Raw genomic sequence first — 144179 nt, 5'->3', positions numbered from 1 at the left:
TCGACTCTGCGTTTTGAGCAATATCAGAACAAAGACGACCGTTTCCGGCGTGATTTGACGCGCTGAATGCGATAAAACAAGTTTTAGGTCGCTAGCATGTATAGAAAAAAAGTTACTTACCGATATCCACGAAACAAACAAACGGAATTCGACTCCGTGTTTTGAGCAATATCAGAACAAAGACGACCGTTTCCGGCGTAATTTGACGCGCTGAATGCGATTAAACAAGTTTCAGGTCGCTAGCATGTATAGAAAAAAAGTTACCAACCGATATCTGAAAAACAAACAAACGGACTTCGACTTCGTGTTTCGAGCAATATCAAAACAAAGACGGCCGTTTCCGGCGTAATTTGACGCGCTGAATGCGATGAAACAAGTTTTAGGTCGCTAGCATGTATAGAAAAATAGTTACTTACCGATATCCACGAAACAAACGAACGGAATTCGACTTCGTGTTTTAAGCAATATCAAAACAAAGACGACCGTTTCCGGCGTGATTTGACGCGCTGAATGCGATGAAACAAGTTTTAGGTCGCTAGCATGTATAGAAAAAAAGTTACTTACCGATATCCACGAAACAAACAAACGGAATTCGACTCCGTGTTTTGAGCAATATCAGAACAAAGACGACCGTTTCCGGCGTGATTTGACGCGCTGAATGCGATAAAACAAGTTTTAGGTCGCTAGCATGTATAGAAAAAAAGTTACTCACCGATATCCACGGAACAAACAAACGGAATTCGACTCCGTGTTTTGAGCAATATCAGAACAAAGACGACCGTTTCCGGCGTAATTTGACGCGCTGAATGCGATTAAACAAGTTTCAGGTCGCTAGCATGTATAGAAAAAAAGTTACCAACCGATATCTGAAAAACAAACAAACGGACTTCGACTTCGTGTTTCGAGCAATATCAAAACAAAGACGGCCGTTTCCGGCGTAATTTGACGCGCTGAATGCGATAAAACAAGTTTTAGGCCGCTAGCATGTATAGAAAAAAAGTTACCAACCGATATCTGAAAAACAAACAAACGGACTTCGACTTCGTGTTTCGAGCAATATCAAAACAAAGACGGCCGTTTCCGGCGTAATTTGACGCGCTGAATGCGATAAAACAAGTTTTAGGTCGCTAGCATGTATAGAAAAATAGTTACTCACCGATATCCACGAAACAAACGAACGGAATTCGACTTCGTGTTTTAAGCAATATCAAAACAAAGACGACCGTTTCCGGCGTAATTTGACGCGCTGAATGCGATAAAACAAGTTTTAGGTCGCCAGCATGTATAGAAAAAAAGTTATCAACCGATATCTGAAAAATAAACAAACGGACTTCGACTTCGTGTTTTAAGCAATATCAAAACAAAGACGACCGTTTCCGGCGTAATTTGACGCGCTGAATGCGATAAAACAAGTTTTAGGTCGCTAGCATGTATAGAAAAAAAGTTACCAACCGATATCCACGAAACAAACAAACGGAATTCGACTTCGTGTTTTAAGCAATATCAAAACAAAGACGACCGTTTCCGGCGTAATTTGACGCGCTGAATGCGATAAAACAAGTTTTAGGTCGCCAGCATGTATAGAAAAAAAGTTATCAACCGATATCTGAAAAATAAACAAACGGACTTCGACTTCGTGTTTTAAGCAATATCAAAACAAAGACGACCGTTTCCGGCGTAATTTGACGCGCTGAATGCGATAAAACAAGTTTTAGGTCGCTAGCATGTATAGAAAAAAAGTTACCAACCGATATCCACGAAACAAACGAACGGAATTCGACTTCGTGTTTTAAGCAATATCAAAACAAAGACGACCGTTTCCGGCGTAATTTGACGCGCTGAATGCGATAAAACAAGTTTTAGGTCGCTAGCATGTATAGAAAAAAAGTTACTCACCGATATCCACGAAACAAACAAACGGAATTCGACTTCGTGTTTCGAGCAATATCAAAACAAAGACGGCCGTTTCCGGCGTAATTTGACGCGCTGAATGCGATAATACAAGTTTCAGGTCGCTAGCATGTATAGAAAAAAAGTTACTCACCGATATCCACGAAACAAACAAACGGAATTCGACTCCGTGTTTTGAGCAATATCAGAACAAAGACGACCGTTTCCGGCGTAATTTGACGCGCTGAATGCGATAAAACAAGTTTTAGGCCGCTAGCATGTATAGAAAAAAAGTTACCAACCGATATCTGAAAAACAAACAAACGGACTTCGACTTCGTGTTTCGAGCAATATCAAAACAAAGACGGCCGTTTCCGGCGTGATTTGACGCGCTGGATGCGATAAAACAAGTTTTAGGTCGCTAGCATGTATAGAAAAAAAGTTACTCACCGATATCCACGAAACAAACAAACGGAATTCGACTCCGTGTTTTGAGCAATATCAGAACAAAGACGACCGTTTCCGGCGTAATTTGACGCGCTGAATGCGATAAAACAAGTTTCAGGTCGCTAGCATGTATAGAAAAAAAGTTACTCACCGATATCCACGAAACAAACAAACGGAATTCGACTCCGTGTTTCGAGCATTATCAAAACAAAGACGGCCGTTTCCGGCGTAATTTGACGCGCTGAATGCGATAATACAAGTTTCAGGTCGCTAGCATGTATAGAAAAAAAGTTACTCACCGATATCCACGAAACAAACAAACGGAATTCGACTCCGTGTTTTGAGCAATATCAGAACAAAGACGACCGTTTCCGGCGTAATTTGACGCGCTGAATGCGATAAAACAAGTTTTAGGCCGCTAGCATGTATAGAAAAAAAGTTACCAACCGATATCTGAAAATCAAACAAACGGACTTCGACTTCGTGTTTCGAGCAATATCAAAACAAAGACGGCCGTTTCCGGCGTGATTTGACGCGCTGGATGCGATAAAACAAGTTTTAGGTCGCTAGCATGTATAGAAAAAAAGTTACTCACCGATATCCACGAAACAAACAAACGGAATTCGACTCCGTGTTTTGAGCAATATCAGAACAAAGACGACCGTTTCCGGCGTAATTTGACGCGCTGAATGCGATAAAACAAGTTTCAGGTCGCTAGCATGTATAGAAAAAAAGTTACTCACCGATATCCACGAAACAAACAAACGGAATTCGACTCCGTGTTTTGAGCAATATCAGAACAAAGACGACCGTTTCCGGCGTAATTTGACGCGCTGAATGCGATAAAACAAGTTTTAGGCCGCTAGCATGTATAGAAAAAAAGTTACCAACCGATATCTGAAAAACAAACAAACGGACTTCGACTTCGTGTTTCGAGCAATATCAAAACAAAGACGGCCGTTTCCGGCGTGATTTGACGCGCTGGATGCGATAAAACAAGTTTTAGGTCGCTAGCATGTATAGAAAAAAAGTTACTCACCGATATCCACGAAACAAACAAACGGAATTCGACTCCGTGTTTTGAGCAATATCAGAACAAAGACGACCGTTTCCGGCGTAATTTGACGCGCTGAATGCGATTAAACAAGTTTCAGGTCGCTAGCATGTATAGAAAAAAAGTTACCAACCGATATCTGAAAAACAAACAAACGGACTTCGACTTCGTGTTTCGAGCAATATCAAAACAAAGAGGGCCGTTTCCGGCGTGATTTGACGCGCTGAATGCGATAAAACAAGTTTTAGGTCGCTAGCATGTATAGAAAAAAAGTTACCAACCGATATCCACGAAACAAACGAACGGAATTCGACTTCGTGTTTTAAGCAATATCAAAACAAAGACGACCGTTTCCGGCGTAATTTGACGCGCTGAATGCGATAAAACAAGTTTTAGGTCGCTAGCATGTATAGAAAAAAAGTTACTCACCGATATCCACGAAACAAACAAACGGAATTCGACTTCGTGTTTCGAGCAATATCAAAACAAAGACGGCCGTTTCCGGCGTAATTTGACGCGCTGAATGCGATAATACAAGTTTCAGGTCGCTAGCATGTATAGAAAAAAAGTTACTCACCGATATCCACGAAACAAACAAACGGAATTCGACTCCGTGTTTTGAGCAATATCAGAACAAAGACGACCGTTTCCGGCGTAATTTGACGCGCTGAATGCGATAAAACAAGTTTTAGGCCGCTAGCATGTATAGAAAAAAAGTTACCAACCGATATCTGAAAAACAAACAAACGGACTTCGACTTCGTGTTTCGAGCAATATCAAAACAAAGACGGCCGTTTCCGGCGTGATTTGACGCGCTGAATGCGATAAAACAAGTTTTAGGTCGCTAGCATGTATAGAAAAAAAGTTACTCACCGATATCCACGAAACAAACAAACGGAATTCGACTCCGTGTTTTGAGCAATATCAGAACAAAGACGACCGTTTCCGGCGTAATTTGACGCGCTGAATGCGATTAAACAAGTTTCAGGTCGCTAGCATGTATAGAAAAAAAGTTACCAACCGATATCTGAAAAACAAACAAACGGACTTCGACTTCGTGTTTCGAGCAATATCAAAACAAAGACGGCCGTTTCCGGCGTAATTTGACGCGCTGAATGCGATGAAACAAGTTTTAGGTCGCTAGCATGTATAGAAAAATAGTTACTCACCGATATCCACGAAACAAACAAACGGAATTCGACTCCGTGTTTTGAGCAATATCAGAACAAAGACGACCGTTTCCGGCGTAATTTGACGCGCTGAATGCGATAAAACAAGTTTCAGGTCGCTAGCATGTATAGAAAAAAAGTTACTCACCGATATCCACGAAACAAACAAACGGAATTCGACTCCGTGTTTCGAGCATTATCAAAACAAAGACGGCCGTTTCCGGCGTAATTTGACGCGCTGAATGCGATAATACAAGTTTCAGGTCGCTAGCATGTATAGAAAAAAAGTTACTCACCGATATCCACGAAACAAACAAACGGAATTCGACTCCGTGTTTTGAGCAATATCAGAACAAAGACGACCGTTTCCGGCGTAATTTGACGCGCTGAATGCGATAAAACAAGTTTTAGGCCGCTAGCATGTATAGAAAAAAAGTTACCAACCGATATCTGAAAATCAAACAAACGGACTTCGACTTCGTGTTTCGAGCAATATCAAAACAAAGACGGCCGTTTCCGGCGTGATTTGACGCGCTGGATGCGATAAAACAAGTTTTAGGTCGCTAGCATGTATAGAAAAAAAGTTACTCACCGATATCCACGAAACAAACAAACGGAATTCGACTCCGTGTTTTGAGCAATATCAGAACAAAGACGACCGTTTCCGGCGTAATTTGACGCGCTGAATGCGATAAAACAAGTTTCAGGTCGCTAGCATGTATAGAAAAAAAGTTACTCACCGATATCCACGAAACAAACAAACGGAATTCGACTCCGTGTTTTGAGCAATATCAGAACAAAGACGACCGTTTCCGGCGTAATTTGACGCGCTGAATGCGATAAAACAAGTTTTAGGCCGCTAGCATGTATAGAAAAAAAGTTACCAACCGATATCTGAAAAACAAACAAACGGACTTCGACTTCGTGTTTCGAGCAATATCAAAACAAAGACGGCCGTTTCCGGCGTAATTTGACGCGCTGAATGCGATGAAACAAGTTTTAGGTCGCTAGCATGTATAGAAAAATAGTTACTCACCGATATCCACGAAACAAACGAACGGAATTCGACTTCGTGTTTTAAGCAATATCAAAACAAAGACGACCGTTTCCGGCGTAATTTGACGCGCTGAATGCGATAAAACAAGTTTTAGGTCGCCAGCATGTATAGGAAAAAAGTTATCAACCGATATCTGAAAAATAAACAAACGGACTTCGACTTCGTGTTTTAAGCAATATCAAAACAAAGACGACCGTTTCCGGCGTAATTTGACGCGCTGAATGCGATAAAACAAGTTTTAGGTCGCTAGCATGTATAGAAAAAAAGTTACCAACCGATATCCACGAAACAAACGAACGGAATTCGACTTCGTGTTTTAAGCAATATCAAAACAAAGACGACCGTTTCCGGCGTAATTTGACGCGCTGAATGCGATAAAACAAGTTTTAGGTCGCTAGCATGTATAGAAAAAAAGTTACTCACCGATATCCACGAAACAAACAAACGGAATTCGACTTCGTGTTTCGAGCAATATCAAAACAAAGACGGCCGTTTCCGGCGTAATTTGACGCGCTGAATGCGATAATACAAGTTTCAGGTCGCTAGCATGTATAGAAAAAAAGTTACTCACCGATATCCACGAAACAAACAAACGGAATTCGACTCCGTGTTTTGAGCAATATCAGAACAAAGACGACCGTTTCCGGCGTAATTTGACGCGCTGAATGCGATAAAACAAGTTTTAGGCCGCTAGCATGTATAGAAAAAAAGTTACCAACCGATATCTGAAAAACAAACAAACGGACTTCGACTTCGTGTTTCGAGCAATATCAAAACAAAGACGGCCGTTTCCGGCGTGATTTGACGCGCTGAATGCGATAAAACAAGTTTTAGGTCGCTAGCATGTATAGAAAAAAAGTTACTCACCGATATCCACGAAACAAACAAACGGAATTCGACTCCGTGTTTTGAGCAATATCAGAACAAAGACGACCGTTTCCGGCGTAATTTGACGCGCTGAATGCGATTAAACAAGTTTCAGGTCGCTAGCATGTATAGAAAAAAAGTTACCAACCGATATCTGAAAAACAAACAAACGGACTTCGACTTCGTGTTTCGAGCAATATCAAAACAAAGACGGCCGTTTCCGGCGTAATTTGACGCGCTGAATGCGATGAAACAAGTTTTAGGTCGCTAGCATGTATAGAAAAATAGTTACTCACCGATATCCACGAAACAAACGAACGGAATTCGACTTCGTGTTTTAAGCAATATCAAAACAAAGACGACCGTTTCCGGCGTAATTTGACGCGCTGAATGCGATAAAACAAGTTTTAGGTCGCCAGCATGTATAGGAAAAAAGTTATCAACCGATATCTGAAAAATAAACAAACGGACTTCGACTTCGTGTTTTAAGCAATATCAAAACAAAGACGACCGTTTCCGGCGTAATTTGACGCGCTGAATGCGATAAAACAAGTTTTAGGTCGCTAGCATGTATAGAAAAAAAGTTACCAACCGATATCCACGAAACAAACGAACGGAATTCGACTTCGTGTTTCAAGCAATATCAAAACAAAGACGGCCGTTTCCGGCGTAATTTGACGCGCTGAATGCGATAATACAAGTTTTAGGTCGCTAGCATGTATAGAAAAAAAGTTACTCCCCGATATCCACGAAACAAACAAACGGAATTCGACTCTGCGTTTTGAGCAATATCAGAACAAAGACGACCGTTTCCGGCGTAATTTGACGCGCTGAATGCGATAAAACAAGTTTTAGGTCGCTAGCATGTATAGAAAAAAAGTTACCAACCGATATCCACGAAACAAACGAACGGAATTCGACTTCGTGTTTTAAGCAATATCAGAACAAAGACGACCGTTTCCGGCGTAATTTGACGCGCTGAATGCGATAAAACAAGTTTTAGGTCGCTAGCATGTATAGAAAAAAAGTTACCAACCGATATCCACGAAACAAACGAACGGAATTCGACTTCGTGTTTTAAGCAATATCAAAACAAAGACGACCGTTTCCGGCGTAATTTGACGCGCTGAATGCGATAAAACAAGTTTTAGGTCGCTAGCATGTATAGAAAAAAAGTTACTCACCGATATCCACGAAACAAACAAACGGAATTCGACTTCGTGTTTCGAGCAATATCAAAACAAAGACGGCCGTTTCCGGCGTAATTTGACGCGCTGAATGCGATTAAACAAGTTTCAGGTCGCTAGCATGTATAGAAAAAAAGTTACCAACCGATATCTGAAAAACAAACAAACGGACTTCGACTTCGTGTTTCGAGCAATATCAAAACAAAGACGGCCGTTTCCGGCGTAATTTGACGCGCTGAATGCGATGAAACAAGTTTTAGGTCGCTAGCATGTATAGAAAAATAGTTACTTACCGATATCCACGAAACAAACGAACGGAATTCGACTTCGTGTTTTAAGCAATATCAAAACAAAGACGACCGTTTCCGGCGTGATTTGACGCGCTGAATGCGATAAAACAAGTTTTAGGTCGCTAGCATGTATAGAAAAAAAGTTACTTACCGATATCCACGAAACAAACAAACGGAATTCGACTCCGTGTTTTGAGCAATATCAGAACAAAGACGACCGTTTCCGGCGTGATTTGACGCGCTGAATGCGATAAAACAAGTTTTAGGTCGCTAGCATGTATAGAAAAAAAGTTACTCACCGATATCCACGGAACAAACAAACGGAATTCGACTCCGTGTTTTGAGCAATATCAGAACAAAGACGACCGTTTCCGGCGTAATTTGACGCGCTGAATGCGATTAAACAAGTTTCAGGTCGCTAGCATGTATAGAAAAAAAGTTACCAACCGATATCCACGAAACAAACGAACGGAATTCGACTTCGTGTTTTAAGCAATATCAAAACAAAGACGACCGTTTCCGGCGTAATTTGACGCGCTGAATGCGATAAAACAAGTTTTAGGTCGCTAGCATGTATAGAAAAAAAGTTACTCACCGATATCCACGAAACAAACAAACGGAATTCGACTTCGTGTTTCGAGCAATATCAAAACAAAGACGGCCGTTTTCGGCGTAATTTGACGCGCTGAATGCGATTAAACAAGTTTCAGGTCGCTAGCATGTATAGAAAAAAAGTTACCAACCGATATCTGAAAAACAAACAAACGGACTTCGACTTCGTGTTTCGAGCAATATCAAAACAAAGACGGCCGTTTCCGGCGTAATTTGACGCGCTGAATGCGATGAAACAAGTTTTAGGTCGCTAGCATGTATAGAAAAATAGTTACTTACCGATATCCACGAAACAAACGAACGGAATTCGACTTCGTGTTTTAAGCAATATCAAAACAAAGACGACCGTTTCCGGCGTGATTTGACGCGCTGAATGCGATAAAACAAGTTTTAGGTCGCTAGCATGTATAGAAAAAAAGTTACTTACCGATATCCACGAAACAAACAAACGGAATTCGACTTCGTGTTTCGAGCAATATCAAAACAAAGACGGCCGTTTCCGGCGTAATTTGACGCGCTGAATGCGATAATACAAGTTTCAGGTCGCTAGCATGTATAGAAAAAAAGTTACTCACCGATATCCACGAAACAAACAAACGGAATTCGACTCCGTGTTTTGAGCAATATCAGAACAAAGACGACCGTTTCCGGCGTAATTTGACGCGCTGAATGCGATTAAACAAGTTTCAGGTCGCTAGCATGTATAGAAAAAAAGTTACCAACCGATATCTGAAAAACAAACAAACGGACTTCGACTTCGTGTTTCGAGCAATATCAAAACAAAGACGGCCGTTTCCGGCGTAATTTGACGCGCTGAATGCGATAAAACAAGTTTTAGGTCGCTAGCATGTATAGAAAAATAGTTACTCACCGATATCCACGAAACAAACGAACGAAATTCGACTTCGTGTTTTAAGCAATATCAAAACAAAGACGACCGTTTCCGGCGTAATTTGACGCGCTGAATGCGATAAAACAAGTTTTAGGTCGCCAGCATGTATAGAAAAAAAGTTATCAACCGATATCTGAAAAATAAACAAACGGACTTCGACTTCGTGTTTTAAGCAATATCAAAACAAAGACGACCGTTTCCGGCGTAATTTGACGCGCTGAATGCGATAAAACAAGTTTTAGGTCGCTAGCATGTATAGAAAAAAAGTTACTCACCGATATCCACGAAACAAACAAACGGAATTCGACTTCGTGTTTCGAGCAATATCAAAACAAAGACGGCCGTTTCCGGCGTAATTTGACGCGCTGAATGCGATAATACAAGTTTCAGGTCGCTAGCATGTATAGAAAAAAAGTTACTCACCGATATCCACGAAACAAACAAACGGAATTCGACTCCGTGTTTTGAGCAATATCAGAACAAAGACGACCGTTTCCGGCGTAATTTGACGCGCTGAATGCGATAAAACAAGTTTTAGGCCGCTAGCATGTATAGAAAAAAAGTTACCAACCGATATCTGAAAAACAAACAAACGGACTTCGACTTCGTGTTTCGAGCAATATCAAAACAAAGACGGCCGTTTCCGGCGTGATTTGACGCGCTGAATGCGATAAAACAAGTTTTAGGTCGCTAGCATGTATAGAAAAAAAGTTACTCACCGATATCCACGAAACAAACAAACGGAATTCGACTCCGTGTTTTGAGCAATATCAGAACAAAGACGACCGTTTCCGGCGTAATTTGACGCGCTGAATGCGATTAAACAAGTTTCAGGTCGCTAGCATGTATAGAAAAAAAGTTACCAACCGATATCTGAAAAACAAACAAACGGACTTCGACTTCGTGTTTCGAGCAATATCAAAACAAAGACGACCGTTTCCGGCGTAATTTGACGCGCTGAATGCGATAAAACAAGTTTTAGGTCGCCAGCATGTACAGAAAAAAAGTTATCAACCGATATCTGAAAAATAAACAAACGGACTTCGACTTCGTGTTTTAAGCAATATCAAAACAAAGACGACCGTTTCCGGCGTAATTTGACGCGCTGAATGCGATAAAACAAGTTTTAGGTCGCTAGCATGTATAGAAAAAAAGTTACCAACCGATATCCACGAAACAAACAAACGGACTTCGACTTCGTGTTTTAAGCAATATCAAAACAAAGACGACCGTTTCCGGCGTAATTTGACGCGCTGAATGCGATGAAACAAGTTTTAGGCCGCTAGCATGTATAGAAAAAAAGTTACAAACCGATATCTGAAAAACAAACAAACGGACTTCGACTTCGTGTTTCGAGCAATATCAAAACAAAGACGGCCGTTTCCGGCGTAATTTGACGCGCTGAATGCGATAATACAAGTTTTAGGTCGCTAGCATGTATAGAAAAAAAGTTACTCCCCGATATCCACGAAACAAACAAACGGAATTCGACTCTGCGTTTTGAGCAATATCAGAACAAAGACGACCGTTTCCGGCGTAATTTGACGCGCTGAATGCGATAAAACAAGTTTTAGGTCGCTAGCATGTATAGAAAAAAAGTTACTCACCGATATCCACGAAACAAACAAACGGAATTCGACTCCGTGTTTTGAGCAATATCAAAACAAAGACGACCGTTTCCGGCGTAATTTGACGCGCTGAATGCGATAAAACAAGTTTTAGGTCGCCAGCATGTATAGAAAAAAAGTTATCAACCGATATCTGAAAAATAAACAAACGGACTTCGACTTCGTGTTTTAAGCAATATCAAAACAAAGACGACCGTTTCCGGCGTAATTTGACGCGCTGAATGCGATAAAACAAGTTTTAGGTCGCTAGCATGTATAGAAAAAAAGTTACTCACCGATATCCACGAAACAAACAAACGGAATTCGACTTCGTGTTTCGAGCAATATCAAAACAAAGACGGCCGTTTCCGGCGTAATTTGACGCGCTGAATGCGATAATACAAGTTTCAGGTCGCTAGCATGTATAGAAAAAAAGTTACTCACCGATATCCACGAAACAAACAAACGGAATTCGACTCCGTGTTTTGAGCAATATCAGAACAAAGACGACCGTTTCCGGCGTAATTGGACGCGCTGAATGCGATAAAACAAGTTTTAGGCCGCTAGCATGTATAGAAAAAAAGTTACCAACCGATATCTGAAAAACAAACAAACGGACTTCGACTTCGTGTTTCGAGCAATATCAAAACAAAGACGGCCGTTTCCGGCGTGATTTGACGCGCTGAATGCGATAAAACAAGTTTTAGGTCGCTAGCATGTATAGAAAATAAGTTACTCACCGATATCCACGAAACAAACAAACGGAATTCGACTCCGTGTTTTGAGCAATATCAGAACAAAGACGACCGTTTCCGGCGTAATTTGACGCGCTGAATGCGATTAAACAAGTTTCAGGTCGCTAGCATGTATAGAAAAAAAGTTACCAACCGATATCTGAAAAACAAACAAACGGACTTCGACTTCGTGTTTCGAGCAATATCAAAACAAAGACGACCGTTTCCGGCGTAATTTGACGCGCTGAATGCGATAAAACAAGTTTTAGGTCGCCAGCATGTACAGAAAAAAAGTTATCAACCGATATCTGAAAAATAAACAAACGGACTTCGACTTCGTGTTTTAAGCAATATCAAAACAAAGACGACCGTTTCCGGCGTAATTTGACGCGCTGAATGCGATAAAACAAGTTTTAGGTCGCTAGCATGTATAGAAAAAAAGTTACCAACCGATATCCACGAAACAAACAAACGGACTTCGACTTCGTGTTTTAAGCAATATCAAAACAAAGACGACCGTTTCCGGCGTAATTTGACGCGCTGAATGCGATGAAACAAGTTTTAGGCCGCTAGCATGTATAGAAAAAAAGTTACAAACCGATATCTGAAAAACAAACAAACGGACTTCGACTTCGTGTTTCGAGCAATATCAAAACAAAGACGGCCGTTTCCGGCGTAATTTGACGCGCTGAATGCGATAATACAAGTTTTAGGTCGCTAGCATGTATAGAAAAAAAGTTACTCCCCGATATCCACGAAACAAACAAACGGAATTCGACTCTGCGTTTTGAGCAATATCAGAACAAAGACGACCGTTTCCGGCGTAATTTGACGCGCTGAATGCGATAAAACAAGTTTTAGGTCGCTAGCATGTATAGAAAAAAAGTTACCAACCGATATCCACGAAACAAACGAACGGAATTCGACTTCGTGTTTGAAGCAATATCAGAACAAAGACGACCGTTTCCGGCGTAATTTGACGCGCTGAATGCGATAAAACAAGTTTTAGGTCGCTAGCATGTATAGAAAAAAAGTTACCAACCGATATCCACGAAACAAACGAACGGAATTCGACTTCGTGTTTGAAGCAATATCAGAACAAAGACGACCGTTTCCGGCGTAATTTGACGCGCTGAATGCGATAAAACAAGTTTTAGGTCGCTAGCATGTATAGAAAAAAAGTTACCAACCGATATCCACGAAACAAACGAACGGAATTCGACTTCGTGTTTTAAGCAATATCAGAACAAAGACGACCGTTTCCGGCGTAATTTGACGCGCTGAATGCGATAAAACAAGTTTTAGGTCGCTAGCATGTATAGAAAAGAAGTTACCAACCGATATCCACGAAACAAACGAACGGAATTCGACTTCGTGTTTTAAGCAATATCAAAACGAAGACGACCGTTTCCGGCGTAATTTGACCTGCTGAATGCGATAAAACAAGTTTCAGGTCGCTAGCATGTATAGAAAAAAAGTTACCAACCGATATCTGAAAAACAAACAAACGGACTTCGACTTCGTGTTTTAAGCAATATCGAAACAAAGACGACCGTTTCCGGCGTAATTTGACGCGCTGAATGCGATAAAACAAGTTTTAGGCCGCTAGCATGTATAGAAAAAAGTTACAAACCGATATCTGAAAAACAAACAAACGGACTTCGACTTCGTGTTTCGAGCAATATCAAAACAAAGACGGCCGTTTCCGGCGTAATTTGACGCGCTGAATGCGATAATACAAGTTTTAGGTCGCTAGCATGTATAGAAAAAAAGTTACCAACCGATATCCACGAAACAAACGAACGGAATTCGACTTCGTGTTTTAAGCAATATCAAAACAAAGACGACCGTTTCCGGCGTAATTTGACCTGCTGAATGCGATAAAACAAGTTTCAGGTCGCTAGCATGTATAGAAAAAAAGTTACTAACCGATATCTGAAAAACAAACAAACGGACTTCGACTTCGTGTTTTAAGCAATATCGAAACAAAGACGACCGTTTCCGGCGTAATTTGACGCGCTGAATGCGATAAAACAAGTTTTAGGCCGCTAGCATGTATAGAAAAAAAGTTACAAACCGATATCTGAAAAACAAACAAACGGACTTCGACTTCGTGTTTCGAGCAATATCAAAACAAAGACGGCCGTTTCCGGCGTAATTTGACGCGCTGAATGCGATAATACAAGTTTTAGGTCGCTAGCATGTATAGAAAAAAAGTTACTCACCGATATCCACGAAACAAACAAACGGAATTCGACTCTGCGTTTTGAGCAATATCAGAACAAAGACGACCGTTTCCGGCGTAATTTGACGCGCTGAATGCGATAAAACAAGTTTTAGGTCGCTAGCATGTATAGAAAAAAAGTTACCAACCGATATCCACGAAACAAACGAACGGAATTCGACTTCGTGTTTTAAGCAATATCAAAACAAAGACGACCGTTTCCGGCGTAATTTGACCTGCTGAATGCGATAAAACAAGTTTCAGGTCGCTAGCATGTATAGAAAAAAAGTTACCAACCGATATCTGAAAAACAAACAAACGGACTTCGACTTCGTGTTTTAAGCAATATCAAAACAAAGACGACCGTTTCCGGCGTAATTTGACGCGCTGAATGCGATAAAACAAGTTTTAGGCCGCTAGCATGTATAGAAAAAAAGTTACAAACCGATATCTGAAAAACAAACAAACGGACTTCGACTTCGTGTTTCGAGCAATATCAAAACAAAGACGGCCGTTTCCGGCGTAATTTGACGCGCTGAATGCGATAATACAAGTCTTAGGTCGCTAGCATGTATAGAAAAAAAGTTACTCACCGATATCCACGAAACAAACAAACGGAATTCGACTCTGCGTTTTGAGCAATATCAGAACAAAGACGACCGTTTCCGGCGTAATTTGACGCGCTGAATGCGATAAAACAAGTTTTAGGTCGCTAGCATGTATAGAAAAAAAGTTACCAACCGATATCCACGAAACAAACGAACGGAATTCGACTTCGTGTTTTGAGCAATATCAAAACAAAGACGACCGTTTCCGGCGTAATTTGACCTGCTGAATGCGATAAAACAAGTTTCAGGTCGCTAGCATGTATAGAAAAAAAGTTACCAACCGATATCTGAAAAACAAACAAACGGACTTCGACTTCGTGTTTTAAGCAATATCGAAACAAAGACGACCGTTTCCGGCGTAATTTGACGCGCTGAATGCGATAAAACAAGTTTTAGGCCGCTAGCATGTATAGAAAAAAAGTTACAAACCGATATCTAAAAAACAAACAAACGGACTTCGACTTCGTGTTTTGAGCAATATCAAAACAAAGACGGCCGTTTCCGGCGTGATTTGACGCGCTGAATGCGATAATACAAGTTTTAGGTCGCTAGCATGTATAGAAAAAAAGTTACCAACCGATATCCACGAAACAAACGAACGGAATTCGACTTCGTGTTTTAAGCAATATCAAAACAAAGACGACCGTTTCCGGCGTAATTTGACCTGCTGAATGCGATAAAACAAGTTTCAGGTCGCTAGCATGTATAGAAAAAAAGTTACCAACCGATATCTGAAAAACAAACAAACGGACTTCGACTTCGTGTTTTAAGCAATATCGAAACAAAGACGACCGTTTCCGGCGTAATTTGACGCGCTGAATGCGATAAAACAAGTTTTAGGCCGCTAGCATGTATAGAAAAAAAGTTACAAACCGATATCTGAAAAACAAACAAACGGACTTCGACTTCGTGTTTCGAGCAATATCAAAACAAAGACGGCCGTTTCCGGCGTAATTTGACGCGCTGAATGCGATAATACAAGTTTTAGGTCGCTAGCATGTATAGAAAAAAAGTTACTCACCGATATCCACGAAACAAACAAACGGAATTCGACTCTGCGTTTTGAGCAATATCAGAACAAAGACGACCGTTTCCGGCGTAATTTGACGCGCTGAATGCGATAAAACAAGTTTTAGGTCGCTAGCATGTATAGAAAAAAAGTTACCAACCGATATCCACGAAACAAACGAACGGAATTCGACTTCGTGTTTTAAGCAATATCAGAACAAAGACGACCGTTTCCGGCGTAATTTGACGCGCTGAATGCGATAAAACAAGTTTGAGGTCGCTAGCATGTATAGAAAAAAAGTTACTTACCGATATCCACGAAACAAACAAACGGAATTCGACTCCGTGTTTTGAGCAATATCAGAACAAAGACGACCGTTTTTGGCGTGATTTGACGCGCTGAATGCGATAAAACAAGTTTAAGGTCGCTAGCATGTATAGAAAAAAAGTTACCAACCGATATCTGAAAAACAAACAAACGGACTTCGACTTCGTGTTTTAAGCAATATCGAAACAAAGACGACCGTTTCCGGCGTAATTTGACGCGCTGAATGCGATAAAACAAGTTTTAGGCCGCTAGCATGTATAGAAAAAAAGTTACAAACCGATATCTGAAAAACAAACAAACGGACTTCGACTTCGTGTTTCGAGCAATATCAAAACAAAGACGGCCGTTTCCGGCGTAATTTGACGCGCTGAATGCGATAATACAAGTTTTAGGTCGCTAGCATGTATAGAAAAAAAGTTACTCACCGATATCCACGAAACAAACAAACGGAATTCGACTCTGCGTTTTGAGCAATATCAGAACAAAGACGACCGTTTCCGGCGTAATTTGACGCGCTGAATGCGATAAAACAAGTTTTAGGTCGCTAGCATGTATAGAAAAAAAGTTACCAACCGATATCCACGAAACAAACGAACGGAATTCGACTTCGTGTTTTAAGCAATATCAGAACAAAGACGACCGTTTCCGGCGTAATTTGACGCGCTGAATGCGATAAAACAAGTTTGAGGTCGCTAGCATGTATAGAAAAAAAGTTACTTACCGATATCCACGAAACAAACAAACGGAATTCGACTCCGTGTTTTGAGCAATATCAGAACAAAGACGACCGTTTTTGGCGTGATTTGACGCGCTGAATGCGATAAAACAAGTTTAAGGTCGCTAGCATGTATAGAAAAAAAGTTACCAACCGATATCTGAAAAACAAACAAACGGACTTCGACTTCGTGTTTTAAGCAATATCGAAACAAAGACGACCGTTTCCGGCGTAATTTGACGCGCTGAATGCGATAAAACAAGTTTTAGGCCGCTAGCATGTATAGAAAAAAAGTTACAAACCGATATCTGAAAAACAAACAAACGGACTTCGACTTCGTGTTTCGAGCAATATCAAAACAAAGACGGCCGTTTCCGGCGTAATTTGACGCGCTGAATGCGATAATACAAGTCTTAGGTCGCTAGCATGTATAGAAAAAAAGTTACTCACCGATATCCACGAAACAAACAAACGGAATTCGACTCTGCGTTTTGAGCAATATCAGAACAAAGACGACCGTTTCCGGCGTAATTTGACGCGCTGAATGCGATAAAACAAGTTTTAGGTCGCTAGCATGTATAGAAAAAAAGTTACCAACCGATATCCACGGAACAAACGAACGGAATTCGACTTCGTGTTTTAAGCAATATCAGAACAAAGACGACCGTTTCCGGCGTAATTTGACGCGCTGAATGCGATAAAACAAGTTTGAGGTCGCTAGCATGTATAGAAAAAAAGTTACTTACCGATATCCACGAAACAAACAAACGGAATTCGACTCCGTGTTTTGAGCAATATCAGAACAAAGACGACCGTTTTTGGCGTGTTTTGACGCGCTGAATGCGATAAAACAAGTTTTAGGTCGCTAGCATGTATAGAAAAAAAGTTACTCACCGATATCCACGGAACAAACAAACGGAATTCGACTCCGTGTTTTGAGCAATATCAGAACAAAGACGACCGTTTCCGGCGTAATTTGACGCGCTGAATGCGATTAAACAAGTTTCAGGTCGCTAGCATGTATAGAAAAAAAGTTACCAACCGATATCTGAAAAACAAACAAACGGACTTCGACTTCGTGTTTCGAGCAATATCAAAACAAAGACGGCCGTTTCCGGCGTAATTTGACGCGCTAAATGCGATAAAACAAGTTTTAGGTCGCTAGCATGTATAGAAAAATAGTTACTCACCGATATCCACGAAACAAACGAACGGAATTCGACTTCGTGTTTTGAGCAATATCAAAACAAAGACGACCGTTTCCGGCGTGATTTGACGCGCTGAACGCGATAAAACAAGTTTTAGGTCGCTAGCATGTATAGAAAAAAAGTTTCTTACCGATATCCACGAAACAAACAAACGGAATTCGACTCCGTGTTTTGAGCAATATCAGAACAAAGACGACCGTTTCCGGCGTGATTTGACGCGCTGAATGCGATAAAACAAGTTTTAGGTCGCTAGCATGTATAGAAAAAAAGTTACTCACCGATATCCACGGAACAAACAAACGGAATTCGACTCCGTGTTTCGAGCAATATCAAAACAAAGACGGCCGTTTCCGGCGTAATTTGACGCGCTGAATGCGATAATACAAGTTTGAGGTCGCTAGCATGTATAGAAAAAAAGTTACTCACCGATATCCACGAAACAAACAAACGGAATTCGACTCCGTGTTTTGAGCAATATCAGAACAAAGACGACCGTTTCCGGCGTAATTTGACGCGCTGAATGCGATAAAACAAGTTTTAGGTCGCCAGCATGTATAGAAAAAAAGTTATCAACCGATATCTGAAAAATAAACAAACGGACTTCGACTTCGTGTTTTAAGCAATATCAAAACAAAGACGACCGTTTCCGGCGTAATTTGACGCGCTGAATGCGATAAAACAAGTTTTAGGTCGCTAGCATGTATAGAAAAAAAGTTACCAACCGATATCCACGAAACAAACGAACGGAATTCGACTTCGTGTTTTAAGCAATATCAAAACAAAGACGACCGTTTCCGGCGTAATTTGACGCGCTGAATGCGATAAAACAAGTTTTAGGTCGCTAGCATGTATAGAAAAAAAGTTACTCACCGATATCCACGAAACAAACAAACGGAATTCGACTTCGTGTTTCGAGCAATATCAAAACAAAGACGGCCGTTTCCGGCGTAATTTGACGCGCTGAATGCGATAATACAAGTTTCAGGTCGCTAGCATGTATAGAAAAAAAGTTACTCACCGATATCCACGAAACAAACAAACGGAATTCGACTCCGTGTTTTGAGCAATATCAGAACAAAGACGACCGTTTCCGGCGTAATTTGACGCGCTGAATGCGATAAAACAAGTTTTAGGCCGCTAGCATGTATAGAAAAAAAGTTACCAACCGATATCTGAAAAACAAACAAACGGACTTCGACTTCGTGTTTCGAGCAATATCAAAACAAAGACGGCCGTTTCCGGCGTGATTTGACGCGCTGAATGCGATAAAACAAGTTTTAGGTCGCTAGCATGTATAGAAAAAAAGTTACTCACCGATATCCACGAAACAAACAAACGGAATTCGACTCCGTGTTTTGAGCAATATCAGAACAAAGACGACCGTTTCCGGCGTAATTTGACGCGCTGAATGCGATTAAACAAGTTTCAGGTCGCTAGCATGTATAGAAAAAAAGTTACCAACCGATATCTGAAAAACAAACAAACGGACTTCGACTTCGTGTTTCGAGCAATATCAAAACAAAGACGGCCGTTTCCGGCGTAATTTGACGCGCTGAATGCGATAAAACAAGTTTTAGGTCGCTAGCATGTATAGAAAAATAGTTACTCACCGATATCCACGAAACAAACGAACGGAATTCGACTTCGTGTTTTAAGCAATATCAAAACAAAGACGACCGTTTCCGGCGTAATTTGACGCGCTGAATGCGATAAAACAAGTTTTAGGTCGCCAGCATGTATAGAAAAAAAGTTATCAACCGATATCTGAAAAATAAACAAACGGACTTCGACTTCGTGTTTTAAGCAATATCAAAACAAAGACGACCGTTTCCGGCGTAATTTGACGCGCTGAATGCGATAAAACAAGTTTTAGGTCGCTAGCATGTATAGAAAAAAAGTTACCAACCGATATCCACGAAACAAACGAACGGAATTCGACTTCGTGTTTTAAGCAATATCAAAACAAAGACGGCCGTTTCCGGCGTAATTTGACGCGCTGAATGCGATAATACAAGTTTTAGGTCGCTAGCATGTATAGAAAAAAAGTTACTCCCCGATATCCACGAAACAAACAAACGGAATTCGACTCTGCGTTTTGAGCAATATCAGAACAAAGACGACCGTTTCCGGCGTCATTTGACCTGCTGAATGCGATAAAACAAGTTTCAGGTCGCTAGCATGTATAGAAAAAAAGTTACCAACCGATATCTGAAAAACAAACAAACGGACTTCGACTTCGTGTTTTAAGCAATATCAAAACAAAGACGACCGTTTCCGGCGTAATTTGACGCGCTGAATGCGATAAAACAAGTTTTAGGCCGCTAGCATGTATAGAAAAAAAGTTACAAACCGATATCTGAAAAACAAACAAACGGACTTCGACTTCGTGTTTCGAGCAATATCAAAACAAAGACGGCCGTTTCCGGCGTAATTTGACGCGCTGAATGCGATAAAACAAGTTTTAGGCCGCTAGCATGTATAGAAAAAAAGTTACAAACCGATATCTGAAAAACAAACAAACGGACTTCGACTTCGTGTTTCGAGCAATATCAAAACAAAGACGGCCGTTTCCGGCGTAATTTGACGCGCTGAATGCGATAATACAAGTTTTAGGTCGCTAGCATGTATAGAAAAAAAGTTACCAACCGATATCCACGAAACAAACGAACGGAATTCGACTTCGTGTTTTAAGCAATATCAAAACAAAGACGACCGTTTCCGGCGTAATTTGACCTGCTGAATGCGATAAAACAAGTTTCAGGTCGCTAGCATGTATAGAAAAAAAGTTACCAACCGATATCTGAAAAACAAACAAACGGACTTCGACTTCGTGTTTTAAGCAATATCGAAACAAAGACGACCGTTTCCGGCGTAATTTGACGCGCTGAATGCGATAAAACAAGTTTTAGGCCGCTAGCATGTATAGAAAAAAAGTTACAAACCGATATCTGAAAAACAAACAAACGGACTTCGACTTCGTGTTTCGAGCAATATCAAAACAAAGACGGCCGTTTCCGGCGTAATTTGACGCGCTGAATGCGATAATACAAGTTTGAGGTCGCTAGCATGTATAGAAAAAAAGTTACTCACCGATATCCACGAAACAAACAAACGGAATTCGACTCTGCGTTTTGAGCAATATCAGAACAAAGACGACCGTTTCCGGCGTAATTTGACGCGCTGAATGCGATAAAACAAGTTTTAGGTCGCTAGCATGTATAGAAAAAAAGTTACCAACCGATATCCACGAAACAAACGAACGGAATTCGACTTCGTGTTTTAAGCAATATCAAAACAAAGACGACCGTTTCCGGCGTAATTTGACCTGCTGAATGCGATAAAACAAGTTTCAGGTCGCTAGCATGTATAGAAAAAAAGTTACCAACCGATATCTGAAAAACAAACAAACGGACTTCGACTTCGTGTTTTAAGCAATATCGAAACAAAGACGACCGTTTCCGGCGTAATTTGACGCGCTGAATGCGATAAAACAAGTTTTAGGCCGCAAGCATGTATAGAAAAAAAGTTACAAACCGATATCTGAAAAACAAACAAACGGACTTCGACTTCGTGTTTCGAGCAATATCAAAACAAAGACGGCCGTTTCCGGCGTAATTTGACGCGCTGAATGCGATAATACAAGTTTTAGGTCGCTAGCATGTATAGAAAAAAAGTTACCAACCGATATCCACGAAACAAACGAACGGAATTCGACTTCGTGTTTTAAGCAATATCAAAACAAAGACGACCGTTTCCGGCGTAATTTGACCTGCTGAATGCGATAAAACAAGTTTCAGGTCGCTAGCATGTATAGAAAGAAAGTTACCAACCGATATCTGAAAAACAAACAAACGGACTTCGACTTCGTGTTTTAAGCAATATCGAAACAAAGACGACCGTTTCCGGCGTAATTTGACGCGCTGAATGCGATAAAACAAGTTTTAGGCCGCTAGCATGTATAGAAAAAAAGTTACAAACCGATATCTGAAAAACAAACAAACGGACTTCGACTTCGTGTTTCGAGCAATATCAAAACAAAGACGGCCGTTTCCGGCGTAATTTGACGCGCTGAATGCGATTATACAAGTTTTAGGTCGCTAGCATGTATAGAAAAAAAGTTACTCACCGATATCCACGAAACAAACAAACGGAATTCGACTCTGCGTTTTGAGCAATATCAGAACAAAGACGACCGTTTCCGGCGTAATTTGACGCGCTGAATGCGATAAAACAAGTTTTAGGTCGCTAGCATGTATAGAAAAAAAGTTACCAACCGATATCCACGAAACAAACGAACGGAATTCGACTTCGTGTTTTAAGCAATATCAGAACAAAGACGACCGTTTCCGGCGTAATTTGACGCGCTGAATGCGATAAAACAAGTTTGAGGTCGCTAGCATGTATAGAAAAAAAGTTACTTACCGATATCCACGAAACAAACAAACGGAATTCGACTCCGTGTTTTGAGCAATATCAGAACAAAGACGACCGTTTTTGGCGTGATTTGACGCGCTGAATGCGATAAAACAAGTTTTAGGTCGCTAGCATGTATAGAAAAATAGTTACTCACCGATATCCACGAAACAAACGAACGGAATTCTACTTCGTGTTTTAAGCAATATCAAAACAAAGACGACCGTTTCCGGCGTGATTTGACGCGCTGAATGCGATAAAACAAGTTTTAGGTCGCTAGCATGTATAGAAAAAAAGTTACTTACCGATATCCACGAAACAAACAAACGGAATTCGACTCCGTGTTTTGAGCAATATCAGAACAAAGACGACCGTTTCCGGCGTGATTTGACGCGCTGAATGCGATAAAACAAGTTTTAGGTCGCTAGCATGTATAGAAAAAAAGTTACTCACCGATATCCACGGAACAAACAAACGGAATTCGACTCCGTGTTTCGAGCAATATCAAAACAAAGACGGCCGTTTCCGGCGTAATTTGACGCGCTGAATGCGATAATACAAGTTTGAGGTCGCTAGCATGTATAGAAAAAAAGTTACTCACCGATATCCACGAAACAAACAAACGGAATTCGACTCCGTGTTTTGAGCAATATCAGAACAAAGACGACCGTTTCCGGCGTAATTTGACGCGCTGAATGCGATAATACAAGTTTTAGGTCGCTAGCATGTATAGAAAAAAAGTTACTCACCGATAACCACGAAACAAACGAACGGAATTCGAGTGCGTGTTTTGAGCAATATCAGAACAAAGACGACCGTTTCCGGCGTAATCTGACGCGCTGAATGCGATAAAACAAGTTTCAGGTCGCTAGCATGTATATAAAAAAAGTTACTCACCGATATCCACGAAACAAACAAACGGAATTCGACTTCGTGTTTCGAGCAATATCAAAACAAAGACGGCCGTTTCCGGCGTAATTTGACGCGCTGAATGCGATAATACAAGTTTGAGGTCGCTAGCATGTATAGAAAAAAAGTTACTCACCGATATCCACGAAACAAACAAACGGAATTCGACTCCGTGTTTCGAGCAATATCAGAACAAAGACGACCGTTTCCGGCGTAATTTGACGCGCTGAATGCGATAAAACAAGTTTTAGGTCGCTAGCATGTATAGAAAAAAAGTTACCAACCGATATCCACGAAACAAACGAACGGAATTCGACTTCGTGTTTTAAGCAATATCAAAACAAAGACGACCGTTTCCGCCGTAATTTGACGCGCTGGATGCGATAAAACAAGTTTCAGGTCGCTAGCATGTATGGAAAAAAAGTTACTCACCGATATCCACGAAACAAACAAACGGAATTCGACTCCGTGTTTTAAGCAATATCAAAACAAAGACGACCGCTTCCGGCGTAATTTGACGCGCTGAATGCGATAAAACAAGTTTCAGGTCGCTAGCATGTATGGAAAAAAAGTTACTCACCGATATCCACGAAACAAACAAACGGAATTCGACTCCGTGTTTTGAGCAATATCAGAACAAAGACGACCGTTTCCGGCGTAATTTGACGCGCTGAATGCGATAATACAAGTTTTAGGTCGCTAGCATGTATAGAAAAAAAGTTACTCACCGATATCCACGAAACAAACAAACGGAATTCGACTCCGTGATTTGAGCAATATCAGAACAAAGACGACCGTTTCCGGCGTAATTTGACGCGCTGAATGCGATAAAACAAGTTTCAGGTCGCTAGCATGTAAAGAAAAAAAGTTACTCACCGATATCCACGAAACAAACGAACGGAATTCGACTTCGTGTTTTAAGCAATATCAAAACAAAGACGACCGTTTCCGGCGTAATTTGACGCGCTGAATGCGATAAAACAAGTTTCAGGTCGCTAGCATGTATGGAAAAAAAGTTACTCACCGATATCCACGAAACAAACAAACGGAATTCGACTCCGTGTTTTAAGCAATATCAAAACAAAGACGACCGCTTTCGGCGTAATTTGACGCGCTGAATGCGATAAAACAAGTTTTAGGTCGCTAGCATGTATGGAAAAAAAGTTACTCACCGATATCCACGAAACAAACAAACGGAATTCGACTTCGTGTTTTGAGCAATATCAGAACAAAGACGACCGTTTCCGGCGTAATTTGACGCGCTGAATGCGATAATACAAGTTTTAGGTCGCTAGCATGTATAGAAAAAAAGTTACTCACCGATATCCACGAAACAAACAAACGGAATTCGACTCCGTGATTTGAGCAATATCAGAACAAAGACGACCGTTTCCGGCGTAATTTGACGCGCTGAATGCGATAAAACAAGTTTCAGGTCGCTAGCATGTAAAGAAAAAAAGTTACTCACCGATATCCACGAAACAAACGAACGGACTTCGACTTCGTGTTTTAAGCAATATCAAAACAAAGACGACCGTTTCCGGCGTAATTTGACGCGCTGAATGCGATACAACAAGTTTTAGGTCGCCAGCATGTATAGAAAAAAAGTTATCAACCGATATCTGAAAAACAAACAAACGGACTTCGACTTCGTGTTTTAAGCAATATCAAAACAAAGACGACCGTTTCCGGCGTGATTTGACGCGCTGAATGCGATAAAACAAGTTTTAGGTCGCTAGCATGTATAGAAAAACAGTTACCACCCGATATCCACGAAACAAACAAACGGAATTCGACTCCGTGTTTTAAGCAATATCAAAACAAAGACGACCGCTTCCGGCGTAATTTGACGCGCTGAATGCAATAAAACAAGTTTTAGGTCGCTGGCATGTATGGAAAAAAAGTTACTTACCGATATCCACGAAACAAACAAACGGAATTCGACTCCGTGTTTTGAGCAATATCAGAACAAAGACGACCGTTTCCGGCGTAATTTGACGCGCTGAATGCGATAATACAAGTTTTAGGTCGCTAGCATGTATAGAAAAAAAGTTACTCACCGATATCCACGAAACAAACAAACGGAATTCGACTCCGTGATTTGAGCAATAGCAGAACAAAGACGACCGTTTCCGGCGTGATTTGACGCGCTGAATGCGATAAAACAAGTTTTAGGTCGCTAGCATGTATAGAAAAAAAGTTACCAACCGATATCCACGAAACAAACGAACGGAATTCGACTTCGTGTTTTAAGCAATATCAAAACAAAGACGACCGTTTTCGGCGTAATTTGACGCGCTGAATGCGATAAAACAAGTTTTAGGTCGCTGGCATGTATAGAAAAAAAGTTACCAACCGATATCCACGAAACAAACGAACGGAATTCGACTTCGTGTTTTAAGCAATATCAAAACAAAGACGACCGTTTCCGCCGTAATTTGACGCGCTGAATGCGATAAAACAAGTTTCAGGTCGCTAGCATGTATGGAAAAAAAGTTACTCACCGATATCCACGAAACAAACAAACGGAATTCGACTCCGTGTTTTAAGCAATATCAAAACAAAGACGACCGCTTCCGGCGTAATTTGACGCGCTGAATGCGATGAAACAAGTTTTAGGTCGCTAGCATGTATGGAAAAAAAGTTACTGACCGATATCCACAAAACAAACAAACGGAATTCGACTCCGTGTTTTGAGCAATATCAGAACAAAGACGACCGTTTCCGGCGTAATTTGACGCGCTGAATGCGATAATACAAGTTTTAGGTCGCTAGCATGTATAGAAAAAAAGTTACTCACCGATATCCACGAAACAAACAAACGGAATTCGACTCCGTGCTTGAGCAATATCAGAACAAAGACGACCGTTTCCGGCGTAATTTGACGCGCTGAATGCGATAATACAAGTTTTAGGTCGCTAGCATGTATAGAAAAAAAGTTACTCACCGATATCCACGAAACAAACGAACGGAATTCGACTTCGTGTTTTAAGCAATATCAAAACAAAGACGGCCGTTTCCGGCGTAATTTGACGCGCTGAATGCGATAATACAAGTTTGAGGTCGCTAGCATGTATAGAAAAAAAGTTACTCACCGATATCCACGAAACAAACAAACGGAATTCGACTCCGTGTTTCGAGCAATATCAGAACAAAGACGACCGTTTCCGGCGTAATTTGACGCGCTGAATGCGATAAAACAAGTTTTAGGTCGCTAGCATGTATAGAAAAAAAGTTACCAACCGATATCCACGAAACAAACGAACGGAATTCGACTTCGTGTTTTAAGCAATATCAAAACAAAGACGACCGTTTCCGCCGTAATTTGACGCGCTGAATGCGATAAAACAAGTTTCAGGTCGCTAGCATGTATGGAAAAAAAGTTACTCACCGATATCCACGAAACAAACAAACGGAATTCGACTCCGTGTTTTAAGCAATATCAAAACAAAGACGACCGCTCCCGGCGTAATTTGACGCGCTGAATGCGATAAAACAAGTTTTAGGTCGCTAGCATGTATGGAAAAAAAGTTACTCACCGATATCCACGAAACAAACAAACGGAATTCGACTCCGTGTTTTGAGCAATATCAGAACAAAGACGACCGTTTCCGGCGTAATTTGACGCGCTGAATGCGATAATACAAGTTTTAGGTCGCTAGCATGTATAGAAAAAAAGTTACTCACTGATATCCACGAAACAAACAAACGGAATTCGACTCCGTGATTTGAGCAATATCAGAACAAAGACGACCGTTTCCGGCGTAATTTGACGCGCTGAATGCGATACAACAAGTTTTAGGTCGCCAGCATGTATAGAAAAAAAGTTATCAACCGATATCTGAAAAACAAACAAACGGACTTCGACTTCGTGTTTTAAGCAATATCAAAACAAAGACGACCGTTTCCGGCGTAATTTGACGCGCTGAATGCGATACAACAAGTTTTAGGTCGCCAGCATGTATAGAAAAAAAGTTATCAACCGATATCTGAAAAACAAACAAACGGACTTCGACTTCGTGTTTTAAGCAATATCAAAACAAAGACGACCGTTTCCGGCGTGATTTGACGCGCTGAATGCGATAAAACAAGTTTTAGGTCGCTAGCATGTATAGAAAAAAAGTTACCACCCGATATCCACGAAACAAACGAACGGAATTCGACTTCGTGTTTTAAGCAATATCAAAACAAAGACGACCGTTTCCGGCGTAATTTGACGCGCTGAATGCGATAAAACAAGTTTTAGGTCGCTAGCATGTATAGAAAAAAAGTTACTCACCGATATCCACGAAACAAACAAACGGAATTCGACTTCGTGTTTCGAGCAATATCAAAACAAAGACGGCCGTTTCCGGCGTAATTTGACGCGCTGAATGCGATAATACAAGTTTGAGGTCGCTAGCATGTATAGAAAAAAAGTTACTCACCGATATCCACGAAACAAACAAACGGAATTCGACTCCGTGTTTTGAGCAATATCAGAACAAAGACGACCGTTTCCGGCGTAATTTGACGCGCTGAATGCGATAAAACAAGTTTTGGGTCGCTGGCATGTATAGAAAAAAAGTTATCAACCGATATCTGAAAAACAAACAAACGGACTTCGACTTCGTGTTTTAAGCAATATCAAAACAAAGACGACCGTTTCCGGCGTAATTTGACGCGCTGAATGCGATACAACAAGTTTCAGGTCCCCAGCATGTATAGAAAAAAAGTTATCAACCGATATCTGAAAAACAAACAAACGGACTTCGACTTCGTGTTTTAAGCAATATCAAAACAAAGACGACCGTTTCCGGCGTGATTTGACGCGCTGAATGCGATAAAACAAGTTTTAGGTCGCTAGCATGTATAGAAAAAAAGTTACCAACCCATATCCACGAAACAAACGAACGGAATTCGACTTCGTGTTTTGAGCAAATCAGAACAAAGACGACGGTTTCCGGCGTAATTTGACGCGCTGAATGCGATAAAACAAGTTTTAGGTCACTAGCATGTATAGAAAAAAAGTTACTCACCGATATCCACGAAACAAACAAACGGAATTCGACTTCGTGTTTCGAGCAATATCAAAACAAAGACGGCCGTTTCCGGCGTAATTTGACGCGCTGAATGCGATAATACAAGTTTGAGGTCGCTAGCATGTATAGAAAAAAAGTTACTCACCGATATCCACGAAACGAACAAACGGAATTCGACTCCGTGTTTTGAGCAATATCAGAACAATGACGACCGTTTCCGGCGTAATTTGACGCGCTGAATGCGATAAAACAAGTTTTAGGTCACTAGCATGTATAGAAAAAAAGTTACTCACCGATATCCACGAAACAAACAAACGGAATTCGACTTCGTGTTTCGAGCAATATCAAAACAAAGACGGCCGTTTCCGGCGTAATTTGACGCGCTGAATGCGATAATACAAGTTTGAGGTCGCTAGCATGTATAGAAAAAAAGTTACTCACCGATATCCACGAAACGAACAAACGGAATTCGACTCCGTGTTTTGAGCAATATCAGAACAAAGACGACCGTTTCCGGCGTAATTTGACGCGCTGAATGCGATAAAACAAGTTTTAGGTCGCTAGCATGTATAGAAAAAAAGTTACTCACCGATATCCACGAAACAAACAAACGGAATTCGACTTCGTGTTTCGAGCAATATCAAAACAAAGACGGCCGTTTCCGGCGTAATTTGACGCGCTGAATGCGATAATACAAGTTTTAGGTCGCTAGCATGTAGAAAAAAAAAGTTACTCACCGATATCCACGAAACAAACAAACGGAATTCGACTTCGTGTTTCGAGCAATATCAAAACAAAGACGGCCGTTTCCGGCGTAATTTGACGCGCTGAATGCGATAATACAAGTTTTAGGTCGCTTGCATGTATAGAAAAAAAGTTACTTACCGATATCCACGAAACAAACAAACGGAATTCGACTTCGTGTTTTGAGCAATATCAGAACAAAGACGACCGTTTCCGGCGTAATTTGACGCGCTGGATGCGATAAAACAAGTTTTAGGTCGCTAGCATGTATAGAAAAAAAGTTACCAACCGATATCCACGAAACAAACGAACGGAATTCAACTTCGTGTTTTAAGCAATATCAAAACAAAGACGACCGTTTCCGGCGTAATTTGACGCGCTGAATGCGATAAAACAAGTTTTAGGTCGCTAGCATGTATGGAAAAAAAGTTACTCACCGATATCCACGAAACAAACAAACGGAATTCGACTTCGTGTTTCGAGCAATATCAAAACAAAGACGGCCGTTTCCGGCGTAATTTGACGCGCTGAATGCGATAATACAAGTTTTAGGTCGCTTGCATGTATAGAAAAAAAGTTACTCACCGATATCCACGAGACAAACAAACGGAATTCGACTTCGTGTTTTGAGCAATATCAGAACAAAGACGACCGTTTCCGGCGTAATTTGACGCGCTGAATGCGATAAAACAAGTTTTAGGTCGCTAGCATGTATAGAAAAAAAGTTACCAACCGATATCCACGAAACAAACAAACGGAATTCGACTCCGTGTTTTGAGCAATATCAGAACGAAGACGACCGTTTCCGGCGTAATTTGACGCGCTGAATGCGATAAAACAAGTTTTAGGTCGCTAGCATGTATAAAAAAAAAGTTACTCACCGATATCCACGAAACAAACAAACGGAATTCGACTTCGTGTTTCGAGCAATATCAAAACAAAGACGGCCGTTTCCGGCGTAATTTGACGCGCTGAATGCGATAATACAAGTTTTAGGTCGCTTGCATGTATAAAAAAAAAGTTACTCACCGATATCCACGAAACAAACAAACGGAATTCGACTTCGTGTTTTGAGCAATATCAGAACAAAGACGACCGTTTCCGGCGTAATTTGACGCGCTGAATGCGATAAAACAAGTTTTAGGTCGCTAGCATGTATAGAAAAAAAGTTACCAACCGATATCCACGAAACAAACAAACGGAATTCGACTCCGTGTTTTGAGCAATATCAGAACAAAGACGACCGTTTCCGGCGTAATTTGACGCGCTGAATGCGATAATACAAGTTTTAGGTCGCTAGCATGTATAGAAAAAAAGTTACTCACTGATATCCACGAAACAAACAAACGGAATTCGACTCCGTGATTTGAGCAATATCAGAACAAAGACGACCGTTTCCGGCGTAATTTGACGCGCTGAATGCGATACAACAAGTTTTAGGTCGCCAGCATGTATAGAAAAAAAGTTATCAACCGATATCTGAAAAACAAACAAACGGACTTCGACTTCGTGTTTTAAGCAATATCAAAACAAAGACGACCGTTTCCGGCGTAATTTGACGCGCTGAATGCGATACAACAAGTTTTAGGTCGCCAGCATGTATAGAAAAAAAGTTATCAACCGATATCTGAAAAACAAACAAACGGACTTCGACTTCGTGTTTTAAGCAATATCAAAACAAAGACGACCGTTTCCGGCGTGATTTGACGCGCTGAATGCGATAAAACAAGTTTTAGGTCGCTAGCATGTATAGAAAAAAAGTTACCACCCGATATCCACGAAACAAACGAACGGAATTCGACTTCGTGTTTTAAGCAATATCAAAACAAAGACGACCGTTTCCGGCGTAATTTGACGCGCTGAATGCGATAAAACAAGTTTTAGGTCGCTAGCATGTATAGAAAAAAAGTTACTCACCGATATCCACGAAACAAACAAACGGAATTCGACTTCGTGTTTCGAGCAATATCAAAACAAAGACGGCCGTTTCCGGCGTAATTTGACGCGCTGAATGCGATAATACAAGTTTGAGGTCGCTAGCATGTATAGAAAAAAAGTTACTCACCGATATCCACGAAACAAACAAACGGAATTCGACTCCGTGTTTTGAGCAATATCAGAACAAAGACGACCGTTTCCGGCGTAATTTGACGCGCTGAATGCGATAAAACAAGTTTTGGGTCGCTGGCATGTATAGAAAAAAAGTTATCAACCGATATCTGAAAAACAAACAAACGGACTTCGACTTCGTGTTTTAAGCAATATCAAAACAAAGACGACCGTTTCCGGCGTAATTTGACGCGCTGAATGCGATACAACAAGTTTCAGGTCCCCAGCATGTATAGAAAAAAAGTTATCAACCGATATCTGAAAAACAAACAAACGGACTTCGACTTCGTGTTTTAAGCAATATCAAAACAAAGACGACCGTTTCCGGCGTGATTTGACGCGCTGAATGCGATAAAACAAGTTTTAGGTCGCTAGCATGTATAGAAAAAAAGTTACCAACCCATATCCACGAAACAAACGAACGGAATTCGACTTCGTGTTTTGAGCAAATCAGAACAAAGACGACGGTTTCCGGCGTAATTTGACGCGCTGAATGCGATAAAACAAGTTTTAGGTCACTAGCATGTATAGAAAAAAAGTTACTCACCGATATCCACGAAACAAACAAACGGAATTCGACTTCGTGTTTCGAGCAATATCAAAACAAAGACGGCCGTTTCCGGCGTAATTTGACGCGCTGAATGCGATAATACAAGTTTGAGGTCGCTAGCATGTATAGAAAAAAAGTTACTCACCGATATCCACGAAACGAACAAACGGAATTCGACTCCGTGTTTTGAGCAATATCAGAACAATGACGACCGTTTCCGGCGTAATTTGACGCGCTGAATGCGATAAAACAAGTTTTAGGTCACTAGCATGTATAGAAAAAAAGTTACTCACCGATATCCACGAAACAAACAAACGGAATTCGACTTCGTGTTTCGAGCAATATCAAAACAAAGACGGCCGTTTCCGGCGTAATTTGACGCGCTGAATGCGATAATACAAGTTTGAGGTCGCTAGCATGTATAGAAAAAAAGTTACTCACCGATATCCACGAAACGAACAAACGGAATTCGACTCCGTGTTTTGAGCAATATCAGAACAAAGACGACCGTTTCCGGCGTAATTTGACGCGCTGAATGCGATAAAACAAGTTTTAGGTCGCTAGCATGTATAGAAAAAAAGTTACTCACCGATATCCACGAAACAAACAAACGGAATTCGACTTCGTGTTTCGAGCAATATCAAAACAAAGACGGCCGTTTCCGGCGTAATTTGACGCGCTGAATGCGATAATACAAGTTTTAGGTCGCTAGCATGTAGAAAAAAAAAGTTACTCACCGATATCCACGAAACAAACAAACGGAATTCGACTTCGTGTTTCGAGCAATATCAAAACAAAGACGGCCGTTTCCGGCGTAATTTGACGCGCTGAATGCGATAATACAAGTTTTAGGTCGCTTGCATGTATAGAAAAAAAGTTACTTACCGATATCCACGAAACAAACAAACGGAATTCGACTTCGTGTTTTGAGCAATATCAGAACAAAGACGACCGTTTCCGGCGTAATTTGACGCGCTGGATGCGATAAAACAAGTTTTAGGTCGCTAGCATGTATAGAAAAAAAGTTACCAACCGATATCCACGAAACAAACGAACGGAATTCAACTTCGTGTTTTAAGCAATATCAAAACAAAGACGACCGTTTCCGGCGTAATTTGACGCGCTGAATGCGATAAAACAAGTTTTAGGTCGCTAGCATGTATGGAAAAAAAGTTACTCACCGATATCCACGAAACAAACAAACGGAATTCGACTTCGTGTTTCGAGCAATATCAAAACAAAGACGGCCGTTTCCGGCGTAATTTGACGCGCTGAATGCGATAATACAAGTTTTAGGTCGCTTGCATGTATAGAAAAAAAGTTACTCACCGATATCCACGAGACAAACAAACGGAATTCGACTTCGTGTTTTGAGCAATATCAGAACAAAGACGACCGTTTCCGGCGTAATTTGACGCGCTGAATGCGATAAAACAAGTTTTAGGTCGCTAGCATGTATAGAAAAAAAGTTACCAACCGATATCCACGAAACAAACAAACGGAATTCGACTCCGTGTTTTGAGCAATATCAGAACGAAGACGACCGTTTCCGGCGTAATTTGACGCGCTGAATGCGATAAAACAAGTTTTAGGTCGCTAGCATGTATAAAAAAAAAGTTACTCACCGATATCCACGAAACAAACAAACGGAATTCGACTTCGTGTTTCGAGCAATATCAAAACAAAGACGGCCGTTTCCGGCGTAATTTGACGCGCTGAATGCGATAATACAAGTTTTAGGTCGCTTGCATGTATAAAAAAAAAGTTACTCACCGATATCCACGAAACAAACAAACGGAATTCGACTTCGTGTTTTGAGCAATATCAGAACAAAGACGACCGTTTCCGGCGTAATTTGACGCGCTGAATGCGATAAAACAAGTTTTAGGTCGCTAGCATGTATAGAAAAAAAGTTACCAACCGATATCCACGAAACAAACAAACGGAATTCGACTCCGTGTTTTGAGCAATATCAGAACAAAGACGACCGTTTCCGGCGTAATTTGACGCGCTGAATGCGATAATACAAGTTTTAGGTCGCTAGCATGTATAGAAAAAAAGTTACTCACTGATATCCACGAAACAAACAAACGGAATTCGACTCCGTGATTTGAGCAATATCAGAACAAAGACGACCGTTTCCGGCGTAATTTGACGCGCTGAATGCGATACAACAAGTTTTAGGTCGCCAGCATGTATAGAAAAAAAGTTATCAACCGATATCTGAAAAACAAACAAACGGACTTCGACTTCGTGTTTTAAGCAATATCAAAACAAAGACGACCGTTTCCGGCGTAATTTGACGCGCTGAATGCGATACAACAAGTTTTAGGTCGCCAGCATGTATAGAAAAAAAGTTATCAACCGATATCTGAAAAACAAACAAACGGACTTCGACTTCGTGTTTTAAGCAATATCAAAACAAAGACGACCGTTTCCGGCGTGATTTGACGCGCTGAATGCGATAAAACAAGTTTTAGGTCGCTAGCATGTATAGAAAAAAAGTTACCACCCGATATCCACGAAACAAACGAACGGAATTCGACTTCGTGTTTTAAGCAATATCAAAACAAAGACGACCGTTTCCGGCGTAATTTGACGCGCTGAATGCGATAAAACAAGTTTTAGGTCGCTAGCATGTATAGAAAAAAAGTTACTCACCGATATCCACGAAACAAACAAACGGAATTCGACTTCGTGTTTCGAGCAATATCAAAACAAAGACGGCCGTTTCCGGCGTAATTTGACGCGCTGAATGCGATAATACAAGTTTGAGGTCGCTAGCATGTATAGAAAAAAAGTTACTCACCGATATCCACGAAACAAACAAACGGAATTCGACTCCGTGTTTTGAGCAATATCAGAACAAAGACGACCGTTTCCGGCGTAATTTGACGCGCTGAATGCGATAAAACAAGTTTTGGGTCGCTGGCATGTATAGAAAGAAAGTTATCAACCGATATCTGAAAAACAAACAAACGGACTTCGACTTCGTGTTTTAAGCAATATCAAAACAAAGACGACCGTTTCCGGCGTAATTTGACGCGCTGAATGCGATACAACAAGTTTCAGGTCCCCAGCATGTATAGAAAAAAAGTTATCAACCGATATCTGAAAAACAAACAAACGGACTTCGACTTCGTGTTTTAAGCAATATCAAAACAAAGACGACCGTTTCCGGCGTGATTTGACGCGCTGAATGCGATAAAACAAGTTTTAGGTCGCTAGCATGTATAGAAAAAAAGTTACCAACCGATATCCACGAAACAAACAAACGGAATTCGACTTCGTGTTTTGAGCAATATCAGAACAAAGACGACCGTTTCCGGCGTAATTTGACGCGCTGGATGCGATAAAACAAGTTTTAGGTCGCTAGCATGTATAGAAAAAAAGTTACCAACCGATATCCACGAAACAAACGAACGGAATTCAACTTCGTGTTTTAAGCAATATCAAAACAAAGACGACCGTTTCCGGCGTAATTTGACGCGCTGAATGCGATAAAACAAGTTTTAGGTCGCTAGCATGTATGGAAAAAAAGTTACTCACCGATATCCACGAAACAAACAAACGGAATTCGACTTCGTGTTTCGAGCAATATCAAAACAAAGACGGCCGTTTCCGGCGTAATTTGACGCGCTGAATGCGATAATACAAGTTTTAGGTCGCTTGCATGTATAGAAAAAAAGTTACTCACCGATATCCACGAGACAAACAAACGGAATTCGACTTCGTGTTTTGAGCAATATCAGAACAAAGACGACCGTTTCCGGCGTAATTTGACGCGCTGAATGCGATAAAACAAGTTTTAGGTCGCTAGCATGTATAGAAAAAAAGTTACCAACCGATATCCACGAAACAAACAAACGGAATTCGACTCCGTGTTTTGAGCAATATCAGAACGAAGACGACCGTTTCCGGCGTAATTTGACGCGCTGAATGCGATAAAACAAGTTTTAGGTCGCTAGCATGTATAAAAAAAAAGTTACTCACCGATATCCACGAAACAAACAAACGGAATTCGACTTCGTGTTTCGAGCAATATCAAAACAAAGACGGCCGTTTCCGGCGTAATTTGACGCGCTGAATGCGATAATACAAGTTTTAGGTCGCTTGCATGTATAAAAAAAAAGTTACTCACCGATATCCACGAAACAAACAAACGGAATTCGACTTCGTGTTTTGAGCAATATCAGAACAAAGACGACCGTTTCCGGCGTAATTTGACGCGCTGAATGCGATAAAACAAGTTTTAGGTCGCTAGCATGTATAGAAAAAAAGTTACCAACCGATATCCACGAAACAAACAAACGGAATTCGACTCCGTGTTTTGAGCAATATCAGAACGAAGACGACCGTTTCCGGCGTAATTTGACGCGCTGAATGCGATAAAACAAGTTTTAGGTCGCTAGCATGTATAAAAAAAAAGTTACTCACCGATATCCACGAAACAAACAAACGGAATTCGACTTCGTGTTTCGAGCAATATCAAAACAAAGACGGCCGTTTCCGGCGTAATTTGACGCGCTGAATGCGATAATACAAGTTTTAGGTCGCTTGCATGTATAAAAAAAAAGTTACTCACCGATATCCACGAAACAAACAAACGGAATTCGACTTCGTGTTTTGAGCAATATCAGAACAAAGACGACCGTTTCCGGCGTAATTTGACGCGCTGAATGCGATAAAACAAGTTTTAGGTCGCTAGCATGTATGGAAAAAAAGTTACCAACCGATATCCACGAAACAAACAAACGGAATTCGACTCCGTGTTTTGAGCAATATCAGAACGAAGACGACCGTTTCCGGCGTAATTTGACGCGCTGAATGCGATAAAACAAGTTTTAGGTCGCTAGCATGTATAAAAAAAAAGTTACTCACCGATATCCACGAAACAAACAAACGGAATTCGACTTCGTGTTTCGAGCAATATCAAAACAAAGACGGCCGTTTCCGGCGTAATTTGACGCGCTGAATGCGATAATACAAGTTTTAGGTCGCTTGCATGTATAGAAAAAAAGTTACTCACCGATATCCACGAAACAAACAAACGGAATTCGACTTCGTGTTTTGAGCAATATCAGAACAAAGACGACCGTTTCCGGCGTAATTTGACGCGCTGAATGCGATAAAACAAGTTTTAGGTCGCTAGCATGTATAGAAAAAAAGTTACCAACCGATATCCACGAAACAAACAAACGGAATTCGACTCCGTGTTTTGAGCAATATCAGAACGAAGACGACCGTTTCCGGCGTAATTTGACGCGCTGAATGCGATAAAACAAGTTTTAGGTCGCTAGCATGTATAAAAAAAAAGTTACTCACCGATATCCACGAAACAAACAAACGGAATTCGACTTCGTGTTTCGAGCAATATCAAAACAAAGACGGCCGTTTCCGGCGTAATTTGACGCGCTGAATGCGATAAAACAAGTTTTAGGTCGCTAGCATGTATGGAAAAAAAGTTACTCACCGATATCCACGAAACAAACAAACGGAATTCGACTTCGTGTTTTAAGCAATATCAAAACGAAGACGACCGTTTCCGGCGTAATTTGACGCGCTGAATGCGATAAAACAAGTTTCAGGTCGCTAGCATGTATAGAAAAAAAGTTACTCACCGATATCCACGAAACAAACAAACGGAATTCGACTTCGTGTTTCGAGCAATATCAAAACAAAGACGGCCGTTTCCGGCGTAATTTGACGCGCTGAATGCGATAATACAAGTTTGAGGTCGCTAGCATGTATAGAAAAAAAGTTACTCACCGATATCCACGAAACAAACAAACGGAATTCGACTCCGTGTTTTGAGCAATATCAGAACAAAGACGACCGTTTCCGGCGTAATTTGACGCGCTGAATGCGATAAAACAAGTTTTAGGTCGCTAGCATGTATAGAAAAAAAGTTACCAACCGATATCCACGAAACAAACAAACGGAATTCGACTCTGTGTTTTGAGCAATATCAGAACGAAGACGACCGTTTCCGGCGTAATTTGACGCGCTGAATGCGATAAAACAAGTTTTAGGTCGCTAGCATGTATAAAAAAAAAGTTACTCACCGATATCCACGAAACAAACAAACGGAATTCGACTTCGTGTTTCGAGCAATATCAAAACAAAGACGGCCGTTTCCGGCGTAATTTGACGCGCTGAATGCGATAATACAAGTTTTAGGTCGCTTGCATGTATAGAAAAAAAGTTACCAACCGATATCCACGAAACAAACGAACGGAATTCAACTTCGTGTTTTAAGCAATATCAAAACAAAGACGACCGTTTCCGGCGTAATTTGACGCGCTGAATGCGATAAAACAAGTTTTAGGTCGCTAGCATGTATGGAAAAAAAGTTACTCACCGATATCCACGAAACAAACAAACGGAATTCGACTTCGTGTTTTAAGCAATATCAAAACGAAGACGACCGTTTCCGGCGTAATTTGACGCGCTGAATGCGATAAAACAAGTTTCAGGTCGCTAGCATGTATAGAAAAAAAGTTACTCACCGATATCCACGAAACAAACAAACGGAATTCGACTTCGTGTTTCGAGCAATATCAAAACAAAGACGGCCGTTTCCGGCGTAATTTGACGCGCTGAATGCGATAATACAAGTTTGAGGTCGCTAGCATGTATAGAAAAAAAGTTACTCACCGATATCCACGAAACAAACAAACGGAATTCGACTCCGTGTTTTGAGCAATATCAGAACGAAGACGACCGTTTCCGGCGTAATTTGACGCGCTGAATGCGATAAAACAAGTTTTAGGTCGCTAGCATGTATAGAAAAAAAGTTACTAACCGATATCCACGAAACAAACGAACGGAATTCGACTTCGTGTTTTGAGCAATATCAGAACAAAGACGACCGTTTCCGGCGTAATTTGACGCGCTGAATGCGATCAAACAAGTTTTAGGTCGCTGGCATGTATAGAAAAAAAGTTATCAACCGATATCTGAAAAACAAACAAACAGACTCCGACTTCGTGTTTTAAGCAATATCAAAACAAAGACGACCGTTTCCGGCGTAATTTGACGCGCTGAATGCGATAAAACAAGTTTTAGGTCGCTAGCATGTATAGAAAAAAAGTTACCAACCGATATCCACGAAACAAACGAACGGAATTCGACTTCGTGTTTTAAGCAATATCAAAACAAAGACGACCGTTTCCGGCGTAATTTGACGCGCTGAATGCGATAAAACAAGTTTTAGGTCGCTAGCATGTATGGAAAAAAAGTTACTCACCGATATCCACGAAACAAACTAACGGAATTCGACTTCGTGTTTCGAGCAATATCAAAACAAAGACGGCCGTTTCCGGCGTAATTTGACGCGCTGAATGCGATAATACAAGTTTTAGGTCGCTAGCATGTATAGAAAGAAAGTTACTCACCGATATCCACGAAACAAACAAACGGAATTCGACTCCGTGTTTTGAGCAATATCAGAACAAAGACGACCGTTTCCGGCGTAATTTGACGCGCTGAATGCGATAAAACAAGTTTTAGGTCGCTAGCATGTATAGAAAAAAAGTTACCAACTGATATCCACGAAACAAACGAACGGAATTCGACTTCGTGTTTTAAGCAATATCAAAACGAAGACGACCGTTTCCGGCGTAATTTAAAGCGCTGGATGCGATAATACAAGTTTTAGGTCGCTAGCATGTATAGAAAAAAAGTTACTCACTGATATCCACGAAACAAACAAACGGAATACGACTCCGTGATTTGAGCAATATCAGAACAAAGACGACCGTTTCCGGCGTAATTTGACGCGCTGAATGCGATAAAACAAGTTTTAGGTCGCTAGCATGTATAGAAAAAAAGTTACCAACCGATATCCACGAAACAAACGAACGGAATTCGACTTCGTGTTTTAAGCAATATCAAAACAAAGACGACCGTTTCCGGCGTAATTTGACGCGCTGAATGCGATGAAACAAGTTTTAGGTCGCTAGCATGTATGAAAAAAAAGTTACTCACCGATATCCACGAAACAAACAAACGGAATTCGACTTCGTGTTTCGAGCAATATCAAAACAAAGACGGCCGTTTCCGGCGTAATTTGACGCGCTGAATGCGATAATACAAGTTTGAGGTCGCTAGCATGTATAGAAAAAAAGTTACTCACCGATATCCACGAAACAAACAAACGGAATTCGACTCCGTGTTTTGAGCAATATCAGAACAAAGACGACCGTTTCCGGCGTAATTTGACGCGCTGAATGCGATAAAACAAGTTTTAGGTCGCTAGCATGTATAGAAAAAAAGTTACCAACCGATATCCACGAAACAAACAAACGGAATTCGACTCTGTGTTTTGAGCAATATCAGAACGAAGACGACCGTTTCCGGCGTAATTTGACGCGCTGAATGCGATAAAACAAGTTTTAGGTCGCTAGCATGTATAAAAAAAAAGTTACTCACCGATATCCACGAAACAAACAAACGGAATTCGACTTCGTGTTTCGAGCAATATCAAAACAAAGACGGCCGTTTCCGGCGTAATTTGACGCGCTGAATGCGATAATACAAGTTTGAGGTCGCTAGCATGTATAGAAAAAAAGTTACTCACCGATATCCACGAAACAAACAAACGGAATTCGACTCCGTGTTTTGAGCAATATCAGAACAAAGACGACCGTTTCCGGCGTAATTTGACGCGCTGAATGCGATAAAACAAGTTTTAGGTCGCTAGCATGTATAGAAAAAAAGTTACCAACCGATATCCACGAAACAAACAAACGGAATTCGACTCTGTGTTTTGAGCAATATCAGAACGAAGACGACCGTTTCCGGCGTAATTTGACGCGCTGAATGCGATAAAACAAGTTTTAGGTCGCTAGCATGTATAAAAAAAAAGTTACTCACCGATATCCACGAAACAAACAAACGGAATTCGACTTCGTGTTTCGAGCAATATCAAAACAAAGACGGCCGTTTCCGGCGTAATTTGACGCGCTGAATGCGATAATACAAGTTTTAGGTCGCTTGCATGTATAGAAAAAAAGTTACTCACCGATATCCACGAAACAAACAAACGGAATTCGACTTCGTGTTTTGAGCAATATCAGAACAAAGACGACCGTTTCCGGCGTAATTTGACGCGCTGGATGCGATAAAACAAGTTTTAGGTCGCTAGCATGTATAGAAAAAAAGTTACCAACCGATATCCACGAAACAAACGAACGGAATTCAACTTCGTGTTTTAAGCAATATCAAAACAAAGACGACCGTTTCCGGCGTAATTTGACGCGCTGAATGCGATAAAACAAGTTTTAGGTCGCTAGCATGTATGGAAAAAAAGTTACTCACCGATATCCACGAAACAAACAAACGGAATTCGACTTCGTGTTTTAAGCGATATCAAAACGAAGACGACCGTTTCCGGCGTAATTTGACGCGCTGAATGCGATAAAACAAGTTTCAGGTCGCTAGCATGTATAGAAAAAAAGTTATTCACCGATATCCACGAAACAAACAAACGGAATTCGACTTCGTGTTTCGAGCAATATCAAAACAAAGACGGCCGTTTCCGGCGTAATTTGACGCGCTGAATGCGATAATACAAGTTTGAGGTCGCTAGCATGTATAGAAAAAAAGTTACTCACCGATATCCACGAAACAAACAAACGGAATTCGACTCCGTGTTTTGAGCAATATCAGAACGAAGACGATCGTTTCCGGCGTAATTTGACGCGCTGAATGCGATAAAACAAGTTTTAGGTCGCTAGCATGTATAGAAAAAAAGTTACCAACCGATATCCACGAAACAAACGAACGGAATTCGACTTCGTGTTTTAAGCAATATCAAAACAAAGACGACCGTTTCCGGCGTAATTTGACGCGCTGAATGCGATAAAACAAGTTTTAGGTCGCTAGCATGTATGGAAAAAAAGTTACTCACCGATATCCACGAAACAAACTAACGGAATTCGACTTCGTGTTTCGAGCAATATCAAAACAAAGACGGCCGTTTCCGGCGTAATTTGACGCGCTGAATGCGATAATACAAGTTTTAGGTCGCTAGCATGTATAGAAAGAAAGTTACTCACCGATATCCACGAAACAAACAAACGGAATTCGACTCCGTGTTTTGAGCAATATCAGAACAAAGACGACCGTTTCCGGCGTAATTTGACGCGCTGAATGCGATAAAACAAGTTTTAGGTCGCTAGCATGTATAGAAAAAAAGTTACCAACTGATATCCACGAAACAAACGAACGGAATTCGACTTCGTGTTTTAAGCAATATCAAAACGAAGACGACCGTTTCCGGCGTAATTTAAAGCGCTGGATGCGATAATACAAGTTTTAGGTCGCTAGCATGTATAGAAAAAAAGTTACTCACTGATATCCACGAAACAAACAAACGGAATTCGACTCCGTGATTTGAGCAATATCAGAACAAAGACGACCGTTTCCGGCGTAATTTGACGCGCTGAATGCGATAAAACAAGTTTTAGGTCGCTAGCATGTATAGAAAAAAAGTTACCAACCGATATCCACGAAACAAACGAACGGAATTCGACTTCGTGTTTTAAGCAATATCAAAACAAAGACGACCGTTTCCGGCGTAATTTGACGCGCTGAATGCGATGAAACAAGTTTTAGGTCGCTAGCATGTATGAAAAAAAAGTTACTCACCGATATCCACGAAACAAACAAACGGAATTCGACTCCGTGTTTTGAGCAATATCAGAACAAAGACGACCGTTTCCGGCGTAATTTGACGCGCTGAATGCGATAATACAAGTTTTAGGTCGCTAGCATGTATAGAAAAAAAGTTACTCACCGATATCCACGAAACAAACGAACGGAATTCAACTTCGTGTTTTAAGCAATATCAAAACAAAGACGACCGTTTCCGGCGTAATTTGACGCGCTGAATGCGATAAAACAAGTTTTAGGTCGCTAGCATGTATGGAAAAAAAGTTACTCACCGATATCCACGAAACAAACAAACGGAATTCGACTTCGTGTTTTAAGCAATATCAAAACGAAGACGACCGTTTCCGGCGTAATTTGACGCGCTGAATGCGATAAAACAAGTTTCAGGTCGCTAGCATGTATAGAAAAAAAGTTACTCACCGATATCCACGAAACAAACAAACGGAATTCGACTTCGTGTTTCGAGCAATATCAAAACAAAGACGGCCGTTTCCGGCGTAATTTGACGCGCTGAATGCGATAATACAAGTTTGAGGTCGCTAGCATGTATAGAAAAAAAGTTACTCACCGATATCCACGAAACAAACAAACGGAATTCGACTCCGTGTTTTGAGCAATATCAGAACGAAGACGATCGTTTCCGGCGTAATTTGACGCGCTGAATGCGATAAAACAAGTTTTAGGTCGCTAGCATGTATAGAAAAAAAGTGACTAACCGATATCCACGAAACAAACGAACGGAATTCGACTTCGTGTTTTGAGCAATATCAGAACAAAGACGACCGTTTCCGGCGTAATTTGACGCGCTGAATGCGATCAAACAAGTTTTAGGTCGCTGGCATGTATAGAAAAAAAGTTATCAACCGATATCAGAAAAACAAACAAACAGACTTCGACTTCGTGTTTTAAGCAATATCAAAACAAAGACGACCGTTTCCGGCGTAATTTGACGCGCTGAATGCGATAAAACAAGTTTTAGGTCGCTAGCATGTATAGAAAAAAAGTTACCAACCGATATCCACGAAACAAACGAACGGAATTCGACTTCGTGTTTTAAGCAATATCAAAACAAAGACGACCGTTTCCGGCGTAATTTGACGCGCTGAATGCGATAAAACAAGTTTTAGGTCGCTAGCATGTATGGAAAAAAAGTTACTCACCGATATCCACGAAACAAACTAACGGAATTCGACTTCGTGTTTCGAGCAATATCAAAACAAAGACGGCCGTTTCCGGCGTAATTTGACGCGCTGAATGCGATAATACAAGTTTTAGGTCGCTAGCATGTATAGAAAGAAAGTTACTCACCGATATCCACGAAACAAACAAACGGAATTCGACTCCGTGTTTTGAGCAATATCAGAACAAAGACGACCGTTTCCGGCGTAATTTGACGCGCTGAATGCGATAAAACAAGTTTTAGGTCGCTAGCATGTATAGAAAAAAAGTTACCAACTGATATCCACGAAACAAACGAACGGAATTCGACTTCGTGTTTTAAGCAATATCAAAACGAAGACGACCGTTTCCGGCGTAATTTAAAGCGCTGGATGCGATAATACAAGTTTTAGGTCGCTAGCATGTATAGAAAAAAAGTTACTCACTGATATCCACGAAACAAACAAACGGAATTCGACTCCGTGATTTGAGCAATATCAGAACAAAGACGACCGTTTCCGGCGTAATTTGACGCGCTGAATGCGATAAAACAAGTTTTAGGTCGCTAGCATGTATAGAAAAAAAGTTACCAACCGATATCCACGAAACAAACGAACGGAATTCGACTTCGTGTTTTAAGCAATATCAAAACAAAGACGACCGTTTCCGGCGTAATTTGACGCGCTGAATGCGATGAAACAAGTTTTAGGTCGCTAGCATGTATGAAAAAAAAGTTACTCACCGATATCCACGAAACAAACAAACGGAATTCGACTCCGTGTTTTGAGCAATATCAGAACAAAGGAGACCGTTTCCGGCGTAATTTGACGCGCTGAATGCGATAAAACAAGTTTTAGGTCGCTAGCATGTATAGAAAAAAAGTTACCAACCGATATCCACGAAACAAACGAACGGAATTCGACTTCGTGTTTTGAGCAATATCAGAACAAAGACGACCGTTTCCGGCGTAATTTGACGCGCTGAATGCGATAAAACAAGTTTTAGGTCGCTGGCATGTATAGAAAAAAAGTTATCAACCGATATCTGAAAAACAAACAAACGGACTTCGACTTCGTGTTTTAAGCAATATCAAAACAAAGACGACCGTTTCCGGCGTAATTTGACGCGCTGAATGCGATAAAACAAGTTTTAGGTCGCTAGCATGTATAGAAAAAAAGTTACCAACCGATATCCACGAAACAAACGAACGGAATTCGACTTCGTGTTTTAAGCGATATCAAAACGAAGACGACCGTTTCCGGCGTAATTTGACGCGCTGAATGCGATAAAACAAGTTTCAGGTCGCTAGCATGTATAGAAAAAAAGTTATTCACCGATATCCACGAAACAAACAAACGGAATTCGACTTCGTGTTTCGAGCAATATCAAAACAAAGACGGCCGTTTCCGGCGTAATTTGACGCGCTGAATGCGATAATACAAGTTTGAGGTCGCTAGCATGTATAGAAAAAAAGTTACTCACCGATATCCACGAAACAAACAAACGGAATTCGACTCCGTGTTTTGAGCAATATCAGAACGAAGACGATCGTTTCCGGCGTAATTTGACGCGCTGAATGCGATAAAACAAGTTTTAGGTCGCTAGCATGTATAGAAAAAAAGTTACCAACCGATATCCACGAAACAAACGAACGGAATTCGACTTCGTGTTTTAAGCAATATCAAAACAAAGACGACCGTTTCCGGCGTAATTTGACGCGCTGAATGCGATAAAACAAGTTTTAGGTCGCTAGCATGTATGGAAAAAAAGTTACTCACCGATATCCACGAAACAAACTAACGGAATTCGACTTCGTGTTTCGAGCAATATCAAAACAAAGACGGCCGTTTCCGGCGTAATTTGACGCGCTGAATGCGATAATACAAGTTTTAGGTCGCTAGCATGTATAGAAAGAAAGTTACTCACCGATATCCACGAAACAAACAAACGGAATTCGACTCCGTGTTTTGAGCAATATCAGAACAAAGACGACCGTTTCCGGCGTAATTTGACGCGCTGAATGCGATAAAACAAGTTTTAGGTCGCTAGCATGTATAGAAAAAAAGTTACCAACTGATATCCACGAAACAAACGAACGGAATTCGACTTCGTGTTTTAAGCAATATCAAAACGAAGACGACCGTTTCCGGCGTAATTTAAAGCGCTGGATGCGATAATACAAGTTTTAGGTCGCTAGCATGTATAGAAAAAAAGTTACTCACTGATATCCACGAAACAAACAAACGGAATTCGACTCCGTGATTTGAGCAATATCAGAACAAAGACGACCGTTTCCGGCGTAATTTGACGCGCTGAATGCGATAAAACAAGTTTTAGGTCGCTAGCATGTATAGAAAAAAAGTTACCAACCGATATCCACGAAACAAACGAACGGAATTCGACTTCGTGTTTTAAGCAATATCAAAACAAAGACGACCGTTTCCGGCGTAATTTGACGCGCTGAATGCGATGAAACAAGTTTTAGGTCGCTAGCATGTATGAAAAAAAAGTTACTCACCGATATCCACGAAACAAACAAACGGAATTCGACTCCGTGTTTTGAGCAATATCAGAACAAAGACGACCGTTTCCGGCGTAATTTGACGCGCTGAATGCGATAATACAAGTTTTAGGTCGCTAGCATGTATAGAAAAAAAGTTACTCACCGATATCCACGAAACAAACGAACGGAATTCAACTTCGTGTTTTAAGCAATATCAAAACAAAGACGACCGTTTCCGGCGTAATTTGACGCGCTGAATGCGATAAAACAAGTTTTAGGTCGCTAGCATGTATGGAAAAAAAGTTACTCACCGATATCCACGAAACAAACAAACGGAATTCGACTTCGTGTTTTAAGCAATATCAAAACGAAGACGACCGTTTCCGGCGTAATTTGACGCGCTGAATGCGATAAAACAAGTTTCAGGTCGCTAGCATGTATAGAAAAAAAGTTACTCACCGATATCCACGAAACAAACAAACGGAATTCGACTTCGTGTTTCGAGCAATATCAAAACAAAGACGGCCGTTTCCGGCGTAATTTGACGCGCTGAATGCGATAATACAAGTTTGAGGTCGCTAGCATGTATAGAAAAAAAGTTACTCACCGATATCCACGAAACAAACAAACGGAATTCGACTCCGTGTTTTGAGCAATATCAGAACGAAGACGATCGTTTCCGGCGTAATTTGACGCGCTGAATGCGATAAAACAAGTTTTAGGTCGCTAGCATGTATAGAAAAAAAGTGACTAACCGATATCCACGAAACAAACGAACGGAATTCGACTTCGTGTTTTGAGCAATATCAGAACAAAGACGACCGTTTCCGGCGTAATTTGACGCGCTGAATGCGATCAAACAAGTTTTAGGTCGCTGGCATGTATAGAAAAAAAGTTATCAACCGATATCAGAAAAACAAACAAACAGACTTCGACTTCGTGTTTTAAGCAATATCAAAACAAAGACGACCGTTTCCGGCGTAATTTGACGCGCTGAATGCGATAAAACAAGTTTTAGGTCGCTAGCATGTATAGAAAAAAAGTTACCAACCGATATCCACGAAACAAACGAACGGAATTCGACTTCGTGTTTTAAGCAATATCAAAACAAAGACGACCGTTTCCGGCGTAATTTGACGCGCTGAATGCGATCAAACAAGTTTTAGCACGCTAGCATGTATGGAAAAAAAGTTACTCACCGATATCCACGAAACAAACAAACGGAATTCGACTTCGTGTTTCGAGCAATATCAAAACAAAGACGGCCGTTTCCGGCGTAATTTGACGCGCTGAATGCGATTATACAAGTTTTAGGTCGCTAGCATGTATAGAAAAAAAGTTACCAACTGATATCCACGAAACAAACGAACGGAATTCGACTTCGTGTTTTAAGCAATATCAAAACGAAGACGACCGTTTCCGGCGTAATTCAACGCGCTGAATGCGATAATACAAGTTTTAGGTCGCTAGCATGTATAGAAAAAAAGTTACTCACTGATATCCACGAAACAAACAAACGGAATTCGACTCCGTGATTTGAGCAATATCAGAACAAAGACGACCGTTTCCGGCGTAATTTGACGCGCTGAATGCGATAAAACAAGTTTTAGGTCGCTAGCATGTATAGAAAAAAAGTTACCGACCGATATCCACGAAACAAACGAACGGAATTCGACTTCGTGTTTTAAGCAATATCAAAACAAAGACGACCGTTTCCGGCGTAATTTGACGCGCTGAATGCGATGAAACAAGTTTTAGGTCGCTAGCATGTATGGAAAAAAAGTTACTCACCGATATCCACGAAACAAACAAACGGAATTCGACTCCGTGTTTTGAGCAATATCAGAACAAAGACGACCGTTTTCGGCGTAATTTGACGCGCTGAATGCGATAATACAAGTTTTAGGTCGCTAGCATGTATAGAAAAAAAGTTACTCACCGATATCCACGAAACAAACAAACGGAATTCAACTCCGTGTTTTGAGCAATATCAGAACAAAGACGACCGTTTCCGGCGTAATTTGACGCGCTGAATGCGATAAAACAAGTTTTAGGTCGCTAGCATGTATAGAAAAAAAGTTACCAACCGATATCCACGAAACAAACGAACGGAATTCGACTTCGTGTTTTGAGCAATATCAGAACAAAGACGACCGTTTCCGGCGTAATTTGACGCGCTGAATGCGATAAAACAAGTTTTAGGTCGCTGGCATGTGTAGAAAAAAAGTTATCAACCGATATCTGAAAAACAAACAAACGGACTTCGACTTCGTGTTTTAAGCAATATCAAAACAAAGACGACCGTTTCCGGCGTGATTTGACGCGCTGAATGCGATAAAACAAGTTTGAGGTCGCTAGCATGTATAGAAAAAAAGTTTACAACCGATATCCACGAAACAAACGAACGGAATTCGACTTCGTGTTTTAAGCAATATCAAAACAAAGACGACCGTTTCCGGCGTAATTTGACGCGCTGAATGCGATCAAACAAGTTTTAGCACGCTAGCATGTATAGAAAAAAAGTTACTCACCGATATCCACGAAACAAACAAACGGAATTCGACTTCGTGTTTCGAGCAATATCAAAACAAAGACGGCCGTTTCCGGCGTAATTTGACGCGCTGAATGCGATAATACAAGTTTTAGGTCGCTAGCATGTATAGAAAAAAAGTTACTCACCGATATCCACGAAACAAACAAACGGAATTCGACTCCGTGTTTTGAGCAATATCAGAACAAAGACGACCGTTTCCGGCGTAATTTGACGCGCTGAATGCGATAAAACAAGTTTTAGGTCGCTAGCATGTATAGAAAAAAAGTTACTAACCGATATCCACGAAACAAACGAACGGAATTCGACTTCGTGTTTAAGGCAATATCAAAACAAAGACGACCGTTTCCGGCGTAATTTGACGCGCTGAATGCGATAAAACGAGTTTTAGGTCGCTAGCATGTATGGAAAAAAGGTTACTCACCGATATCCACGAAACAAACAAACGGAATTCGACTCCGTGTTTTGAGCAATATCAGAACAAAGACGACCGTTTCCGGCGTAATTTGACGCGCTGAATGCGATAATACAAGTTTTAGGTCGCTAGCATGTATAGAAAAAAAGTTACTCACCGATATCCACGAAACAAACAAACGGAATTCGACTCCGTGATTTGAGCAATATCAGAACAAAGACGACCGTTTCCGGCGTAATTTGACGCGCTGAATGCGATAAAACAAGTTTTAGGTCGCTAGCATGTATAGAAAAAAAGTTACCAACCGATATCCACGAAACAAACAAACGGAATTCGACTTCGTGTTTTGAGCAATATCAGAACAAAGACGACCGTTTCCGGCGTAATTTGACGCGCTGAATGCGATAAAACAAGTTTTAGGTCGCCAGCATGTATAGAAAAAAAGTTACTCACCGATATCCACGAAACACACAAACGGAATTCGACTCCGTGTTTTGAGCAATATCAGAACAAAGACGACCGTTTCCGGCGTAATTTGACGCGCTGAATGCGATAATACAAGTTTTAGGTCGCTAGCATGTATAGAAAAAAAGTTACTCACCGATATCCACGAAACAAACAAACGGAATTCGACTCCGTGATTTGAGCAATATCAGAACAAAGACGACCGTTTCCGGCGTAATTTGACGCGCTGAATGCGATAAAACAAGTTTTAGGTCGCCAGCATGTATAGAAAAAAAGTTACCAACTGATATCCACGAAACAAACGAACGGAATTCGACTTCGTGTTTTGAGCAATATCAGAACAAAGACGACCGTTTCCGGCGTAATTTGACGCGCTGAATGCGATAAAACAAGTTTTAGGTCGCTGGCATGTATAGAAAAAAAGTTATCAACCGATATCTGAAAAACAAACAAACGGACTTCGACTTCGTGTTTTAAGCAATATCAAAACAAAGACGACCGTTTCCGGCGTGATTTGACGCGCTGAATGCGATAAAACAAGTTTGAGGTCGCTAGCATGTATAGAAAAAAAGTTTACAACCGATATCCACGAAACAAACGAACGGAATTCGACTTCGTGTTTTAAGCAATATCAAAACAAAGACGACCGTTTCCGGCGTAATTTGACGCGCTGAATGCGATCAAACAAGTTTTAGCACGCTAGCATGTATAGAAAAAAAGTTACTCACCGATATCCACGAAACAAACAAACGGAATTCGACTTCGTGTTTCGAGCAATATCAAAACAAAGACGGCCGTTTCCGGCGTAATTTGACGCGCTGAATGCGATAATACAAGTTTTAGGTCGCTAGCATGTATAGAAAAAAAGTTACTCACCGATATCCACGAAACAAACAAACGGAATTCGACTCCGTGTTTTGAGCAATATCAGAACAAAGACGACCGTTTCCGGCGTAATTTGACGCGCTGAATGCGACAAAACAAGTTTTAGGTCGCTAGCATGTATAGAAAAAAAGTTACTAACCGATATCCACGAAACAAACGAACGGAATTCGACTCCGTGTTTAAGGCAATATCAAAACAAAGACGACCGTTTCCGGCGTAATTTGACGCGCTGAATGCGATAAAACGAGTTTTAGGTCGCTAGCATGTATGGAAAAAAGGTTACTCACCGATATCCACGAAACAAACAAACGGAATTCGACTCCGTGTTTTGAGCAATATCAGAACAAAGACGACCGTTTCCGGCGTAATTTGACGCGCTGAATGCGATAATACAAGTTTTAGGTCGCTAGCATGTATAGAAAAAAAGTTACTCACCGATATCCACGAAACAAACAAACGGAATTCGACTCCGTGATTTGAGCAATATCAGAACAAAGACGACCGTTTCCGGCGTAATTTGACGCGCTGAATGCGATAAAACAAGTTTTAGGTCGCTAGCATGTATAGAAAAAAAGTTACTAACCGATATCCACGAAACAAACAAACGGAATTCGACTTCGTGTTTTGAGCAATATCAGAACAAAGACGACCGTTTCCGGCGTAATTTGACGCGCTGAATGCGATAAAACAAGTTTTAGGTCGCCAGCATGTATAGAAAAAAAGTTACTCACCGATATCCACGAAACACACGAACGGAATTCGACTCCGTGTTTTGAGCAATATCAGAACAAAGACGACCGTTTCCGGCGTAATTTGACGCGCTGAATGCGATAATACAAGTTTTAGGTCGCTAGCATGTATAGAAAAAAAGTTACTCACCGATATCCACGAAACAAACAAACGGAATTCGACTCCGTGATTTGAGCAATATCAGAACAAAGACGACCGTTTCCGGCGTAATTTGACGCGCTGAATGCGATAAAACAAGTTTTAGGTCGCTAGCATGTATAGAAAAAAAGTTACCAACTGATATCCACGAAACAAACGAACGGAATTCGACTTCGTGTTTTAAGCAATATCAAAACGAAGACGACCGTTTCCGGCGTAATTTAACGCGCTGAATGCGATAATGCAAGTTTTAGGTCGCTAGCATGTATAGAAAAAAAGTTACTCACTGATATCCACGAAACAAACAAACGGAATTCGACTCCGTGATTTGAGCAATATCAGAACAAAGACGACCGTTTCCGGCGTAATTTGACGCGCTGAATGCGATAAAACAAGTTTTAGGTCGCTAGCATGTATAGAAAAAAAGTTACCAACCGATATCCACGAAACAAACGAACGCAATTCGACTTCGTGTTTTAAGCAATATCAAAACAAAGACGACCGTTTCCGGCGTAATTTGACGCGCTGAATGCGATGAAACAAGTTTTAGGTCGCTAGCATGTATGGAAAAAAAGTTACTCACCGATATCCACGAAACAAACAAACGGAATTCGACTCCGTGTTTTGAGCAATATCAGAACAAAGACGACCGTTTCCGGCGTAATTTGACGCGCTGAATGCGATAATACAAGTTTTAGGTCGCTAGCATGTATAGAAAAAAAGTTACTCACCGATATCCACGAAACAAACAAACGGAATTCGACTCCGTGTTTTGAGCAATATCAGAACGAAGACGACCGTTTCCGGCGTAATTTGACGCGCTGAATGCGATAAAACAAGTTTTAGGTCGCTGGCATGTATAGAAAAAAAGTTATCAAACCGATATCTGAAAAACAAACAAACGGACTTCGACTTCGTGTTTTAAGCAATATCAAAACAAAGACGACCGTTTCCGGCGTAATTTGACGCGCTGAATGCGATAAAACAAGTTTTAGGTCGCTAGCATGTATAGAAAAAAAGTTACCAACCGATATCCACGAAACAAACGAACGGAATTCGACTTCGTGTTTCAAGCAATATCAAATCAAAGACGACCGTTTCCGGCGTAATTTGACGCGCTGAATGCGATCAAACAAGTTTTAGCACGCTAGCATGTATAGAAAAAAAGTTACTCACCGATATCCACGAAACAAACAAACGGAATTCGACTTCGTGTTTCGAGCAATATCAAAACAAAGACGGCCGTTTCCGGCGTAATTTGACGCGCTGAATGCGATAATACAAGTTTTAGGTCGCTAGCATGTATAGAAAAAAAGTTACCAACTGATATCCACGAAACAAACGAACGGAATTCGACTTCGTGTTTTAAGCAATATCAAAACGAAGACGACCGTTTCCGGCGTAATTTAACGCGCTGAATGCGATAATACAAGTTTTAGGTCGCTAGCATGTATAGAAAAAAAGTTACTCACTGATATCCACGAAACAAACAAACGGAATTCGACTCCGTGATTTGAGCAATATCAGAACAAAGACGACCGTTTCCGGCGTAATTTGACGCGCTGAATGCGATAAAACAAGTTTTAGGTCGCTAGCATGTATAGAAAAAAAGTTACTAACCGATATCCACGAAACAAACGAACGGAATTCGACTTCGTGTTTAAGGCAATATCAAAACAAAGACGACCGTTTCTGGCGTAATTTGACGCGCTGAATGCGATAAAACGAGTTTTAGGTCGCTAGCATGTATGGAAAAAAGGTTACTCACCGATATCCACGAAACAAACAAACGGAATTCGACTCCGTGTTTTGAGCAATATCAGAACAAAGACGACCGTTTCCGGCGTAATTTGACGCGCTGAATGCGATAAAACGAGTTTTAGGTCGCTAGCATGTATGGAAAAAAGGTTACTCACCGATATCCACGAAACAAACAAACGGAATTCGACTCCGTGTTTTGAGCAATATCAGAACAAAGACGACCGTTTCCGGCGTAATTTGACGCGCTGAATGCGATAATACAAGTTTTAGGTCGCTAGCATGTATAGAAAAAAAGTTACTCACCGATATCCACGAAACAAACAAACGGAATTCGACTCCGTGATTTGAGCAATATCAGAACAAAGACGACCGTTTCCGGCGTAATTTGACGCGCTGAATGCGATAAAACAAGTTTTAGGTCGCTAGCATGTATAGAAAAAAAGTTACCAACCGATATCCACGAAACAAACAAACGGAATTCGACTTCGTGTTTTGAGCAATATCAGAACAAAGACGACCGTTTCCGGCGTAATTTGACGCGCTGAATGCGATAAAACAAGTTTTAGGTCGCCAGCATGTATAGAAAAAAAGTTACTCACCGATATCCACGAAACAAACAAACGGAATTCGACTCCGTGATTTGAGCAATATCAGAACAAAGACGACCGTTTCCGGCGTAATTTGACGCGCTGAATGCGATAAAACAAGTTTTAGGTCGCTAGCATGTATAGAAAAAAAGTTACCAACTGATATCCACGAAACAAACGAACGGAATTCGACTTCGTGTTTTAAGCAATATCAAAACGAAGACGACCGTTTCCGGCGTAATTTAACGCGCTGAATGCGATAATGCAAGTTTTAGGTCGCTAGCATGTATAGAAAAAAAGTTACTCACTGATATCCACGAAACAAACAAACGGAATTCGACTCCGTGATTTGAGCAATATCAGAACAAAGACGACCGTTTCCGGCGTAATTTGACGCGCTGAATGCGATAAAACAAGTTTTAGGTCGCTAGCATGTATAGAAAAAAAGTTACCAACCGATATCCACGAAACAAACGAACGCAATTCGACTTCGTGTTTTAAGCAATATCAAAACAAAGACGACCGTTTCCGGCGTAATTTGACGCGCTGAATGCGATGAAACAAGTTTTAGGTCGCTAGCATGTATGGAAAAAAAGTTACTCACCGATATCCACGAAACAAACAAACGGAATTCGACTCCGTGTTTTGAGCAATATCAGAACAAAGACGACCGTTTCCGGCGTAATTTGACGCGCTGAATGCGATAATACAAGTTTTAGGTCGCTAGCATGTATAGAAAAAAAGTTACTCACCGATATCCACGAAACAAACAAACGGAATTCGACTCCGTGTTTTGAGCAATATCAGAACAAAGACGACCGTTTCCGGCGTAATTTGACGCGCTGAATGCGATAAAACAAGTTTTAGGTCGCTGGCATGTATAGAAAAAAAGTTATCAAACCGATATCTGAAAAACAAACAAACGGACTTCGACTTCGTGTTTTAAGCAATATCAAAACAAAGACGACCGTTTCCGGCGTAATTTGACGCGCTGAATGCGATAAAACAAGTTTTAGGTCGCTAGCATGTATAGAAAAAAAGTTACCAACCGATATCCACGAAACAAACGAACGGAATTCGACTTCGTGTTTCAAGCAATATCAAATCAAAGACGACCGTTTCCGGCGTAATTTGACGCGCTGAATGCGATCAAACAAGTTTTAGCACGCTAGCATGTATAGAAAAAAAGTTACTCACCGATATCCACGAAACAAACAAACGGAATTCGACTTCGTGTTTCGAGCAATATCAAAACAAAGACGGCCGTTTCCGGCGTAATTTGACGCGCTGAATGCGATAATACAAGTTTTAGGTCGCTAGCATGTATAGAAAAAAAGTTACCAACTGATATCCACGAAACAAACGAACGGAATTCGACTTCGTGTTTTAAGCAATATCAAAACGAAGACGACCGTTTCCGGCGTAATTTAACGCGCTGAATGCGATAATACAAGTTTTAGGTCGCTAGCATGTATAGAAAAAAAGTTACTCACTGATATCCACGAAACAAACAAACGGAATTCGACTCCGTGATTTGAGCAATATCAGAACAAAGACGACCGTTTCCGGCGTAATTTGACGCGCTGAATGCGATAAAACAAGTTTTAGGTCGCTAGCATGTATAGAAAAAAAGTTACTAACCGATATCCACGAAACAAACGAACGGAATTCGACTTCGTGTTTAAGGCAATATCAAAACAAAGACGACCGTTTCCGGCGTAATTTGACGCGCTGAATGCGATAAAACGAGTTTTAGGTCGCTAGCATGTATGGAAAAAAGGTTACTCACCGATATCCACGAAACAAACAAACGGAATTCGACTCCGTGTTTTGAGCAATATCAGAACAAAGACGACCGTTTCCGGCGTAATTTGACGCGCTGAATGCGATAAAACAAGTTTTAGGTCGCTAGCATGTATAGAAAAAAAGTTACTAACCGATATCCACGAAACAAACGAACGGAATTCGACTTCGTGTTTAAGGCAATATCAAAACAAAGACGACCGTTTCCGGCGTAATTTGACGCGCTGAATGCGATAAAACGAGTTTTAGGTCGCTAGCATGTATGGAAAAAAGGTTACTCACCGATATCCACGAAACAAACAAACGGAATTCGACTCCGTGTTTTGAGCAATATCAGAACAAAGACGACCGTTTCCGGCGTAATTTGACGCGCTGAATGCGATAATACAAGTTTTAGGTCGCTAGCATGTATAGAAAAAAAGTTACTCACCGATATCCACGAAACAAACAAACGGAATTCGACTCCGTGATTTGAGCAATATCAGAACAAAGACGACCGTTTCCGGCGTAATTTGACGCGCTGAATGCGATAAAACAAGTTTTAGGTCGCTAGCATGTATAGAAAAAAAGTTACCAACCGATATCCACGAAACAAACAAACGGAATTCGACTTCGTGTTTTGAGCAATATCAGAACAAAGACGACCGTTTCCGGCGTAATTTGACGCGCTGAATGCGATAAAACAAGTTTTAGGTCGCCAGCATGTATAGAAAAAAAGTTACTCACCGATATCCACGAAACACACAAACGGAATTCGACTCCGTGTTTTGAGCAATATCAGAACAAAGACGACCGTTTCCGGCGTAATTTGACGCGCTGAATGCGATAATACAAGTTTTAGGTCGCTAGCATGTATAGAAAAAAAGTTACTCACCGATATCCACGAAACAAACAAACGGAATTCGACTCCGTGATTTGAGCAATATCAGAACAAAGACGACCGTTTCCGGCGTAATTTGACGCGCTGAATGCGATAAAACAAGTTTTAGGTCGCTAGCATGTATAGAAAAAAAGTTACCAACTGATATCCACGAAACAAACGAACGGAATTCGACTTCGTGTTTTAAGCAATATCAAAACGAAGACGACCGTTTCCGGCGTAATTTAACGCGCTGAATGCGATAATGCAAGTTTTAGGTCGCTAGCATGTATAGAAAAAAAGTTACTCACTGATATCCACGAAACAAACAAACGGAATTCGACTCCGTGATTTGAGCAATATCAGAACAAAGACGACCGTTTCCGGCGTAATTTGACGCGCTGAATGCGATAAAACAAGTTTTAGGTCGCTAGCATGTATAGAAAAAAAGTTACCAACCGATATCCACGAAACAAACGAACGCAATTCGACTTCGTGTTTTAAGCAATATCAAAACAAAGACGACCGTTTCCGGCGTAATTTGACGCGCTGAATGCGATGAAACAAGTTTTAGGTCGCTAGCATGTATGGGAAAAAAGTTACTCACCGATATCCACGAAACAAACAAACGGAATTCGACTCCGTGTTTTGAGCAATATCAGAACAAAGACGACCGTTTCCGGCGTAATTTGACGCGCTGAATGCGATAATACAAGTTTTAGGTCGCTAGCATGTATAGAAAAAAAGTTACTCACCGATATCCACGAAACAAACAAACGGAATTCGACTCCGTGATTTGAGCAATATCAGAACAAAGACGACCGTTTCCGGCGTAATTTGACGCGCTGAATGCGATAAAACAAGTTTTAGGTCGCTAGCATGTATAGAAAAAAAGTTACCAACCGATATCCACGAAACAAACGAACGCAATTCGACTTCGTGTTTTAAGCAATATCAAAACAAAGACGACCGTTTCCGGCGTAATTTGACGCGCTGAATGCGATGAAACAAGTTTTAGGTCGCTAGCATGTATGGAAAAAAAGTTACTCACCGATATCCACGAAACAAACAAACGGAATTCGACTCCGTGTTTTGAGCAATATCAGAACAAAGACGACCGTTTCCGGCGTAATTTGACGCGCTGAATGCGATAATACAAGTTTTAGGTCGCTAGCATGTATAGAAAAAAAGTTACTCACCGATATCCACGAAACAAACAAACGGAATTCGACTCCGTGTTTTGAGCAATATCAGAACAAAGACGACCGTTTCCGGCGTAATTTGACGCGCTGAATGCGATAAAACAAGTTTTAGGTCGCTGGCATGTATAGAAAAAAAGTTATCAAACCGATATCTGAAAAACAAACAAACGGACTTCGACTTCGTGTTTTAAGCAATATCAAAACAAAGACGACCGTTTCCGGCGTAATTTGACGCGCTGAATGCGATAAAACAAGTTTTAGGTCGCTAGCATGTATAGAAAAAAAGTTACCAACCGATATCCACGAAACAAACGAACGGAATTCGACTTCGTGTTTCAAGCAATATCAAATCAAAGACGACCGTTTCCGGCGTAATTTGACGCGCTGAATGCGATAAAACAAGTTTTAGGTCGCTAGCATGTATAGAAAAAAAGTTACTAACCGATATCCACGAAACAAACGAACGGAATTCGACTTCGTGTTTAAGGCAATATCAAAACAAAGACGACCGTTTCCGGCGTAATTTGACGCGCTGAATGCGATAAAACGAGTTTTAGGTCGCTAGCATGTATGGAAAAAAGGTTACTCACCGATATCCACGAAACAAACAAACGGAATTCGACTCCGTGTTTTGAGCAATATCAGAACAAAGACGACCGTTTCCGGCGTAATTTGACGCGCTGAATGCGATAAAACGAGTTTTAGGTCGCTAGCATGTATGGAAAAAAGGTTACTCACCGATATCCACGAAACAAACAAACGGAATTCGACTCCGTGTTTTGAGCAATATCAGAACAAAGACGACCGTTTCCGGCGTAATTTGACGCGCTGAATGCGATAATACAAGTTTTAGGTCGCTAGCATGTATAGAAAAAAAGTTACTCACCGATATCCACGAAACAAACAAACGGAATTCGACTCCGTGATTTGAGCAATATCAGAACAAAGACGACCGTTTCCGGCGTAATTTGACGCGCTGAATGCGATAAAACAAGTTTTAGGTCGCTAGCATGTATAGAAAAAAAGTTACCAACCGATATCCACGAAACAAACAAACGGAATTCGACTTCGTGTTTTGAGCAATATCAGAACAAAGACGACCGTTTCCGGCGTAATTTGACGCGCTGAATGCGATAAAACAAGTTTTAGGTCGCCAGCATGTAAAGAAAAAAAGTTACTCACCGATATCCACGAAACACACAAACGGAATTCGACTCCGTGTTTTGAGCAATATCAGAACAAAGACGACCGTTTCCGGCGTAATTTGACGCGCTGAATGCGATAATACAAGTTTTAGGTCGCTAGCATGTATAGAAAAAAAGTTACTCACCGATATCCACGAAACAAACAAACGGAATTCGACTCCGTGATTTGAGCAATATCAGAACAAAGACGACCGTTTCCGGCGTAATTTGACGCGCTGAATGCGATAAAACAAGTTTTAGGTCGCTAGCATGTATAGAAAAAAAGTTACCAACTGATATCCACGAAACAAACGAACGGAATTCGACTTCGTGTTTTAAGCAATATCAAAACGAAGACGACCGTTTCCGGCGTAATTTAACGCGCTGAATGCGATAATGCAAGTTTTAGGTCGCTAGCATGTATAGAAAAAAAGTTACTCACTGATATCCACGAAACAAACAAACGGAATTCGACTCCGTGATTTGAGCAATATCAGAACAAAGACGACCGTTTCCGGCGTAATTTGACGCGCTGAATGCGATAAAACAAGTTTTAGGTCGCTAGCATGTATAGAAAAAAAGTTATCAACCGATATCCACGAAACAAACGAACGCAATTCGACTTCGTGTTTCAAGCAATATCAAAACAAAGACGACCGTTTCCGGCGTAATTTGACGCGCTGAATGCGATGAAACAAGTTTTAGGTCGCTAGCATGTATGGAAAAAAAGTTACCCACCGATATCCACGAAACAAACAAACGGAATTCGACTCCGTGTTTTGAGCAATATCAGAACAAAGACGACCGTTTCCGGCGTAATTTGACGCGCTGAATGCGATAATACAAGTTTTAGGTCGCTAGCATGTATAGAAAAAAAGTTACTCACCGATATCCACGAAACAAACAAACGGAATTCGACTCCGTGTTTTGAGCAATATCAGAACAAAGACGACCGTTTCCGGCGTAATTTGACGCGCTGAATGCGATAAAACAAGTTTTAGGTCGCTGGCATGTATAGAAAAAAAGTTATCAAACCGATATCTGAAAAACAAACAAACGGACTTCGACTTCGTGTTTTAAGCAATATCAAAACAAAGACGACCGTTTCCGGCGTAATTTGACGCGCTGAATGCGATAAAACAAGTTTTAGGTCGCTAGCATGTATAGAAAAAAAGTTACCAACCGATATCCACGAAACAAACGAACGGAATTCGACTTCGTGTTTCAAGCAATATCAAATCAAAGACGACCGTTTCCGGCGTAATTTGACGCGCTGAATGCGATCAAACAAGTTTTAGCACGCTAGCATGTATAGAAAAAAAGTTACTCACCGATATCCACGAAACAAACAAACGGAATTCGACTTCGTGTTTCGAGCAATATCAAAACAAAGACGGCCGTTTCCGGCGTAATTTGACGCGCTGAATGCGATAATACAAGTTTTAGGTCGCTAGCATGTATAGAAAAAAAGTTACTCACCGATATCCACGAAACAAACAAACGGAATTCGACTCCGTGATTTGAGCAATATCAGAACAAAGACGACCGTTTCCGGCGTAATTTGACGCGCTGAATGCGATAAAACAAGTTTTAGGTCGCTAGCATGTATAGAAAAAAAGTTACCAACTGATATCCACGAAACAAACGAACGGAATTCGACTTCGTGTTTTAAGCAATATCAAAACGAAGACGACCGTTTCCGGCGTAATTTAACGCGCTGAATGCGATAATGCAAGTTTTAGGTCGCTAGCATGTATAGAAAAAAAGTTACTCACTGATATCCACGAAACAAACAAACGGAATTCGACTCCGTGATTTGAGCAATATCAGAACAAAGACGACCGTTTCCGGCGTAATTTGACGCGCTGAATGCGATAAAACAAGTTTTAGGTCGCTAGCATGTATAGAAGAAAAGTTACTCACCGATATCCACGAAACAAACAAACGGAATTCGACTCCGTGTTTTGAGCAATATCAGAACAAAGACGACCGTTTCCGGCGTAATTTGACGCGCTGAATGCAATAAAACAAGTTTTAGGTCGCTAGCATGTATAGAAAAAAAGTTACTCACCGATATCCACGAAACAAACAAACGGAATTCGACTCCGTGATTTGAGCAATATCAGAACAAAGACGACCGTTTCCGGCGTAATTTGACGCGCTGAATGCGATAAAACAAGTTTTAGGTCGCTAGCATGTATAGAAAAAAAGTTACCAACTGATATCCACGAAACAAACGAACGGAATTCGACTTCGTGTTTTAAGCAATATCAAAACGAAGACGACCGTTTCCGGCGTAATTTAACGCGCTGAATGCGATAATGCAAGTTTTAGGTCGCTAGCATGTATAGAAAAAAAGTTACTCACTGATATCCACGAAACAAACAAACGGAATTCGACTCCGTGATTTGAGCAATATCAGAACAAAGACGACCGTTTCCGGCGTAATTTGACGCGCTGAATGCGATAAAACAAGTTTTAGGTCGCTAGCATGTATAGAAAAAAAGTTACCAACCGATATCCACGAAACAAACGAACGGAATTCGACTTCGTGTTTTAAGCAATATCAAAACAAAGACGACCGTTTCCGGCGTAATTTGACGCGCTGAATGCGATGAAACAAGTTTTAGGTCGCTAGCATGTATGGAAAAAAAGTTACTCACCGATATCCACGAAACAAACAAACGGAATTCGACTCCGTGTTTTGAGCAATATCAGAACAAAGACGACCGTTTCCGGCGTAATTTGACGCGCTGAATGCGATAATACAAGTTTTAGGTCGCTAGCATGTATAGAAAAAAAGTTACTCACCGATATCCACGAAACAAACAAACGGAATTCGACTCCGTGTTTTGAGCAATATCAGAACAAAGACGACCGTTTCCGGCGTAATTTGACGCGCTGAATGCGATAAAACAAGTTTTAGGTCGCTGGCATGTATAGAAAAAAAGTTATCAAACCGATATCTGAAAAACAAACAAACGGACTTCGACTTCGTGTTTTAAGCAATATCAAAACAAAGACGACCGTTTCCGGCGTAATTTGACGCGCTGAATGCGATAAAACAAGTTTTAGGTCGCTAGCATGTATAGAAAAAAGTTACCAACCGATATCCACGAAACAAACGAACGGAATTCGACTTCGTGTTTCAAGCAATATCAAATCAAAGACGACCGTTTCCGGCGTAATTTGACGCGCTGAATGCGATCAAACAAGTTTTAGCACGCTAGCATGTATAGAAAAAAAGTTACTCACCGATATCCACGAAACAAACAAACGGAATTCGACTTCGTGTTTCGAGCAATATCAAAACAAAGACGGCCGTTTCCGGCGTAATTTGACGCGCTGAATGCGATAATACAAGTTTTAGGTCGCTAGCATGTATAGAAAAAAAGTTACCAACTGATATCCACGAAACAAACGAACGGAATTCGACTTCGTGTTTTAAGCAATATCAAAACGAAGACGACCGTTTCCGGCGTAATTTAACGCGCTGAATGCGATAATACAAGTTTTAGGTCGCTAGCATGTATAGAAAAAAAGTTACTCACTGATATCCACGAAACAAACAAACGGAATTCGACTCCGTGATTTGAGCAATATCAGAACAAAGACGACCGTTTCCGGCGTAATTTGACGCGCTGAATGCGATAAAACAAGTTTTAGGTCGCTAGCATGTATAGAAAAAAAGTTACCAACCGATATCCACGAAACAAACGAACGGAATTCGACTTCGTGTTTTAAGCAATATCAAAACAAAGACGACCGTTTCCGGCGTAATTTGACGCGCTGAATGCGATGAAACAAGTTTTAGGTCGCTAGCATGTATGGAAAAAAAGTTACTCACCGATATCCACGAAACAAACAAACGGAATTCGACTCCGTGTTTTGAGCAATATCAGAACAAAGACGACCGTTTTCGGCGTAATTTGACGCGCTGAATGCGATAATACAAGTTTTAGGTCGCTAGCATGTATAGAAAAAAAGTTACTCACCGATATCCACGAAACAAACAAACGGAATTCGACTCCGTGTTTTGAGCAATATCAGAACAAAGACGACCGTTTCCGGCGTAATTTGACGCGCTGAATGCGATAAAACAAGTTTTAGGTCGCTAGCATGTATAGAAAAAAAGTTACCAACCGATATCCACGAAACAAACGAACGGAATTCGACTTCGTGTTTTGAGCAATATCAGAACAAAGACGACCGTTTCCGGCGTAATTTGACGCGCTGAATGCGATAAAACAAGTTTTAGGTCGCTGGCATGTATAGGAAAAAAGTTATCAACCGATATCTGAAAAACAAACAAACGGACTTCGACTTCGTGTTTTAAGCAATATCAAAACAAAGACGACCGTTTCCGGCGTAATTTGACGCGCTGAATGCGATAAAACAAGTTTTAGGTCGCTAGCATGTATAGAAAAAAAGTTACCAACCGATATCCACGAAACAAACGAACGGAATTCGACTTCGTGTTTTAAGCAATATCAAAACAAAGACGACCGTTTCCGGCGTAATTTGACGCGCTGAATGCGATCAAACAAGTTTTAGCACGCTAGCATGTATAGAAAAAAAGTTACTCACCGATATCCACGAAACAAACAAACGGAATTCGACTTCGTGTTTCGAGCAATATCAAAACAAAGACGGCCGTTTCCGGCGTAATTTGACGCGCTGAATGCGATAATACAAGTTTTAGGTCGCTAGCATGTATAGAAAAAAAGTTACTCACCGATATCCACGAAACAAACAAACGGAATTCGACTCCGTGTTTTGAGCAATATCAGCACAAAGACGACCGTTTCCGGCGTAATTTGACGCGCTGAATGCGATAAAACAAGTTTTAGGTCGCTAGCATGTATAGAAAAAAAGTTACTAACCGATATCCACGAAACAAACGAACGGAATTCGACTTCGTGTTTAAGGCAATATCAAAACAAAGACGACCGTCTCCGGCGTAATTTGACGCGCTGAATGCGATAAAACGAGTTTTAGGTCGCTAGCATGTATGGAAAAAAGGTTACTCACCGATATCCACGAAACAAACAAACGGAATTCGACTCCGTGTTTTGAGCAATATCAGAACAAAGACGACCGTTTCCGGCGTAATTTGACGCGCTGAATGCGATAATACAAGTTTTAGGTCGCTAGCATGTATAGAAAAAAAGTTACTCACCGATATCCACGAAACAAACAAACGGAATTCGACTCCGTGATTTGAGCAATATCAGAACAAAGACGACCGTTTCCGGCGTAATTTGACGCGCTGAATGCGATAAAACAAGTTTTAGGTCGCTAGCATGTATAGAAAAAAAGTTACCAACCGATATCCACGAAACAAACGAACGGAATTCGACTTCGTGTTTTGAGCAATATCATAACAAAGACGACCGTCTCCGGCGTAATTTGACGCGCTGAATGCGATAAAACAAGTTTTAGGTCGCTGGCATGTATAGAAAAAAAGTTATCAACCGATATCTGAAAAACAAACAAACGGACTTCGACTTCGTGTTTTAAGCAATATCAAAACAAAGACGACCGTTTCCGGCGTAATTTGACGCGCTGAATGCGATAAAACAAGTTTTAGGTCGCTAGCATGTATAGAAAAAAAGTTACCAACCGATATCCACGAAACAAACGAACGGAATTCGACTTCGTGTTTTAAGCAATATCAAAACAAAGACGACCGTTTCCGGCGTAATTTGACGCGCTGAATGCGATCAAACAAGTTTTAGCACGCTAGCATATATAGAAAAAAAGTTACTCACCGATATCCACGAAACAAACAAACGGAATTCGACTTCGTGTTTCGAGCAATATCAAAACAAAGACGGCCGTTTCCGGCGTAATTTGACGCGCTGAATGCGATAATACAAGTTTTAGGTCGCTAGCATGTATAGAAAAAAAGTTACTCACCGATATCCACGAAACAAACAAACGGAATTCGACTCCGTGTTTTGAGCAATATCAGAACAAAGACGACCGTTTCCGGCGTAATTTGACGCGCTGAATGCGATAAAACAAGTTTTAGGTCGCTAGCATGTATAGAAAAAAAGTTACTAACCGATATCCACGAAACAAACGAACGGAATTCGACTTCGTGTTTAAGGCAATATCAAAACAAAGACGACCTTACGGCGTAATTTGACGCGCTGAATGCGATAAAACGAGTTTTAGGTCGCTAGCATGTATGGAAAAAAGGTTACTCACCGATATCCACGAAACAAACAAACGGAATTCGACTCCGTGTTTTGAGCAATATCAGAACAAAGACGACCGTTTCCGGCGTAATTTGACGCGCTGAATGCGATAATACAAGTTTTAGGTCGCTAGCATGTATAGAAAAAAAGTTACTCACCGATATCCACGAAACAAACAAACGGAATTCGTCTCCGTGTTTTGAGCAATATCAGAACAAAGACGACCGTTTCCGGCGTAATTTGACGCGCTGAATGCGATAAAACAAGTTTTAGGTCGCTAGCATGTATAGAAAAAAAGTTACTAACCGATATCCACGAAACAAACGAACGGAATTCGACTTCGTGTTTAAGGCAATATCAAAACAAAGACGACCTTACGGCGTAATTTGACGCGCTGAATGCGATAAAACGAGTTTTAGGTCGCTAGCATGTATGGAAAAAAGGTTACTCACCGATATCCACGAAACAAACAAACGGAATTCGACTCCGTGTTTTGAGCAATATCAGAACAAAGACGACCGTTTCCGGCGTAATTTGACGCGCTGAATGCGATAATACAAGTTTTAGGTCGCTAGCATGTATAGAAAAAAAGTTACTCACCGATATCCACGAAACAAACAAACGGAATTCGACTCCGTGATTTGAGCAATATCAGAACAAAGACGACCGTTTCCGGCGTAATTTGACGCGCTGAATGCGATAAAACAAGTTTTAGGTCGCTAGCATGTATAGAAAAAAAGTTACCAACCGATATCCACGAAACAAACGAACGGAATTCGACTTCGTGTTTTGAGCAATATCAGAACAAAGACGACCGTCTCCGGCGTAATTTGACGCGCTGAATGCGATAAAACAAGTTTTAGGTCGCCAGCATGTATAGAAAAAAAGTTACTCACCGATATCCACGAAACAAACAAACGGAATTCGACTCCGTGTTTTGAGCAATATCAGAACAAAGACGACCGTTTCCGGCGTAATTTGACGCGCTGAATGCGATAATACAAGTTTTAGGTCGCTAGCATGTATAGAAAAAAAGTTACTCACCGATATCCACGAAACAAACAAACGGAATTCGACTCCGTGATTTGAGCAATATCAGAACAAAGACGACCGTTTCCGGCGTAATTTGACGCGCTGAATGCGATCAAACAAGTTTTAGCACGCTAGCATGTATAGAAAAAAAGTTACTCACCGATATCCACGAAACAAACAAACGGAATTCGACTTCGTGTTTCGAGCAATATCAAAACAAAGACGGCCGTTTCCGGCGTAATTTGACGCGCTGAATGCGATAATACAAGTTTTAGGTCGCTAGCATGTATAGAAAAAAAGTTACTCACCGATATCCACGAAACAAACAAACGGAATTCGACTCCGTGTTTTGAGCAATATCAGAACAAAGACGACCGTTTCCGGCGTAATTTGACGCGCTGAATGCGATAAAACAAGTTTTAGGTCGCTAGCATGTATAGAAAAAAAGTTACCAACCGATATCCACGAAACAAACGAACGGAATTCGACTTCGTGTTTTGAGCAATATCAGAACAAAGACGACCGTTTCCGGCGTAATTTGACGCGCTGAATGCGATAAAACAAGTTTTAGGTCGCTGGCATGTATAGAAAAAAAGTTATCAACCGATATCTGAAAAACAAACAAACGGACTTCGACTTCGTGTTTTAAGCAATATCAAAACAAAGACGACCGTTTCCGGCGTAATTTGACGCGCTGAATGCGATAAAACAAGTTTTAGGTCGCTAGCATGTATAGAAAAAAAGTTACCAACCGATATCCACGAAACAAACGAACGGAATTCGACTTCGTGTTTTAAGCAATATCAAAACAAAGACGACCGTTTCCGGCGTAATTTGACGCGCTGAATGCGATCAAACAAGTTTTAGCACGCTAGCATGTATAGAAAAAAAGTTACTCACCGATATCCACGAAACAAACAAACGGAATTCGACTTCGTGTTTCGAGCAATATCAAAACAAAGACGGCCGTTTCCGGCGTAATTTGACGCGCTGAATGCGATAATACAAGTTTTAGGTCGCTAGCATGTATAGAAAAAAAGTTACTCACCGATATCCACGAAACAAACAAACGGAATTCGACTCCGTGTTTTGAGCAATATCAGCACAAAGACGACCGTTTCCGGCGTAATTTGACGCGCTGAATGCGATAAAACAAGTTTTAGGTCGCTAGCATGTATAGAAAAAAAGTTACTAACCGATATCCACGAAACAAACGAACGGAATTCGACTTCGTGTTTAAGGCAATATCAAAACAAAGACGACCGTCTCCGGCGTAATTTGACGCGCTGAATGCGATAAAACGAGTTTTAGGTCGCTAGCATGTATGGAAAAAAGGTTACTCACCGATATCCACGAAACAAACAAACGGAATTCGACTCCGTGTTTTGAGCAATATCAGAACAAAGACGACCGTTTCCGGCGTAATTTGACGCGCTGAATGCGATAATACAAGTTTTAGGTCGCTAGCATGTATAGAAAAAAAGTTACTCACCGATATCCACGAAACAAACAAACGGAATTCGACTCCGTGATTTGAGCAATATCAGAACAAAGACGACCGTTTCCGGCGTAATTTGACGCGCTGAATGCGATAAAACAAGTTTTAGGTCGCTAGCATGTATAGAAAAAAAGTTACCAACCGATATCCACGAAACAAACGAACGGAATTCGACTTCGTGTTTTGAGCAATATCAGAACAAAGACGACCGTCTCCGGCGTAATTTGACGCGCTGAATGCGATAAAACAAGTTTTAGGTCGCTGGCATGTATAGAAAAAAAGTTATCAACCGATATCTGAAAAACAAACAAACGGACTTCGACTTCGTGTTTTAAGCAATATCAAAACAAAGACGACCGTTTCCGGCGTAATTTGACGCGCTGAATGCGATAAAACAAGTTTTAGGTCGCTAGCATGTATAGAAAAAAAGTTACCAACCGATATCCACGAAACAAACGAACGGAATTCGACTTCGTGTTTTAAGCAATATCAAAACAAAGACGACCGTTTCCGGCGTAATTTGACGCGCTGAATGCGATCAAACAAGTTTTAGCACGCTAGCATATATAGAAAAAAAGTTACTCACCGATATCCACGAAACAAACAAACGGAATTCGACTTCGTGTTTCGAGCAATATCAAAACAAAGACGGCCGTTTCCGGCGTAATTTGACGCGCTGAATGCGATAATACAAGTTTTAGGTCGCTAGCATGTATAGAAAAAAAGTTACTCACCGATATCCACGAAACAAACAAACGGAATTCGACTCCGTGTTTTGAGCAATATCAGAACAAAGACGACCGTTTCCGGCGTAATTTGACGCGCTGAATGCGATAAAACAAGTTTTAGGTCGCTAGCATGTATAGAAAAAAAGTTACTAACCGATATCCACGAAACAAACGAACGGAATTCGACTTCGTGTTTAAGGCAATATCAAAACAAAGACGACCTTACGGCGTAATTTGACGCGCTGAATGCGATAAAACGAGTTTTAGGTCGCTAGCATGTATGGAAAAAAGGTTACTCACCGATATCCACGAAACAAACAAACGGAATTCGACTCCGTGTTTTGAGCAATATCAGAACAAAGACGACCGTTTCCGGCGTAATTTGACGCGCTGAATGCGATAATACAAGTTTTAGGTCGCTAGCATGTATAGAAAAAAAGTTACTCACCGATATCCACGAAACAAACAAACGGAATTCGACTCCGTGTTTTGAGCAATATCAGAACAAAGACGACCGTTTCCGGCGTAATTTGACGCGCTGAATGCGATAAAACAAGTTTTAGGTCGCTAGCATGTATAGAAAAAAAGTTACTAACCGATATCCACGAAACAAACGAACGGAATTCGACTTCGTGTTTAAGGCAATATCAAAACAAAGACGACCTTACGGCGTAATTTGACGCGCTGAATGCGATAAAACGAGTTTTAGGTCGCTAGCATGTATGGAAAAAAGGTTACTCACCGATATCCACGAAACAAACAAACGGAATTCGACTCCGTGTTTTGAGCAATATCAGAACAAAGACGACCGTTTCCGGCGTAATTTGACGCGCTGAATGCGATAATACAAGTTTTAGGTCGCTAGCATGTATAGAAAAAAAGTTACTCACCGATATCCACGAAACAAACAAACGGAATTCGACTCCGTGATTTGAGCAATATCAGAACAAAGACGACCGTTTCCGGCGTAATTTGACGCGCTGAATGCGATAAAACAAGTTTTAGGTCGCTAGCATGTATAGAAAAAAAGTTACCAACCGATATCCACGAAACAAACGAACGGAATTCGACTTCGTGTTTTGAGCAATATCAGAACAAAGACGACCGTCTCCGGCGTAATTTGACGCGCTGAATGCGATAAAACAAGTTTTAGGTCGCCAGCATGTATAGAAAAAAAGTTACTCACCGATATCCACGAAACAAACAAACGGAATTCGACTCCGTGTTTTGAGCAATATCAGAACAAAGACGACCGTTTCCGGCGTAATTTGACGCGCTGAATGCGATAATACAAGTTTTAGGTCGCTAGCATGTATAGAAAAAAAGTTACTCACCGATATCCACGAAACAAACAAACGGAATTCGACTCCGTGATTTGAGCAATATCAGAACAAAGACGACCGTTTCCGGCGTAATTTGACGCGCTGAATGCGATCAAACAAGTTTTAGCACGCTAGCATGTATAGAAAAAAAGTTACTCACCGATATCCACGAAACAAACAAACGGAATTCGACTTCGTGTTTCGAGCAATATCAAAACAAAGACGGCCGTTTCCGGCGTAATTTGACGCGCTGAATGCGATAATACAAGTTTTAGGTCGCTAGCATGTATAGAAAAAAAGTTACTCACCGATATCCACGAAACAAACAAACGGAATTCGACTCCGTGTTTTGAGCAATATCAGAACAAAGACGACCGTTTCCGGCGTAATTTGACGCGCTGAATGCGATAAATCAAGTTTTAGGTCGCTAGCATGTATAGAAAAAAAGTTACTAACCGATATCCACGAAACAAACGAACGGAATTCGACTTCGTGTTTAAGGCAATATCAAAACAAAGACGGCCGTTTCCGGCGTAATTTGACGCGCTGAATGCGATAATACAAGTTTTAGGTCGCTAGCATGTATAGAAAAAAAGTTACTCACCGATATCCACGAAACAAACAAACGGAATTCGACTCCGTGATTTGAGCAATATCAGAACAAAGACGACCGTTTCCGGCGTAATTTGACGCGCTGAATGCGATAAAACAAGTTTTAGGTCGCTAGCATGTATAGAAAAAAAGTTACCAACCGATATCCACGAAACAAACGAACGGAATTCGACTTCGTGTTTTGAGCAATATCAGAACAAAGACGACCGTCTCCGGCGTAATTTGACGCGCTGAATGCGATAAAACAAGTTTTAGGTCGCCAGCATGTATAGAAAAAAAGTTACTCACCGATATCCACGAAACAAACAAACGGAATTCGACTCCGTGTTTTGAGCAATATCAGAACAAAGACGACCGTTTCCGGCGTAATTTGACGCGCTGAATGCGATAATACAAGTTTTAGGTCGCTAGCATGTATAGAAAAAAAGTTACTCACCGATATCCACGAAACAAACAAACGGAATTCGACTCCGTGATTTGAGCAATATCAGAACAAAGACGACCGTTTCCGGCGTAATTTGACGCGCTGAATGCGATCAAACAAGTTTTAGCACGCTAGCATGTATAGAAAAAAAGTTACTCACCGATATCCACGAAACAAACAAACGGAATTCGACTTCGTGTTTCGAGCAATATCAAAACAAAGACGGCCGTTTCCGGCGTAATTTGACGCGCTGAATGCGATAATACAAGTTTTAGGTCGCTAGCATGTATAGAAAAAAAGTTACTCACCGATATCCACGAAACAAACAAACGGAATTCGACTCCGTGTTTTGAGCAATATCAGAACAAAGACGACCGTTTCCGGCGTAATTTGACGCGCTGAATGCGATAAAACAAGTTTTAGGTCGCTAGCATGTATAGAAAAAAAGTTACTAACCGATATCCACGAAACAAACGAACGGAATTCGACTTCGTGTTTAAGGCAATATCAAAACAAAGACGACCGTTTCCGGCGTAATTTGACGCGCTGAATGCGATAAAACGAGTTTTAGGTCGCTAGCATGTATAGAAAAAAAGTTACTCACCGATATCCACGAAACAAACAAACGGAATTCGACTCCGTGTTTTGAGCAATATCAGAACAAAGACGACCGTTTCCGGCGTAATTTGACGCGCTGAATGCGATAAAACAAGTTTTAGGTCGCTAGCATGTATAGAAAAAAAGTTACTAACCGATATCCACGAAACAAACGAACGGAATTCGACTTCGTGTTTAAGGCAATATCAAAACAAAGACGACCGTTTCCGGCGTAATTTGACGCGCTGAATGCGATAAAACGAGTTTTAGGTCGCTAGCATGTATGGAAAAAAGGTTACTCACCGATATCCACGAAACAAACAAACGGAATTCGACTCCGTGTTTTGAGCAATATCAGAACAAAGACGACCGTTTCCGGCGTAATTTGACGCGCTGAATGCGATAATACAAGTTTTAGGTCGCTAGCATGTATAGAAAAAAAGTTACTCACCGATATCCACGAAACAAACAAACGGAATTCGACTCCGTGATTTGAGCAATATCAGAACAAAGACGACCGTTTCCGGCGTAATTTGACGCGCTGAATGCGATAAAACGAGTTTTAGGTCGCTAGCATGTATGGAAAAAAGGTTACTCACCGATATCCACGAAACAAACAAACGGAATTCGACTCCGTGTTTTGAGCAATATCAGAACAAAGACGACCGTTTCCGGCGTAATTTGACGCGCTGAATGCGATAATACAAGTTTTAGGTCGCTAGCATGTATAGAAAAAAAGTTACTCACCGATATCCACGAAACAAACAAACGGAATTCGACTCCGTGATTTGAGCAATATCAGAACAAAGACGACCGTTTCCGGCGTAATTTGACGCGCTGAATGCGATAAAACAAGTTTTAGGTCGCTAGCATGTATAGAAAAAAAGTTACCAACCGATATCCACGAAACAAACGAACGGAATTCGACTTCGTGTTTTGAGCAATATCAGAACAAAGACGACCGTCTCCGGCGTAATTTGACGCGCTGAATGCGATAAAACAAGTTTTAGGTCGCCAGCATGTATAGAAAAAAAGTTACTCACCGATATCCACGAAACAAACAAACGGAATTCGACTCCGTGTTTTGAGCAATATCAGAACAAAGACGACCGTTTCCGGCGTAATTTGACGCGCTGAATGCGATAATACAAGTTTTAGGTCGCTAGCATGTATAGAAAAAAAGTTACTCACCGATATCCACGAAACAAACAAACGGAACTCGACTCCGTGTTTTGAGCAATATCAGAACAAAGACGACCGTTTCCGGCGTAATTTGACGCGCTGAATGCGATAAAACAAGTTTTAGGTCGCTAGCATGTATAGAAAAAAAGTTACTAACCGATATCCACGAAACAAACGAACGGAATTCGACTTCGTGTTTAAGGCAATATCAAAACAAAGACGACCGTTTCCGGCGTAATTTGACGCGCTGAATGCGATAAAACGAGTTTTAGGTCGCTAGCATGTATAGAAAAAAAGTTACTCACCGATATCCACGAAACAAACAAACGGAATTCGACTCCGTGTTTTGAGCAATATCAGAACAAAGACGACCGTTTCCGGCGTAATTTGACGCGCTGAATGCGATAAAACAAGTTTTAGGTCGCTAGCATGTATAGAAAAAAAGTTACTAACCGATATCCACGAAACAAACGAACGGAATTCGACTTCGTGTTTAAGGCAATATCAAAACAAAGACGACCGTTTCCGGCGTAATTTGACGCGCTGAATGCGATAAAACGAGTTTTAGGTCGCTAGCATGTATGGAAAAAAGGTTACTCACCGATATCCACGAAACAAACAAACGGAATTCGACTCCGTGTTTTGAGCAATATCAGAACAAAGACGACCGTTTCCGGCGTAATTTGACGCGCTGAATGCGATAATACAAGTTTTAGGTCGCTAGCATGTATAGAAAAAAAGTTACTCACCGATATCCACGAAACAAACAAACGGAATTCGACTCCGTGTTTTGAGCAATATCAGAACAAAGACGACCGTTTCCGGCGTAATTTGACGCGCTGAATGCGATAATACAAGTTTTAGGTCGCTAGCATGTATAGAAAAAAAGTTACTCACCGATATCCACGAAACAAACAAACGGAATTCGACTCCGTGATTTGAGCAATATCAGAACAAAGACGACCGTTTCCGGCGTAATTTGACGCGCTGAATGCGATAAAACAAGTTTTAGGTCGCTAGCATGTATAGAAAAAAAGTTACCAACCGATATCCACGAAACAAACGAACGGAATTCGACTTCGTGTTTTGAGCAATATCAGAACAAAGACGACCGTCTCCGGCGTAATTTGACGCGCTGAATGCGATAAAACAAGTTTTAGGTCGCCAGCATGTATAGAAAAAAAGTTACTCACCGATATCCACGAAACAAACAAACGGAATTCGACTCCGTGTTTTGAGCAATATCAGAACAAAGACGACCGTTTCCGGCGTAATTTGACGCGCTGAATGCGATAATACAAGTTTTAGGTCGCTAGCATGTATAGAAAAAAAGTTACTCACCGATATCCACGAAACAAACAAACGGAATTCGACTCCGTGATTTGAGCAATATCAGAACAAAGACGACCGTTTCCGGCGTAATTTGACGCGCTGAATGCGATCAAACAAGTTTTAGCACGCTAGCATGTATAGAAAAAAAGTTACTCACCGATATCCACGAAACAAACAAACGGAATTCGACTTCGTGTTTCGAGCAATATCAAAACAAAGACGGCCGTTTCCGGCGTAATTTGACGCGCTGAATGCGATAATACAAGTTTTAGGTCGCTAGCATGTATAGAAAAAAAGTTACTCACCGATATCCACGAAACAAACAAACGGAATTCGACTCCGTGTTTTGAGCAATATCAGAACAAAGACGACCGTTTCCGGCGTAATTTGACGCGCTGAATGCGATAAAACAAGTTTTAGGTCGCTAGCATGTATAGAAAAAAAGTTACTAACCGATATCCACGAAACAAACGAACGGAATTCGACTTCGTGTTTAAGGCAATATCAAAACAAAGACGACCGTTTCCGGCGTAATTTGACGCGCTGAATGCGATAAAACGAGTTTTAGGTCGCTAGCATGTATAGAAAAAAAGTTACTCACCGATATCCACGAAACAAACAAACGGAATTCGACTCCGTGTTTTGAGCAATATCAGAACAAAGACGACCGTTTCCGGCGTAATTTGACGCGCTGAATGCGATAAAACAAGTTTTAGGTCGCTAGCATGTATGGAAAAAAGGTTACTCACCGATATCCACGAAACAAACAAACGGAATTCGACTCCGTGTTTTGAGCAATATCAGAACAAAGACGACCGTTTCCGGCGTAATTTGACGCGCTGAATGCGATAATACAAGTTTTAGGTCGCTAGCATGTATAGAAAAAAAGTTACTCACCGATATCCACGAAACAAACAAACGGAATTCGACTCCGTGTTTTGAGCAATATCAGAACAAAGACGACCGTTTCCGGCGTAATTTGACGCGCTGAATGCGATAATACAAGTTTTAGGTCGCTAGCATGTATAGAAAAAAAGTTACTCACCGATATCCACGAAACAAACAAACGGAATTCGACTCCGTGATTTGAGCAATATCAGAACAAAGACGACCGTTTCCGGCGTAATTTGACGCGCTGAATGCGATAAAACAAGTTTTAGGTCGCTAGCATGTATAGAAAAAAAGTTACCAACCGATATCCACGAAACAAACGAACGGAATTCGACTTCGTGTTTTGAGCAATATCAGAACAAAGACGACCGTCTCCGGCGTAATTTGACGCGCTGAATGCGATAAAACAAGTTTTAGGTCGCCAGCATGTATAGAAAAAAAGTTACTCACCGATATCCACGAAACAAACAAACGGAATTCGACTCCGTGTTTTGAGCAATATCAGAACAAAGACGACCGTTTCCGGCGTAATTTGACGCGCTGAATGCGATAATACAAGTTTTAGGTCGCTAGCATGTATAGAAAAAAAGTTACTCACCGATATCCACGAAACAAACAAACGGAATTCGACTCCGTGATTTGAGCAATATCAGAACAAAGACGACCGTTTCCGGCGTAATTTGACGCGCTGAATGCGATCAAACAAGTTTTAGCACGCTAGCATGTATAGAAAAAAAGTTACTCACCGATATCCACGAAACAAACAAACGGAATTCGACTTCGTGTTTCGAGCAATATCAAAACAAAGACGGCCGTTTCCGGCGTAATTTGACGCGCTGAATGCGATAATACAAGTTTTAGGTCGCTAGCATGTATAGAAAAAAAGTTACTCACCGATATCCACGAAACAAACAAACGGAATTCGACTCCGTGTTTTGAGCAATATCAGAACAAAGACGACCGTTTCCGGCGTAATTTGACGCGCTGAATGCGATAAAACAAGTTTTAGGTCGCTAGCATGTATAGAAAAAAAGTTACTAACCGATATCCACGAAACAAACGAACGGAATTCGACTTCGTGTTTAAGGCAATATCAAAACAAAGACGACCGTTTCCGGCGTAATTTGACGCGCTGAATGCGATAAAACGAGTTTTAGGTCGCTAGCATGTATAGAAAAAAAGTTACTCACCGATATCCACGAAACAAACAAACGGAATTCGACTCCGTGTTTTGAGCAATATCAGAACAAAGACGACCGTTTCCGGCGTAATTTGACGCGCTGAATGCGATAAAACAAGTTTTAGGTCGCTAGCATGTATAGAAAAAAAGTTACTAACCGATATCCACGAAACAAACGAACGGAATTCGACTTCGTGTTTAAGGCAATATCAAAACAAAGACGACCGTTTCCGGCGTAATTTGACGCGCTGAATGCGATAAAACGAGTTTTAGGTCGCTAGCATGTATGGAAAAAAGGTTACTCACCGATATCCACGAAACAAACAAACGGAATTCGACTCCGTGTTTTGAGCAATATCAGAACAAAGACGACCGTTTCCGGCGTAATTTGACGCGCTGAATGCGATAATACAAGTTTTAGGTCGCTAGCATGTATAGAAAAAAAGTTACTCACCGATATCCACGAAACAAACAAACGGAATTCGACTCCGTGATTTGAGCAATATCAGAACAAAGACGACCGTTTCCGGCGTAATTTGACGCGCTGAATGCGATAAAACAAGTTTTAGGTCGCTAGCATGTATAGAAAAAAAGTTACCAACCGATATCCACGAAACAAACGAACGGAATTCGACTTCGTGTTTTGAGCAATATCAGAACAAAGACGACCGTCTCCGGCGTAATTTGACGCGCTGAATGCGATAAAACAAGTTTTAGGTCGCCAGCATGTATAGAAAAAAAGTTACTCACCGATATCCACGAAACAAACAAACGGAATTCGACTCTGTGTTTTGAGCAATATCAGAACAAAGACGACCGTTTCCGGCGTAATTTGACGCGCTGAATGCGATAATACAAGTTTTAGGTCGCTAGCATGTATAGAAAAAAAGTTACTCACCGATATCCACGAAACAAACAAACGGAATTCGACTCCGTGATTTGAGCAATATCAGAACAAAGACGACCGTTCCGGCGTAATTTGACGCGCTGAATGCGATCAAACAAGTTTTAGCACGCTAGCATGTATAGAAAAAAAGTTACTCACCGATATCCACGAAACAAACAAACGGAATTCGACTTCGTGTTTCGAGCAATATCAAAACAAAGACGGCCGTTTCCGGCGTAATTTGACGCGCTGAATGCGATAATACAAGTTTTAGGTCGCTAGCATGTATAGAAAAAAAGTTACTCACCGATATCCACGAAACAAACAAACGGAATTCGACTCCGTGTTTTGAGCAATATCAGAACAAAGACGACCGTTTCCGGCGTAATTTGACGCGCTGAATGCGATAAAACAAGTTTTAGGTCGCTAGCATGTATAGAAAAAAAGTTACTAACCGATATCCACGAAACAAACGAACGGAATTCGACTTCGTGTTTAAGGCAATATCAAAACAAAGACGACCGTTTCCGGCGTAATTTGACGCGCTGAATGCGATAAAACGAGTTTCAGGTCGCTAGCATGTATGGAAAAAAGGTTACTCACCGATATCCACGAAACAAACAAACGGAATTCGACTCCGTGTTTTGAGCAATATCAGAACAAAGACGACCGTTTCCGGCGTAATTTGACGCGCTGAATGCGATAATACAAGTTTTAGGTCGCTAGCATGAATAGAAAAAAAGTTACTCACCGATATCCACGAAACAAACAAACGGAATTCGACTCCGTGATTTGAGCAATATCAGAACAAAGACGACCGTTTCCGGCGTAATTTGACGCGCTGAATGCGATAAAACAAGTTTTAGGTCGCTAGCATGTATAGAAAAAAAGTTACCAACCGATATCCACGAAACAAACGAACGGAATTCGACTTCGTGTTTTGAGCAATATCAGAACAAAGACGACCGTCTCCGGCGTAATTTGACGCGCTGAATGCGATAAAACAAGTTTTAGGTCGCCAGCATGTATAGAAAAAAAGTTACTCACCGATATCCACGAAACAAACAAACGGAATTCGACTCCGTGTTTTGAGCAATATCAGAACAAAGACGACCGTTTCCGGCGTAATTTGACGCGCTGAATGCGATAATACAAGTTTTAGGTCGCTAGCATGTATAGAAAAAAAGTTACTCACCGATATCCACGAAACCAACAAACGGAATTCGACTCCGTGATTTGAGCAATATCAGAACAAAGACGACCGTTTCCGGCGTAATTTGACGCGCTGAATGCGATCAAACAAGTTTTAGCACGCTAGCATGTATAGAAAAAAAGTTACTCACCGATATCCACGAAACAAACAAACGGAATTCGACTTCGTGTTTCGAGCAATATCAAAACAAAGACGGCCGTTTCCGGCGTAATTTGACGCGCTGAATGCGATAATACAAGTTTTAGGTCGCTAGCATGTATAGAAAAAAAGTTACTCACCGATATCCACGAAACAAACAAACGGAATTCGACTCCGTGTTTTGAGCAATATCAGAACAAAGACGACCGTTTCCGGCGTAATTTGACGCGCTGAATGCGATAAAACAAGTTTTAGGTCGCTAGCATGTATAGAAAAAAAGTTACTAACCGATATCCACGAAACAAACGAACGGAATTCGACTTCGTGTTTAAGGCAATATCAAAACAAAGACGACCGTTTCCGGCGTAATTTGACGCGCTGAATGCGATAAAACGAGTTTTAGGTCGCTAGCATGTATAGAAAAAAAGTTACTCACCGATATCCACGAAACAAACAAACGGAATTCGACTCCGTGTTTTGAGCAATATCAGAACAAAGACGACCGTTTCCGGCGTAATTTGACGCGCTGAATGCGATAAAACAAGTTTTAGGTCGCTAGCATGTATAGAAAAAAAGTTACTAACCGATATCCACGAAACAAACGAACGGAATTCGACTTCGTGTTTAAGGCAATATCAAAACAAAGACGACCGTTTCCGGCGTAATTTGACGCGCTGAATGCGATAAAACGAGTTTTAGGTCGCTAGCATGTATGGAAAAAAGGTTACTCACCGATATCCACGAAACAAACAAACGGAATTCGACTCCGTGTTTTGAGCAATATCAGAACAAAGACGACCGTTTCCGGCGTAATTTGACGCGCTGAATGCGATAATACAAGTTTTAGGTCGCTAGCATGTATAGAAAAAAAGTTACTCACCGATATCCACGAAACAAACAAACGGAATTCGACTCCGTGATTTGAGCAATATCAGAACAAAGACGACCGTTTCCGGCGTAATTTGACGCGCTGAATGCGATAAAACAAGTTTTAGGTCGCTAGCATGTATAGAAAAAAAGTTACCAACCGATATCCACGAAACAAACGAACGGAATTCGACTTCGTGTTTTGAGCAATATCAGAACAAAGACGACCGTCTCCGGCGTAATTTGACGCGCTGAATGCGATAAAACAAGTTTTAGGTCGCCAGCATGTATAGAAAAAAGGTTACTCACCGATATCCACGAAACAAACAAACGGAATTCGACTCTGTGTTTTGAGCAATATCAGAACAAAGACGACCGTTTCCGGCGTAATTTGACGCGCTGAATGCGATAATACAAGTTTTAGGTCGCTAGCATGTATAGAAAAAAAGTTACTCACCGATATCCACGAAACAAACAAACGGAATTCGACTCCGTGATTTGAGCAATATCAGAACAAAGACGACCGTTTCCGGCGTAATTTGACGCGCTGAATGCGATCAAACAAGTTTTAGCACGCTAGCATGTATAGAAAAAAAGTTACTCACCGATATCCACGAAACAAACAAACGGAATTCGACTTCGTGTTTCGAGCAATATCAAAACAAAGACGGCCGTTTCCGGCGTAATTTGACGCGCTGAATGCGATAATACAAGTTTTAGGTCGCTAGCATGTATAGAAAAAAAGTTACTCACCGATATCCACGAAACAAACAAACGGAATTCGACTCCGTGTTTTGAGCAATATCAGAACAAAGACGACCGTTTCCGGCGTAATTTGACGCGCTGAATGCGATAAAACAAGTTTTAGGTCGCTAGCATGTATAGAAAAAAAGTTACTAACCGATATCCACGAAACAAACGAACGGAATTCGACTTCGTGTTTAAGGCAATATCAAAACAAAGACGACCGTTTCCGGCGTAATTTGACGCGCTGAATGCGATAAAACGAGTTTCAGGTCGCTAGCATGTATGGAAAAAAGGTTACTCACCGATATCCACGAAACAAACAAACGGAATTCGACTCCGTGTTTTGAGCAATATCAGAACAAAGACGACCGTTTCCGGCGTAATTTGACGCGCTGAATGCGATAATACAAGTTTTAGGTCGCTAGCATGAATAGAAAAAAAGTTACTCACCGATATCCACGAAACAAACAAACGGAATTCGACTCCGTGATTTGAGCAATATCAGAACAAAGACGACCGTTTCCGGCGTAATTTGACGCGCTGAATGCGATAAAACAAGTTTTAGGTCGCTAGCATGTATAGAAAAAAAGTTACCAACCGATATCCACGAAACAAACGAACGGAATTCGACTTCGTGTTTTGAGCAATATCAGAACAAAGACGACCGTCTCCGGCGTAATTTGACGCGCTGAATGCGATAAAACAAGTTTTAGGTCGCCAGCATGTATAGAAAAAAAGTTACTCACCGATATCCACGAAACAAACAAACGGAATTCGACTCCGTGTTTTGAGCAATATCAGAACAAAGACGACCGTTTCCGGCGTAATTTGACGCGCTGAATGCGATAATACAAGTTTTAGGTCGCTAGCATGTATAGAAAAAAAGTTACTCACCGATATCCACGAAACAAACGAACGGAATTCGACTTCGTGTTTTAAGCAATATCAAAACAAAGACGACCGTTTCCGGCGTAATTTGACGCGCTGAATGCGATAAAACAAGTTTGAGGTCGCTAGCATGTATAGAAAGGAAGTTACTCACCGATATCCACGAAACAAACAAACGGAATTCGACTCCTTGTTTTGAGCAATATCAGAACAAAGACGACCGTTTCCGGCGTAATTTGACGCGCTGAATGCAATAAAACAAGTTTTAGGTCGCTAGCATATATAGAAAAAAAGTTACTCACCGATATCCACGAAACAAACAAACGGAATTCGACTCCGTGTTTTGAGCAATATCAGAACAAAGACGACCGTTTCCGGCGTAATTTGACGCGCTGAATGCGATAAAACAAGTTTGAGGTCGCTAGCATGTATAGAAAGAAAGTTACTCACCGATATCCACGAAACAAACAAACGGAATTCGACTCCGTGTTTTGAGCAATATCAGAACAAAGACGACCGTTTCCGGCGTAATTTGACGCGCTGAATGCGATAAAACAAGTTTTAGGTCGCTAGCATGTATAGAAAAAAAGTTACTAATCGATATCCACGAAACAAACGAACGGAATTCGACTTCGTGTTTAAGGCAATATCAAAACAAAGACGACCGTTTCCGGCGTAATTTGACGCGCTGAATGCGATAAAACGAGTTTCAGGTCGCTAGCATGTATGGAAAAAAGGTTACTCACCGATATCCACGAAACAAACAAACGGAATTCGACTCCGTGTTTTGAGCAATATCAGAACAAAGACGACCGTTTCCGGCGTAATTTGACGCGCTGAATGCGATAATACAAGTTTTAGGTCGCTAGCATGAATAGAAAAAAAGTTACTCACCGATATCCACGAAACAAACAAACGGAATTCGACTCCGTGATTTGAGCAATATCAGAACAAAGACGACCGTTTCCGGCGTAATTTGACGCGCTGAATGCGATAAAACAAGTTTTAGGTCGCTAGCATGTATAGAAAAAAAGTTACCAACCGATATCCACGAAACAAACGAACGGAATTCGACTTCGTGTTTTGAGCAATATCAGAACAAAGACGACCGTCTCCGGCGTAATTTGACGCGCTGAATGCGATAAAACAAGTTTTAGGTCGCCAGCATGTATAGAAAAAAAGTTACTCACCGATATCCACGAAACAAACAAACGGAATTCGACTCCGTGTTTTGAGCAATATCAGAACAAAGACGACCGTTTCCGGCGTAATTTGACGCGCTGAATGCGATAATACAAGTTTTAGGTCGCTAGCATGTATAGAAAAAAAGTTACTCACCGATATCCACGAAACAAACGAACGGAATTCGACTTCGTGTTTTAAGCAATATCAAAACAAAGACGACCGTTTCCGGCGTAATTTGACGCGCTGAATGCGATAAAACAAGTTTGAGGTCGCTAGCATGTATAGAAAGAAAGTTACTCACCGATATCCACGAAACAAACAAACGGAATTCGACTCCTTGTTTTGAGCAATATCAGAACAAAGACGACCGTTTCCGGCGTAATTTGACGCGCTGAATGCAATAAAACAAGTTTGAGGTCGCTAGCATATATAGAAAAAAAGTTACTCACCGATATCCACGAAACAAACAAACGGAATTCGACTCCGTGTTTTGAGCAATATCAGAACAAAGACGACCGTTTCCGGCGTAATTTGACGCGCTGAATGCGATAAAACAAGTTTGAGGTCGCTAGCATGTATAGAAAGAAAGTTACTCACCGATATCCACGAAACAAACAAACGGAATTCGACTCCGTGTTTTGAGCAATATCAGAACAAAGACGACCGTTTCCGGCGTAATTTGACGCGCTGAATGCGATAAAACAAGTTTTAGGTCGCTAGCATGTATAGAAAAAAAGTTACCAACCGATATCCACGAAACAAACGAACGGAATTCGACTTCGTGTTTTGAGCAATATCAGAACAAAGACGACCGTTTCCGGCGTAATTTGACGCGCTGAATGCGATAAAACAAGTTTTAGGTCGCTGGCATGTATAGAAAAAAAGTTACTCACCGATATCCACGAAACAAACAAACGGAATTCGACTCCGTGTTTTGAGCAATATCAGAACAAAGACGACCGTTTCCGGCGTAATTTGACGCGCTGAATGCGATAAAACAAGTTTTAGGTCGCTAGCATGTATAGAAAAAAAGTTACCAACCGATATCCACGAAACAAACGAACGGAATTCGACTTCGTGTTTTGAGCAATATCAAAACAAAGACGACCGTTTCCGGCGTAATTTGACGCGCTGAATGCGATAAAACAAGTTTGAGGTCGCTAGCATGTATAGAAAGAAAGTTACTCACCGATATCCACGAAACAAACAAACGGAATTCGACTCCGTGTTTTGAGCAATATCAGAACAAAGACGACCGTTTCCGGCGTAATTTGACGCGCTGAATGCAATAAAACAAGTTTTAGGTCGCTAGCATGTATAGAAAAAAAGTTACTCACCGATATCCACGAAACAAACAAACGGAATTCGACTCCGTGTTTTGAGCAATATCAGAACAAAGACGACCGTTTCCGGCGTAATTTGACGCGCTGAATGCGATAAAACAAGTTTGAGGTCGCTAGCATGTATAGAAAGAAAGTTACTCACCGATATCCACGAAACAAACAAACGGAATTCGACTCCGTGTTTTGAGCAATATCAGAACAAAGACGATCGTTTCCGGCGTAATTTGACGCGCTGAATGCGATAAAACAAGTTTTAGGTCGCTAGCATGTATAGAAAAAAAGTTACTCACCGATATCCACGAAACAAACAAACGGAATTCGACTCCGTGTTTTGAGCAATATCAGAACAAAGACGACCGTTTCCGGCGTAATTTGACGCGCTGAATGCGATAAAACAAGTTTTAGGTCGCTAGCATGTATAGAAAAAAAGTTATCAACCGATATCTGAAAAAAACAAACAAACGGACTTCGACTTCGTGTTTTAAGCAATATCAAAACAAAGACGACCGTTTCCGGCGTAATTTGACGCGCTGAATGCGATGAAACAAGTTTTAGGTCGCCAGCATGTATAGAAAAAGAGTTATCAACCGATATCTGAAAAACAAACAAACGGACTTCGACTTCGTGTTTTGAGCAATATCAAAACAAAGACGACCGTTTCCGGCGTAATTTGACGCGCTGAATGCGATAAAACAAGTTTCAGGTCGCTAGCATGTATAGAAAAAAAGTTACCAACCGATATCCACGAAACAAACGAACGGAATTCGACTTCGTGTTTTAAGCAATATCACAACAAAGACGACCGTTTCCGGCGTAATTTGACGCGCTGAATGCGATAAAACAAGTTTGAGGTCGCTAGCATGTATAGAAAAAAAGTTACTCACCGATATCCACGAAACAAACAAACGGAATTCGACTCCGTGTTTTGAGCAATATCAGAACAAAGACGACCGTTTCCGGCGTAATTTGACGCGCTGAATGCGATAAAACAAGTTTTAGGTCGCTAGCATGTATGGAAAAAAAGTTACTCACCGATATCCACGAAACAAACAAACGGAATTCGACTCCGTGTTTTGAGCAATATCAGAACAAAGACGACCGTTTCCGGCGTAATTTGACGCGCTGAATGCGATAATACAAATTTTAGGTCGCTAGCATGTATAGAAAAAAAGTTACTCACCGATATCCACGAAACAAACAAACGGAATTCGACTCCGTGATTTGAGCAATATCAGAAAGAAGACGACCGTTTCCGGCGTAATTTGACGCGCTGAATGCGATAAAACAAGTTTTAGGTCGCTAGCATGTATAGAAAAAAAGTTACCAACCGATATCCACGAAACAAACGAACGGAATTCGACTTCGTGTTTTAAGCAATATCAAAACAAAGACGACCGTTTCCGGCGTAATTTGACGCGCTGAATGCGATGAAACAAGTTTTAGGTCGCTAGCATGTATGGAAAAAAAGTTACTCACCGATATCCACGAAACAAACAAACGGAATTCGACTCCGTGTTTTGAGCAATATCAGAACAAAGACGACCGTTTCCGGCGTAATTTGACGCGCTGAATGCGATAATACAAGTTTTAGGTCGCTAGCATGTATAGAAAAAAAGTTACTCACCGATATCCACGAAACAAACAAACGGAATTCGACTCCGTGTTTTGAGCAATATCAGAACAAAGACGACCGTTTCCGGCGTAATTTGACGCGCTGAATGCGATAAAACAAGTTTTAGGTCGCTAGCATGTATAGAAAAAAAGTTACCAACCGATATCCACGAAACAAACGAACGGAATTCGACTTCGTGTTTTGAGCAATATCAGAACAAAGACGACCGTTTCCGGCGTAATTTGACGCGCTGAATGCGATAAAACAAGTTTTAGGTCGCTGGCATGTATAGAAAAAAAGTTATCAACCGATATCTGAAAAACAAACAAACGGACTTCGACTTCGTGTTTCGAGCAATATCAAAACAAAGACGGCCGTTTCCGGCGTAATTTGACGCGCTGAATGCGATAAAACAAGTTTTAGGTCGCTAGCATGTATAGAAAAAAAGTTACTCACCGATATCCACGAAACAAACGAACGGAATTCGACTCCGTGTTTTGAGCAATATCAGAACAAAGACGACCGTTTCCGGCGTAATTTGACGCGCTGAATGCGATAAAACAAGTTTGAGGTCGCTAGCATGTATAGAAAAAAAGTTATTAACCGATATCTGAAAAACAAACAAACGGACTTTGACTTCGTGTTTTAAGCAATATCAAAACAAAGACGACCGTTTCCGGCGTAATTTGACGCGCTGAATGCGATGAAACAAGTTTTAGGTCGCCAGCATGTATAGAAAAAAAGTTATCAACCGATATCTGAAAAACAAACAAACGGACTTCGACTTCGTGTTTTAAGCAATATCAAAACAAAGACGACCGTTTCCGGCGTAATTTGACGCGCTGAATGCGATAAAACAAGTTTTAGGTCGCTGGCATGTATAGAAAAAAAGTTATCAACCGATATCTGAAAAACAAACAAACGGACTTCGACTTCGTGTTTCGAGCAATATCAAAACAAAGACGGCCGTTTCCGGCGTAATTTGACGCGCTGAATGCGATAAAACAAGTTTTAGGTCGCTAGCATGTATAGAAGAAAAGTTACTCACCGATATCCACGAAACAAACAAACGGAATTCGACTCCGTGTTTTGAGCAATATCAGAACAAAGACGACCGTTTCCGGCGTAATTTGACGCGCTGAATGCGATAAAACAAGTTTTAGGTCGCTAGCATGTATAGAAAAAAAGTTACCAACTGATATCCACGAAACAAACGAACGGAATTCGACTTCGTGTTTTAAGCAATATCAAAACGAAGACGACCGTTTCCGGCGTAATTTAACGCGCTGAATGCGATAATGCAAGTTTTAGGTCGCTAGCATGTATAGAAAAAAAGTTACTCACTGATATCCACGAAACAAACAAACGGAATTCGACTCCGTGATTTGAGCAATATCAGAACAAAGACGACCGTTTCCGGCGTAATTTGACGCGCTGAATGCGATAAAACAAGTTTTAGGTCGCTAGCATGTATAGAAAAAAAGTTACCAACCGATATCGACGAAACAAACGAACGGAATTCGACTTCGTGTTTTGAGCAATATCAGAACAAAGACGACCGTTTCCGGCGTAATTTGACGCGCTGAATGCGATAAAACAAGTTTTAGGTCGCTGGCATGTATAGAAAAAAAGTTATCAACCGATATCTGAAAAACAAACAAACGGACTTCGACTTCGTGTTTCGAGCAATATCAAAACAAAGACGGCCGTTTCCGGCGTAATTTGACGCGCTGAATGCGATAAAACAAGTTTTAGGTCGCTAGCATGTATAGAAAAAAAGTTACTCACCGATATCCACGAAACAAACAAACGGAATTCGACTCCGTGTTTTGAGCAATATCAGAACAAAGACGACCGTTTCCGGCGTAATTTGACGCGCTGAATGCGATAAAACAAGTTTGAGGTCGCTAGCATGTATAGAAAAAAAGTTATTAACCGATATCTGAAAAACAAACAAACGGACTTTGACTTCGTGTTTTAAGCAATATCAAAACAAAGACGACCGTTTCCGGCGTAATTTGACGCGCTGAATGCGATGAAACAAGTTTTAGGTCGCCAGCATGTATAGAAAAAAAGTGATCAACCGATATCTGAAAAACAAACAAACGGACTTCGACTTCGTGTTTTAAGCAATATCAAAACGAAGACGACCGTTTCCGGCGTAATTTAACGCGCTGAATGCGATAATGCAAGTTTTAGGTCGCTAGCATGTATAGAAAAAAAGTTACTCACCGATATCCACGAAACAAACGAACGGAATTCGACTTCGTGTTTTAAGCAATATCAAAACAAAGACGACCGTTTCCGGCGTAATTTGACGCGCTGAATGCGATAAAACAAGTTTTAGGTCGCTAGCATGTATAGAAAAAAAGTTACTCACCGATATCCACGAAACAAACAAACGGAATTCGACTCCGTGTTTTGAGCAATATCAGAACAAAGACGACCGTTTCCGGCGTAATTTGACGCGCTGAATGCGATAAAACAAGTTTGAGGTCGCTAGCATGTATAGAAAAAAAGTTATTAACCGATATCTGAAAAACAAACAAACGGACTTTGACTTCGTGTTTTAAGCAATATCAAAACAAAGACGACCGTTTCCGGCGTAATTTGACGCGCTGAATGCGATGAAACAAGTTTAAGGTCGCCAGCATGTATAGAAAAAAAGTTATCAACCGATATCTGAAAAACAAACAAACGGACTTCGACTTCGTGTTTTAAGCAATATCAAAACAAAGACGACCGTTTCCGGCGTAATTTGACGCGCTGAATGCGATAAAACAAGTTTTAGGTCGCTGGCATGTATAGAAAAAAAGTTATCAACCGATATCTGAAAAACAAACAAACGGACTTCGACTTCGTGTTTCGAGCAATATCAAAACAAAGACGGCCGTTTCCGGCGTAATTTGACGCGCTGAATGCGATAAAACAAGTTTTAGGTCGCTAGCATGTATAGAAAAAAAGTTACTCACCGATATCCACGAAACAAACAAACGGAATTCGACTCCGTGTTTTGAGCAATATCAGAACAAAGACGACCGTTTCCGGCGTAATTTGACGCGCTGAATGCGATAAAACAAGTTTGAGGTCGCTAGCATGTATAGAAAAAAAGTTACTCACCGATATCCACGAAACAAACGAACGGAATTCGACTTCGTGTTTTAAGCAATATCAAAACAAAGACGACCGTTTCCGGCGTAATTTGACGCGCTGAATGCGATAAAACAAGTTTTAGGTCGCTAGCATGTATAGAAAAAAAGTTACCAACCGATATCCACGAAACAAACGAACGGAATTCGACTTCGTGTTTTGAGCAATATCAGAACAAAGACGACCGTCTCCGGCGTAATTTGACGCGCTGAATGCGATAAAACAAGTTTTAGGTCGCCAGCATGTATAGAAAAAAAGTTACTCACCGATATCCACGAAACAAACAAACGGAATTCGACTCCGTGTTTTGAGCAATATCAGAACAAAGACGACCGTTTCCGGCGTAATTTGACGCGCTGAATGCGATAAAACAAGTTTTAGGTCGCTAGCATGTATAGAAAAAAAGTTACCAACCGATATCCACGAAACAAACGAACGGAATTCGACTTCGTGTTTTGAGCAATATCAAAACAAAGACGACCGTTTCCGGCGTAATTTGACGCGCTGAATGCGATAAAACAAGTTTGAGGTCGCTAGCATGTATAGAAAGAAAGTTACTCACCGATATCCACGAAACAAACAAACGGAATTCGACTCCGTGTTTTGAGCAATATCAGAACAAAGACGACCGTTTCCGGCGTAATTTGACGCGCTGAATGCAATAAAACAAGTTTTAGGTCGCTAGCATGTATAGAAAAAAAGTTACCAACCGATATCCACGAAACAAACGAACGGAATTCGACTTCGTGTTTTAAGCAATATCAAAACAAAGACGACCGTTTCCGGCGTAATTTGACGCGCTGAATGCGATGAAACAAGTTTTAGGTCGCTAGCATGTATGGAAAAAAAGTTACTCACCGATATCCACGAAACAAACAAACGGAATTCGACTCCGTGTTTTGAGCAATATCAGAACAAAGACGACCGTTTCCGGCGTAATTTGACGCGCTGAATGCGATAATACAAGTTTTAGGTCGCTAGCATGTATAGAAAAAAAGTTACTCACCGATATCCACGAAACAAACAAACGGAATTCGACTCCGTGTTTTGAGCAATATCAGAACAAAGACGACCGTTTCCGGCGTAATTTGACGCGCTGAATGCGATAAAACAAGTTTTAGGTCGCTAGCATGTATAGAAAAAAAGTTACCAACCGATATCCACGAAACAAACGAACGGAATTCGACTTCGTGTTTTGAGCAATATCAGAACAAAGACGACCGTTTCCGGCGTAATTTGACGCGCTGAATGCGATAAAACAAGTTTTAGGTCGCTGGCATGTATAGAAAAAAAGTTATCAACCGATATCTGAAAAACAAACAAACGAACTTCGACTTCGTGTTTCGAGCAATATCAAAACAAAGACGGCCGTTTCCGGCGTAATTTGACGCGCTGAATGCGATAAAACAAGTTTTAGGTCGCTAGCATGTATAGAAAAAAAGTTACTCACCGATATCCACGAAACAAACAAACGGAATTCGACTCCGTGTTTTGAGCAATATCAGAACAAAGACGACCGTTTCCGGCGTAATTTGACGCGCTGAATGCGATAAAACAAGTTTGAGGTCGCTAGCATGTATAGAAAAAAAGTTATTAACCGATATCTGAAAAACAAACAAACGGACTTTGACTTCGTGTTTTAAGCAATATCAAAACAAAGACGACCGTTTCCGGCGTAATTTGACGCGCTGAATGCGATGAAACAAGTTTTAGGTCGCCAGCATGTATAGAAAAAAAGTTATCAACCGATATCTGAAAAACAAACAAACGGACTTCGACTTCGTGTTTTAAGCAATATCAAAACAAAGACGACCGTTTCCGGCGTAATTTGACGCGCTGAATGCGATAAAACAAGATTTCGGTCGCTGGCATGTATAGAAAAAAAGTTATCAACCGATATCTGAAAAACAAACAAACGGACTTCGACTTCGTGTTTCGAGCAATATCAAAACGAAGACGGCCGTTTCCGGCGTAATTTGACGCGCTGAATGCGATAAAACAAGTTTTAGGTCGCTAGCATGTATAGAAGAAAAGTTACTCACCGATATCCACGAAACAAACAAACGGAATTCGACTCCGTGTTTTGAGCAATATCAGAACAAAGACGACCGTTTCCGGCGTAATTTGACGCGCTGAATGCGATAAAACAAGTTTTAGGTCGCTAGCATGTATAGAAAAAAAGTTACCAACTGATATCCACGAAACAAACGAACGGAATTCGACTTCGTGTTTTAAGCAATATCAAAACGAAGACGACCGTTTCCGGCGTAATTTAACGCGCTGAATGCGATAATGCAAGTTTTAGGTCGCTAGCATGTATAGAAAAAAAGTTACTCACTGATATCCACGAAACAAACAAACGGAATTCGACTCCGTGATTTGAGCAATATCAGAACAAAGACGACCGTTTCCGGCGTAATTTGACGCGCTGAATGCGATAAAACAAGTTTTAGGTCGCTAGCATGTATAGAAAAAAAGTTACCAACCGATATCCACGAAACAAACGAACGGAATTCGACTCCGTGTTTTGAGCAATATCAGAACAAAGACGACCGTTTCCGGCGTAATTTGACGCGCTGAATGCGATAATACAAGTTTTAGGTCGCTAGCATGTATAGAAAAAAAGTTACTCACCGATATCCACGAAACAAACAAACGGAATTCGACTACGTGTTTTGAGCAATATCAGAACAAAGACGACCGTTTCCGGCGTAATTTGACGCGCTGAATGCGATAAAACAAGTTTTAGGTCGCTAGCATGTATAGAAAAAAAGTTACCAACCGATATCCACGAAACAAACGAACGGAATTCGACTTCGTGTTTTGAGCAATATCAGAACAAAGACGACCGTTTCCGGCGTAATTTGACGCGCTGAATGCGATAAAACAAGTTTCAGGTCGCTGGCATGTATAGAAAAAAAGTTATCAACCGATATCTGAAAAACAAACAAACGGACTTCGACTTCGTGTTTCGAGCAATATCAAAACAAAGACGGCCGTTTCCGGCGTAATTTGACGCGCTGAATGCGATAAAACAAGTTTTAGGTCGCTAGCATGTATAGAAAAAAAGTTACTCACCGATATCCACGAAACAAACAAACGGAATTCGACTCCGTGTTTTGAGCAATATCAGAACAAAGACGACCGTTTCCGGCGTAATTTGACGCGCTGAATGCGATAAAACAAGTTTGAGGTCGCTAGCATGTATAGAAAAAAAGTTACTCACCGATATCCACGAAACAAACGAACGGAATTCGACTTCGTGTTTTAAGCAATATCAAAACAAAGACGACCGTTTCCGGCGTAATTTGACGCGCTGAATGCGATAAAACAAGTTTTAGGTCGCTAGCATGTATAGAAAAAAAGTTACCAACCGATATCCACGAAACAAACGAACGGAATTCGACTTCGTGTTTTGAGCAATATCAGAACAAAGACGACCGTCTCCGGCGTAATTTGACGCGCTGAATGCGATAAAACAAGTTTTAGGTCGCCAGCATGTATAGAAAAAAAGTTACTCACCGATATCCACGAAACAAACAAACGGAATTCGACTCCGTGTTTTGAGCAATATCAGAACAAAGACGACCGTTTCCGGCGTAATTTGACGCGCTGAATGCGATAAAACAAGTTTTAGGTCGCTAGCATGTATAGAAGAAAAGTTACTCACCGATATCCACGAAACAAACAAACGGAATTCGACTCCGTGTTTTGAGCAATATCAGAACAAAGACGACCGTTTCCGGCGTAATTTGACGCGCTGAATGCGATAAAACAAGTTTTAGGTCGCTAGCATGTATAGAAAAAAAGTTACCAACTGATATCCACGAAACAAACGAACGGAATTCGACTTCGTGTTTTAAGCAATATCAAAACGAAGACGACCGTTTCCGGCGTAATTTAACGCGCTGAATGCGATAATGCAAGTTTTAGGTCGCTAGCATGTATAGAAAAAAAGTTACTCACTGATATCCACGAAACAAACAAACGGAATTCGACTCCGTGATTTGAGCAATATCAGAACAAAGACGACCGTTTCCGGCGTAATTTGACGCGCTGAATGCGATAAAACAAGTTTTAGGTCGCTAGCATGTATAGAAAAAAAGTTACCAACCGATATCCACGAAACAAACGAACGGAATTCGACTTCGTGTTTTGAGCAATATCAGAACAAAGACGACCGTTTCCGGCGTAATTTGACGCGCTGAATGCGATAAAACAAGTTTTAGGTCGCTGGCATGTATAGAAAAAAAGTTATCAACCGATATCTGAAAAACAAACAAACGGACTTCGACTTCGTGTTTCGAGCAATATCAAAACAAAGACGGCCGTTTCCGGCGTAATTTGACGCGCTGAATGCGATAAAACAAGTTTTAGGTCGCTAGCATGTATAGAAAAAAAGTTACTCACCGATATCCACGAAACAAACAAACGGAATTCGACTCCGTGTTTTGAGCAATATCAGAACAAAGACGACCGTTTCCGGCGTAATTTGACGCGCTGAATGCGATAAAACAAGTTTGAGGTCGCTAGCATGTATAGAAAAAAAGTTATTAACCGATATCTGAAAAACAAACAAACGGACTTTGACTCCGTGTTTTAAGCAATATCAAAACAAAGACGACCGTTTCCGGCGTAATTTGACGCGCTGAATGCGATGAAACAAGTTTTAGGTCGCCAGCATGTATAGAAAAAAAGTGATCAACCGATATCTGAAAAACAAACAAACGGACTTCGACTTCGTGTTTTAAGCAATATCAAAACAAAGACGACCGTTTCCGGCGTAATTTGACGCGCTGAATGCGATAAAACAAGTTTTAGGTCGCTAGCATGTATAGAAAAAAAGTTACCAACCGATATCCACGAAACAAACGAACGGAATTCGACTTCGTGTTTTGAGCAATATCAGAACAAAGACGACCGTTTCCGGCGTAATTTGACGCGCTGAATGCGATAAAACAAGTTTTAGGTCGCTAGCATGTATAGAAGAAAAGTTACTCACCGATATCTACGAAAAGAACAAACGGAATTCGACTCCGTGTTTTGAGCAATATCAGAACAAAGACGACCGTTTCCGGCGTAATTTGACGCGCTGAATGCGATAAAACAAGTTTAAGGTCGCTAGCATGTATAGAAAAAAAGTTACTCACCGATATCCACGAAACAAACGAACGGAATTCGACTTCGTGTTTTAAGCAATATCAAAACAAAGACGACCGTTTTCGGCGTAATTTGACGCGCTGAATGCGATAAAACAAGTTTTAGGTCGCTAGCATGTATAGAAAAAAAGTTACCTACCGATATCCACGAAACAAACGAACGGAATTCGACTTCGTGTTTTGAGCAATATCAGAACAAAGACGACCGTCTCCGGCGTAATTTGACGCGCTGAATGCGATAAAACAAGTTTTAGGTCGCCAGCATGTATAGAAAAAAAGTTACTCACCGATATCCACGAAACAAACAAACGGAATTCGACTCCGTGTTTTGAGCAATATCAGAACAAAGACGACCGTTTCCGGCGTAATTTGACGCGCTGAATGCGATAATACAAGTTTTAGGTCGCTAGCATGTATAGAAAAAAAGTTACCAACCGATATCCACGAAACAAACGAACGGAATTCGACTTCGTGTTTTGAGCAATATCAGAACAAAGACGACCGTTTCCGGCGTAATTTGACGCGCTGAATGCGATAAAACAAGTTTTAGGTCGCTGGCATGTATAGAAAAAAAGTTATCAACCGATATCTGAAAAACAAACAAACGGACTTCGACTTCGTGTTTCGAGCAATATCAAAACAAAGACGGCCGTTTCCGGCGTAATTTGACGCGCTGAATGCGATAAAACAAGTTTTAGGTCGCTAGCATGTATAGAAAAAAAGTTACTCACCGATATCCACGAAACAAACAAACGGAATTCGACTCCGTGTTTTGAGCAATATCAGAACAAAGACGACCGTTTCCGGCGTAATTTGACGCGCTGAATGCGATAAAACAAGTTTGAGGTCGCTAGCATGTATAGAAAAAAAGTTATTAACCGATATCTGAAAAACAAACAAACGGACTTTGACTTTGTGTTTTAAGCAATATCAAAACAAAGACGACCGTTTCCGGCGTAATTTGACGCGCTGAATGCGATGAAACAAGTTTTAGGTCGCCAGCATGTATAGAAAAAAAGTTATCAACCGATATCTGAAAAACAAACAAACGGACTTCGACTTCGTGTTTTAAGCAATATCAAAACAAAGACGACCGTTTCCGGCGTAATTTGACGCGCTGAATGCGATAAAACAAGTTTTAGGTCGCTGGCATGTATAGAAAAAAAGTTATCAACCGATATCTGAAAAACAAACAAACGGACTTCGACTTCGTGTTTCGAGCAATATCAAAACAAAGACGGCCGTTTCCGGCGTAATTTGACGCGCTGAATGCGATAAAACAAGTTTTAGGTCGCTCGCATGTATAGAAGAAAAGTTACTCACCGATATCCACGAAAAGAACAAACGGAATTCGACTCCGTGTTTTGAGCAATATCAGAACAAAGACGACCGTTTCCGGCGTAATTTGACGCGCTGAATGCGATAAAACAAGTTTGAGGTCGCTAGCATGTATAGAAAAAAAGTTACTCACCGATATCCACGAAACAAACGAACGGAATTCGACTTCGTGTTTTAAGCAATATCAAAACAAAGACGACCGTTTTCGGCGTAATTTGACGCGCTGAATGCGATAAAACAAGTTTTAGGTCGCTAGCATGTATAGAAAAAAAGTTACTCACCGATATCCACGAAACAAACGAACGGAATTCGACTTCGTGTTTTAAGCAATATCAAAACAAAGACGACCGTTTCCGGCGTAATTTGACGCGCTGAATGCGATAAAACAAGTTTGAGGTCGCTAGCATGTATAGAAAGAAAGTTACTCACCGATATCCACGAAACAAACAAACGGAATTCGACTCCGTGTTTTGAGCAATATCAGAACAAAGACGACCGTTTCCGGCGTAATTTGACGCGCCGAATGCAATAAAACAAGTTTTAGGTCGCTAGCATGTATAGAAAAAAAGTTACTCACCGATATCCACGAAACAAACAAACGGAATTCGACTCCGTGTTTTGGGCAATATCAGAACAAAGACGACCGTTTCCGGCGTAATTTGACGCGCTGAATGCGATAAAACAAGTTTGAGGTCGCTAGCATGTATGGAAAGAAAGTTACTCACCGATATCCACGAAACAAACAAACGGAATTCGACTCCGTGTTTTAAGCAATATCAGAACAAAGACGACCGTTTCCGGCGTAATTTGACGCGCTGAATGCGATAAAACAAGTTTTAGGTCGCTAGCATGTATAGAAGAAAAGTTACTCACCGATATCCACGAAAAGAACAAACGGAATTCGACTCCGTGTTTTGAGCAATATCAGAACAAAGACGACCGTTTCCGGCGTAATTTGACGCGCTGAATGCGATAAAACAAGTTTGAGGTCGCTAGCATGTATAGAAAAAAAGTTACTCACCGATATCCACGAAACAAACGAACGGAATTCGACTTCGTGTTTTAAGCAATATCAAAACAAAGACGACCGTTTTCGGCGTAATTTGACGCGCTGAATGCGATAAAACAAGTTTTAGGTCGCTAGCATGTATAGAAAAAAAGTTATCAACCGATATCTGAAAAACAAACAAACGGACTTCGACTTCGTGTTTTAAGCAATATCAAAACAAAGACGACCGTTTCCGGCGTAATTTGACGCGCTGAATGCGATGAAACAAGTTTTAGGTCGCCAGCATGTATAGAAAAAGAGTTATCAACCGATATCTGAAAAACAAACGAACGGAATTCGACTTCGTGTTTTAAGCAATATCAAAACAAAGACGACCGTTTCCGGCGTAATTTGACGCGCTGAATGCGATGAATTAAGTTTGAGGTCGCTAGCATGTATGGAAAAAAAGTTACTCACCGATATCCACGAAACAAACAAACGGAATTCGACTCCGTGTTTTGAGCAATATCAGAACAAAGACGACCGTTTCCGGCGTAATTTGACGCGCTGAATGCGATAATACAAGTTTTAGGTCGCTAGCATGTATAGAAAAAAAGTTACTCACCGATATCCACGAAACAAACAAACGGAATTCGACTCCGTGTTTTGAGCAATATCAGAACAAAGACGACCGTTTCCGGCGTAATTTGACGCGCTGAATGCGATAAAACAAGTTTTAGGTCGCTAGCATGTATGGAAAAAAAGTTACTCACCGATATCCACGAAACAAACAAACGGAATTCGACTCCGTGTTTTGAGCAATATCAGAACAAAGACGACCGTTTCCGGCGTAATTTGACGCGCTGAATGCGATAATACAAGTTTTAGGTCGCTAGCATGTATAGAAAAAAAGTTACTCACCGATATCCACGAAACAAACAAACGGAATTCGACTCCGTGATTTGAGCAATATCAGAAAGAAGACGACCGTTTCCGGCGTAATTTGACGCGCTAAATGCGATAAAACAAGTTTTAGGTCGCTAGCATGTATAGAAAAAAAGTTACCAACCGATATCCACGAAACAAACGAACGGAATTCGACTTCGTGTTTTAAGCAATATCAAAACAAAGACGACCGTTTCCGGCGTAATTTGACGCGCTGAATGCGATGAAACAAGTTTGAGGTCGCTAGCATGTATGGAAAAAAAGTTACTCACCGATATCCACGAAACAAACAAACGGAATTCGACTCCGTGTTTTGAGCAATATCAGAACAAAGACGACCGTTTCCGGCGTAATTTGACGCGCTGAATGCGATAATACAAGTTTTAGGTCGCTAGCATGTATAGAAAAAAAGTTACTCACCGATATCCACGAAACAAACAAACGGAATTCGACTCCGTGTTTTGAGCAATATCAGAACAAAGACGACCGTTTCTGGCGTAATTTGACGCGCTGAATGCGATAAAACAAGTTTTAGGTCGCTAGCATGTATCGAAAAAAAGTTACCAACCGATATCCACGAAACAAACGAACGGAATTCGACTTCGTGTTTTGAGCAATATCAGAACAAAGACGACCGTTTTCGGCGTAATTTGACGCGCTGAATGCGATAAAACAAGTTTGAGGTCGCTAGCATGTATAGAAAAAAAGTTATCAACCGATATCTGAAAAACAAACAAACGGACTTCGACTTCGTGTTTTAAGCAATATCAAAACAAAGACGACCGTTTCCGGCGTAATTTGACGCGCTGAATGCGATAAAACAAGTTTTAGGTCCCTAGCATGTATAGAAAAAAAGTTACCAACCGATATCCACGAAACAAACGAACGAAATTCGACTTCGTGTTTTAAGCAATATCACAACAAAGACGACCGTTTCCGGCGTAATTTGACGCGCTGAATGCGATAAAACAAGTTTGAGGTCGCTAGCATGTATAGAAAAAAAGTTACTCACCGATATCCACGAAACAAACAAACGGAATTCGACTCCGTGTTTTGAGCAATATCAGAACAAAGACGACCGTTTCCGGCGTAATTTGACGCGCTGAATGCGATAAAACAAGTTTAAGGTCGCTAGCATGTATAGAAAAAAAGTTACTAACCGATATCCACGAAACGGACGAACGGAATTCGACTTCGTGTTTTAAGCAATATCAAAACAAAGACGACCGTTTCCGGCGTAATTTGACGCGCTGAATGCGATAAAACAAGTTTGAGGTCGCTAGCATGTATAGAAAGAAAGTTACTCACCGATATCCACGAAACAAACAAACGGAATTCGACTCCGTGTTTTGAGCAATATCAGAACAAAGACGACCGTTTCCGGCGTAATTTGACGCGCTGAATGCGATAAAACAAGTTTTAGGTCGCTAGCATGTATAGAAAAAAAGTTACTCACCGATATCCACGAAACAAACAAACGGAATTCGACTCCGTGTTTTGAGCAATATCAGAACAAAGACGACCGTTTCCGGCGTAATTTGACGCGCTGAATGCGATAAAACAAGTTTTAGGTCGCTAGCATGTATAGAAAAAAAGTTATCAACCGATATCTGAAAAACAAACAAACGGACTTCGACTTCGTGTTTTAAGCAATATCAAAACAAAGACGACCGTTTCCGGCGTAATTTGACGCGCTGAATGCGATGAAACAAGTTTTAGGTCGCCAGCATGTATAGAAAAAAAGTTATCAACCGATATCTGAAAAACAAACAAACGGACTTCGACTTCGTGTTTTGAGCAATATCAAAACAAAGACGACCGTTTCCGGCGTAATTTGACGCGCTGGATGCGATGAAACAAGTTTTAGGTCGCTAGCATGTATAGAAAAAAAGTTACCAACCGATATCCACGAAACAAACGAACGGAATTCGACTTCGTGTTTTAAGCAATATCACAACGAAGACGACCGTTTCCGGCGTAATTTGACGCGCTGAATGCGATAAAACAAGTTTGAGGTCGCCAGCATGTATAGAAAAAAGTTACTCACCGATATCCACGAAACAAACAAACGGAATTCGACTCCGTGTTTTGAGCAATATCAGAACAAAGACGACCGTTTCCGGCGTAATTTGACGCGCTGAATGCGATAAAACAAGTTTTAGGTCGCTAGCATGTATGGAAAAAAAGTTACTCACCGATATCCACGAAACAAACAAACGGAATTCGACTCCGTGTTTTGAGCAATATCAGAACAAAGACGACCGTTTCCGGCGTAATTTGACGCGCTGAATGCGATAAAACAAGTTTCAGGTCGCTAGCATGTATAGAAAAAAAGTTTCCAACCGATATCTGAAAAACAAACAAACGGACTTCGACTTCGTGTTTCGAGCAATATCAAAACAAAGACGACCGTTTCCGGCGTAATTTGACGCGCTGAATGCGATAAAACAAGTTTTAGGTCGCTAGCATGTATGGAAAAAAAGTTACTCACCGATATCCACGAAACAAACAAACGGAATTCGACTTCGTGTTTTGAGCAATATCAGAACAAAGACGACCGTTTCCGGCGTAATTTGACGCGCTGAATGCGATAAAACAAGTTTTAGGTCGCTAGCATGTATAGAAAAAAAGTGACCAACCGATATCCACGAAACAAACAAACGGAATTCGACTCCGTGTTTTGAGCAATATCAGAACAAAGACGACCGTTTCCGGCGTAATTTGACGCGCTGAATGCGATAAAACAAGTTTCAGGTCGCTAGCATGTATAGAAAAAAAGTTTCCAACCGATATCTGAAAAACAAACAAACGGACTTCGACTTCGTGTTTCGAGCAATATCAAAACAAAGACGACCGTTTCCGGCGTAATACGACGCGCTGAATGCGATAAAACAAGTTTTAGGTCGCTAGCATGTATGGAAAAAAAGTTACTCACCGATATCCACGAAACAAACAAACGGAATTCGACTCCGTGTTTTAAGCAATATCAAAACAAAGACGACCGTTTCCGGCGTAATTTGACGCGCTGAATGCGATAAAACAAGTTTTAGGTCGCTAGCATGTATAGAAAAAAAGTTACCCACCGATATCCACGAAACAAACAAACGGAATTCGACTTCGTGTTTTGAGCAATATCAGAACAAAGACGACCGTTTCCGGCGTAATTTGACGCGCTGAATGCGATAAAACAAGTTTTAGGTCGCTAGCATGTATAGAAAAAAAGTTACCAACCGATATCCACGAAACAAACAAACGGAATTCGACTCCGTGTTTTGAGCAATATCAGAACAAAGACGACCGTTTCCGGCGTAATTTGACGCGCTGAATGCGATAAAACAAGTTTGAGGTCGCCAGCATGTATAGAAAAAAAGTTATCAACCGATATCTGAAAAACAAACAAACGGACTTCGACTTCGTGTTTTAAGCAATATCAGAACAAAGACGACCGTTTCCGGCGTAATTTGACGCGCTAAATGCGATAAAACAAGTTTTAGGTCGCCAGCATATATAGAAAAAAAGTTATCAACCGATATCTGAAAAACAAACAAACGGACTTCGACTTCGTGTTTTAAGCAATATCAAAACAAAGACGACCGTTTCCGGCGTAATTTGACGCGCTGAACGCGATGAAACAAGTTTCAGGTCGCTAGCATGTATAGAAAAAAAGTTATCAACCGATATCTGAAAAACAAACAAACGGACTTCGACTTCGCGTTTCGAGAAATATCAAATCAAAGACGGCCGTTTCCGGCGTAATTTGACGCGCTGAATGCGATAAAACAAGTTTTTGGTCGCTAGCATGTATAGAAAAAAAGTAACTCACCGATATCCACGAAACAAACGAACGGAATTCGACTTCGTGTTTTAAGCAATATCAAAACAAAGACGACCGTTTCCGGCGTAATTTGACGCGCTGAATGCGACAAAACAAGTTTTAGGTCGCTAGCATGTATAGAAAAAAAGTTACTCACCGATATCCACGAAACAAACAAACGGAATTCGACTCCGTGTTTTGAGCAATATCAGAACAGAGACGACCGTTTCCGGCGTAATTTGACGCGCTGAATTCGATAAAACAAGTTTTAGGTCGCCAGCATGTATAGAAAAAAAGTTATCAACCGATATCTGAAAAACAAACAAACGGACTTCGACTTCGTGTTTCAAGCAATATCAAAACATTGACGACCGATTCCGGCGTAATTTGACGCGCTGAATGCGATAAAACAAGTTTTAGGTCGCTAGCATGTATAGAAAAAAAGTTATCAACCGATATCTGAAAAACAAACAAACGGACTTCGACTCCGTGTTTTGAGCAATATCAGAACAAAGACGACCGTTTCCGGCGTAATTTGACGCGCTGAATGCGATAAAACAAGTTTCAGGTCGCTAGCATGTATAGAAAAAAAGTTTCCAACCGATATCTGAAAAACAAACAAACGGACTTCGACTTCGTGTTTCGAGCAATATCAAAACAAAGACGGCCGTTTCCGGCGTAATTTGACGCGCTGAATGCGATAAAACAAGTTTCAGGTCGCTAGCATGTATAGAAAAAAAGTTTCCAACCGATATCTGAAAAACAAACAAACGGACTTCGACTTCGTGTTTCGAGCAATATCAAAACAAAGACGACCGTTTCCGGCGTAATACGACGCGCTGAATGCGATAAAACAAGTTTTAGGTCGCTAGCATGTATGGAAAAAAAGTTACTCACCGATATCCACGAAACAAACAAACGGAATTCGACTCCGTGTTTTAAGCAATATCAAAACAAAGACGACCGTTTCCGGCGTAATTTGACGCGCTGAATGCGATAAAACAAGTTTTAGGTCGCTAGCATGTATAGAAAAAAAGTTACTCACCGATATCCACGAAACAAACAAACGGAATTCGACTTCGTGTTTTGAGCAATATCAGAACAAAGACGACCGTTTCCGGCGTAATTTGACGCGCTGAATGCGATAAAACAAGTTTTAGGTCGCTAGCATGTATAGAAAAAAAGTTACCAACCGATATCCACGAAACAAACAAACGGAATTCGACTCCGTGTTTTGAGCAATATCAGAACAAAGACGACCGTTTCCGGCGTAATTTGACGCGCTGAATGCGATAAAACAAGTTTGAGGTCGCCAGCATGTATAGAAAAAAAGTTATCAACCGATATCTGAAAAACAAACAAACGGACTTCGACTTCGTGTTTTAAGCAATATCAGAACAAAGACGACCGTTTCCGGCGTAATTTGACGCGCTGAATGCGATAAAACAAGTTTTAGGTCGCTAGCATGTATAGAAAAAAAGTTACTCACCGATATCCACGAAACAAACAAACGGAATTCGACTTCGTGTTTTGAGCAATATCAGAACAAAGACGACCGTTTCCGGCGTAATTTGACGCGCTGAATGCGATAAAACAAGTTTTAGGTCGCTAGCATGTATAGAAAAAAAGTTACCAACCGATATCCACGAAACAAACAAACGGAATTCGACTCCGTGTTTTGAGCAATATCAGAACAAAGACGACCGTTTCCGGCGTAATTTGACGCGCTGAATGCGATAAAACAAGTTTGAGGTCGCCAGCATGTATAGAAAAAAAGTTATCAACCGATATCTGAAAAACAAACAAACGGACTTCGACTTCGTGTTTTAAGCAATATCAGAACAAAGACGACCGTTTCCGGCGTAATTTGACGCGCTAAATGCGATAAAACAAGTTTTAGGTCGCCAGCATATATAGAAAAAAAGTTATCAACCGATATCTGAAAAACAAACAAACGGACTTCGACTTCGTGTTTTAAGCAATATCAAAACAAAGACGACCGTTTCCGGCGTAATTTGACGCGCTGAACGCGATGAAACAAGTTTCAGGTCGCTAGCATGTATAGAAAAGAAGTTATCAACCGATATCTGAAAAACAAACAAACGGACTTCGACTTCGTGTTTCGAGAAATATCAAATCAAAGACGGCCGTTTCCGGCGTAATTTGACGCGCTGAATGCGATAAAACAAGTTTTTGGTCGCTAGCATGTATAGAAAAAAAGTAACTCACCGATATCCACGAAACAAACGAACGGAATTCGACTTCGTGTTTTAAGCAATATCAAAACAAAGACGACCGTTTCCGGCGTAATTTGACGCGCTGAATGCGACAAAACAAGTTTTAGGTCGCTAGCATGTATAGAAAGAAAGTTACTCACCGATATCCACGAAACAAACAAACGGAATTCGACTCCGTGTTTTGAGCAATATCAGAACAGAGACGACCGTTTCCGGCGTAATTTGACGCGCTGAATTCGATAAAACAAGTTTTAGGTCGCCAGCATGTATAGAAAAAAAGTTATCAACCGATATCTGAAAAACAAACAAACGGACTTCGACTTCGTGTTTCAAGCAATATCAAAACATTGACGACCGATTCCGGCGTAATTTGACGCGCTGGATGCGATGAAACAAGTTTTAGGTCGCTAGCATGTATAGAAAGAAAGTTACTCACCGATATCCACGAAACAAACAAACGGAATTCGACTCCGTGTTTTGAGCAATATCAGAACAGAGACGACCGTTTCCGGCGTAATTTGACGCGCTGAATGCGATAAAACAAGTTTGAGGTCGCCAGCATGTATAGAAAAAAAGTTATCAACCGATATCTGAAAAACAAACAAACGGACTTCGACTTCGTGTTTTAAGCAATATCAAAACAAAGACGACCGTTTCCGGCGTAATTTGACGCGCTGAACGCGATGAAACAAGTTTCAGGTCGCTAGCATGTATAGAAAAAAAGTTATCAACCGATATCTGAAAAACAAACAAACGGACTTCGACTTCGCGTTTCGAGAAATATCAAATCAAAGACGGCCGTTTCCGGCGTAATTTGACGCGCTGAATGCGATAAAACAAGTTTTTGGTCGCTAGCATGTATAGAAAAAAAGTAACTCACCGATATCCACGAAACAAACGAACGGAATTCGACTTCGTGTTTTAAGCAATATCAAAACAAAGACGACCGTTTCCGGCGTAATTTGACGCGCTGAATGCGACAAAACAAGTTTTAGGTCGCTAGCATGTATAGAAAAAAAGTTACTCACCGATATCCACGAAACAAACAAACGGAATTCGACTCCGTGTTTTGAGCAATATCAGAACAGAGACGACCGTTTCCGGCGTAATTTGACGCGCTGAATTCGATAAAACAAGTTTTAGGTCGCCAGCATGTATAGAAAAAAAGTTATCAACCGATATCTGAAAAACAAACAAACGGACTTCGACTTCGTGTTTCAAGCAATATCAAAACATTGACGACCGATTCCGGCGTAATTTGACGCGCTGAATGCGATAAAACAAGTTTTAGGTCGCTAGCATGTATAGAAAAAAAGTTATCAACCGATATCTGAAAAACAAACAAACGGACTTCGACTCCGTGTTTTGAGCAATATCAGAACAAAGACGACCGTTTCCGGCGTAATTTGACGCGCTGAATGCGATAAAACAAGTTTCAGGTCGCTAGCATGTATAGAAAAAAAGTTTCCAACCGATATCTGAAAAACAAACAAACGGACTTCGACTTCGTGTTTCGAGCAATATCAAAACAAAGACGGCCGTTTCCGGCGTAATTTGACGCGCTGAATGCGATAAAACAAGTTTCAGGTCGCTAGCATGTATAGAAAAAAAGTTTCCAACCGATATCTGAAAAACAAACAAACGGACTTCGACTTCGTGTTTCGAGCAATATCAGAACAAAGACGACCGTTTCCGGCGTAATTTGACGCGCTGAATGCGATAAAACAAGTTTCAGGTCGCTAGCATGTATAGAAAAAAAGTTTCCAACCGATATCTGAAAAACAAACAAACGGACTTCGACTTCGTGTTTCGAGCAATATCAAAACAAAGACGGCCGTTTCCGGCGTAATTTGACGCGCTGAATGCGATAAAACAAGTTTCAGGTCGCTAGCATGTATAGAAAAAAAGTTTCCAACCGATATCTGAAAAACAAACAAACGGACTTCGACTTCGTGTTTCGAGCAATATCAAAACAAAGACGACCGTTTCCGGCGTAATACGACGCGCTGAATGCGATAAAACAAGTTTTAGGTCGCTAGCATGTATGGAAAAAAAGTTACTCACCGATATCCACGAAACAAACAAACGGAATTCGACTCCGTGTTTTAAGCAATATCAAAACAAAGACGACCGTTTCCGGCGTAATTTGACGCGCTGAATGCGATAAAACAAGTTTTAGGTCGCTAGCATGTATAGAAAAAAAGTTACTCACCGATATCCACGAAACAAACAAACGGAATTCGACTTCGTGTTTTGAGCAATATCAGAACAAAGACGACCGTTTCCGGCGTAATTTGACGCGCTGAATGCGATAAAACAAGTTTTAGGTCGCTAGCATGTATAGAAAAAAAGTTACCAACCGATATCCACGAAACAAACAAACGGAATTCGACTCCGTGTTTTGAGCAATATCAGAACAAAGACGACCGTTTCCGGCGTAATTTGACGCGCTGAATGCGATAAAACAAGTTTGAGGTCGCCAGCATGTATAGAAAAAAAGTTATCAACCGATATCTGAAAAACAAACAAACGGACTTCGACTTCGTGTTTTAAGCAATATCAGAACAAAGACGACCGTTTCCGGCGTAATTTGACGCGCTGAATGCGATAAAACAAGTTTTAGGTCGCTAGCATGTATAGAAAAAAAGTTACTCACCGATATCCACGAAACAAACAAACGGAATTCGACTTCGTGTTTTGAGCAATATCAGAACAAAGACGACCGTTTCCGGCGTAATTTGACGCGCTGAATGCGATAAAACAAGTTTTAGGTCGCTAGCATGTATAGAAAAAAAGTTACCAACCGATATCCACGAAACAAACAAACGGAATTCGACTCCGTGTTTTGAGCAATATCAGAACAAAGACGACCGTTTCCGGCGTAATTTGACGCGCTGAATGCGATAAAACAAGTTTGAGGTCGCCAGCATGTATAGAAAAAAAGTTATCAACCGATATCTGAAAAACAAACAAACGGACTTCGACTTCGTGTTTTAAGCAATATCAGAACAAAGACGACCGTTTCCGGCGTAATTTGACGCGCTAAATGCGATAAAACAAGTTTTAGGTCGCCAGCATATATAGAAAAAAAGTTATCAACCGATATCTGAAAAACAAACAAACGGACTTCGACTTCGTGTTTTAAGCAATATCAAAACAAAGACGACCGTTTCCGGCGTAATTTGACGCGCTGAACGCGATGAAACAAGTTTCAGGTCGCTAGCATGTATAGAAAAGAAGTTATCAACCGATATCTGAAAAACAAACAAACGGACTTCGACTTCGTGTTTCGAGAAATATCAAATCAAAGACGGCCGTTTCCGGCGTAATTTGACGCGCTGAATGCGATAAAACAAGTTTTTGGTCGCTAGCATGTATAGAAAAAAAGTAACTCACCGATATCCACGAAACAAACGAACGGAATTCGACTTCGTGTTTTAAGCAATATCAAAACAAAGACGACCGTTTCCGGCGTAATTTGACGCGCTGAATGCGACAAAACAAGTTTTAGGTCGCTAGCATGTATAGAAAGAAAGTTACTCACCGATATCCACGAAACAAACAAACGGAATTCGACTCCGTGTTTTGAGCAATATCAGAACAGAGACGACCGTTTCCGGCGTAATTTGACGCGCTGAATTCGATAAAACAAGTTTTAGGTCGCCAGCATGTATAGAAAAAAAGTTATCAACCGATATCTGAAAAACAAACAAACGGACTTCGACTTCGTGTTTCAAGCAATATCAAAACATTGACGACCGATTCCGGCGTAATTTGACGCGCTGGATGCGATGAAACAAGTTTTAGGTCGCTAGCATGTATAGAAAGAAAGTTACTCACCGATATCCACGAAACAAACAAACGGAATTCGACTCCGTGTTTTGAGCAATATCAGAACAGAGACGACCGTTTCCGGCGTAATTTGACGCGCTAAATGCGATAAAACAAGTTTCAGGTCGCCAGCATATATAGAAAAAAAGTTATCAACCGATATCTGAAAAACAAACAAACGGACTTCGACTTCGTGTTTTAAGCAATGTCAAAACAAAGACGACCGTTTCCGGCGTAATTTGACGCGCTGAATGCGATAAAACAAGTTTTAGGTCGCTAGCATGTATAGAAAAAAAGTTACTCACCGATATCCACGAAACAAACAAACGGAATTCGACTTCGTGTTTTGAGCGATATCAGAACAAAGACGACCGTTTCCGGCGTAATTTGACGCGCTGAATGCGATAAAACAAGTTTTAGGTCGCTAGCATGTATAGAAAAAAAGTTACTCACCGATATCCACGAAACAAACAAACGGAATTCGACTCCGTGTTTTGAGCAATATCAGAACAAAGACGACCGTTTCCGGCGTAATTTGACGCGCTGAATGCGATAAAAGAAGTTTGAGGTCGCCAGCATGTATAGAAAAAAAGTTATCAACCGATATCTGAAAAACAAACAAACGGACTTCGACTTCGTGTTTTAAGCAATATCAGAACAAAGACGACCGTTTCCGGCGTAATTTGACGCGCTAAATGCGATAAAACAAGTTTTAGGTCGCCAGCATATATAGAAAAAAAGTTATCAACCGATATCCACGAAACAAACAAACGGAATTCGACTCCGTGTTTTGAGCAATATCAGAACTAAGACGACCGTTTCCGGCGTAATTTGACGCGCTGAATGCGATAAAACAAGTTTCAGGTCGCTAGCATGTATAGAAAAAAAGTTTCCAACCGATATCCACGAAACAAACGAACGGAATTCGACTTCGTGTTTTAAGCAATATCAAAACAAAGACGACCGTTTCCGGCGTAATTTGACGCGCTGAATGCGATAAAACAAGTTTTAGGTCGCTAGCATGTATGGAAAAAAAGTTACTCACCGATATCCACGAAACAAACAAACGGAATTCGACTCCGTGTTTTAAGCAATATCAAAACAAAGACGACCGTTTCCGGCGTAATTTGACGCGCTGAATGCGATAAAACAAGTTTTAGGTCGCTAGCATGTATAGAAAAAAAGTTACTCACCGATATCCACGAAACAAACAAATGGAATTCGACTTCGTGTTTTGAGCAATATCAGAACAAAGACGACCGTTTCCGGCGTAATTTGACGCGCTGAATGCGATAAAACAAGTTTTAGGTCGCTAGCATGTATAGAAAAAAAGTTACCAACCGATATCCACGAAACAAACAAACGGAATTCGACTCCGTGTTTTGAGCAATATCAGAACAAAGACGACCGTTTCCGGCGTAATTTGACGCGCTGAATGCGATAAAAGAAGTTTGAGGTCGCCAGCATGTATAGAAAAAAAGTTATCAACCGATATCTGAAAAACAAACAAACGGACTTCGACTTCGTGTTTTAAGCAATATCAGAACAAAGACGACCGTTTCCGGCGTAATTTGACGCGCTAAATGCGATAAAACAAGTTTTAGGTCGCCAGCATATATAGAAAAAAAGTTATCAACCGATATCTGAAAAACAAACAAACGGACTTCGACTTCGTGTTTTAAGCAATATCAAAACAAAGACGACCGTTTCCGGCGTAATTTGACGCGCTGAACGCGATGAAACAAGTTTCAGGTCGCTAGCATGTATAGAAAAAAAGTTATCAACTGATATCTGAAAAACAAACAAACGGACTTCGACTTCGTGTTTCGAGAAATATCAAAACAAAGACGGCCGTTTCCGGCGTAATTTGACGCGCTGAATGCGATAAAACAAGTTTTTGGTCGCTAGCATGTATAGAAAAAAAGTAACTCACCGATGTCCACGAAACAAACGAACGGAATTCGACTTCGTGTTTTAAGCAATATCGAAACAAAGACGACCGTTTCCGGCGTAATTTGACGCGCTGAATGCGATAAAACAAGTTTTAGGTCGCTAGCATGTATAGAAAAAAAGTTACCAACCGATATCCACGAAACAAACGAACGGAATTCGACTTCGTGTTTTGAGCAATATCAAAACAAAGACGACCGTTTCCGGCGTAATTTGACGCGCTGAATGCGATAAAACAAGTTTGAGGTCGCTAGCATGTATAGAAAAAAAGTTACTCACCGATATCCACGAAACAAACAAACGAAATTCGACTCCGTGTTTTGAGCAATATCAGAACAGAGACGACCGTTTCCGGCGTAATTTGACGCGCTGAATTCGATAAAACAAGTTTTAGGTCGCCAGCATGTATAGAAAAAAAGTTATCAACCGATATCTGAAAAACAAACAAACGGACTTCGACTTCGTGTTTCAAGCAATATCAAAACAAAGACGACCGATTCCGGCGTAATTTGACGCGCTGAATGCGATAAAACAAGTTTGAGGTCGCTAGCATGTATAGAAAAAAAGTTACTCACCGATATCCACGGAACAAACAAACGGGATTCGACTCCGTGTTTTGAGCAATATCAGAACAAAGACGACCGTTTCCGGCGTAATTTGACGCGCTGAATGCGATAAAACAAGTTTCAGGTCGCTAGCATGTAAAGTAAAAAAGTTTCCAACCGATATCTGAAAAACAAACAAACGGACTTCGACTTCGTGTTTCAAGCAATATCAAAACAAAGACGGCCGTTTCCGGCGTAATTTGACGCGCTGAATGCGATAAAACAAGTTTTAGGTCGCTGGCATGTATAGAAAAAAAGTTTCCAACCGATATCTGAAAAACAAACAAACGGACTTCGACTTCGTGTTTCGAGCAATATCAAAACAAAGACGGCCGTTTCCGGCGTAATTTGACGCGCTGAATGCGATAGAACAAGTTTGAGGTCGCTAGCATGTATAGAAAAAAAGTTACTCACCGATATCCACGAAACAAACAAACGGAATTCGACTCCGTGTTTTGAGCAATATCAGAACAAAGACGACCGTTTCCGGCGTAATTTGACGCGCTGAATTCGATAAAACAAGTTTTAGGTCGCCAGCATGTATAGAAAAAAAGTTATCAACCGATATCTGAAAAACAAACAAACGGACTTCGACTTCGTGTTTGAAGCAATATCAAAACAAAGACGACCGTTTTCGGCGTAATTTGACGCGCTGAATGCGATAAAACAAGTTTTAGGTCGCCAGCATGTATAGAAAAAAAGTTATCAACCGATATCTGAAAAACAAACAAACGGACTTCGACTTCGTGTTTTGAGCAATATCAGAACAAAGACGACCGTTTCCGGCGTAATTTGACGCGCCGAATGCGATGAAACAAGTTTGAGGTCGCTAGCATGTATAGAAAAAAAGTGGATCACCGATATCCACGAAACAAACAAACGGAATTCGACTTCGTGTTTTGAGCAATATCAGAACAAAGACGACCGTTTCCGGCGTAATTTGACGCGCTGAATGCGATAAAACAAGTTTCAGGTCGCTAGCATGTATAGAAACAAAGTTTCCAACCGATATCTGAAAAACAAACAAACGGACTTCGACTTCGTGTTTCGAGCAATATCAAAACAAAGACGGCCGTTTCCGGCGTAATTTGACGCGCTGAATGCGATAAAACAAGTTTTAGGTCGCTAGCATGTATAGAAAAAAAGTTACTCACCGATATTCACGAAACAAACGAACGGAATTCGACTTCGTGTTTTAAGCAATATCAAAACAAAGACGACCGTTTCCGGCGTAATTTGACGCGCTGAATGCGATGAAACAAGTTTTAGGTCGCTAGCATGTATAGAAAAAAAGTTACTCACCGATATCCACGAAACAAACAAACGGAATTCGACTTCGTGTTTTGAGCAATATCAGAACAAAGACGACCGTTTCCGGCGTAATTTGACGCGCTGAATGCGATGAAACAAGTTTTAGGTCGCTAGCATGTACAGAAAAAAAGTGGATCACCGATATCCACGAAACAAACAAACGGAATTCGACTTCGTGTTTTGAGCAATATCAGAACAAAGACGACCGTTTCCGGCGTAATTTGACGCGCTGAATGCGATAAAACAAGTTTCAGGTCGCTAGCATGTATAGAAAAAAAGTTTCCAACCGATATCTGAAAAACAAACAAACGGACTTCGACTTCGTGTTTCGAGCAATATCAAAACAAAGACGGCCGTTTCCGGCGTAATTTGACGCGCTGAATGCGATAAAACAAGTTTTAGGTCGCTAGCATGTATAGAAAAAAAGTTACTCACCGATATTCACGAAACAAACGAACGGAATTCGACTTCGTGTTTTAAGCAATATCAAAACAAAGACGACCGTTTCCGGCGTAATTTGACGCGCTGAATGCGATGAAACAAGTTTAAGGTCGCTAGCATGTATAGAAAAAAAGTTACTCACCGATATCCACGAAACAAACAAACGGAATTCGACTTCGTGTTTTGAGCAATATCAGAACAAAGACGACCGTTTCCGGCGTAATTTGACGCGCTGAATGCGATGAAACAAGTTTTAGGTCGCTAGCATGTATAGAAAAAAAGTTACTCACCGATATCCACGAAACAAACAAACGGAATTCGACTTCGTGTTTTGAGCAATATCAAAACAAAGACGACCGTTTCCGGCGTAATTTGACGCGCTGAATGCGATAAAACAAGTTTCAGGTCGCTGGCATGTATAGAAAAAAAGTTTGAAACCGATATCTGAGAAACAAACAAACGGACTTCGACTTCGTGTTTCGAGCAATATCAAAACAAAGACGGCCGTTTCCGGCGTAATTTGACGCGCTGAATGCGATAGAACAAGTTTGAGGTCGCTAGCATGTATAGAAAAAAAGTTACTCACCGATATCCACGAAACAAACAAACGGAATTCGACTCCGTGTTTTGAGCAATATCAGAACAAAGACGACCGTTTCCGGCGTAATTTGACGCGCTGAATGCGATAAAACAAGTTTCAGGTCGCTGGCATGTATAGAAAAAAAGTTTCCAACCGATATCTGAAAAACAAACAAACGGAATTCGACTTCGTGTTTTGAGCAATATCAGAACAAAGACGACCGTTTCCGGCGTAATTTGACGCGCTGAATGCGATAAAACAAGTTTTAGGTCGCTAGCATGTATAGAAAAAAAGTTACTCACCGATATCCACGAAACAAACAAACGGACTTCGACTCCGTGTTTTGAGCAATATCAGAACAAAGACGACCGTTTCCGGCGTAATTTGCTGCGCTGAATGCGATGAAACAAGTTTTAGGTCGCTAGCATGTATAGAAAAAAAGTTATCAACCGATATCTGAAAAACAAACAAACGGACTTCGACTCCGTGTTTTGAGCAATATCAAAACAAAGACGACCGTTTCCGGCGTAATTTGACGCGCTGAATGCGATAAAACAAGTTTTAGGTCGCCAGCATGTATAGAAAAAAAGTTATCAACCGATATCTGAAAAACGAACAAACGGACTTCGACTTCGTGTTTTAAGCAATATCAAAACAAAGACGACTGTTTCCGGCGTAATTTGACGCGCTGAATGCGATAAAACAAGTTTTGGGTCGCTAGCATGTATAGAAAAAGAGTTACCAACCGATATCCACGAAACAAACGAACGGAATTCGACTTCGTGTTTTGAGCAATATCAAAACAAAGACGACCGTTTCCGGCGTAATTTGACGAGCTGAATGCGATAAAACAAGTTTGAGGTCGCTAGCATGTATAGAAAAAAAGTTACTCACCGATATCCACGAAACAAACAAACGGAATTCGACTCCGTGTTTTGAGCAATATCAGAACAAAGACGACCGTTTCCGGCGTAATTTGACGCGCTGAATGCGATAAAACAAGTTTCAGGTCGCTGGCATGTATAGAAAAAAAGTTACTCACCGATATCCACGAGACAAACAAACGGAATTCGACTCCGTGTTTTGAGCAATATCAGAACAAAGACGACCGTTTCCGGCGTAATTTGACGCGCTGAATGCGATAAAACAAGTTTCAGGTCGCTGGCATGTATAGAAAAAAAGTTTCCAACCGATATCTGAAAAACAAACAAACGGAATTCGACTTCGTGTTTTGAGCAATATCAGAACAAAGACGACCGTTTCCGGCGTAATTTGACGCGCTGAATGCGATAAAACAAGTTTCAGGTCGCTGGCATGTATAGAAAAAAAGTTTCCAACCGATATCTGAAAAACAAACAAACGGAATTCGACTTCGTGTTTTGAGCAATATCAGAACAAAGACGACCGTTTCCGGCGTAATTTGACGCGCTGAATGCGATAAAACAAGTTTTAGGTCGCTAGCATGTATAGAAAAAAAGTTTGAAACCGATATCTGAAAAACAAACAAACGGACTTCGACTTCGTGTTTCGAGCAATATCAAAACAAAGACGGCCGTTTCCGGCGTAATTTGACGCGCTGAATGCGATAGAACAAGTTTGAGGTCGCTAGCATGTATAGAAAAAAAGTTACTCACCGATATCCACGAAACAAACAAACGGAATTCGACTCCGTGTTTTGAGCAATATCAGAACAAAGACGACCGTTTCCGGCGTAATTTGACGCGCTGAATGCGATAAAACAAGTTTCAGGTCGCTGGCATGTATAGAAAAAAAGTTTCCAACCGATATCTGAAAAACAAACAAACGGAATTCGACTTCGTGTTTTGAGCAATATCAGAACAAAGACGACCGTTTCCGGCGTAATTTGACGCGCTGAATGCGATAAAACAAGTTTTGGGTCGCTAGCATGTATAGAAAAAGAGTTACCAACCGATATCCACGAAACAAACGAACGGAATTCGACTTCGTGTTTTGAGCAATATCAGAACAAAGACGACCGTTTCCGGCGTAATTTGACGCGCTGAATGCGATGAAACAAGTTTTAGGTCGCTAGCATGTATAGAAAAAAAGTTACTCACCGATATCCACGAAACAAACAAACGGAATTCGACTTCGTGTTTTGAGCAATATCAGAACAAAGACGACCGTTTCCGGCGTAATTTAACGCGCTGAATGCGATGAAACAAGTTTTAGGTCGCTAGCATGTATAGAAAAAAAGTTATCAACCGATATCTGGAAAACAAACAAACGGACTTCGACTTCGTGTTTTGAGCAATATCAGAACAAAGACGACCGTTTCCGGCGTAATTTGACGCGCTGAATGCGATGAAACAAGTTTTAGGTCGCTAGCATGTATAGAAAAAAAGTTACTCACCGATATCCACGAAACAAACAAACGGAATTCGACTTCGTGTTTTGAGCAATATCAAAACAAAGACGACCGTTTCCGGCGTAATTTGACGCGCTGAATGCGATAAAACAAGTTTCAGGTCGCTGGCATGTATAGAAAAAAAGTTTGAAACCGATATCTGAAAAACAAACAAACGGACTTCGACTTCGTGTTTCGAGCAATATCAAAACAAAGACGGCCGTTTCCGGCGTAATTTGACGCGCTGAATGCGATAGAACAAGTTTGAGGTCGCTAGCATGTATAGAAAAAAAGTTACTCACCGATATCCACGAAACAAACAAACGGAATTCGACTCCGTGTTTTGAGCAATATCAGAACAAAGACGACCGTTTCCGGCGTAATTTGACGCGCTGAATGCGATAAAACAAGTTTCAGGTCGCTGGCATGTATAGAAAAAAAGTTTCCAACCGATATCTGAAAAACAAACAAACGGAATTCGACTTCGTGTTTTGAGCAATATCAGAACAAAGACGACCGTTTCCGGCGTAATTTGACGAGCTGAATGCGATAAAACAAGTTTTAGGTCGCTAGCATGTATAGAAAAAAAGTTACTCACCGATATCCACGAAACAAACAAACGGACTTCGACTCCGTGTTTTGAGCAATATCAGAACAAAGACGACCGTTTCCGGCGTAATTTGCTGCGCTGAATGCGATGAAACAAGTTTTAGGTCGCTAGCATGTATAGAAAAAAAGTTATCAACCGATATCTGAAAAACAAACAAACGGACTTCGACTCCGTGTTTTGAGCAATATCAAAACAAAGACGACCGTTTCCGGCGTAATTTGACGCGCTGAATGCGATAAAACAAGTTTTAGGTCGCCAGCATGTATAGAAAAAAAGTTATCAACCGATATCTGAAAAACGAACAAACGGACTTCGACTTCGTGTTTTAAGCAATATCAAAACAAAGACGACTGTTTCCGGCGTAATTTGACGCGCTGAATGCGATAAAACAAGTTTTGGGTCGCTAGCATGTATAGAAAAAGAGTTACCAACCGATATCCACGAAACAAACGAACGGAATTCGACTTCGTGTTTTGAGCAATATCAAAACAAAGACGACCGTTTCCGGCGTAATTTGACGAGCTGAATGCGATAAAACAAGTTTGAGGTCGCTAGCATGTATAGAAAAAAAGTTACTCACCGATATCCACGAAACAAACAAACGGAATTCGACTCCGTGTTTTGAGCAATATCAGAACAAAGACGACCGTTTCCGGCGTAATTTGACGCGCTGAATGCGATAAAACAAGTTTCAGGTCGCTAGCATGTATAGAAAAAAAGTTACTCACCGATATCCACGAGACAAACAAACGGAATTCGACTCCGTGTTTTGAGCAATATCAGAACAAAGACGACCGTTTCCGGCGTAATTTGACGCGCTGAATGCGATAAAACAAGTTTCAGGTCGCTGGCATGTATAGAAAAAAAGTTTCCAACCGATATCTGAAAAACAAACAAACGGAATTCGACTTCGTGTTTTGAGCAATATCAGAACAAAGACGACCGTTTCCGGCGTAATTTGACGCGCTGAATGCGATAAAACAAGTTTTAGGTCGCTAGCATGTATAGAAAAAAAGTTACTCACCGATATCCACGAAACAAACAAACGGACTTCGACTCCGTGTTTTGAGCAATATCAGAACAAAGACGACCGTTTCCGGCGTAATTTGACGCGCTGAATGCGATGAAACAAGTTTTAGGTCGCTAGCATGTATGGAAAAAAAGTTATCAACCGATATCTGAAAAACAAACAAACGGACTTCGACTCCGTGTTTTGAGCAATATCAAAACAAAGACGACCGTTTCCGGCGTAATTTGACGCGCTGAATGCGATAAAACAAGTTTTAGGTCGCCAGCATGTATAGAAAAAAAGTTATCAACCGATATCTGAAAAACAAACAAACGGACTTCGACTTCGTGTTTCAAGCAATATCAAAACAAAGACGACTGTTTCCGGCGTAATTTGACGCGCTGAATGCGATAAAACAAGTTTTGGGTCGCTAGCATGTATAGAAAAAAAGTTACCAACCGATATCCACGAAACAAACGAACGGAATTCGACTTCGTGTTTCGAGCAATATCAAAACAAAGACGACCGTTTCCGGCGTAATTTGACGCGCTGAATGCGATAAAACAAGTTTGAGGTCGCTAGCATGTATAGAAAAAAAGTTACTCACCGATATCCACGAAACAAACAAACGGACTTCGACTCCGTGTTTTGAGCAATATCAGAACAAAGACGACCGTTTCCGGCGTAATTTGACGCGCTGAATGCGATAAAACAAGTTTCAGGTCGCTGGCATGTATAGAAAAAAAGTTACTCACCGATATCCACGAAACAAACAAACGGAATTCGACTCCGTGTTTTGAGCAATATCAGAACAAAGACGACCGTTTCCGGCGTAATTTGACGCGCTGAATGCGATAAAACAAGTTTCAGGTCGCTGGCATGTATAGAAAAAAAGTTTCCAACCGATATCTGAAAAACAAACAAACGGAATTCGACTTCGTGTTTTGAGCAATATCAGAACAAAGACGACCGTTTCCGGCGTAATTTGACGCGCTGAATGCGATGAAACAAGTTTTAGGTCGCTAGCATGTATAGAAAAAAAGTTACTCACCGATATCCACGAAACAAACAAACGGAATTCGACTCCGTGTTTTGAGCAATATCAGAACAAAGACGACCGTTTCCGGCGTAATTTGACGCGCTGAATTCGATAAAACAAGTTTTAGGTCGCTAGCATGTATAGAAAAAAAGTTACTCACCGATATCCACGAAACAAACAAACGGACTTCGACTCCGTGTTTTGAGCAATATCAGAACAAAGACGACCGTTTCCGGCGTAATTTGCTGCGCTGAATGCGATGAAACAAGTTTTAGGTCGCTAGCATGTATAGAAAAAAAGTTATCAACCGATATCTGAAAAACAAACAAACGGACTTCGACTCCGTGTTTTGAGCAATATCAAAACAAAGACGACCGTTTCCGGCGTAATTTGACGCGCTGAATGCGATAAAACAAGTTTTAGGTCGCCAGCATGTATAGAAAAAAAGTTATCAACCGATATCTGAAAAACGAACAAACGGACTTCGACTTCGTGTTTTAAGCAATATCAAAACAAAGACGACTGTTTCCGGCGTAATTTGACGCGCTGAATGCGATAAAACAAGTTTTGGGTCGCTAGCATGTATAGAAAAAGAGTTACCAACCGATATCCACGAAACAAACGAACGGAATTCGACTTCGTGTTTTGAGCAATATCAAAACAAAGACGACCGTTTCCGGCGTAATTTGACGAGCTGAATGCGATAAAACAAGTTTGAGGTCGCTAGCATGTATAGAAAAAAAGTTACTCACCGATATCCACGAAACAAACAAACGGAATTCGACTCCGTGTTTTGAGCAATATCAGAACAAAGACGACCGTTTCCGGCGTAATTTGACGCGCTGAATGCGATAAAACAAGTTTCAGGTCGCTGGCATGTATAGAAAAAAAGTTACTCACCGATATCCACGAGACAAACAAACGGAATTCGACTCCGTGTTTTGAGCAATATCAGAACAAAGACGACCGTTTCCGGCGTAATTTGACGCGCTGAATGCGATAAAACAAGTTTCAGGTCGCTGGCATGTATAGAAAAAAAGTTTCCAACCGATATCTGAAAAACAAACAAACGGAATTCGACTTCGTGTTTTGAGCAATATCAGAACAAAGACGACCGTTTCCGGCGTAATTTGACGCGCTGAATGCGATAAAACAAGTTTTAGGTCGCTAGCATGTATAGAAAAAAAGTTACTCACCGATATCCACGAAACAAACAAACGGACTTCGACTCCGTGTTTTGAGCAATATCAGAACAAAGACGACCGTTTCCGGCGTAATTTGACGCGCTGAATGCGATGAAACAAGTTTTAGGTCGCTAGCATGTATAGAAAAAAAGTTATCAACCGATATCTGAAAAACAAACAAACGGACTTCGACTCCGTGTTTTGAGCAATATCAAAACAAAGACGACCGTTTCCGGCGTAATTTGACGCGCTGAATGCGATAAAACAAGTTTTAGGTCGCCAGCATGTATAGAAAAAAAGTTATCAACCGATATCTGAAAAACAAACAAACGGACTTCGACTTCGTGTTTCAAGCAATATCAAAACAAAGACGACTGTTTCCGGCGTAATTTGACGCGCTGAATGCGATAAAACAAGTTTTGGGTCGCTAGCATGTATAGAAAAAAAGTTACCAACCGATATCCACGAAACAAACGAACGGAATTCGACTTCGTGTTTCGAGCAATATCAAAACAAAGACGACCGTTTCCGGCGTAATTTGACGCGCTGAATGCGATAAAACAAGTTTGAGGTCGCTAGCATGTATAGAAAAAAAGTTACTCACCGATATCCACGAAACAAACAAACGGACTTCGACTCCGTGTTTTGAGCAATATCAGAACAAAGACGACCGTTTCCGGCGTAATTTGACGCGCTGAATGCGATAAAACAAGTTTCAGGTCGCTGGCATGTATAGAAAAAAAGTTACTCACCGATATCCACGAAACAAACAAACGGAATTCGACTCCGTGTTTTGAGCAATATCAGAACAAAGACGACCGTTTCCGGCGTAATTTGACGCGCTGAATGCGATAAAACAAGTTTCAGGTCGCTGGCATGTATAGAAAAAAAGTTTCCAACCGATATCTGAAAAACAAACAAACGGAATTCGACTTCGTGTTTTGAGCAATATCAGAACAAAGACGACCGTTTCCGGCGTAATTTGACGCGCTGAATGCGATAAAACAAGTTTTAGGTCGCCAGCATGTATAGAAAAAAAGTTACTCACCGATATCCACGAAACAAACAAACGGAATTCGACTCCGTGTTTTGAGCAATATCAGAACAAAGACGACCGTTTCCGGCGTAATTTGACGCGCTGAATGCGATAAAACAAGTTTCAGGTCGCTGGCATGTATAGAAAAAAAGTTTTCAACCGATATCTGAAAAACAAACAAACGGAATTCGACTTCGTGTTTTGAGCAATATCAGAACAAAGACGACCGTTTCCGGCGTAATTTGACGCGCTGAATGCGATAAAACAAGTTTTAGGTCGCTAGCATGTATAGAAAAAAAGTGGATCACCGATATCCACGAAACAAACAAACGGAATTCGACTTCGTGTTTTGAGCAATATCAGAACAAAGACGACCGTTTCCGGCGTAATTTGACGCGCTGAATGCGATAAAACAAGTTTCAGGTCGCTAGCATGTATAGAAAAAAAGTTTCCAACCGATATCTGAAAAACAAACAAACGGACTTCGACTTCGTGTTTCGAGCAATATCAAAACAAAGACGGCCGTTTCCGGCGTAATTTGACGCGCTGAATGCGATGAAACAAGTTTTAGGTCGCTAGCATGTATAGAAAAAAAGTTACTCACCGATATCCACGAAACAAACAAATGGAATTCGACTTCGTGTTTTGAGCAATATCAGAACAAAGACGACCGTTTCCGGCGTAATTTGACGCGCTGAATGCGATGAAACAAGTTTTAGGTCGCTAGCATGTATAGAAAAAAAGTTACTCACCGATATCCACGAAACAAACAAACGGAATTCGACTTCGTGTTTTGAGCAATATCAGAACAAAGACGACCGTTTCCGGCGTAATTTGACGCGCTGAATGCGATGAAACAAGTTTTAGGTCGCTAGCATGTATAGAAAAAAAGTTATCAACCGATATCTGAAAAACAAACAAACGGACTTCGACTTCGTGTTTTGAGCAATATCAGAACAAAGACGACCGTTGCCGGCGTAATTTGACGCGCTTAATGCAATAAAACAAGTTTCAGGTCGCTGGCATGTATAGAAAAAAAGTTTCCAACCGATATCTGAAAAACAAACAAACGGACTTCGACTTCGTGTTTCGAGCAATATCAAAACAAAGACGGCCGTTTCCGGCGTAATTTGACGCGCTGAATGCGATAGAACAAGTTTGAGGTCGCTAGCATGTATAGAAAAAAAGTTACTCACCGATATCCACGAAACAAACAAACGGAATTCGACTCCGTGTTTTGAGCAATATCAGAACAAAGACGACCGTTTCCGGCGTAATTTGACGCGCTGAATGCGATAAAACAAGTTTCAGGTCGCTGGCATGTATAGAAAAAAAGTTTTCAACCGATATCTGAAAAACAAACAAACGGAATTCGACTTCGTGTTTTGAGCAATATCAGAACAAAGACGACCGTTTCCGGCGTAATTTGACGCGCTGAATGCGATAAAACAAGTTTTAGGTCGCTAGCATGTATAGAAAAAAAGTTACTCACCGATATCCACGAAACAAACAAACGGAATTCGACTCCGTGTTTTGAGCAATATCAGAACAAAGACGACCGTTTCCGGCGTAATTTGACGCGCTGAATTCGATAAAACAAGTTTTAGGTCGCCAGCATGTATAGAAAAAAAGTTATCAACCGATATCTGAAAAACAAACAAACGGACTTCGACTTCGTGTTTCAAGCAATATCAAAATAAAGACGACCGTTTCCGGCGTAATTTGACGCGCTGAATGCGATAAAACAAGTTTTAGGTCGCTAGCATGTATAGAAAAAAAGTTATCAACCGATATCTGAAAAACAAACAAACGGACTTCGACTCCGTGTTTTGAGCAATATCAAAACAAAGACGACCGTTTCCGGCGTAATTTGACGCGCTGAATGCGATAAAACAAGTTTCAGGTCGCCAGCATGTATAGAAAAAAAGTTATCAACCGATATCTGAAAAACAAACAAACGGACTTCGACTTCGTGTTTTAAGCAATATCAAAACAAAGACGACTGTTTCCGGCGTAATTTGACGCGCTGAATGCGATAAAACAAGTTTGAGGTCGCTAGCATGTATAGAAAAAAAGTTACTCACCGATATCCACGAAACAAACAAACGGAATTCGACTCCGTGTTTTGAGCAATATCAGAACAGAGACGACCGTTTCCGGCGTAATTTGACGCGCTGAATGCGATAAAACAAGTTTCAGGTCGCTGGCATGTATAGAAAAAAAGTTACTCACCGATATCCACGAAACAAACAAACGGAATTCGACTCCGTGTTTTGAGCAATATCAGAACAAAGACGACCGTTTCCGGCGTAATTTGACGCGCTGAATGCGATAAAACAAGTTTGAGGTCGCTAGCATGTATAGAAAAAAAGTTACTCACCGATATCCACTAAACAAACAAACGGGATTCGACTCCGTGTTTTGAGCAATATCAGAACAAAGACGACCGTTTCCGGCGTAATTTGACGCGCTGAATGCGATGAAACAAGTTTTAGGTCGCTAGCATGTATAAAAAAAAAGTTACTCACCGATATCCACGAAACAAACAAACGGAATTCGACTTCGTGTTTTGAGCAATATCAGAACAAAGACGACCATTTCCGGCGTAATTTGACGCGCTGAATGCGATAAAACAAGTTTTAGGTCGCTAGCATGTATAGAAAAAAAGTTACTCACCGATATCCACGAAACAAACAAACGGAATTCGACTCCGTGTTTTGAGCAATATCAGAACAAAGACGACCGTTTCCGGCGTAATTTGACGCGCTGAATGCGATAAAACAAGTTTCAGGTCGCTGGCATGTATAGAAAAAAAGTTACTCACCGATATCCACGAAACAAACAAACGGAATTCGACTCCGTGTTTTGAGCAATATCAGAACAAAGACGACCGTTTCCGGCGTAATTTGACGCGCTGAATGCGATAAAACAAGTTTCAGGTCGCTGGCATGTATAGAAAAAAAGTTTCCAACCGATATCTGGAAAACAAACAAACGGAATTCGACTTCGTGTTTTGAGCAATATCAGAACAAAGACGACCGTTTCCGGCGTAATTTGACGCGCTGAATGCGATAAAACAAGTTTAAGGTCGCTAGCATGTATAGAAAAAAAGTTACTCACCGATATCCACGAAACAAACAAACGGAATTCGACTCCGTGTTTTGAGCAATATCAGAACAAAGACGACCGTTTCCGGCGTAATTTGACGCGCTGAATGCGATGAAACAAGTTTTAGGTCGCTAGCATGTATAGAAAAAAAGTTACTCACCGATATCCACGAAACAAACAAACGGAATTCGACTTCGTGTTTTGAGCAATATCAGAACAAAGACGACCGTTTCCGGCGTAATTTGACGCGCTGAATGCGATGAAACAAGTTTTAGGTCGCTAGCATGTATAGAAAAAAAGTTATCAACCGATATCTGAAAAACAAACAAACGGACTTCGACTTCGTGTTTTGAGCAATATCAGAACAAAGACGACCGTTTCCGGCGTAATTTGACGCGCTTAATGCGATGAAACAAGTTTTAGGTCGCTAGCATGTATAGAAAAAAAGTTACTCACCGATATCCACGAAACAAACAAACGGAATTCGACTTCGTGTTTTGAGCAATATCAAAACAAAGACGACGGTTTCTGGCGTAATTTGACGCGCTGAATGCGATAAATCAAGTTTCAGGTCGCTGGCATGTATAGAAAAAAAGTTCCCAACCGATATCTGAAAAACAAACAAACGGACTTCGACTTCGTGTTTCGAGCAATATCAAAACAAAGACGGCCGTTTTCGGCGTAATTTGACGCGCTGAATGCGATAGAACAAGTTTGAGGTCGCTAGCATGTATAGAAAAAAAGTTGCTCACCGATATCCACGAAACAAACAAACGGAATTCGACTCCGTGTTTTGAGCAATATCAGAACAAAGACGACCGTTTCCGGCGTAATTTGACGCGCTGAATGCGATAAAACAAGTTTCAGGTCGCTGGCATGTATAGAAAAAAAGTGGATCACCGATATCCATGAAACAAACAAACGGAATTCGACTTCGTGTTTTGAGCAATATCAGAACAAAGACGACCGTTTCCAGCGTAATTTGACGCGCTGAATGCGATAAAACAAGTTTCAGGTCGCTAGCATGTATAGAAAAAAAGTTACTCACCGATATCCACTAAACAAACAAACGGGATTCGACTCCGTGTTTTGAGCAATATCAGAACAAAGACGACCGTTTCCGGCGTAATTTGACGCGCTGAATGCGATGAAACAAGTTTTAGGTCGCTAGCATGTATAAAAAAAAAGTTACTCACCGATATCCACGAAACAAACAAACGGAATTCGACTTCGTGTTTTGAGCAATATCAGAACAAAGACGACCGTTTCCGGCGTAATTTGACGCGCTGAATGCGATGAAACAAGTTTTAGGTCGCTAGCATGTATAGAAAAAAAGTGGATCACCGATATCCACGAAACAAACAAACGGAATTCGACTTCGTGTTTTGAGCAATATCAGAACAAAGACGACCGTTTCCGGCGTAATTTGACGCGCTGAATGCGATAAAACAAGTTTCAGGTCGCTAGCATGTATAGAAAAAAAGTTTCCAACCGATATCTGAAAAACAAACAAACGGACTTCGACTTCGTGTTTCGAGCAATATCAAGACAAAGACGGCCGTTTCCGGCGTAATTTGACGCGCTGAATGCGATGAAACAAGTTTTAGGTCGCTAGCATGTATAGAAAAAAAGTTACTCACCGATATTCACGAAACAAACGAACGGAATTCGACTTCGTGTTTTAAGCAATATCAAAACAAAGACGACCGTTTCCGGCGTAATTTGACGCGCTGAATGCGATGGAACAAGTTTTAGGTCGCTAGCATGTATAGAAAAAAAGTTACTCACCGATATCCACGAAACAAACAAACGGAATTCGACTTCGTGTTTTGAGCAATATCAGAACAAAGACGACCGTTTCCGGCGTAATTTGACGCGCTGAATGCGATGAAACAAGTTTCAGGTCGCTAGCATGTATAGAAAAAAAGTTACTCACCGATATCCACGAAACAAACAAACGGAATTCGACTTCGTGTTTTGAGCAATATCAGAACAAAGACGACCGTTTCCGGCGTAATTTGATGCGCTGAATGCGATGAAACAAGTTTTAGGTCGCTAGCATGTATAGAAAAAAAGTTATCAACCGATATCTGAAAAACAAACAAACGGACTTCGACTTCGTGTTTCGAGCAATATCAGAACAAAGACGACCGTTTCCGGCGTAATTTGACGCGCTGAATGCGATGAAACAAGTTTTAGGTCGATAGCATGTATAGAAAAAAAGTTACTCACCGATATCCACGAAACAAACAAACGGAATTCGACTTCGTGTTTTGAGCAATATCAAAACAAAGACGACCGTTTCCGGCGTAATTTGACGCGCTGAATGCGATAAAACAAGTTTCAGGTCGCTGGCATGTATAGAAAAAAAGTTTCCAACCGATATCTGAAAAACAAACAAACGGACTTCGACTTCGTGTTTCGAGCAATATCAAAACAAAGACGGCCGTTTCCGGCGTAATTTGACGCGCTGAATGCGATAGAACAAGTTTGAGGTCGCTAGCATGTATAGAAAAAAAGTTACTCACCGATATCCACGAAACAAACAAACGGAATTCGACTCCGTGTTTTGAGCAATATCAGAACAAAGACGACCGTTTCCGGCGTAATTTGACGCGCTGAATGCGATAAAACAAGTTTCAGGTCGCTGGCATGTATAGAAAGAAAGTTTCCAACCGATATCTGAAAAACAAACAAACGGAATTCGACTTCGTGTTTTGAGCAATATCAGAACAAAGACGACCGTTTCCGGCGTAATTTGACGCGCTAAATGCGATAAAACAAGTTTTAGGTCGCTAGCATGTATAGAAAAAAAGTTACTCATTGATATCCACGAAACAAACAAACGGAATTCGACTCCGTGTTTTGAGCAATATCAGAACAAAGACGACCGTTTCCGGTGTAATTTGACGCGCTGAATTCGATAAAACAAGTTTTAGGTCGCCAGCATGTATAGAAAAAAAGTTATCAACCGATATCTGAAAAACAAACAAACGGACTTCGACTTCGTGTTTCAAGCAATATCAAAACAAAGACGACCGTTTCCGGCGTAATTTGACGCGCTGAATGCGATAAAACAAGTTTTAGGTCGCTAGCATGTATAGAAAAAAAGTTATCAACCGATATCTGAAAAACAAACAAACGGACTTCGACTCCGTGTTTTGAGCAATATCAAAACAAAGACGACCGTTTCCGGCGTAATTTGACGCGCTGAATGCGATAAAACAAGTTTTAGGTCGCTAGCATGTATAGAAAAAAAGTTACTCACCGATATCCACGAAACAAACGAACGGAATTCGACTTCGTGTTTTAAGCAATATCAAAACAAAGACGACCGTTTCCGGCGTAATTTGACGCGCTGAATGCGATGAAACAAGTTTTAGGTCGCTAGCATGTATAGAAAAAAAGTTACTCACCGATATCCACGAAACAAACAAACGGAATTCGACTTCGTGTTTTGAGCAATATCAGAACAAAGACGACCGTTTTCGGCGTAATTTGACGCGCTGAATGCGATGAAACAAGTTTTAGGTCGCTAGCATGTATAAAAAAAAAGTTACTCACCGATATCCACGAAACAAACAAACGGAATTCGACTTCGTGTTTTGAGCAATATCAGAACAAAGACGACCGTTTCCGGCGTAATTTGACGCGCTGAATGCGATGAAACAAGTTTTAGGTCGCTAGCATGTATAAAAAAAAAGTTACTCACCGATATCCACGAAACAAACAAACGGAATTCGACTTCGTGTTTTGAGCAATATCAAAACAAAGACGACCGTTTCCGGCGTAATTTGACGCGCTGAATGCGATAAAACAAGTTTCAGGTCGCTGGCATGTATAGAAAAAAAGTTTCCAACCGATATCTGAAAAACAAACAAACGGACTTCGACTTCGTGTTTCGAGCAATATCAAAACAAAGACGACCGTTTCCGGCGTAATTTGACGCGCTGAATGCGATGAAACAAGTTTTAGGTCGCTAGCATGTATAGAAAAAAAGTTACTCACCGATATCCACGAAACAAACAAACGGAATTCGACTCCGTGTTTTGAGCAATATCAGAACAAAGACGACCGTTTCCGGCGTAATTTGACGTGCTGAATGCGATGAAACAAGTTTCAGGTCGCTAGCATGTATAGAAAAAAAGTTACTCACCGATATCCACGAAACAAACGAACGGAATTCGACTTCGTGTTTTAAGCAATATCAAAACAAAGACGACCGTTTCCGGCGTAATTTGACGCGCTGAATGCGATGAAACAAGTTTTGGGTCGCTAGCATGTATAGAAAAAAAGTTTCCAACCGATATCTGAAAAACAAACAAACGGAATTCGACTCCGTGTTTTGAGCAATATCAGAACAAAGACGACCGTTTCCGGCGTAATTTGACGCGCTGAATGCGATAAAACAAGTTTCAGGTCGCTGGCATGTATAGAAAAAAAGTTACTCACCGATATCCACGAAACAAACAAACGGAATTCGACTCCGTGTTTTGAGCAATATCAGAACAAAGACGACCGTTTCCGGCGTAATTTGACGCGCTGAATGCGATGAAACAAGTTTTAGGTCGCTAGCATGTATAGAAAAAAAGTTACTCACCGATATCCACGAAACAAACAAACGGAATTCGACTTCGTGTTTTGAGCAATATCAAAACAAAGACGACCGTTTCCGGCGTAATTTGACGCGCTGAATGCGATAAAACAAGTTTCAGGTCGCTGGCATGTATAGAAAAAAAGTTTCCAACCGATATCTGAAAAACAAACAAACGGACTTCGACTTCGTGTTTCGAGCAATATCAAAACAAAGAGGGCCGTTTCCGGCGTAATTTGACGCGCTGAATGCGATAGAACAAGTTTGAGGTCGCTAGCATGTATAGAAAAAAAGTTACTCACCGATATCCACGAAACAAACAAACGGAATTCGACTCCGTGTTTTGAGCAATATCAGAACAAAGACGACCGTTTCCGGCGTAATTTGACGCGCTGAATGCGATAAAACAAGTTTCAGGTCGCTGGCATGTATAGAAAAAAAGTTTCCAACCGATATCTGAAAAACAAACAAACGGAATTCGACTTCGTGTTTTGAGCAATATCAGAACAAAGACGACCGTTTCCGGCGTAATTTGACGCGCTGAATGCGATAAAACAAGTTTTAGGTCGCTAGCATGTATAGAAAAAAAGTTACTCACCGATATCCACGAAACAAACAAACGGAATTCGACTCCGTGTTTTGAGCAATATCAGAACAAAGACGACCGTTTCCGGCGTAATTTGACGCGCTGAATTCGATAAAACAAGTTTTAGGTCGCCAGCATGTATAGAAAAAAAGTTATTAACCGATATCTGAAAAACAAACAAACGGACTTCGACTTCGTGTTTTGAGCAATATCAGAACAAAGACGACCGTTTCCGGCGTAATTTGACGCGCTGAATGCGATGAAACAAGTTTCAGGTCGCTAGCATGTATAGAAAAAAAGTGACTCACCGATATCCACGAAACAAACAAACGGAATTCGACTTCGTGTTTTGAGCAATATCAGAACAAAGACGACCGTTTCCGGCGTAATTTGACGCGCTGAATGCGATAAAACAAGTTTCAGGTCGCTAGCATGTATAGAAAAAAAGTTTCCAACCGATATCTGAAAAACAAACAAACGGACTTCGACTTCGTGTTTCGAGCAATATCAAAACAAAGACGGCCGTTTCCGGCGTAATTTGACGCGCTGAATGCGATAAAACAAGTTTTAGGTCGCTAGCATGTATAGAAAAAAAGTTACTCACCGATATCCACGAAACAAACGAACGGAATTCGACTTCGTGTTTTAAGCAATATCAAAACAAAGACGACCGTTTCCGGCGTAATTTGACGCGCTGAATGCGATGAAACAAGTTTGAGGTCGCTAGCATGTATAGAAAAAAAGTTACTCACCGATATCCACGAAACAAACAAACGGAATTCGACTTCGTGTTTTGAGCAATATCAGAACAAAGACGACCGTTTACGGCGTAATTTGACGCGCTGAATGCGATGAAACAAGTTTTAGGTCGCTAGCATGTATAGAAAAAAAGTTACTCACCGATATCCACGAAACAAACAAACGGAATTCGACTTCGTGTTTTGAGCAATATCAGAACAAAGACGACCGTTTCCGGCGTAATTTGACGCGCTGAATGCGATGAAACAAGTTTCAGGTCGCTAGCATGTATAGAAAAAAAGTTATCAACCGATATCTGAAAAACAAACAAACGGACTTCGACTTCGTGTTTTGAGCAATATCAGAACAAAGACGACCGTTTCCGGCGTAATTTGACGCGCTGAATGCGATGAAACAAGTTTTAGGTCGCTAGCATGTATAGAAAAAAAGTTACTCACCGATATCCACGAAACAAACAAACGGAATTCGACTTCGTGTTTTGAGCAATATCAAAACAAAGACGACCGTTTCCGGCGTAATTTGACGCGCTGAATGCGATGAAACAAGTTTTAGGTCGCTAGCATGTATAGAAAAAAAGTTACTCACCGATATCCACGAAACAAACGAACGGAATTCGACTTCGTGTTTTAAGCAATATCAAAACAAAGACGACCGTTTCCGGCGTAATTTGACGCGCTGAATGCGATGAAACGAGTTTTAGGTCGCTAGCATGTATAGAAAAAAAGTTATCAACCGATATCTGAAAAACAAACAAACGGACTTCGACTTCGTGTTTTGAGCAATATCAGAACAAAGACGACCGTTTCCGGCGTAATTTGACGCGCTAAATGCGATGAAACAAGTTTTAGGTCGCTAGCATGTATAGAAAAAAAGTTACTCACCGATATCCACGAAACAAACAAACGGAATTCGACTTCGTGTTTTGAGCAATATCAGAACAAAGACGGCCGTTTCCGGCGTAATTTGACGCGCTGAATGCGATGAAACAAGTTTTAGGTCGCTAGCATGTATAGAAAAAAAGTTACTCACCGATATCCACGAAACAAACGAACGGAATTCGACTTCGTGTTTTAAGCAATATCAAAACAAAGACGACCGTTTTCGGCGTAATTTGACGCGCTGAATGCGATGAAACGAGTTTTAGGTCGCTAGCATGTATAGAAAAAAAGTTATCAACCGATATCTGAAAAACAAACAAACGGACTTCGACTTCGTGTTTTGAGCAATATCAGAACAAAGACGACCGTTTCCGGCGTAATTTGACGCGCTAAATGCGATGAAACAAGTTTTAGGTCGCTAGCATGTATAGAAAAAAAGTGACTCACCGATATCCACGAAACAAACAAACGGAATTCGACTTCGTGTCTTGAGCAATATCAGAACAAAGACGACCGTTTCCGGCGTAATTTGACGCGCTGAATGCGATAAAACAAGTTTTAGGTCGCTAGCATGTATAGAAAAAAAGTTACCAACCGATATCCACGAAACAAACAAACGGAATTCGACTCCGTGTTTTGAGCAATATCAGAACAAAGACGACCGTTTCCGGCGTAATTTGACGCGCTGAATGCGATAAAACAAGTTTGAGGTCGCCAGCATGTATAGAAAAAAAGTTATCAACCGATATCTGAAAAACAAACAAACGGACTTCGACTTCGTGTTTCGAGCAATATCAAAACAAAGACGGCCGTTTCCGGCGTAATTTGACGCGCTGAATGCGATAAAACAAGTTTTGGGTCGCTAGCATGTATAGAAAAAAAGTTACCAACCGATATCCACGAAACAAACAAACGGAATTCGACTCCGTGTTTTGAGCAATATCAGAACAAAGACGACCGTTTCCGGCGTAATTTGACGCGCTGAATGCGATAAAACAAGTTCGAGGTCGCCAGCATGTATAGAAAAAAAGTTATCAACCGATATCTGAAAAACAAACAAACGGACTTCGACTTCGTGTTTTAAGCAATATCAAAACAAAGACGACCGTTTCCGGCGTAATTTGACGCGCTAAATGCGATGAAACAAGTTTTAGGTCGCTAGCATGTATAGAAAGAAAGTTATCAACCGTTATCTGAAAAACAAACAAACGGAATTCGACTTCGTGTTTTGAGCAATATCAGAACAAAGACGACCGTTTCCGGCGTAATTTGACGCGCTGAATGCGATAAAACAAGTTTTAGGTCGCTAGCATGTATAGAAAAAAAGTTACTCACCGATATCCACGAAACAAACAAACGGAATTCGACTCCGTGTTTTGATTAATATCAGAACAAAGACGACCGTTTCCGGCGTAATTTGACGCGCTGAATTCGATAAAACAAGTTTTAGGTCGCCAGCATGTATAGAAAAAAAGTTATTAACCGATATCTGAAAAACAAACAAACGGACTTCGACTTCGTGTTTTGAGCAATATCAGAACAAAGACGACCGTTTCCGGCGTAATTTGACGCGCTGAATGCGATGAAACAAGTTTTAGGTCGCTAGCATGTATAGAAAAAAAGTGACTCACCGATATCCACGAAACAAACAAACGGAATTCGACTTCGTGTTTTGAGCAATATCAGAACAAAGACGACCGTTTCCGGCGTAATTTGACGCGCTAAATGCGATGAAACAAGTTTTAGGTCGCTAGCATGTATAGAAAAAAAGTTACTCACCGATATCCACGAAACAAACAAACGGAATTCGACTTCGTGTTTTGAGCAATATCAGAACAAAGACGGCCGTTTCCGGCGTAATTTGACGCGCTGAATGCGATGAAACAAGTTTTAGGTCGCTAGCATGTATAGAAAAAAAGTTACTCACCGATATCCACGAAACAAACGAACGGAATTCGACTTCGTGTTTTAAGCAATATCAAAACAAAGACGACCGTTTCCGGCGTAATTTGACGCGCTGAATGCGATGAAACGAGTTTTAGGTCGCTAGCATGTATAGAAAAAAAGTTATCAACCGATATCTGAAAAACAAACAAACGGACTTCGACTTCGTGTTTTGAGCAATATCAGAACAAAGACGACCGTTTCCGGCGTAATTTGACGCGCTAAATGCGATGAAACAAGTTTTAGGTCGCTAGCATGTATAGAAAAAAAGTGACTCACCGATATCCACGAAACAAACAAACGGAATTCGACTTCGTGTCTTGAGCAATATCAGAACAAAGACGACCGTTTCCGGCGTAATTTGACGCGCTGAATGCGATAAAACAAGTTTTAGGTCGCTAGCATGTATAGAAAAAAAGTTACCAACCGATATCCACGAAACAAACAAACGGAATTCGACTCCGTGTTTTGAGCAATATCAGAACAAAGACGACCGTTTCCGGCGTAATTTGACGCGCTGAATGCGATAAAACAAGTTTGAGGTCGCCAGCATGTATAGAAAAAAAGTTATCAACCGATATCTGAAAAACAAACAAACGGACTTCGACTTCGTGTTTCGAGCAATATCAAAACAAAGACGGCCGTTTCCGGCGTAATTTGACGCGCTGAATGCGATAAAACAAGTTTTGGGTCGCTAGCATGTATAGAAAAAAAGTTACCAACCGATATCCACGAAACAAACAAACGGAATTCGACTCCGTGTTTTGAGCAATATCAGAACAAAGACGACCGTTTCCGGCGTAATTTGACGCGCTGAATGCGATAAAACAAGTTCGAGGTCGCCAGCATGTATAGAAAAAAAGTTATCAACCGATATCTGAAAAACAAACAAACGGACTTCGACTTCGTGTTTTAAGCAATATCAAAACAAAGACGACCGTTTCCGGCGTAATTTGACGCGCTAAATGCGATGAAACAAGTTTTAGGTCGCTAGCATGTATAGAAAGAAAGTTATCAACCGTTATCTGAAAAACAAACAAACGGAATTCGACTTCGTGTTTTGAGCAATATCAGAACAAAGACGACCGTTTCCGGCGTAATTTGACGCGCTGAATGCGATAAAACAAGTTTTAGGTCGCTAGCATGTATAGAAAAAAAGTTACTCACCGATATCCACGAAACAAACAAACGGAATTCGACTCCGTGTTTTGATTAATATCAGAACAAAGACGACCGTTTCCGGCGTAATTTGACGCGCTGAATTCGATAAAACAAGTTTTAGGTCGCTAGCATGTATAGAAAAAAAGTTACCAACCGATATCCACGAAACAAACAAACGGAATTCGACTCCGTGTTTTGAGCAATATCAGAACAAAGACGACCGTTTCCGGCGTAATTTGACGCGCTGAATGCGATAAAACAAGTTTGAGGTCGCCAGCATGTATAGAAAAAAAGTTATCAACCGATATCTGAAAAACAAACAAACGGACTTCGACTTCGTGTTTCGAGCAATATCAAAACAAAGACGGCCGTTTCCGGCGTAATTTGACGCGCTGAATGCGATAAAACAAGTTTTGGGTCGCTAGCATGTATAGAAAAAAAGTTACCAACCGATATCCACGAAACAAACAAACGGAATTCGACTCCGTGTTTTGAGCAATATCAGAACAAAGACGACCGTTTCCGGCGTAATTTGACGCGCTGAATGCGATAAAACAAGTTCGAGGTCGCCAGCATGTATAGAAAAAAAGTTATCAACCGATATCTGAAAAACAAACAAACGGACTTCGACTTCGTGTTTTAAGCAATATCAAAACAAAGACGACCGTTTCCGGCGTAATTTGACGCGCTAAATGCGATGAAACAAGTTTTAGGTCGCTAGCATGTATAGAAAGAAAGTTATCAACCGTTATCTGAAAAACAAACAAACGGAATTCGACTTCGTGTTTTGAGCAATATCAGAACAAAGACGACCGTTTCCGGCGTAATTTGACGCGCTGAATGCGATAAAACAAGTTTTAGGTCGCTAGCATGTATAGAAAAAAAGTTACTCACCGATATCCACGAAACAAACAAACGGAATTCGACTCCGTGTTTTGATTAATATCAGAACAAAGACGACCGTTTCCGGCGTAATTTGACGCGCTGAATTCGATAAAACAAGTTTTAGGTCGCCAGCATGTATAGAAAAAAAGTTATTAACCGATATCTGAAAAACAAACAAACGGACTTCGACTTCGTGTTTTGAGCAATATCAGAACAAAGACGACCGTTTCCGGCGTAATTTGACGCGCTGAATGCGATGAAACAAGTTTTAGGTCGCTAGCATGTATAGAAAAAAAGTGACTCACCGATATCCACGAAACAAACAAACGGAATTCGACTTCGTGTCTTGAGCAATATCAGAACAAAGACGACCGTTTCCGGCGTAATTTGACGCGCTGAATGCGATAAAACAAGTTTTAGGTCGCTAGCATGTATAGAAAAAAAGTTACCAACCGATATCCACGAAACAAACAAACGGAATTCGACTCCGTGTTTTGAGCAATATCAGAACAAAGACGACCGTTTCCGGCGTAATTTGACGCGCTGAATGCGATAAAACAAGTTTGAGGTCGCCAGCATGTATAGAAAAAAAGTTATCAACCGATATCTGAAAAACAAACAAACGGACTTCGACTTCGTGTTTCGAGCAATATCAAAACAAAGACGGCCGTTTCCGGCGTAATTTGACGCGCTGAATGCGATAAAACAAGTTTCAGGTCGCTAGCATGTATAGAAAAAAAGTTACCAACCGATATCCACGAAACAAACAAACGGAATTCGACTCCGTGTTTTGAGCAATATCAGAACAAAGACGACCGTTTCCGGCGTAATTTGACGCGCTGAATGCGATAAAACAAGTTCGAGGTCGCCAGCATGTATAGAAAAAAAGTTATCAACCGATATCTGAAAAACAAACAAACGGACTTCGACTTCGTGTTTTAAGCAATATCAAAACAAAGACGACCGTTTCCGGCGTAATTTGACGCGCTAAATGCGATGAAACAAGTTTTAGGTCGCTAGCATGTATAGAAAGAAAGTTATCCACCGATATCTGAAAAACAAACAAACGGACTTTGACTTCGTGTTTCGAGCAATATCAGAACAAAGACGGCCGTTTCCGGCGTAATTTGACGCGCTGAATGCGATAAAACAAGTTTTAGGTCGCTAGCATGTATAGAAAAAAAGTTACTCACCGATATCCACGAAACAAACAAACGATATTCGACTTCGTGTTTTGGGCAATATCAGAACAAAGACGACCGTTTCCGGCGTAATTTGACGCGCTGAATGCGATAAAACAAGTTTCAGGTCGCTAGCATGTATAGAAAAAAAGTTTCCAACCGATATCTGAAAAACAAACAAACGGACTTCGACTTCGTGTTTCGAGCAATATCAAAACAAAAACGGCCGTTTCCGGCGTAATTTGACGCGCTGAATGCGATAAAACAAGTTTCAGGTCGCTAGCATGTATAGAAAAAAAGTTACTCACCGATATCCACGAAACAAACGAACGGAATTCGACTTCGTGTTTTAAGCAATATCAGAACAAAGACGACCGTTTCCGGCGTAATTTGACGCGCTGAATGCGATGAAACAAGTTTTAGGTCGCTAGCATGTATAGAAAAAAAGTTACTCACCGATATCCACGAAACAAACAAACGGAATTCGACTTCGTGTTTTGAGCAATATCAGAACAAAGACGACCGTTTCCGGCGTAATTTGACGCGCTGAATGCGATGAAACAAGTTTTAGGTCGCTAGCATGTATAGAAAAGAAGTGACTCACCGATATCCACGAAACAAACAAACGGAATTCGACTTCGTGTCTTGAGCAATATCAGAACAAAGACGACCGTTTCCGGCGTAATTTGACGCGCTGAATGCGATAAAACTAGTTTTAGGTCGCTAGCATGTATAGAAAAAAAGTTACCAACCGATATCCACGAAACAAACAAACGGAATTCGACTCCGTGTTTTGAGCAATATCAGAACAAAGACGACCGTTTCCGGCGTAATTTGACGCGCTGAATGCGATAAAACAAGTTCGAGGTCGCCAGCATGTATAGAAAAAAAGTTATCAACCGATATCTGAAAAACAAACAAACGGACTTCGACTTCGTGTTTTAAGCAATATCAAAACAAAGACGACCGTTTCCGGCGTAATTTGACGCGCTAAATGCGATGAAACAAGTTTTAGGTCGCTAGCATGTATAGAAAGAAAGTTATCAACCGATATCTGAAAAACAAACAAACGGACTTTGACTTCGTGTTTCGAGCAATATCAGAACAAAGACGGCCGTTTCCGGCGTAATTTGACGCGCTGAATGCGATAAAACAAGTTTTAGGTCGCTAGCATGTATAGAAAAAAAGTTACTCACCGATATCCACGAAACAAACAAACGATATTCGACTTCGTGTTTTGAGCAATATCAGAACAAAGACGACCGTTTCCGGCGTAATTTGACGCGCTGAATGCGATAAAACAAGTTTCAGGTCGCTAGCATGTATAGAAAAAAAGTTTCCAACCGATATCTGAAAAACAAACAAACGGACTTCGACTTCGTGTTTCGAGCAATATCAAAACAAAGACGGCCGTTTCCGGCGTAATTTGACGCGCTGAATGCGATAAAACAAGTTTTAGGTCGCTAGCATGTATAGAAAAAAAGTTACTCACCGATATCCACGAAACAAACGAACGGAATTCGACTTCGTGTTTTAAGCAATATCAGAACAAAGACGACCGTTTCCGGCGTAATTTGACGCGCTGAATGCGATGAAACAAGTTTTAGGTCGCTAGCATGTATAGAAAAAAAGTTACTCACCGATATCCACGAAACAAACAAACGGAATTCGACTCCGTGTTTTGAGCAATATCAGAACAAAGACGACCGTTTCCGGCGTAATTTGACGCGCTGAATGCGATAAAACAAGTTTTAGGTCGCTAGCATGTATAGAAAAAAAGTGACTCACCGATATCCACGAAACAAACAAACGGAATTCGACTTCGTGTCTTGAGCAATATCAGAACAAAGACGACCGTTTCCGGCGTAATTTGACGCGCTGAATGCGATAAAACAAGTTTTAGGTCGCTAGCATGTATAGAAAAAAAGTTACCGACCGATATCCACGAAACAAACAAACGGAATTCGACTCCGTGTTTTGAGCAATATCAGAACAAAGACGACCGTTTTCGGCGTAATTTGACGCGCTGAATGCGATAAAACAAGTTTGAGGTCGCCAGCATGTATAGAAAAAAAGTTATCAACCGATATCTGAAAAACAAACAAACGGACTTCGACTTCGTGTTTCGAGCAATATCAAAACGAAGACGGCCGTTTCCGGCGTAATTTGACGCGCTGAATGCGATAAAACAAGTTTTAGGTCGCTAGCATGTATAGAAAAAAAGTTACCGACCGATATCCACGAAACAAACAAACGGAATTCGACTCCGTGTTTTGAGCAATATCAGAACAAAGACGACCGTTTTCGGCGTAATTTGACGCGCTGAATAGGATAAAACAAGTTTTAGGTCGCTAGCATGTATAGAAAAAAAGTTTCCAACCGATATCTGAAAAACAAACGAACGGAATTCGACTTCGTGTTTGAAGCAATATCAAAACAAAGACGACCGTTTCCGGCGTAATTTGACGCGCTGAATGCGATAAAACAAGTTTTAGGTCGCTAGCATGTATAGAAAAAAAGTGACTCACCGATATCCACGAAACAAACAAACGGAATTCGACTTCGTGTCTTGAGCAATATCAAAACAAAGACGGCCGTTTCCGGCGTAATTTGACGCGCTGAATGCGATAAAACAAGTTTTAGGTCGCTAGCATGTATAGAAAAAAAGTTTCCAACCGATATCTGAAAAACAAACGAACGGAATTCGACTTCGTGTTTGAAGCAATATCAAAACAAAGACGACCGTTTCCGGCGTAATTTGACGCGCTGAATGCGATAAAACAAGTTTTAGGTCGCTAGCATGTATAGAAAAAAAGTGACTCACCGATATCCACGAAACAAACAAACGGAATTCGACTTCGTGTCTTGAGCAATATCAGAACAAAGACGACCGTTTCCGGCGTAATTTGACGCGCTGAATGCGATAAAACAAGTTTTAGGTCGCTAGCATGTATAGAAAAAAAGTTACCGACCGATATCCACGAAACAAACAAACGGAATTCGACTCCGTGTTTTGAGCAATATCAGAACAAAGACGACCGTTTTCGGCGTAATTTGACGCGCTGAATGCGATAAAACAAGTTTGAGGTCGCCAGCATGTATAGAAAAAAAGTTATCAACCGATATCTGAAAAACAAACAAACGGACTTCGACTTCGTGTTTCGAGCAATATCAAAACAAAGACGGCCGTTTCCGGCGTAATTTGACGCGCTGAATGCGATAAAACAAGTTTTAGGTCGCTAGCATGTATAGAAAAAAAGTTACCAACCGATATCCACGAAACAAACAAACGGAATTCGACTCCGTGTTTTGAGCAATATCAGAACAAAGACGACCGTTTCCGGCGTAATTTGACGCGCTGAATGCGATAAAACAAGTTCGAGGTCGCCAGCATGTATAGAAAAAAAGTTATCAACCGATATCTGAAAAACAAACGAACGGAATTCGACTTCGTGTTTGAAGCAATATCAAAACAAAGACGACCGTTTCCGGCGTAATTTGACGCGCTGAATGCGATAAAACAAGTTTTAGGTCGCTAGCATGTATAGAAAAAAAGTGACTCACCGATATCCACGAAACAAACAAACGGAATTCGACTTCGTGTCTTGAGCAATATCAGAACAAAGACGACCGTTTCCGGCGTAATTTGACGCGCTGAATGCGATAAAACAAGTTTTAGGTCGCTAGCATGTATAGAAAAAAAGTTACCGACCGATATCCACGAAACAAACAAACGGAATTCGACTCCGTGTTTTGAGCAATATCAGAACAAAGACGACCGTTTTCGGCGTAATTTGACGCGCTGAATGCGATAAAACAAGTTTGAGGTCGCCAGCATGTATAGAAAAAAAGTTATCAACCGATATCTGAAAAACAAACAAACGGACTTCGACTTCGTGTTTCGAGCAATATCAAAACAAAGACGGCCGTTTCCGGCGTAATTTGACGCGCTGAATGCGATAAAACAAGTTTTAGGTCGCTAGCATGTATAGAAAAAAAGTTACCAACCGATATCCACGAAACAAACAAACGGAATTCGACTCCGTGTTTTGAGCAATATCAGAACAAAGACGACCGTTTCCGGCGTAATTTGACGCGCTGAATGCGATAAAACAAGTTCGAGGTCGCCAGCATGTATAGAAAAAAAGTTATCAACCGATATCTGAAAAACAAACAAACGGACTTCGACTTCGTGTTTTAAGCAATATCAAAACAAAGACGACCGTTTCCGGCGTAATTTGACGCGCTAAATGCGATGAAACAAGTTTTAGGTCGCTAGCATGTATAGAAAGAAGGTTATCAACCGATATCTGAAAAACAAACAAACGGACTTTGACTTCGTGTTTCGAGCAATATCAGAACAAAGACGGCCGTTTCCGGCGTAATTTGACGCGCTGAATGCGATAAAACAAGTTTTAGGTCGCTAGCATGTATAGAAAAAAAGTTACTCACCGATATCCACGAAACAAACAAACGATATTCGACTTCGTGTTTTGAGCAATATCAGAACAAAGACGACCGTTTCCGGCGTAATTTGACGCGCTGAATGCGATAAAACAAGTTTCAGGTCGCTAGCATGTATAGAAAAAAAGTTTCCAACCGATATCTGAAAAACAAACAAACGGACTTCGACTTCGTGTTTCGAGCAATATCAAAACAAAGACGGCCGTTTCCGGCGTAATTTGACGCGCTGAATGCGATAAAACAAGTTTTAGGTCGCTAGCATGTATAGAAAAAAAGTTACTCACCGATATCCACGAAACAAACAAACGGAATTCGACTTCGTGTTTTGAGCAATATCAGAACAAAGACGACCGTTTCCGGCGTAATTTGACGCGCTGAATGCGATAAAACAAGTTTTAGGTCGCTAGCATGTATAGAAAAAAAGTTACTCTCCGATATCCACGAAACAAACAAACGGAATTCGACTCCAAGTTTTGAGCAATATCAGAACAAAGACGACCGTTTCCGGCGTAATTTGACGCGCTGAATTCGATAAAACAAGTTTTAGGTCGCCAGCATGTATAGAAAAAAAGTTATCAACCGATATCTGAAAAACAAACAAACGGACTTCGACTTCGTGTTTTAAGCAATATCAAAACAAAGACGACCGTTTCCGGCGTAATTTGACGCGCTGAATGCGATCAAACAAGTTTTAGGTCGCTAGCATGTATAGAAAGAAAGTTACTCACCGATATCCACGAAACAAACAAACGGAATTCGACTTCGTGTTTTGAGCAATATCAGAACAGAGACGACCGTTTCCGGCGTAATTTGACGCGCTAAATGCGATGAAACAAGTTTGAGGTCGCTAGCATGTATAGAAAAAAAGTTACTCACCGATATCCACGAAACAAACAAACGGAATTCGACTCCGTGTTTTAAGCAATATCAGAACAAAGACGACCGTTTCCGGCGTAATTTGACGCGCTGAATGCGATAAAACAAGTTTTAGGTCGCTAGCATGTATAGAAAAAAAGTTACCAACCGATATCTGAAAAACAAACAAACGGACTTCGACTTCGTGTTTCGAGCAATATCAAAACAAAGACGGCCGTTTCCGGCGTAATTTGACGCGCTGAATGCGATAAAACAAGTTTTAGGTCGCTAGCATGTATAAAAAAAAAGTTACTCACCGATATCCACGAAACAAACGAACGGAATCCGACTTCGTGTTTGAAGCAATATCAAAACAAAGACGACCGTTTCCGGCGTAATTTGACGCGCTGAATGCGATAAAACAAGTTTTAGGTCGCTAGCATGTATAGAAAAAAAGTTACTCACCGATATCCACGAAACAAACAAACGGAATTCGACTTCGTGTTTTGAGCAATATCAGAACAAAGACGACCGTTTCCGGCGTAATTTGACGCGCTGAATGCGATGAAACAAGTTTTAGGTCGCTAGCATGTATAGAAAAAAAGTGACTCACCGATATCCACGAAACAAACAAACGGAATTCGACTTCGTGTCTTGAGCAATATCAGAACAAAGACGACCGTTTCCGGCGTAATTTGACGCGCTGAATGCGATAAAACAAGTTTTAGGTCGCTAGCATGTATAGAAAAAAAGTTACCAACCGATATCCACGAAACAAACAAACGGAATTCGACTCCGTGTTTTGAGCAATATCAGAACAAAGACGACCGTTTCCGGCGTAATTTGACGCGCTGAATGCGATAAAACAAGTTTGAGGTCGCCAGCATGTATAGAAAAAAAGTTATCAACCGATATCTGAAAAACAAACAAACGGACTTCGACTTCGTGTTTCGAGCAATATCAAAACAAAGACGGCCGTTTCCGGCGTAATTTGACGCGCTGAATGCGATAAAACAAGTTTTAGGTCGCTAGCATGTATAGAAAAAAAGTTACCAACCGATATCCACGAAACAAACAAACGGAATTCGACTCCGTGTTTTGAGCAATATCAGAACAAAGACGACCGTTTCCGGCGTAATTTGACGCGCTGAATGCGATAAAACAAGTTCGAGGTCGCCAGCATGTATAGAAAAAAAGTTATCAACCGATATCTGAAAAACAAACAAACGGACTTCGACTTCGTGTTTTAAGCAATATCAAAACAAAGACGACCGTTTCCGGCGTAATTTGACGCGCTAAATGCGATGAAACAAGTTTTAGGTCGCTAGCATGTATAGAAAGAAAGTTATCAACCGATATCTGAAAAACAAACAAACGGACTTTGACTTCGTGTTTCGAGCAATATCAGAACAAAGACGGCCGTTTCCGGCGTAATTTGACGCGCTGAATGCGATAAAACAAGTTTTAGGTCGCTAGCATGTATAGAAAAAAAGTTACTCACCGATATCCACGAAACAAACAAACGATATTCGACTTCGTGTTTTGAGCAATATCAGAACAAAGACGACCGTTTCCGGCGTAATTTGACGCGCTGAATGCGATAAAACAAGTTTCAGGTCGCTAGCATGTATAGAAAAAAAGTTTCCAACCGATATCTGAAAAACAAACAAACGGACTTCGACTTCGTGTTTCGAGCAATATCAAAACAAAAACGGCCGTTTCCGGCGTAATTTGACGCGCTGAATGCGATAAAACAAGTTTTAGGTCGCTAGCATGTATAGAAAAAAAGTTACTCACCGATATCCACGAAACAAACGAACGGAATTCGACTTCGTGTTTTAAGCAATATCGGAACAAAGACGACCGTTTCCGGCGTAATTTGACGCGCTGAATGCGATGAAACAAGTTTTAGGTCGCTAGCATGTATAGAAAAAAAGTTACTCACCGATATCCACGAAACAAACAAACGGAATTCGACTTCGTGTTTTGAGCAATATCAGAACAAAGACGACCGTTTCCGGCGTAATTTGACGCGCTGAATGCGATAAAACAAGTTTTAGGTCGCTAGCATGTATAGAAAAAAAGTGACTCACCGATATCCACGAAACAAACAAACGGAATTCGACTTCGTGTCTTGAGCAATATCAGAACAAAGACGACCGTTTCCGGCGTAATTTGACGCGCTGAATGCGATGAAACAAGTTTTAGGTCGCTAGCATGTATAGAAAAAAAGTTACCGACCGATATCCACGAAACAAACAAACGGAATTCGACTCCGTGTTTTGAGCAATATCAGAACAAAGACGACCGTTTTCGGCGTAATTTGACGCGCTGAATGCGATAAAACAAGTTTGAGGTCGCCAGCATGTATAGAAAAAAAGTTATCAACCGATATCTGAAAAACAAACAAACGGACTTCGACTTCGTGTTTCGAGCAATATCAAAACAAAGACGGCCGTTTCCGGCGTAATTTGACGCGCTGAATGCGATAAAACAAGTTTTAGGTCGCTAGCATGTATAGAAAAAAAGTTACCAACCGATATCCACGAAACAAACAAACGGAATTCGACTCCGTGTTTTGAGCAATATCAGAACAAAGACGACCGTTTCCGGCGTAATTTGACGCGCTGAATGCGATAAAACAAGTTCGAGGTCGCCAGCATGTATAGAAAAAAAGTTATCAACCGATATCTGAAAAACAAAAAACGGACTTCGACTTCGTGTTTTAAGCAATATCAAAACAAAGACGACCGTTTCCGGCGTAATTTGACGCGCTAAATGCGATGAAACAAGTTTTAGGTCGCTAGCATGTATAGAAAGAAAGTTATCAACCGATATCTGAAAAACAAACAAACGGACTTTGACTTCGTGTTTCGAGCAATATCAGAACAAAGACGGCCGTTTCCGGCGTAATTTGACGCGCTGAATGCGATAAAACAAGTTTTAGGTCGCTAGCATGTATAGAAAAAAAGTTACTCACCGATATCCACGAAACAAACAAACGATATTCGACTTCGTGTTTTGAGCAATATCAGAACAAAGACGACCGTTTCCGGCGTAATTTGACGCGCTGAATGCGATAAAACAAGTTTCAGGTCGCTAGCATGTATAGAAAAAAAGTTTCCAACCGATATCTGAAAAACAAACAAACGGACTTCGACTTCGTGTTTCGAGCAATATCAAAACAAAGACGGCCGTTTCCGGCGTAATTTGACGCGCTGAATGCGATAAAACAAGTTCGAGGTCGCCAGCATGTATAGAAAAAAAGTTATCAACCGATATCTGAAAAACAAACAAACGGACTTCGACTTCGTGTTTTAAGCAATATCAAAACAAAGACGACCGTTTCCGGCGTAATTTGACGCGCTGAATGCGATAAAACAAGTTTTAGGTCGCTAGCATGTATAGAAAAAAAGTTACTCACCGATATCCACGAAACAAACAAACGGAATTCGACTTCGTGTTTTGAGCAATATCAGAACAAAGACGACCGTTTCCGGCGTAATTTGACGCGCTGAATGCGATAAAACAAGTTTTAGGTCGCTAGCATGTATAGAAAAAAAGTTACTCTCCGATATCCACGAAACAAACAAACGGAATTCGACTCCAAGTTTTGAGCAATATCAGAACAAAGACGACCGTTTCCGGCGTAATTTGACGCGCTGAATTCGATAAAACAAGTTTTAGGTCGCCAGCATGTATAGAAAAAAAGTTATCAACCGATATCTGAAAAACAAACAAACGGACTTCGACTTCGTGTTTTAAGCAATATCAAAACAAAGACGACCGTTTCCGGCGTAATTTGACGCGCTGAATGCGATCAAACAAGTTTTAGGTCGCTAGCATGTATAGAAAGAAAGTTACTCACCGATATCCACGAAACAAACAAACGGAATTCGACTTCGTGTTTTGAGCAATATCAGAACAGAGACGACCGTTTCCGGCGTAATTTGACGCGCTAAATGCGATGAAACAAGTTTGAGGTCGCTAGCATGTATAGAAAAAAAGTTACTCACCGATATCCACGAAACAAACAAACGGAATTCGACTCCGTGTTTTAAGCAATATCAGAACAAAGACGACCGTTTCCGGCGTAATTTGACGCGCTGAATGCGATAAAACAAGTTTTAGGTCGCTAGCATGTATAGAAAAAAAGTTACCAACCGATATCTGAAAAACAAACAAACGGACTTCGACTTCGTGTTTCGAGCAATATCAAAACAAAGACGGCCGTTTCCGGCGTAATTTGACGCGCTGAATGCGATAAAACAAGTTTTAGGTCGCTAGCATGTATAAAAAAAAAGTTACTCACCGATATCCACGAAACAAACGAACGGAATCCGACTTCGTGTTTGAAGCAATATCAAAACAAAGACGACCGTTTCCGGCGTAATTTGACGCGCTGAATGCGATAAAACAAGTTTTAGGTCGCTAGCATGTATAGAAAAAAAGTTACTCACCGATATCCACGAAACAAACAAACGGAATTCGACTTCGTGTTTTGAGCAATATCAGAACAAAGACGACCGTTTCCGGCGTAATTTGACGCGCTGAATGCGATGAAACAAGTTTTAGGTCGCTAGCATGTATAGAAAAAAAGTGACTCACCGATATCCACGAAACAAACAAACGGAATTCGACTTCGTGTCTTGAGCAATATCAGAACAAAGACGACCGTTTCCGGCGTAATTTGACGCGCTGAATGCGATAAAACAAGTTTTAGGTCGCTAGCATGTATAGAAAAAAAGTTACCAACCGATATCCACGAAACAAACAAACGGAATTCGACTCCGTGTTTTGAGCAATATCAGAACAAAGACGACCGTTTCCGGCGTAATTTGACGCGCTGAATGCGATAAAACAAGTTTGAGGTCGCCAGCATGTATAGAAAAAAAGTTATCAACCGATATCTGAAAAACAAACAAACGGACTTCGACTTCGTGTTTCGAGCAATATCAAAACAAAGACGGCCGTTTCCGGCGTAATTTGACGCGCTGAATGCGATAAAACAAGTTTTAGGTCGCTAGCATGTATAGAAAAAAAGTTACCAACCGATATCCACGAAACAAACAAACGGAATTCGACTCCGTGTTTTGAGCAATATCAGAACAAAGACGACCGTTTCCGGCGTAATTTGACGCGCTGAATGCGATAAAACAAGTTCGAGGTCGCCAGCATGTATAGAAAAAAAGTTATCAACCGATATCTGAAAAACAAACAAACGGACTTCGACTTCGTGTTTTAAGCAATATCAAAACAAAGACGACCGTTTCCGGCGTAATTTGACGCGCTAAATGCGATGAAACAAGTTTTAGGTCGCTAGCATGTATAGAAAGAAAGTTATCAACCGATATCTGAAAAACAAACAAACGGACTTTGACTTCGTGTTTCGAGCAATATCAGAACAAAGACGGCCGTTTCCGGCGTAATTTGACGCGCTGAATGCGATAAAACAAGTTTTAGGTCGCTAGCATGTATAGAAAAAAAGTTACTCACCGATATCCACGAAACAAACAAACGATATTCGACTTCGTGTTTTGAGCAATATCAGAACAAAGACGACCGTTTCCGGCGTAATTTGACGCGCTGAATGCGATAAAACAAGTTTCAGGTCGCTAGCATGTATAGAAAAAAAGTTTCCAACCGATATCTGAAAAACAAACAAACGGACTTCGACTTCGTGTTTCGAGCAATATCAAAACAAAAAC

This window comes from Diprion similis, chromosome 4 (genome assembly GCF_021155765.1).
Source record: "Diprion similis isolate iyDipSimi1 chromosome 4, iyDipSimi1.1, whole genome shotgun sequence".
Lineage (NCBI taxonomy): Eukaryota > Metazoa > Arthropoda > Insecta > Hymenoptera > Diprionidae > Diprion > Diprion similis.
This window is presented reverse-complemented; position numbering follows the sequence as displayed.